Below are 135,000 nucleotides of genomic sequence, written 5' to 3'. Positions count from 1 at the left end.
ATTACACAGTGAGAAAATATTATATTATACCAGAATGTACAACAGAACGTATAACAGTGGAGCAGGATGGAGCAGAACTGTAAAGTGGTGAGTGTAGTAAGACATGAGTGTCCTAGCGGTGTAGTGTAGAGTTCAGTAGATTTATGGTTGAGGGGAAAAAACTGACACTGAACCTGCTGGTTCTGGTGAGGATGGACCTGTTTCTCCTCCTGGATAGAAGGAGGTTGAACAGTTTGTGATTTGGGAGGGAGGAGTCCTTGATGATTTTGATTTTGATGAGGACTGACCTAATGGCAGGTAACACAAAGATATACACATATTCACAAAGATATACACAACAATATACACATATTCAGCTTTCTTTACCTCTTCCATTGCCATAGTCTCTTTCTTCAGCATATCATGTGGCAATCCTGGTTCTCTTATTCCTTCTAGTAAGCAGGTTGTAGGTGAGATCAAGCTTGTAAACCAAAGCACTGAATCCCTCAAACTCAACATTGGAAAAAAGATTGGACATAACAGTAACACTTCATCTAATTTCTTATAACTGCTTAATAAATATTACATTTCATAATTAATCTAAATGCAGACACATAGTTCTGTACACTTGAAAATTCATGTTTTACATGATCCTGGTATCTTTGTCAAACATTCTTATTCAGCTACTACACAGGCCTACTATATTCTACTATGTTCATGCTATGCAATTTTGAACATATCCAGTACTCCCTGTTTTCAGTTTACGGTTCAGCAGGGTTCTGTATTTACCTGTGAAAATGTAAAAGTTTTCATTCTAATCTAATCACAGAGTGCACTTGAGATGCTTGTAGTGAATCGGCTACTGAATTGATAGAATATTGATTTAGAGACAAGAATGGTGATAAAATGTAATATATCTGGGCCTAAGACTGTGTGAGGTTTTGAATGCACTGCTGCTTTAGTAGGAGGCATATTAATATAATTAATCAAGAATTTGCCAGCTTTGTGACAACCACTCCAAGGAGTCGTTTAGGAGCCAAAAGAGCCGGCAGAGTCCATTGCCATACCGACTACTCATAGCAATACTGCCACCTACCGTATGCGCTTATATTCGGATCAGCCATAACATTAAAACCGCCTGCCTAATATTGTGTAGGTCTCCCTGGTACCAGAAAAACAGCCCTGATCCATCGAGGCATTGACTCCACTAGATCCCTGAAGGTGTGCTGTGTAATCCAGGACCAAGATGTTTGCAGCAGATTCTTTGAGTCCTATAAGTTGCAAAATGGATCCACAATGTATCAGAATGTTTTGTTCAGCACAAACCTCACAGATGCTCATCCAGGTCAACAGCTTGAACTCTTTGTCATGGTTCTCAAACTATTCCTGAAATTTTTTTGCAGTGTGGCAAGGTGTATTATCCTGCTGAAAGAGGCCACTGCCATTAGGGAATACTGTTGCCATGAAGGGGTGTACTTGGTCTAAACTAATGTTTACACAGGTGGTATGTGTCAAAGTAACATCCGCATGAATGATAGGACATCACAGAGCATCACACTGCCTCAGATGCTTGCATTTTTCTCATAGTGCATTCTGGTGCATCTCCTCCCCAAGTAAGTCACACACACACACGACCATCCACATAATAAAAGAAAACATTATTCCTAAGACCACCCTTTTCTATTGCTCCATGATCCAGTTCTGATGGTCACATGCCCATTGTAGGGTATGTGTCTGCAAAGCTACGCAGCCCCATATGCAGCAAGTTATAATACTGTATTTTGACATCTTTCTATCATAGTCAGAGTTAACGTTTTCAGCAATGTGTGATAACAGTAGCTCTTCTGTGGGATTGGGTCAGAAGGAAAGCCTCCCCACATGCATCAATGAGCCTTGGGCACCCTGTTGCATGTTCAATAGTCCTTCCTTGGGCTATTTTTGGTGCGTACTAATTACTGTAAACTGGGAACGCACCACAAGACCTGCCATTTTGGATCTGCTCTGAGTCGTCTACTCACCACAATTTGGCCCTTGTCAAAGTCACTCAGATCCTTACACATGCCCGTTTTTCCTTCTTCCAAAACATCAACTTGGTGAAATGTTAATTTGTTGCCTAATATATCCCACCCCAATGACAAACAATGTTATTCACAAATATTCAGTGCATTTCTTTATCTGATTGAATGAATGAATGAATGAATGAATGAATGAATGAATGAATGAATGAATGAACGGATGGATGAATGAATGGATGGATGATTGATGGATGGGTGGATGGATGGATGGATGGATGAATTAATGGATGGAGGGATGGGTGAATGATTGAATGAATGAATGAATGAATGAATTAATTAATTAATTAATTTTGTCGCTAGCACTTTGACATACATGAAACTGAAATTTATAATCCTATAATGTTAGGAAGCGAGAAGGGTGTAAGATAATACCAAAATGGCTGAAAAACTATGATGTGTGAGAAATAAAGTTTCAGGTTATAGTGCTTGCTTTACTCGGAGTTTTTTCAGTCCCACAGGCACAGTAAACATGTCTGGTGATGTGGAGCTAAGGTTACCTACTGAGCTCACTTTCCAAACGGTACTACCTGCCCTACTCTCACTGCCAGTACAACACCTTCCCATCTTCCAGCAGGTCCTGCCTTCTGAATTGGGATTGGTTGAGTCGAGTCACATACCGCATGAAGTTTTACACGAGCCAATCCGAGCACATGAAGCGTCAGCTGACTAGCCAATCCGAGGACAGGAGGCGCGACAGTGCTGGCCAATTGTAGCGCAGAGTAGCTGACTCGTTTTAACATGGGTGAGAGAGCATTGAAATCTCTGCTGCACCAGATAGATAGTATTTTACGAGCAGTTTACTGGCTGTAGTGAAAATTCAGGCTATAAAACTTGCACTGCACCACTAGGGTGTGATCTACATAAGTGTTGAGTAATTTTATTAGTAAACACTAAGATATGTTTCTCCAGCCATATATTTAACATTTAAATAACTCATTGATACTCAATTTCCACAAAGAATAGAAATGCATCTAGGAATTTGTGCATTAAGAAGTTATAGTGTAATGTAAATTGATCTGATGAATGAACTCATGCAACTATAATTGTATTGTAATGGAAGTGACTGGTGTGGGTGTTGGCTGAGTAAACACATTGTTTCCTTATAGCTACATTCAATAAACATACCAGATTCCCACCAACAGGAATCAAAGTAATTCGAATAAAATTGTGATTAAATGTTATACAAAATATAATATAAAAAACTAGGAAAACAGTGATTAGTGTCAACAAGTTAACAAATCTCTTAGTGCTTTGACAGTGGACATGAAAAGTGACTCAGTAAATATTAAGGTCTAAATTGACCAAGTGAAAAATTGGGCTTGGTTTACACTATATTGTAAACCACCCCTCCAAATCATTGAATTCAGGTGTTGTGTTTCAGGGGTTGGGCTTGGCCCCTTAGTTCCAGTGAAAGGAACTCTTAATGCTTCAGCATACCAAGACATTTTGGACAATTTCATGCTCCCAGCATGAAATCCCATCATGTTCCAACATGACTGTGCACCAGTGCACAAAGCAAACTCCTTAAAGACATGGATGAGTGAGTTTGTTGTAGAGGAACTTCACAGAGTCTTGACCTCAACCCAATAGAACACCTTTGGGATGGATTAGAGCAGAGACTGCGATCCAGGCCTTCTCGTCCTACATCAGTGCCTGACCTCACAAATGCGCTTCTAGAGCAATGGTCAAAAATTCCCATAAACACACTCCTAAACCTTGTGGAAAGCCTTCCCAGAAAATTTGAAGCTGTTATAGCTGCCAAGGGCAGGCCAACTCCATATTACATTCATGTGCATGTAAAGGCAGACATCACAGTTTTGGCCTGGCTCGCAGTTTCCACTCTAATTCATCCCAAAGGTGTTTTATCAAATTGAGGTCAGGACTCTGTGCAGGCCAATCAAGTTCCTCCACACCAAACTCTCTCATCCATGTCTTTATGGACCTTGCTTTGTGCACTGGTGTTCAGCATGTTGGAACAGGAAGGGGTCATCCCCAAACTGTTCTAACAAAGCATGAAATTGTCTTGGTATGCTTAAGCATTAAGAGTTCCTTTCACTGGAACAAAGGGGCCAAGCCCAACCCCTGAAAAACAACACCTAAATTCAATGATTTGGAGGGGTGTCCCAAAACTTTTGGCAATATTGTGTATAATTGTCTTGTAATGGAAGTGACTCGTGTGGGTGTTGGCTGAGTAAGCGCATTGTTTCCTTATCGCTACATTCAATACACATACCAAATTCCTAACAAACAGGAATCAAAGTAAACCAAACAAAACTGTGATTAAATGTTATATGAAATATAATCCAACATAAATAACTAGGGAAACAATGATTAGTGTCAACAATCTCTTAGTGCTGTGGCAGTGGACATGAAAAGTGACTCAGTAAATATTAAGGTCTGAATTGACCAAGTGGAAAAATTGGGCTTGGTTTATGTTACACTTTCTAACTGGCCAATCGAGATTTATTTCAGAAACCTTGTGGTCTAAACTGGACAGTTGTTCAGACAGGTACTCGCCGCTGGGTGCGCTGTAAACCCTGGTTATTTGAATAGTAAGGCCGCGGAGTCACGTGGTACAGCGGCCATCTTCCTAAAACACAAACAAGAGCAGCGAGTAGACAAGAGCTATCAACGCACAGCGACCGTCGGAGAGAGCAAATACAAAATAATATAGCTATTACACACAATCTAATGAGGATTATAGTGCGGTTTTAGAGCACGCCAGCAGCCGGACACCACAATCCCATGCGTGAAAAACGAGAGGTCTCGAAATAGAGTATACATATATTACAACTTTGCGTTTGGAGCTGCAGAAAACACGGTGAGCAAACGCAGCGTCTCTCCTTGAATGTTTTTGCTAACGTTAGCCTGCTCCTAGCGTTGATATCTTGTTTCAGATACGTTTAGCTTTGGTGCCGTTTCGCTTCGGCGTCTTCTGACGCCAAGCTTAAAATTGGCTGGATTGTCAATTTTAATATATCGTTGTCTTTTTCTTGGGAGAGAGTTTATTTTAGAGATATGTTTTGTGAGTGAGTTGTGGCGGAGTGTGAAGGCCACGGTTACAGGAGGAGGAGGGTAAAAGGGGGAGAGTCCAAAACAACACACCACCGTGCACACTACATGTGTACTTCTAGTAATATTACTGCCTATTCGATTAAAATATACTGTTTTAGTGCTTTCCTATGCATTAAATGCGATGTATAGGTTTATAAGCCGAAGCTCTATGAACTGCTTCATAACCCATAAGCAATGCATTTTGGGATATCCTGAGCGCCGTGGGTTTTCAACCGGAAGTGGCGAAAACACTATCTGGGCTTTTCAAACTTTTGCAACCTAATGTGTAAACTAACAATCCACAGGATTTTATAACATTTATTTTAGAATCACGATCCAACTATACAACATTGTTGTTGATTTCTTGATTCTGATTGGTCTGATGGTGTTGATTATAACCTATAACTGCAGCTCTCAGGGTAATTCCAGCTGCGAAGTAAAACACGTGGACTCTCAGTAGTCACTTTATTAGGCCAATCATTTGGCTGAAAGTCATCAGTTATGCAGATGAAGGTCAAGAGCTTTATATCAAGCAGCAGAATGGGGAGAATGTGTGATCTCTGCCTTTATTTGTAGCATGGAAAGGTGATGAGACTGATGGGAGCAGATAGATAAGTCAGTAGTAATTCATATAAACACTCTTTACAACCGTGGTGGGCAGAAATGCATCTCGGCATGAACCACACACAAAATCTTGACGAGGATGTGCTACAACAGATGACGACCACATCAGGTTCCACTCTGGTCAGCTAAGAACAAGCTTCTGAGGCTCTCCTGGGAACAGACTCAACCAGAATGGGCAGTTGAAGAGCAGTGGTGTTTTTCTTTCTCTCTCTCTCTTTCTAAATAAATGTAAAACGTCCAGTTTCGCTCAGGACCCTCAGGTTTCTGTTCTTGGCTGACAGGAACCTAGTGTGGTCTTTTGCTGTTGTGGCACAGCCACCTCAATGTTTGTTGTGTTGTGCATGCTGAGATGCTTTGATGCTATTCAGTTGTATGTCTGGTGTTTTCAGTCATCTGAAAGCTATATTTTTGTAATTAAAATTGTCATTAGATTCAAGTTGACAGCCTTTGTATTATGATTTGTTTTCAAGATACAGTTTAGGTTATTTATGTGACCTGTCAAGTAGGGCAAGATCTCTGTTTTAAATATAATAAGGTTGATAATGGCATTGTGAGATTTACACTACTGTAACAAAATAACAAACTTTTATGCATTCCATAAATTTGGTGTTAGATTCGAAGAGTCTGGTGAAAACTGACATACCTAGTAAGCTGAGACGTCAACATGCTTTAGTTAAATACATGTAAAACGAATGCTGCATGAGCACACCTAGTGATCCACTATTTCGGAACTCGTACGCCTATTCCTCAGTGAAAGTTTTTGCAATTCATTCTTTCATTCATGTGAAATGTGTGAGAAAAGTGAAAGGCAGCACTTTGGGTTTGAAGGTCACGGTCACCACCCACAGCTAGGCAAAGAACACGGGTTGTGTGTGTGTCACATACAGCCTCACTCTGTACGATAACCTGGTCGCCTTCTCGCTGCAAGCCGCTGTTGATAATAAGGTGAAATAATTAGCCATGATTATATTTACTTAGGATTTGTTTAAAACGGCACCACGAAGTTAATTTGGATATGTACACACTAATACTTTTATTTACAAACACACATTTTTCTATCCGTTTTGGCCTTCCGTCCATACCGAAAAGGCGTTTTAGTCAGCGTATCTTTTTGAAAACGCTCTCTAAAGTGGTAAATGTGAAAACACTGTTTTTGCGTCGCAGTGTTGACTGTGAAAACGGAGGCTTTCGAAAACAATGATGTATTTTTAGTCATGTGACGCAGTTCAGCTAAGATGGTGCTTTTCCTCGACATATTGCCGCGACGTTTCACTGAGCCGGAAAGTAAATAAATGCCAGACAGAAATGACGCAGGTCGAAGCGTCTTACATTGTACTCATGCGCAGTACAGGGACATAAGTGTTTTCGGATGTTTCAGTGTGGATGACCAACCTTTGGGAAACGACTGAAAACGATAATGGGGCATTAGACGAAAACGCAGTTTTCAAATTTATCCGGATTAGTGTAGACGTAGCCTCAGAGAGTCACGTACTGCAGTGATCTGAGCCGTGCTGGAAACAACCAGACCTTCGTGTGGTGTTGCTCTGCTGATTCTGGTTTAGTTTCTTTACAATTTCTCTGTAATTTAGTTTCTATCAACAGTGATTGATGATATTCTTGCTTCTACTTTTTTTTTTTTTTTGGAAGGGGAGGCAGCCATGCTATGGGAGGTGTCTGTAACATAGCAACTTGCCAAAAGTATCACAGACTTCGTGTTGAATCGTGTCAGGTTTCTTTTATTAATAATCTGAGAACCCCAAATTTCATAACCATCTGATGTGGTTAGAAAATGAATAGTTTGGCACTCAGTTCCAGGAGCACATTAGATTTGAATGGTGTTGCAAAATTAAATATAGAATCTGGACCAGGGGTTTAGTCATCAGGTTTTCACTACTGCAGACGTGGAGCAGGTCCTCAGCATTAAAATGTGTGCATTTTGAGGGATGACATGGTCATCAGTATATAGATTTATAAAGCATTTTTATTATTATTATTTACTTAAACTGTTCCAATCCAGTGATGCCACAGTTTTGGTGTCATTTATGCGTATTTGCTGATTGCGTTCCAGGAAATGTGTAAGGTAGGTGAATACTGTTGCTGTTAGAAATAAAATGGCAGGGCATGGGTTCTCTTTAAACTGATATCATTATACAGTTTGAACCAATGCTGAACATATAAGAGCATGTGCCCAAAGCATTCAATCAGTTTAACTTTTTTTTTTTTTTTTTCCTCTGAGAATTGTGCTTCGATCAGCATATTTACTTGTTTTTGCTGTGTGATGCTACGTGTTGCATGCCTAAGTCTTTGGCCATTGTGTATGACACAGACTGTGTTTTCTTTTATGTTTGTTTTCTATCTGTGTGTGCTGCTTCAGAGCCGCTGGAGCACCATGCTCGTGGAATTAAAAGCTTATTTGAGTAATATAACTGGCGCCACTTTAATAAAGCCGTGTGTTAAACCCAACGCTCAGAAAGTGGCTTCCCACACTAAGATATTTTGCTAATAAACTTTATTTGGTTGACTGCAGTAGCAGCGCATGTTTAGAGCAATCTGACGGCTCAGTTCAAACAATATGCAGGAAATATTTACTTGCTGAGAAAGTGCAGCATTTTAGCACTAAACGCAGGTCTTAAACCTTTTTACTTCACAAAGATTAGACCATAAACAAAGCCGAAACCAACCTTTTAGTGGTTTATTTGTTTTGTAATATTTAGTGAGAATTTATCATCGTGTGTGTGTGTGTGTAGGTATTGCAGTGAAAGCACAGGTAGTTAGGGATGCAGTCTCTACTTCAGATCAACTTTGCTTTTGCTCAGCTTTGTGCCTTCTGCCCAATTTTATACTGGCATGTCTGCGAAAGTTGCTGAACTTCTAGATTGGAAAAATTAGTAATTATTATGCCGCAATCAAGTATCTTTAGTGAAATTTTTCTGTCCCTGCTTCATGTGTCTACAGATGTAATGCATGGAAAGAGTTAACAGTAATATTAAATGCACAGCAAAAGCTTTACTGAATATCAGCTTTACTAAGTGCCCCTTCTTCAGTTATGGTAGATTTGCTTCCTGCAAGTGCAAGGCAGAGATTACAGTTTAATCTTATTCGTTAAAGCCAAAACAGCTACAACCTTGAAACTATAACACCCCTAGCCACAATATGCCTTTCAGAAAGGATGTTAAGGATCCTTAAATGAATCTAAACATGTAGTTATTTCAGAAAGTATTCAGACCCATTCAGGTTTTACATTTATTTTAAAATGAATCCATTTGCCATTAATCTACACACAATTTGTAACGACAAAATGAACACACTGGTTTTAATGTTTTATTATTACTGTTTTGTTTTGTTTTAATACTTTTTAAATAAAACAATCTCTCATTCTGACCAGCGATCAGAAACTGTTATTGTGTACTTTGTGGAGGCATCACTTACAGCTGTCATTGGGTCACTTCCTCGACTTGTTGCAAAACAGTGGCTCATACAGCGGTTTTTAGTGTGTGGACACTTCAACGGCCGTGAATCTGGTGTCTGCCTTCTGCATTGTGTATTTATGACGGTTATGACAAAAGCAGCACACAGTCCCGGCAATGAAGCGCCTGGCCACAACTGCTGTGGTTACATCATTCCTAGCACTGTCCAATACTCAGCAGTGCAGACATTTTAAGCTTAAACGAGGCGAAAACTTCCTCTTTGCTTTAAAGCAATTTCAGTGAGTCTCAGAGAGAGAGCTGGTTAAAATCTGCATTCAAATGTAAATGTAGTAATAAAAATGTAAAATACACCCAATTTTTGTAAAAGATCGAAGTAACTTTAAAGTTTAGAGTCTTTCTTGCCCTTGTCTATTTGTCACGCATCGTAATGTGTATAGAGTGACACATAACAGGGTTAAATATGTTTAATATGCTGTGCTGTGTAGCTCTGTCAGTTCAAAAGCGAGTCTGGCATCTTGTGTTGCGCGTGATCTCACAAACTAAAATTAGTTTGTGTGTAAATGTGTTAACAGTTTGAATCAAAGGTTTTTTTTTATCAGGAAGCTGCACAACATGCTACTGACTGTATTGCAGCTTGCACACCAAGACTGAAACTTTTCTGCTGTCATTGTTTTTTTAAAAAAAAAAATGGAGCCAAGTTTGATTTTGTATGTTAGTCATAACATGATTTCCAGTACTTTATTGTGCCTGATGTATATGACGACGAACATTTTTTTTTTTTTCCCTTTTGGCTCTGTTTCAGAGCTGCCTGAGTGCAGTCACGTTTTTGTAACCCATGCCAGAATGTGCCTTATTGCAGAGAAATATTGCCCATATTCTGTTTGTCGTACAACACGAAATAGAGGCAAGGATATTGTGTAGATAGAGATTATAATGTGCTGTGCAAAAAGATATGACGTTTTGGTTGCATGATGGATGTGGCAGTGCCGTGTTCTGGTGTATATAGGGACTAAAAGGAGCTCCAAATTTGAATGAAGGATAATTACATTTTAATAATAATAATAATCCACCTCTTGTAATGATTTGTTTTTATTGTTTTCTTGTATGCTGTTAATCTGAGTGACCATGTGTTTTGATGCACATGGGTCTTCCTATTAGTTTGGCTTTTGAATTCGACAGTTATTGCACATATGATGATGATGATGGCAGTAAAAATAATTTCCCACGCAGACAGCTCTGAAAGAAAAAATCCAGTTGATTGTAAGTGGAATGCAGCCAACAGGAAGCCAATGATTGTTCTAGATCAGGGTTTAGTCTAATTACTTTTTTTTTTTTTTTTTTATACTTTCACTTACCTTTACATGCCAACTTGGAGAAGCGGAATGTAAAGTGGTGCACAGATGGACTGATATGCACTGCTCTAAATGTCTATATTTCCTTTCCTCCTTAAATTTGTCATTTTGCCAATTCCTACCCACTACTTCAAGAATGGTGGGAAGGGTGAGGGCTAGCACGTGCTTCCTCAGAGTTATGTGACCACACAACATCTCAATATCTTTATAAACTAGTGCTCATGCTATACCACTGGCACCTGAGCATCCTGCATTCTGTATATGAGCTCAAAGGCACCCAGGATTAATGGGATTAGGCTTACTGTGAAAAAGAGCCGAAACAATGCTCTCCTAGACTTGTCCATATATTGCTGTGGTATCGTTGGGGTTTAGATGAATAGTTCCATAGTTCTTCCCAAATTCATCATTGCAGAGCTTCAGGCGAATGCTAATTGGTAGAGGTGCAGAGGTGTGTCCTGACTTCATAGCTGGAAAATGTTGTGACCCCTGACTGAGTACTCTAATTAGGTTCATTATTGTTCATTTATATTCAGCTCATTAGAGACCATGGTCTCCTGAGTACGTCTCGTATAGTTATCAGCGGTACGTTAGTTGCTCAAGTTTTCAAGAAGGAAGTTGGACTGCTGTGGTGTAAATGACGTGATCTAAATATAGGATGTACTTAGAAATATTTTCTTGTACATGCGTTTAGTAGATCTGAGGAAAATCTCGTTTTTACGTGGATGGTTGTGTTTTTCTTTCTGAAACATAATAGAAGTTGCTTATAGAAATCTGTGTTACAGATACTATTCCCCCACACACATGAACATTAAGGACATTGAGTACAGTATTAGTGATGGTCTGAGGGACATGACACAGTAATACTGCACTTAAATGTTATACAGTGATAGGCAGTTTTAAACCAAGTTGTATCATAATATGGTAACCCATTTAAATCATTTGGTTTATGCAAATAATCGCAAGGAAAAAAAGGGAATTGTGTTCGGTGTTTGGTTTTTGTTTTTTGTTTTTTTTTGGGGAGTTGAGATCTAACCTGTTTATCTGCTTGTCCTCTTCACCTGGAGGCAAGGTACGTGTTCATCTGCAGCCAGCTGTTTCTCCAGTCTTAACTCCCTCTGTAGAAGAAAAAGCACACAGCACCTCACAGCGTTGCTGGGAGATCTCTGTTGCCATGATGTCTCAACCCCTGGGATATTTTTTTCCAAGACTTTGTGATTGGCTCACCAGTCTGTTTATGAGGCTAGATATAACTCTGTAGTGATTGAGCTCACCCAAACAGTCAGTATTAAGGGGGAGAGCTGATCTAATCGTTCTGTCTAATTGTGCACTGTGTGGAGGGCATTTTAAAAAAATGTACTGATTAAAACAACTAATTTGTCTTTTGATTAAAAAAAATATATATATATAATTAGTAGTTTTTGTCTTGACTTACTAGAATCAACTGAGAAATTTTACAGTTCCTTTTAAATTGAACACTACCTCTTTTTCTAAAATGCTCAGTGACAATTTGGACAATGTAGTAAAGCCTTTTGGTTTGTACAACAAGAGGGATCTAGCCATACATGATCAGAGAAGGCAGGTCCGGAGGCTATTCAGCAGTGCACAAGACAGTTACACTGTATCGCCTCGCCTCTTGACACGCATGGTTGTGCATGGTGCAAGCAATGCATCTTAATTAGGGGATGAAGGACTGAAGGTGCATGGTCCTCCTTATGGAACTGTATGCTTTTTATTATACTGTTTGACACAGTAATGGAGGACAGTCACTGCTAACTTCACAGCAATTTTGGTGCAGGCTACATGAACCGTTCAGCACCAACAATAGGGTAAATCTGAGCATGTGTTTACAATAATAACAACGCTGAAATGCTGTGTCATAGAAACACAATTACTCTTTCTTCCCACCCACAAATACCGTCCATCACCAGATTTGAAAAAGCATCCCAGCATAAACCTGAAAAAGCAAGTCTTTCTCCAATTTCTGATAAATGGGACAGTTCGTCCATAGTGCACACATGAATTTGATGATAAAGTCACTAAAAAGGAAGAGGGCTAATCTCTGAGCAATGGAGTGACACATTATGGCAAAGGACCTCATCTTAAGGAATTCCAAGACATTTAAATCCAATTTGCGTCAATGTGGCCCAGTGTTTTGCATCTGGGAGATGGGTTTATGCCAGAGTAAGGTGTTGCTAAGCAAGCAATCAGTGCTATTAATTACATATGAATTGTGCAGCTTTAAAGCAAAAACTGTGTCCCACCACAAATAGCTTCATTGTAGATTGATTGATTTTTATTTATATATATATATATATATATATATATATATGATTTAATCCTGAACAAGTATTACTTATTACAGTGTGTATGTATATATCCTGGTGATAGCCATTGTATAAACACAAATTTACTTGTGTTCCAACCAGACCGGAGCTTCGTCCTACATCAAAGTTGGCGGCGTTTAAGGTACGCTCATTTTCCACAACTTTGATGACTCAGGGTCATTGTATGCACTTCCAGGATTTGTTTGATTAAAACACATTTCCCATTATTTGATTTTGTGCTGTGATGAATGAAGCTTTTTAAGTTGTTAAACCAGGACAATTAATTCGCAAGAAATGGAAAAAGAAGCTGAGTAAACACAAATGTGGCAACGGAATTGTTATACTAGAGTGGAGTTGTATTATTTTACTTTAGATTTGTCCAGCTATGCTTGGGATTCTCTTTAGGGTTGAATTTTGGGAAAAGGGAGCTCTACTAGGAAAACTGATCATGCTTTGTTTTTTGTTGATGGATTTGATCTTACAAGCGTCGATATTGGAAAGGCCAAAACCAGTTCACCAAGTCAGCGCACGCTTTAGTACCGTTTTCATGGTTCAGTATCGAAATGAACCGAGTGAGCTCTCTGCGTTCTTTAAGCCGAGCAAGCCGTGCAGTAAAATCATCGACACCTCTCACGTTACCTTGGAGCTTCCTCAAGTGCACTCTACGCCTTTAACCCTGCTGATAGTATGCTTTGTATAGATCTGGTTTATGGTGCTTTATCTCTGGATTCAGGAATGAATAATAAACCACCGTTACACCTTGGAGCTGCGCCATGCCAACAGGAAATATATGAACCATTTGTATCGAATTAGATATGCATTTCCTCATGGGAAATAAACTGCTTCTAAGGAGCTGAAAGCGATGGATGAATTGGAAGGAAGGAAAGAGCAAAAATGTGAGAAAAGCAGACACAAAAGGATGAGGCGGAATAAAGGAAGCGTGAGGAAATGGAAATAGAAAGCATTAAATAAGCTGATAGAAAGAAAAAGAGGGAAAAAAAGTAACAGGTGTGTGAGGAACATTAATACACTTCTCGAGTGTAGTTTTTCTCTTGTGGATAGACTGGTGGAAAAGACACCTGTGACACCATATCATCAGGCCTCTGAGGCACCAGTCCAGTGGGTAATGGTGAATAAAACCTGATAGTTCAGACATATGATCTGATTGTCCTGGACTTATGTTTCAACCCCCAGCTTCGAAAATAGCCTAGCCTTTTCCATATGTAGACTAAATGAGCCCAATGAGGCCCAATTATTCAGTCAGTCCAAACTACAGTGTAATATTTCCTCTGATTAACCGAGGAGAATAATTTGCCCAAAACTTATTATTGTGCTGGTTTTATATTCAAAATGCTGGTAGGTATTAGTGAACTAGTTAGATTGTTTCATGGGTTTGGAATCACTGTGAGTTGGTGTGTGTGTGTACTTTGTATTCAGTAGTAATTGTTAATGTAGTAAAAGATCAGCCTAGTCTTCTGAGAAAAGTGATAAAATATGGTTCTTCATTAACTGTGAAAGAAAAGTACACCCTTCAGCACTAGGAGGTTAAATATCGATATTAAGAATAGATTTCTCAATGGAGGATTGTCTGTAGCACGCTATTTCTCAAGGAACTATATATGGGTTTTAGTATTTAAACCACATTTAGCTGGAAAGTTTCTGAGTAGCATTTTATACTCAAATGTGGCTTTTAAAATAAGAGACAGGCAGGAAAGAATTAGGAAACTGGCATGATCAGTGTCACCCAGGTTACCGTGATAACCCATACTGTCAACAAACATGGAGCAATGTAATAGGCTTTCACAAAAAGTGTTGAAAGGATTTAAGCACATAAGCTTGATTTAGATTAAAGTTAAAGTTTGTTGAGATCTATCTTTGAGTTTCTTGTGCTGTTCTTTTTATCCTGTACACAGAGGTGGGAGCAGAGTCGGCGGCGTGAGAGGGGTTGACTGGCAGGGCCTGGTCATACAGCGTTTCAACCAGAGGGAGAGGAGAAGGAGGAGGAACGAGGGAGAGAAGAGAAGGAAAGGAAGACCTGAGGAAGAGTGTCACGGTCACCTGCTTTAGACAGCTGTGTTGCCAGCTGATCAAATTTTGGTTTTTCTTCATAGCGTTGGATTTCTGCAGCTCTACTTGGATTTTATCGTCAGTATCAGAGTATTGCTGTTATCACACGATTATTGTTAGTGTTTTATTTCTTTTCTCAGCATTTGTTTTTTCAACTTTTTTTTTTTTTTTTTGAAAGTTTTTTTATTTGTTTTTGGGCTGTAAGCAGGAGCTTTCACATCTAATTCAAACAGATTTGTCCTTTTTTTCCCCCTCCTGTACACGCCCAGTATAAGGCAGCTATTTTTCTATTCTTTGGAAATCTTAAACTACACATAACTTACCCATACCCCCAATCCACACGCTGTCTCACACACACGCACAAACACACATACACCACTCAGCCTTCTCACCTAAGCCTGGTCCAGCCTAGTCTTGCCTGCTCCGCTCCCCTGGACAGGGTAAGTGCTCTCAGCAAGCATGTTTGTGCTTTCATAATCATCCTTGGTGTATCGCTGTGCAATCCATCTTATTTATGACCGTATTAAACGTCAGTGCCGTTGCCATGTATTTGTGAAAGTATTATGCCATTTGCACAGAACGGTGCAGTTTTGCCTGTCTCCTTGCTGACTTGTGTCTGCGTTTTGTTTTCTTTCTGGTTTGAAATAGATTCAGCTCCAAGAGGAAGGGAGGAATATGACAGCAGAGACACTCAATTTCGGCCCAGAATGGTAAAAATTGTGAAATAACGTTCACAGCTTACCATCTACCCCCCCCCCCCCCTTCCTAGTTCTCATACTGTGATGTCTACATCTGTTAATTTGTATTTTTTTCTTTTTAATTAGCTTGCTTTCTTTTTCACTTTCGGTGTCTGTTAAATATCTATACACTTAAACATACACTACAGTTATGTTTAAACTACAGTCATTGATCACTCGGCATGATTCAAGCCCACCCAGTTGCCTTCATACTCTCACTCGCTTCTTCTGTTTTGCGCTCTCTGTCTCTCTCTCTCTCTCTCTCTCTCTCTCTCAAAATATACTCCTCCCTCCCTTCCTCCCTCCCGCAGTTTCTTGCTTTCTCGCTCTGTAAATGTTTATACAGAGATTAGACAGTAAGGTGTGGCCTCTTTTCTGGTGGTAGGCCATCTCTTATGGGCCAAGAACTGCTGTGTGAATAGTTGATCACTGGCCAGCACAAGACGATTCCTGTGCTTGACATGTGCATTGCAGAGCTTATGTGCTTTTTTTATAAAGCTTTTCTTTTTCATCTAAAGCTATTTGGAGAAGATGTGTTTGTGTGTAAGTTATATATAGACACACTTGGCTCTAATACGTTTGTGAAAAGATGTAGAGTTTTGATGTAAAGCATGGGGTGTGTTTTCTTTTCAGTTTCTCTCACTCTTTATTTTGTTTCTTTCTTCTTTGTGGTTGTTTCACCTTATCCCTAGGCTTCGTGCACTTTCCAGTGGAGGCAGTGTGACTTCCCCTCCTCCCTCTCCCGCTATGCCAAAGTACAAGCTGGCCGAATATCGCTATGGCCGAGAGGAGATGTTAGCACTTTATGTCAAAGACAACAAGGTGAGTAGCTCGCCAACATTCTGCAATCTGTTTTATCTTTATATTCACAGCAGAGACTTTTCACTGCAGCCGACAAATGAAGAAAGATCGAGCGGAAAACATTTATTTTCAGTAGAGGATCCCAGGGGAGCACCGACTCTGCAGATGTGAATTTTTGAATCCAGTTGAGGCTTCACTTACAAAAAATTTCACCCTGTAATGTTCATTTGTGTATGTGACTGGAAATGTTACTTGCTGGAAAATGTGTATGAGTATTTTCTGCTCTGAATTTCTAAATACCCTACAGATTTGAATACTTTTACAAACACTGTGAAAGCTGTATAAGGTCTAATTAAGTAGTAACTCTATTAACGCTATACCACAACCCTATCGAATTCTCATATCTTATTAGTCATAGTGATTGATTTTCTGACACGGCAGCTCTGTCAGTTGTCCCGGCTGATAGGCAAAGGTTATTAATGCTCTCGTTCTGATATGTTATTGATTTTGTAGTAACCAACTTGGTGATTTGTATGGCAGACGGTAATCTAAGACTAGCAATAAAAGAAGTAAATATATATTGTTTTATCAAGGTGTGTGTATATATATATGTATATATGTGTATATATATATATATATGTATATATATGTATGTATGTGTATATACATATATATATATATATATATATATATATATATATATATATATATATATATATATATATATATATATATATATATATATATATATATATATATATATATATATATATATATGAGTGGTTGAAACGACATAAGTTTGCTTTGGTGAGAAGTATAACACTGTTATAGGAAAATCTTAACTTGAGGGTGGCAGAGCATTGCCCCACCCGTCTTTGCATCATTTTTGTTTAGTTCTGTCTGTGTGATTTAAAGGACTGCAAAATTTAAAAAAATATATCTGCCAGGCTCGTGAATATGGCCTAGGTTTACGTGTTATGGACTGCAAAAGCTGACAAATGGCTGTAAATATCAAATACGAGACCCAAAGGTCATTCCATACCCACCTACGTGACAACCCGACACCTCCATGTGCATGTCTGTTTTAACAACAACTGGAATTTTCCTCCAAGTTCCGATATGTGGGTTTGACCCAGCTGTGCATTTCAACCATTCTAAACATTCCAGAGAGAGCAGCAAACAGCACTGCAGATATGTGCTGTAACGTGCCTAAATAACCTGAGAACAGTTGGAAATGCATCATAGCAGTTCAGTAATATACGATGTTGTACGTAATGAGTTTTCTGCATTAATGAGCCTCTTTTGTCTTGTCTCTGTGTTTGTAGATCCCAGAGGACATGCAGGATAAGGTGTTTGCTGCTATTCTGCAGGATGAACCTCAGCAACCTCTGGCACTGGTGCCTCTCACTGAGGAAGAACAGGTTAGAAACGTTTACACACACACACACCCTTCATAGTGGTGTCTTTCTCTAAAAGATCATACCATAATGTTTTTATTTACCAAACCCACATGCTCATCGCTTTCCCTGTAAATATCCAAATATTCAGACATGAACAAAAAAATATAACAGGATCCATTTCTACTGTACCTAGGTTCATGATTTGTGTTGCAATAAGCCACTGTATTCCTGCTTGTAACAAAAGTTCTCATTTTTTCCTGCAGAGGAATTTTTCCATGTCTGTCAACAGTGTGGCAGTGCTGAGGCTTATGGGCAAAGGGGGTGGGGCCATTCCGGCTAGTATGGCCCGTGGCAGAGGCAGTGTGAGAGGTGGCCGAGGTGAGCGACCAAGGGAAAACCCAGATTATTAATTAGCAGACCAGAGTGTGAGTTTTATGGTACATGGTTGCTGACATTTGGCTCAAAGACACAGAAGGATAAAGATAAGAACACAGATCCTGTTGGGCCTTTTTTTTTTTGATAGAAGTAGAGTAGGTACACTTTGTAAAGTTTCCATAATAAGACATATAACATGAAATAGCCATACTAGATTAAATAGACATACCTTTATCTGTCCTGTGATTTAATATGTGTTTAGAAGTACAAAATTGCTGTGTGTGTGTAGGCAGGGGCCGTGGAGAAAGTGGGTTCTACCAAAGAAGTACTGAGGATGGAGAGGTGGGCTTCAGCAGGAGCGTCAGAGAGATCCACCGTAGCCAGAGCTGGGATGACCGGTATGACCATCCTCATCATTTTTATATAGAGCTAAGATGGAATAATTTGGAATAATAAATGTCAAACAATGTTTGTTTACCTGTTAGGGTCTTAAAAGGGAGTTCAAGGGTTTGCTAAATCAGTACAATCTAGCAATTTCTCTATTTTTAAGTAGTCAAATTAACAAATTAATTAACAAATTAATACTAAACTTCAGAGCTCAGTCATTTTAATAATATATTTGCTTAAACAAACCTCACAGTAATGACTAAATCTGAGCAGGGATACATCCTTGCTTGCAAGCACACATTTCACTGGTACTTTTCCTGTGTTAAAATTAAACTCCTGAATAGCGTTTCATTCTCAGTGTCTGATATATCTTTCTAAATTTAGAACCGGCATACCACATTCAAGGTGTCTAAGCTTTATTTGTTTTGCAATCTCTCATTCTGTGTGTAGGGGTGAGCGACGCTTTGAGAAGCCTCTGCGTAGGGAGGGGTTGCGTGTTGGCTTTGAGGAAGTGGGCTCTGGGGGGAGGAAAGAGTTCATGCGTTCAGACAGTGATAACTGGCGCACGCTGCGAGAGGAGCATGAGCTGGAGGAGGGTGGAGACACTGGAGGCAGCTGGAGACTGGCTGGCTCACGCCGAGATGGTACGTGTACACAAACACAGATGAAAGCATAAACGTTAAGTGCACAATAAATGTTTCACACTTCCCAGCTAATGTCAGCAGTCTGATGCTGTAAGTAGCCAATTATCTTCACTTTTTAAATTGTGTTTTGGAAAGATGGTGGTCCCCGTTCAGCAGGCTGGCGGGAGCATGGTGGTGAGGTTCGGCGAAGAAAGTTTGACTTTGACTTCCGGGATGGCGGGAGTGAGGGAGGAAGGAGGAGAGCAGGAAGTGAAGGAGCAGAGGAAGAGAGAGACGGACTGCCAGAGTGGTGCACTGATGAAGAAGATGGAGAGATGGGAACCTTCGACTCTTCTGGAGCTTTCATGCCAATCAAGGTGTGTGTGAGCTTAAAGTTTTGTACAAATGTTACATGCTAAGACTTGTCTTTTCTTATCTATCTACCTGTTGTCTTCCTGTGTCTTTCACACATGCATTACGTACACACATTCAGAAGGGCTCTAAGGACCCTATTCCAGAAGAGGAGTTTGAGTTTCAGGGTCTAGAAGACGAGGACGAGTGTGGTACAGATGGAGAGAAGAAGGACAGCAGTACTGGAGACAAAGCTGAGAGAGGTAAGAGGGAAATTTATTTACATATATACTCCTTTCTCAAAGTATTGGGCAGTGGTTTTTCTTTTGCTATACACTGAAGCCATTTGAGATCAAAAGATCGCACAGATAGAATTTCAGTGTTAAGTAATATTACATGTTGCTGTAAATATCAGGAAATGAAAGCTGAATATCTGATCCATCTTCTCATATTCATCTTTTGATCTCAAAACCAGATGTCTGTATAAAGCAATAAATAAATAGTTGGCCTTGCTGTTCCAGTACTTTCGAAATGGTACTGTAATAATCTAAAACACATAATGTATAATTGTGATTTTTGTCTAAAAAAATGAAAATGGCTCAATTATTGTTTGACAGTTATTATATGTACCTTTTCACCTGACTCCTTATTTCCATGGTTAGATGAGACCGACCCTGCAGCTGTGTGTGAGGTGGAGGTGAAACCTCTTCCTCCCTCCTCTCCTTCCACCATGCCCCTCATTGCTCCTCAGGCCGAGCCCGTGCCCGCTGCTGCCCCCATTTGTCTGGAGGATTCTCAGCCCGCACCTGCCATGCCCAGCAAAATGCCAAGTGAAGGTAACCAGTGCATAGATCCACAATTATCCTTCTTCAGCCTTAAAATTAACTATTACTTAGGAATGTATCGATAAACTTCCCCCATTTATTTATGAAGGCAGTAACGCTGCTGATTCCTGATATGGAATTTATTCATTTTTAGTAATTGCAAAAAACGTTGCTGTGAGGTTGCTCCTTGTTAGTTCTTTGGCTAATGATAAAATAGGAAATTATATCGTTGTATCATATTACATTGTTATAGTATGCTTTTGCACTATATTTGAAAAAGATGCCAGTAGATGTTATTGTAAACAGTTTGACATTTTCCAGCATTTCTGCTATGTCGGTACTCTGTGTACTAGAGCAGTGTGTCCCAAATGTTATCTGAATCATTTTGCATGGTTTTCTATGCGGTTACTTAAGATATACTTATATAGCTGTTAGATAATATCTTGTGGTTTGAAAGTTGCACAAGAGATCAAATGTTGCTATCTGTCTGTATATCCTATAGTGTTATCAGAGCCTGTGTCTGAGCTGAGCCCTAGTGCCTCCTCCAGCTTGCCTTCATCCCCTCCTTCCTCTTCCTCTGCTGCTACTGACCTCCCACCACCGGGAGGTGACCCTGAGGATGACGAGGGCATGAAGCACCTGCAGCAGGTATTATACCCTATAGAGAAGAGTTCTACACAGGGAATTTGCAACCAACATGACTAGAAGCAGTGTCGACCTTCTGGTTATCACTACTTTCACTCTGTAAACACTGCCAGCACTGCAGGTCATGAATATTCAAATATCTGGATATCCATAGCATATATATGAAAATTTAGCAACATTAAAAAAATTGTGTGTTCACACAGGAGGCAGAGAAAATGGTTGCAGCTCTTCAGGACACATCTCTGGAGGAAGAGTGTTTTACCCAGACACTGCAGGAGAGCAGAAACACTGCAGCTGCCCTGCCTCTCTCCCATGACTCTGCCATGAAGTGGTTCTACAAAGACCCACAGGGAGAGATTCAGGGTAGATACACGTGCATTCACACACACACCAAACGAGCAGAAATGGATTTACAAATGTCCATAATTTTTTTTTTTTTTTCATTTGGCAAGAACGATGACCCAGTTCCCTCTACAAAATTAAGAACAGGAAACACATTTATTCGAAACTCACCTGAAAGTCTAAGGGAAGTTATTGAATGCTAACAATGAACAATTAAAAATACACAGCTAAAAAAAAAGTCATGTCCTAGAATGCAGCAGTTAGTAAGGTTTTACCAGAGCTGTTCACACGGAGATACATCAGTCTTCCTTAGACAGATAAATCTCCATGTGAACAGCTTTAGTAATGCTTTAATAAAAAGTATTATCTGGTAAAACCAATAAAAAGTATTTCCAGTTACGTATGTTTTGTTTAAGGATTTATTATACATTATCACATCAGTCCTGCACTATAACCGTGAATGACGCACGATTTAAAAAAGGCAAAACCTCGACTTTCCTTAGATGTCCTAAGTGAGTTTTGAGTAAACTGGTTTTCGGTAGTTTTATCAGTACAGAGGAATGTGCATCTGTAACATTAAAAATGTGAAAAATGATTGAATTTGTGGGGGAAAACCCTGAAGTTGGTGCCAATTAATACTCCTTTAAATAGTTATTAGTTTGTCACATGACTCCTTTTGAAATACTTCTGCAGGCACTTCATATTTGAAGAGGGAAGCAGCAGCTTTTTAACATATATTGTGTTCTTGTCCTGTGTGGCTTACTGTAGGCCCCTTTAGCACAGTGGAGATGTGTGAGTGGTTCCAGGCAGGCTACTTCAGCATGTCTTTGCTGGTGAAGCGCGGCTGTGACGAGGGCTTCCAGCCTCTGGGAGATGTTATTAAAATGTGGGGGCGGGTGCCCTTTGCACCTGGCCCCTCCCCACCGCCACTGCTGGTAAGCACACACAGTCATGTGCACAAGCACCAAAAAAAACGCTCTCTCTGTTTTACCTAAGGGAACATGCGTCTATTAAGAGAGACTACTGCACTTACATTCTATCCATGACTTGCTTAAGGAATAAAACGGACATCATGGAGAATTTAATTCCTCTAACACCACAGGAATTACAGTTATTAATTTGTTCATCAGACACATCATACTTTTTATCTGCCTTTATTTATTTAATTGCTTGCACGAGAAGTTACTTATGGGCAACCCTTCCCTCAACAGCCTCTCTTTTTTTTTTTCTCTCTCTCTTGAGGTCAATGAGACGACAGCTTCTCATTTTACTAAGAAATCGGAGAGCTGTCCTCTCTATCTTGAAAGCTTTCCCTTTTCCTTCCATAAATGATAAATCTGGCTTCTACTTAATATCTATTTAATCTACAATATCAACAGTTTTTTATATATATATATATATATATAAAATATATATTCCTTGCAAAATAACACATTTAGCACTTGAATTAGTAGGCTTAAATTATATGAAGCGTCTTCTACTGAAGTTCTGGCGAATTGGTTAAAACAGTAACATGTTAGACAAAGCACATTGATTATTACCGTCTTTGCTGGAATTAGAAATTGCAGGTTTATAGAGCTGCTGTACAACACCACCTCACCTAATAATTTGCAGCTTTGTGGTATAAAATTAGTGTTGCGTTTTAAATACAATTTTAATCGACCTTCTCTTGGAATCATTTCTAATAATGTGTGTGTGTATAATCTGTCTGCCCTTGCAGACTACAGATATTAATCCTTGTGTTTGTGTGTGTGTGTGTGTGTGCACCATCAGTGTAATCTGGATCAGGACAGGCTGAAGAAGCAGCAAGAGTTGGCTACGGCTGCTCTCTACCAGCAACTGCAACAGCATCAGCTTTTCCAACTCATTAACAGGTGGGTTTGGGCAGAAATGTCTCTCTGCTATAAAAGTGTTTGTTTTGATCCATATTGTGTTTTAATGTTTTTAGCTCTCTCTGTAGTGCTTATCTTGTGTGTGTAGGCATAAGGATTCCAGTGTCCCTGGCCTGTTGGGCAAAGTGTAACAGCTTTATCTTTGTTTGCATGGAGTAAAGTTCTTGTCAGTCCTGTCGGATTTCCGTCTTGGAGATTTTATGCAAATAATTTCTGTAATAAACATGCACTTAAACATCTCTACACACCAAAAGGAAGCACAAAGAAAAGCTGTCTGTCAGGTTGCTGTAAACAATACAACACAATTGATTTGAAATGTCTGATGCCAAAATTAGAAGATATGTTGGGGTGTGACGGGATGATTTAAACAGTCAGTGGTGGTGTTTTTTTTTTTTCAAGTGTGTGAAAATGTAGGAAACTTTAAAATGTGTAAAATCAGATTTTTGGCTGCCATTAGCCTGTGACTTCTAAAACAATGTCATTATTGTTACTCCTGTACTGATATATATGTACAGTTACAGAGGTTTTTAAAATGAAATGTCCTGGTGTGTGTGTGTGTGTGTGTGTGTGTGTGTGTGTAGGTGCGGAGAGCAGGGTATGATGCCTTCAATGAACAGATCAATGTCAGTGCCAGATACAGGGTCCATGTGGGACATGCATACCTCAGCCTCACAGCCGACAGGTAAACGCACTCATTTTTGTATCACAGATTTTGACACTCATTTGTCCTTTGCACAAATTATCGTTAGAGTGGTATATTTTAAATTCACTCTTGATGATCTCGCATTGTTTTAGGTGGTGAGGCCAGTCTATGGGACTTAACAATGAATTCTTCAACTCAGGGTCCAACTCTTGAACAGCTTCAGAAGGTGAGTACAGTGCCCTCTGCAGACCAAAAAGCATTATTAACATGGATATTAAGTTACAGTTCCACTAACACTGCAGCTGTGCCTTGCTCAGCTCCAGGAGAGAAGAGAGGCTGAACTCAGGGCTAAGCGGGAAGAGGAAGAGAGAAAAAGAAGGGATGAAAAGAGGAGACAGCAGCAGGAAGAACAGAAGAGGAGAGAGGAGGAAGAGCTCTTCAGGCGTAAACAGGTGAGGCATGTTGCCAGTCTTTAATGCAGGAACATGGTCCAAGTCGTATATCAACAAATCAGTAGTCAGGGTGCTTGGGATTCATCTCGATGTTTTTTTTTAAGCACCTCCTTCCTAAATCATGCCACCTCTTGCAATACACACCCAAGGATGTGTTACGGCTAGACTTATTTTTATTAGTCAGACAACTAATAATGCCTGTCTGTTAGGGTTTGGTCACGGGTACATGTGTATTTGCCACAACATTTATGTAATGCACAAATATTACATATTTTATATTTTGGCAGTGATATTTTAAGTGGCTTTCAAAACTTTCATTGTGAATTGTTGAATAAAAATAGACACAGGCAAGACTTAAAATGTCTTTAAAAGCTAAGAAAAACAACTAATGGGTTCAATGTTTGCTGCAGATTCTTGCTTGTTATTGTTGGACACGTACAGTATGCCACTTCAGGAATTCAAGACCTTTCTAATTTTCCGCCATGTTGCTGGGCGTGTGACCTTGAATGACTTTTCAAGCTGTTGCGCTAGTGGTATGAGTATCTTATTTTTCTTTTCTTTTTTTCTGCCTCTTTGTACTGCAGCAGGAGCTTCTGATGAAGTTACTGCAGCAGCAGGCTCCACGTCAGGCAGCTTCCGGTACAGGCTCAGGCTGGAGCACAGGCCCGGTGCCTGGACTAGGGAAGCAGGGCAAGTCCATTAACACGCTGGAGATTCAACAGGACACTGAGAGACTCTATAAACAGCAGCAAAGAGCTCAACAGCAGAGAGTAAGCCAATACATACCCATACTTTATGAATCTAAATTTTCTACCCATGCATTTACATTCGAAATTTTTTTGTTTTGTTTTGTGTTTTTTTTTTGTTTTTGTCAGAGGCATATATCTAAAACTCTCTTGTGTACGTATTACTTGTACCTTTAAACTCTTGTTTTTTGCACATTACTTATTTTGTATTCCTCTAATCTCTGTATTTAGTATTTTTTTGCTATATTTTGTTAAGTTGTGTAATATTTTGTTATTTATATTTTTTGTTATAATTTTGTACCTTTAAATTCGGGTATTTTAGTATTTTTTGTTATATTCCTTCTTATTTTATCTGTTACCTGTGCTTGTGGATACTACTGGAAGCTGTAAATTTCCCTTTGGGATGAATAAAGTATCTATCTATGTAGTGTATATCTTAGCATAATATATATATATATATATATATATAAAAACGAAAACGAAATGGCATGCACATATTTCATTTACATTTTTTTGTGTCTTGCTGTTCTTTACAGTGGGCTACAGAGGGTCTATGGGGTTCTGCTGGCATGGATGGGAAGGCAGCTGGCGGCAGCAGTCCCTCAGGAGGCAGTATGGGGGTTTGGGACGAGGCCCTAAAGAACCAGAGTGCCCTCCGCAGTGGCATGGGCCTGAAAAACAGCCGCAGTAGCCCCTCACTCAGGTACTACATACATTCATACAACCCTACCACCAGTGAGCTGGAATCATGTTTAATAGTATCATCCTGTGGAAACCATTTTTTTAATACAATTTTTTCTCTTTAGTGATCAATACATGATGATGAATCGCCGCAAAAGGACAGAGGATGAGGAGCGCTTACTGAAGCTCTTGCAGGGGATGAAGGCTCAGGACGGCTTTACCACATGGTGCGAGCAGATGTTGCATGCCCTTAACACCTCTGCCAACAACTCAAACTCCTCCATTGATGGTAAATGCACCATTTTTCATTTGTTTCACTTTTCTTATTTTTCCGTTCCATCCCATTTCATTTTGGTGGGCTTAATGTATTTTCCATGGTGGTTTTCTCCCAGTGTCCACTATTGTGGCATATCTGAAGGAGGTGGAGTCGCCGTACGAGGTGCTGGACTTTATCCGCTCCTATCTGGGTGACACTGTGGAAGCCAAAGAGTTTGCCAAGCAGTTTCTGGAACGCCGTGCCAAACAGAAAGCCAACCATCAGAGGCAACAGCAGGTGTGTGAGGGTTTATATCTGAGAAAGCGGTGGTGTTATTCAGTTAATCAGTTATGTTATTTAGCTATATGGTATTTATTGTGACTAAAACGTCTAATACAAAATTATTGGGACCATTCAAACAAATGTGAAAATGAATGAAATGACCTACATACACAAACAGCTGTATGATCTATTTATAAACAATTGACAAAGGATGAATCAAGTTCATAAGGAGTTTGCTTGCCACATAACATCAATGCATAATTTTTACATACTCAAGAACTATATGGCAGAGATGAACACACTTCCTCCAATAGATACTCCCCATATTTACATCAACAATAAATGAATCTCATCAAAACATTTTTCAGAGTGACACTTATTTTGGAATTGTTTATAGACTATATAATTTATATATATTGATTTGGCTTTGTAAACTGTGTGTGATTTCATCTGTTTGCTAATGTTTTCCCTCTTTGCCAGCTCTCTAAGGAGGTGGGTGGACTGACCATGAACAGCTTTCCTCTGCAGGTAAAACAATTAAAATGTATTCTGAACAAATTTACATTTTAGTATACATACTTGCATGTTTTAAACAAAGGTAAATTGGATTGTGGGTTTAATTTGTACATTTAATTAATAATCTCCGTCATAGTCATCTTACAGAGCAGATTTTTGGCCAGTGTATGTTCACCAAAAAAAAATAAATCAGGCATGTGTAAATGGGGGGACCCCAAGGTGCAAGTGAAAAGCGGTTTTAGGTGAAAAAGACCCTTTTTGTCATGGTTATCAGTATCTTGTAGTGTGATATTGGAACTTGGGTAGAAGATTGCGTTTGGAAGCCTCAGACAAGCTTTTACTATGCTGCTCCTGTCAAAGATTATCTAAGGGGAGGGACACTCCACATCCTGTCACACTTAATGCTTCATGCACCGCCATTAGCTGATGGGTATGAGAGTCCGTAAAAGAGCTGAGTGGCATAAAAAAGGTTCCGATGATGCTGAGGGGGAAAAATGTGCATTGTGACCCTTTTTTGGTTCTGGCACTGGTTCTGAAGGAGAAATTGCCAACAAGAGTAAAATTTTTGTTTGCAAGCTGTATACAAAAAATAGAGCTCATATATCATTTTACTGCTTCTAATTTAAGCGCCCATATGCAGTCTCCTCATCTCAGAGTTTTCTCAAGTGCTGAAGGCACTAAACAGACTAACTGCTGCAAAGTATGCAGAAAACAGACTGGATTTGTATGCAAATATATACACACTGGCAAGCTGACACACACACCAGGGTTCACTGTGGAGGAGACTCAATGCCTTCTGGTCAAATTAGATATATTTTAGTATATTTCAGCCATGTAGCCTACTTATCTTTTCATTTTAAAATGATTTACATTTTAACATTTCATTAACAAATAAAATAAAATCTGCTCTCAAGTACTACTGTGTATTGTGTTCTTGTGCTCATCATGTGATTTATATATATATCTCTGTTCTCCCTGTATTCCTGGCTGTCCAGGATTCCATGAGAGGTATGAACCCTGCTGCTTTGCAGTCCATGTTCCAGGCAGTGCATTCTGGGAAGGGAGGGATGGGCTACGACCAGGCAGGAAAGCTGAAGAAGAAACAGCCCATGATGCTGCACTCTGATCCTAGCATCTTAGGTACACCTGCCTGTTTTTCCTATCTTTTTACTGTCTGTGTTGTACACAGAGTTGCCAGTTTATTAGGTGAATCTAATCTTATAGTTGTGTATTGCAGGAATAAGATTACTGACTGTAGCCCAGCTGTTGCTATCTGTGGCTTGTCTGTAAAAAAATATCAGTCCTATATTGGATTCTGTTTATTGGTGGAAGCAGTACAGGGGGACTGATTAATGGTTCACAGCAGGGCAATTTCAGAACTATGAAATGGATGTATTTTTGATAAAACTGGTGGTGCTTATACAACTGTTGCAGGATATTTACTGTTTCTTCATAATGTTTATTGCCTAAACCCATGGACTGGATGTCAGTTCAGTTTTTGTTAAATAATGCAGTTCGCAGTAGGATTGTTAGGATTTTAAATTTTATATAGTATAATGATCTAAGCCTAAATTTTCATGGTAACAGTATTAATCAAAAACAACCTTAGTGATTTGACTGTCTCTGTGTGTGTGTACGTCTAGGTTACTCATTCCATGGTGCAGGGGATCGGATGAGCCTGAGTGAGATGGAGATGGTGGAGGATTACTGAGTCCACAGCAATAGCTACCTGAGGCCTTTTTTCCGCGGGTCCAACTAATCAGACTCCGCAAGTCCAATGTGCACTGCTGGGGATTGGGGGGGAGGGAGGGTTAAGAGCCAGGATAAACAGAGTGGGTATGTGTGTGTGCGTGCGTGTGTGTTGAGAGGAAACTGCAGCTGAAGTATAAAGTTACAGCTTCAGTTCTCCTCTGTAGTGGTGTGGTGGGGGAAAGGGGTGATATTCGGGGGTGATTAAACTTCTGGCACTTACACAATAAGCACCTTATTCAAACTAATGCACTTTATGAAGGTGGTATATAGATAGGTGGGTTGTTTTTTTTTTTTTTTTTTTTTTTTTTTTTTTCTTTCTTTTTTTTCTTTTCTTTTTTTTTTCCTTTTTTAAAAGAAGGTTTTACATGTTATAGATATGTGGTATGGATTCAAAAATATTCCCACATAATATATATAAATGTGTGTTTTTGTGTGTATGACTAAAACTGGACATGGAGGTGATTGAGATATTGGGGGACCGTCCTGTTTGTTCGAACCGTATCAGAAAAAGAATTTTCTCTTTGAAGACAAACACTGTTTTTTTTTCCTTTGTTCTTTATTAAAAAAGTTTCTATAAAAAGCTATATAAAATAATAAGATTTTTGCTCATAAAACTTGAAGATTTGCACTTGTATAAAAAAATAAGAAAATGACAAAAAATGGGTTAGGATATGTTATGTTATGGAGAATAATATTTTTGTGTGTGTGACTGAGTGAGTGGGTGTGTTTTGTTTAAAGCATACTGGCCTGCACAATTTTTTTTTTCTTTCTTTTTGTTCTTTTTCTTTTCTTTTTTTTTGCATTGCTTACCAAGATGTATAAAATGACAAAAGAGGCCATTTTGTAATATTTTTTTTCCCCCTCCTCCAAGCAAATTAGAATTTTGTACTTGGTGAGTGAAAAATGTATGAGAGAGAACGTATGTTTGCGTGTGTTGTATGTTTGCAGCATGTTTGTGTATTTGACTGAGGGGGACAGAGGGCAATGGCACAACCCATCCTTTTTCTTTTGTCATTTCCTCATCCCCAGATGGATATGAAAGCTGTAGATGCAACCAGAAAAAAAAGCTTTAGCTTCTTTTATACTTAGATATAGCAGAGCTCTGCATGCAAGTGTTTTTTTTTTGTTTTGTTTTTTCCTCTTCTGTCCACCACCCGTATCAGTGCCTCTAGTAGGCTTATGGGCCAAGTCCTGAGGTTATTTGTGTATGTTTGTATGTGAGTGTGTGTGTGTGAGTGCGAGTGAATGAGTTTCTGTCCACACATGTGCCTAAGAACTTAAAAGGGCGAGTGGTTGGAGTTCATTGCTGCCATTGAGACATTATTTTTTGGGAGTGTGTCTCGGTAAAGACCCCACTCCCGTGCTTATAAACCAAGAGCTTTGTGCGTTGTGCACACCATTCTCTGTAGTTCTTCTAGTGTAGCCTGGGGATAGTCCATTGACAGGATTGTCCACTTTTTTGGGGGGGATGTGGCCCACATTGCCTTGTTGTCCACTCTCTTACTCCTGAGCAAGTGACTGACTGGCTTAAATAGATCCCATCAAACTGTGCAAGTGCACAAAAATGTGCACAAAATGTTCATCTAATGTTACTTGTTTGTTGTTGACTCTGTTATGGCATATATGTATCTCTAATATACACATATACACACAAGTTAAAAGTATTTGGACTACAAAACGAGCACTTGGGGCTGCTACTTTTCTTTTTCTTTTTTTTATTATTTTTGAAATGTTTTTCCTGTAGTTTTTAGTTCCATTGCCACCATGTGAAGTGTGTTGTGTCTTTTTACAAAAAAAAAAAATATTGAATGTATTCCAAAAAAGGTGAAAAAACAAAAAACAGTGAAGCCGGATTTATTTTTTCTTTCTTTCTTTTTTAAATAAATTCAACGCAAACGTGGAAGTGTAGTCGGACATCGGAATGGAGCAGAAGGCATCTTTTTCAAAAGCCTCTACAGCAAGCAGATGGAGAATCAAGACGACTACCGCCAGAAGACACTGCCTCTACAATCCTATTCATATAGACATTATGACTATGATGATGAGAGAGAAAAAAAAAAATCTATTCCATACTGGAGTTTTGGTTGTTTACAGAAAAACACTTGGACTTTTCTGGGTGCGTGTTTCCCTTTTTTGGAGGGTGGGTCACTCAATTCAGAAACATTTGGGGAGGAGGTGCTGTAGTAATCACATGACGGCGTACCTCACCTCCTTGTTGTGAAATGGGTGTGGCATACAGAACGTCTCCATACTCGTGACTTTGGGGATTGGGTGCTGAGACAAGCAGTTATTACAAAGCTGACCATATTTTGTTTACTGAATTTGTTGAATATGTTTTTGTTTACTTTTTGCCTTTTTTTTTTTTTCTTCACAGTGGATTTAAATACTTTTTCATCCAGAGGAAAAAAAAAAAAAAAAAGTTTGTGTTCCTGGAAAAAAAGAAAAATTCAAAAACAGCACAGACCATTTCTTTTTGGTACTTTGAAATGCACGAATGCGATTGTTGATGCTTTAAAGAGTTTTCTTCCCCAGAGTATCTAGAACTGGTCTCTAGATTTTGATTTTGCTTTAGAGACATTTAATGAAAAATACAAAGATGGACATGTCTGTGACGTGTTGGGAAGTACAGAAGAACATGAGGGACATTGATGACCTCACCTCTGTCCTCATAGCCTGGGGACTGTAATTAGCCTTTCTGTTTCCATGCGGGCGAAGGGAGTATCTCAGCAGTTGACGTCGTCCTTCTGAAGATAACGAGCGAATGATCACTGCCTCGATGCTCTCACTATGCACTTTTCACACACTCAAAACTGTGAGGAACCTACGGGGACACATGGAGGAAGACAGAGGGTGCTGTTGAAGCATGGCTGGCCGGACAGTTCAAAACCAGCTAAAGCCCCTCCAGTTGAGAACCTCACCAGGCATGTTGTTCCCATGTACATAAGTGATGCTGATTTTGTTTTGTTTTTTTTTTTGTTTGTTTGTTTTGTTGTCCTCTTAACTCAGCAATTCTTAGGACTGAACATAATCCTGATCACACACCAATGAAGTAGGCTAATAAGACATCAGACATTTTGAATGTTATGGAATACGTTCAAGTCCATGTTCAGCCTTTTGGAGATTTCCTGAGGACGCGCTCAAGATGCAGGAAAGAACATTCATATACTGCTTGTATCTGGCTGACGAACAGAGACTATTTCAGCTGATTCTGCAGATTGATTGAGGAGTAGACAAGTATTTGAGGAGATGAACAGAGCTTCTGCACAGCTGTAGCTTCATTTCAGCGTGGAGTCGCCTGTGACTGCAGCAGCAGAACTGTCTGCCCGGTAATGACACTAATGAAAAACGTACATTTCTGTCATGTAAAGAAAACGTTGTCTCTTGTTTCATTGTATTCATGATGCACACTTGTCTCTGTGTCTTGCATTTTTTTTTTTTTTTTACAGACCAGTATACCAGAGCATTTGCCATGGACAGTGGCCGGCCTCTCTCTCTCTCTCTCTCTCTCTCTCTCTCTCTCTCTCTCTCTCTCTCTCTCTCTCTCTCTCTCCCCCTCTCCCTCTCCCTCTCCCTCTCCCTCTCCCTCTCCCTCTCTCTCTCTCTCTCTCTCTCTCTCTCTCATGGAGGAAAACCACCAACGCTACCTGTTTTAAGATATCACCTCCTATCCTGAGTGGTGTGAAGTGACTGAACTGATAGGAGTGTGATGTACCTCTATGACTTGCTGGCTCCCTCAGTAGGTGATGAACATCTTTGTATGCCTAAGCGGAGAGTGGGATACTGGAACTCTGGAACTGTGACAGTTGATACCTGTACAGACTGTTAAAGTCCTTATTGCATACATGGCTTACACACACCAACACACACTTCAAGGTCTGCTAAGCACACACACACACACACGCGCAAGCATGGCCATCATCCAGTATCAAACGCAAACTTCTCTTCCTTCAACTACTGTCTTGATTAAACTGTATTCAAACACAGACTTCATACCCATGGCTACTGGCTGCCGTGTAAACTGTATATGCAATTACTGCTTTTCTCTGTCACGTGTGATTTTCTTTCCCCCTTTAGGACATGCCTTAATTGTACAGACAAGCCTGTACTTTGGGGGAAAAAAAAAACGTAACCTGTTCAGTTAACCTGATTTTTTTCTCCCGTCTTATTCCTGAACTAAACGAGTCGTTAAGTAATTTGATCAAAGCTATGGTTGAGGATTAGATGTGATGTGTTAAATGATGTAAAAATCCCATCAGCCCTAAATTTAACATATAAAAAGGCATTCTGTCAGTTTAGATAGAATCAGGCTAATTCTAACTAAATCGTTTCAGACTTATGTTACAGGACATGGTGAAAGAAAAAATGTTTTAATATGCTATAGTTTGGAGTGATTAGTAGTTGTGTAGTGGAATTAACTGAAATTACTGTCTAACTTTGGTGAGCCATATTTGGCAACTTTTGACAAGTGTTTGAGTTGCATGCAGCTGTAACACAATGTCATTGCTGTTAAACAGAGACATGCCGTAATGATCCATCTGACAGAATGGTTCTGCTTTAAAACGGCTATCAAAATGATCGGAGTTCTTATGTGCATGATGCCCTTTTATTATGGAAGGTGATTAAGATAGATAGTTTAATGAGATTATGATGGGTGAGAACAGGATGATGGATTACCGCGCCTGAGTGGCCCTGTTCATTAAAGATCACGTATTATCTTCAAGGACAAAAGTTGCAGGTACATGTACCCATGCTAGCTATGAGCTTGATCGTAATTTGACACACAAAAAAAACCCTATTCTCCAAACCGAACACTTGAGTAATGACTGCAGGAACATCTGGAATTTCTCAGATATTTCTCAACTCCCATAGTCTTAGTACGAAGGGAAATCATCAGTATTGAGTTGGAATCTCTTTTGTCGTCACATCATTTGCATGTACCTTGTAGTGGCGGTGACGCAATCGATCATTTGCTTCTTCCCATTCTGCTTGTTAAGTTTGTCCTGTAGCTTAACTTTTAAAATCATACAGATAACGGTGAAATCTTACTAAAAAAAACAAAACATGCAGATTAATAAGAGTGTAAATAGTTTGGGTTTTGTTTGCAAATGAGTACTTAATAAATGATTATCATTGAGGGTGATGTTATGTGGTGTTCTTAATTCATTTCTTTCAGTTGTTTAGAAATCTGGTAAAATATCCCCGTTAAAAATCTTTTATAGATAAGCCGATATATGAATTATTTCATATATAATCACTCACTGATGTGCAAAGTTGTAATGTCTTAAAAAAAAAAAAAAAATTATGAAATCTTTAAATCAAAATAACAAAAGCCTGTACACTTGTACAAACATGGCTTTAAAAGATTCGAAGAAATAATTTCATTACATTTTTTTAGTCATTTTTGAGCTGAATTGTGTGTCTGGCAGCTGATACACACGAGCTATAAATAACACGTACCATAAATTGGGTAGATAATTTACAACCCACTGAAAGTTCTAGGACACATTTGGCAGCCCATGTAGAAAAGGTTCATGTGTAAAGGTCTATGGTACGTCAGCAAACCTACCTTGAAAGTGCAAGATATGTATCCAGGAACTGGTTGTTAACAGAAACACTGCTCACAACAGAAATATAGATGAATTAAACAAGCCTCGCTGGCCTGACACTTCACTACACACCACACTTAATAAAGAAGCACATGAAATTTTGTCTTATTTACATGATTTAAAGCCAAACCAGATATGGACCTGTCAAGTCCTTGAATAGCTCACCACTGAAAACAGGATATACAGCAAACCGCAACACAGAAGCCAAATAATTTGTTAATCAGAATGAACCTGGATACCAAAGTGACTAGAAGCTTATTCACACTTTGAGTCTTAGGAATGATAAATTTTTGTTTGACAATCCTGTGACTTTAAGATGATTGATCCATATAATTTTGATTCTTGGTAAGGTCAAAGCAGATGGAGTTTCTTCTGATACAGTCCCCCCTGAGGTTATTAGAATGGCAAGGCCAATTCTTTTGTTTGTTGTTTACTATATACTGAAGACATTTGGGTACAAGATCTGGGCCAATATGGCCTTAGATCTGATGAGTGGTTTGTAGCCTGTGGTATGGCCTATATATTCTTATCAGTTATCTAATCAGCCAATCATATGGCAGCAGTTCAAAGCATAAAATCGTGCAGATACGGGCCAGGAGCTTATGATAATGTTCACGTTAACCATTAGAGTAACAGACAAAATGGGATTTTACATTTACATTTACATTTCTGGCATTTGGCAGACACTCTTATCCAGAGTGACGTACAAAAGTGCTTTAAGTCTCTTATTAATGTATACATTAACACTGGTTCAATAGGTTACAGACTTAGGATACCATCAGCCTAAAATTGGTGTTTTTTTTATTTTTTAAACATTTAACAATACATAAAAACAGGGACAAATAAGAGCTAGTTTAAGTGCTTCAGGAAAAGGTAGGTCTTAAGACGTCGTTTGAAGATAGTCAGAGACTCTGCTGTACGGACATCTAGGGGAAGTTCATTCCACCACCTCTGTGCCAGAACAGAGAAGAGTCTAGATGAATACCTACCTTTTACCCTGAGAGATGGTGGGACCAGTCGGGCAGTGCTAGTGGATTTTGACCATGGCATGATTTTGGGTGTCAGATGGGCTGATTTTGAGTATTTCTATAAATGCTGATCTCCTGGGATTTTCACACACAACACTCAGAATGGTGCAATGATGAAAAAACAGCTGATGAGCTGCAGTGCCTTGTTAATGAGAGAGGTCAATTACGAATGGCCAGAGCTGATAGAAAGGCTACAGTAAGTCAGATAAGCACTCTGTACAATGTTGGTGAGCAGAAAAACATCCCAGAATGCCCAACACGTCGAGCCCTGAGTTGGGTTGGTTACAATAACAGAAGACCAAACATGTCAGGTTCCACTTTTGTTAGCCAAGAACAGAAAGCTGAGGCTGCAATAGACACAGTAGGCTTCAGTGTACTTGTGACCTTCCCAGTCCCTGGATCAGAATCCAGTAACACACCTTTAGATTGTGTTAGAATGGTAGATTTCACTGCATGAAAAGTGCACCTGAAAAATCTGCAGAAATTTTGGGAGAACATGGAGCAGAATCTCAAATGAATGTTTCCAACATTTTGTGGAAGCACTGCCTTGAAGTACAGTTTTGATCAACCTGTTCGATGTCTGCTCATTAGTACACTAGCAATTTCTTTCTTTCTTTTTTACAACATTACATATAGTTGTGTTGGCTATGCCCAGTGTTCATGTCTTTGATCATTTTCACTCTTTTCTCAGCATTTCTCCCATAGACAGCTCTCTAGGCTTCAAGTGTATTATTTTTTAACAACAAATGCAGTGTTTATATGCAAGTAATTATTTAAACAAATAGTCTAACAAGATACGCCTGAGCAACAAGAAATACCTGTCAGGTACATCATCCAAGGTGTTTTTTTTGATCACTTGAATAATGGGTGTGTTCAAACAAAACAAACTATGTTCTAACATCTTGATATAAATATCAGGAACTGAAAGCTGAAATCCTGATCCTATCATCTTATATTCATGATTTGCTATGAAGCCCAAATCTTTTCAGTGTATAGCAAAAATAGCTAAATAAAGCCCTTGCTGTTCCAATACTTTTGAGAGCTATATATAATATATGTGTGCTTTGACTGGTTCTAGAGTTGTGTTATTTGAAATGTGTTATATTGTATAGCTTGTTAATCCTCTAGTGTTGGTCTATGCTGCTTAGTTCCCTCGGGTGATTCAGTCTCCCTTAAGGTTCGAGTTGTGGGCAGGGCTTACTAATTTATATTAAAGGTGTAACCAGCTCAATCTTTAGTGTGCTTTAGGCTCCTCATCTTGAATCTATTCTCATCTGGTAAGGTAGGATTCTGACTTTTATGTCCTATTTGTTTAACTTGTTGGTTCTACAGTTGTGTTATTTGTACGGTGTTATATTGTATATATTGTAAATCTCATCCAGTCTTGCAATCCTACCACCTGCCCACTGGAACCAATCGCTTCCACTATGCACCAGACCATGTCGCTTGACCTCTTGTCCTGCCCAGATACCACAGCTATTGCTCAGATCTCAGCGTGCTGGATCTCAGTTGAAACTCGATCCCAGCAAAACTGAACTGTTGGTCATCCCAGGTGATTCATCCCCAGCCCAGGATCTTGTGATATCTCCGAAAAACTCCATGATCTCCCATTCGGCCACTGCCCGCAACCTTGGGGTAACCATGGACAATCAACTGTCCTTTTCCTCGCATGTTACCAAAACACTGATTAAAAACACTGATGCTTGCCTAGAAAGCCAAGAATGGATCACCTCCCTCTTACCTCAAAGCTTTTATTACTCCTTGCACTGCACCTCACTCCCTCCAATCTACTAGCACTGCTCAACTGGTCCCACCATCTCTCAGGGTACAAGGTAGGTATAGATCTAGACTCTTTTCTGTTTTGGCACCAAGGTGGTGGAAAAAACTTCCCCTAGAAGTCCGTACAGCAGAGTCTCTGACTGTCTTCAGACGACGGATGCAAACCTACCTCTTCCTGAAGCACTTTAAAATAGCTCTTACTGTTTGTTTTATGTGTTGTATGTCGTATGTACATTAAAAAACTCTTGGTTTTTAGGCTGATGGCATCCGGTAGTCTGTGACCTATTGAACCAGGGTTAATGTATTCATTTATAGAGACGTTAAAAGCACTTTTGTACATTGTTTTGGATAAGAGCATCTGCCAAATGCCAGAAATGTAAATGTAAATATACTTTATGGTATATTTCTAGAGATATGTTATACATTTTAAAATATAAAACCCTTTAACTTTTAAGTGGTATTGTGGTATATTTCGATATAAAGCTTCAAATAGTCTATATTTAATCTTTGCAAAGGAAAAAAGGACAATCAAAAAACAACAAACTAAGTTAATGGATGAGGTCGAGTGTGTGCACAGTTGTCTGTATTGTGAATTTGAGTTACTTTTTAAGCATTAGATTTATTCAACTTAAGGAGCCCAAATGTAGCCTTATAAATTGATTTATCCATTTAACTACATTTAAGTGTTTTATTAATAAAACTATAATTATAAACTATTCTTTAACTGGTTTATGCACTTGACCGGTTGTTTCCGGTTTCTTCCATATTTGTGAAGAAAATAGCTTCAAAGGGATCTTTTGAAGCCCTCTTGTGGACGAGTCGAGTAGTGCAGCTGCTCGAAAATCTCGCGAGATTTGGACCATTGTTTCTGATAATGGCGGCGCCCTGTGTGTAAACACGCAGCATGTGTTTTGATTATTATTGACAGATGCGCTGTGTTTGCGCGTATAGAATAATCGGTAGAAAGAAATTTAACGAAAGGACAGCAAGGTGCGGCTTTTTTTTCCCCGGACAGGTGACTCAAAATTTATGTTTCTCTTTCTGTAACTTTACTACATGAACAATTTGGCGGGGAAAACAAACTCATGCATTCTGCATGCAGGTAAGCAACCAGAGAGATCAGCTTTACCGGTCAAGTTTTACTAGTACAATTCAGCCTCCTGTGTGTGTGAAATTCATGTTTGTTTTCGGTTGAGGGATTATACAATTCTGCTATTTGTACAAGGACACTATGAACTTACTGTGAACTCTTCTTGAATGAAACAAAAAAGTTGACTATCCCCCTTTCTCTCTGATTGGGATAAAAGAACCCGTGTCTTTTATAAGGGTCTTGAATCTGCTTGGATCCTCTCAGATGTAATTAACATTCACCACGTTATTCTTCCTGATATCTCACTGAAACCACAGCCAGATGTCAAACACTGCCTGCTTCAGATCAGACCTGGAGGCCAAGAGGGCCAGACTTTTCCTTCTGGTTCTTTTTCAGCTATTTTTCTGCTGATGTATTTAATTCAATTCAATCTTATTCATGTAGCGCTTTTAACAATGTACATTGTCTCAAAGCAGCTTTACAGAACATAAGAAACAATAGTCCTAGATGTTAGACAAAATCATCCCTAGTGAGCAAGCCTGTGGCGACTGTGGCAAGGAAAAACTCCCTTAGATGATATAAGGAAGAAACCTTGAGAGGAACCAGACTCAAAAGGGAACCTTATCCTCATTTGGGTGACACCGGAGAGTGTGATTATAAATTATTCTAAACACCGGAGAGTGTGATATGAACAGTGTCCTTTCTGCAGTCATGTACAGTCATTTGTGTGATGCAGATACAGCACATGTAGAATGTTCTGTGTATTAATTAGGAGGTTGTTGTCATCCTCAGAGTCCACACAGGGTTGGCAGCGTTGCTTTGTATTGGGTCTTGTCTCTGGATCCTATGTTATTATATTATTTTTAATGTCTTTTTTGTAGATTAGTGATGAAACAGAAGTAGGTTTTTGTTTTAACACCCAGAAAACAAACATGGGGGATTCAGACATTTGCATTTAATTGTATATGATTTCATTTTTTTTTTTTTTTAATTATCCTTTCTTGATGCCTGGTAGGTAGTGTTTTACTGGCCGTTCAGATTCTATCATTAATAGTATAACTTTATCTAAAGTAACTTTAGATATTTTCCTATATTGTGCATGTCACTGCTATGACTTCATGTCAAATATGCCAGAATATGAAGTGTCTAGAATTAGTCATTTGGATTTTCAACTGGTTTACATATTTTAAGTCCTTATGTGAAATTTTCTCTGATTAAATCCTTCATTTTCCTACAGGCTTCAGTTTTGCACCGACATTACCTTAATGGCCCAGTCTTCTGTCTGAGAGTGAAGGTTTTTACCCACACACACTTCTAGACTCAGGAACTGAGAGAGGTGCGAGTATGTCCGATCCTGGAACCTGCCGTGATGGAGGAACAGGACAGGAGGCAGAAGCTGATGGAGTTTCACCTTATGCTGAGCCTCTTCCATCCTGCACTGAAGAGGAAGCTCAATCTGCTGCCAAACAGCCACCTCTTGTTGAAGGGATGGGGATAGACTTCAGTCAGCCTGAGACATGCACCGAGACACTGACAAGAGTTAGTGAAGGTCAGGACGTTGGTGGAATCCCAGACATTATTGTGCCTCTGCATCGTTTAGTGCAATTCAGTCTTATTCATTAGTTTGATGAGATGCATAGAAAATGTTACGTTTGTTCTTTGGCTTTCACAATTTGTCTCAACTTCTCTCAGAAGCAGAAAAAACATTTAGTGAAAGGCCACATCAGTATGAATATTTCTATTTACTTTACTTTATACACATTATACATGCAACAATTTAGTAGAACAGCTGCTCCTGCAGCCCCCTTCTATCAAACTGACTTTTTGCATAATGTGATGACATCACTTAAAAAACATGTTTTGCTTCATTGCAGTAAAAAGAATATTTGACAGATTTTCATAGAAGAATTCATGTATAATGCAAATTGTCATACATATTTCCTCTTGCTTGATTTCCTTGTTTTTTCTATCACCTCCTGATAAAGGAGACAGAAACAGAATTTTTCCGCTAATTCGTCATATATTCTCTAAGCCTGATCTCCTAATCTCAGAATTCTCATCTCCTCCTAAAATACACACAGTTTCGCAGTCTATAAAGTTGTTTTTGTTTAGTTTTGGTTGAAAAATCCTCACAGTTATGCTGCAATGCCTTGCATTTGTCCTACAGTGTTCGGTCAGTCAGAAGATGCTCTAGAGAGACCTGGAGAATTGACCCAAAATAATGAAGACAGGCAAGAAAATGAAGAGACATTCACAGCACCTGAGGGAAGAGAGGATGGAGAAGGAGATGAGCAGGAAAACACTGAACCAGAGCCCAATGAGTATCAACACCAATAGTAAGTATATTGTGTCCTTTATTTGGCTCAGCTGGTGAAGGATGGTGTGTGTGTGTGTGTGTGTGTCTAAAATTCATTATGCCATTGCCTTTTTTTTTTTTAATGTTTTTAATGTTGTTTTCATATGAACTCAGCCTGGGCCTGGATTTCAGTCAGAACCTTCAGATGCTCACAGGCTCCTGGGCAGAATTCACCCAGACTCCGGAGAACTACCTCAGGGGCTGCAAATGGTGAGTAAAGTGTTGAGATGTACATCTTATAAGCATAACATTCTACTATTTCTCATATTGCTTTTGTAAGCTTTTGTACCCTCATGGCAAAAATATGTCTAAATATCGCTGTTCATTGAAATTCTGTGTTCATTAGAATTTCACTGCAGTACCAGCATCGCACCCAATGTGGCACTAGATCATAATAATCACACTACATAATCTCTTTCAGATCAGCATAGCCGACTGAAAGAGTATTTATTGTGATGCTCGCTGTAGCAGTTAGCGATGATCTACGTGCTGTGGTGCTTTTGGGATACTCGGCTCCCGGGCGAATTTTGTTTGATTATGCACGAAAATAAACATTCTCAACTAAACAAATGTTTCCAAAACTCTGTTAGTTTTTCAGTTTCTGAACGCACATTCCATCAGTTAACTAAATGACACCGTAGCGTATTCGTGTTCATCGTTGCCGTTAGAGCTTGGAGAATCGGCTGGCTACATTTAAATGCATAGATTTCGGTCAGTCCAGATGAATTCCCTCTGGTGGCAAATTCCAAATGCACTGTTTACATGCACCCTGAACTCGGCACCTTGTCTAAAAGATTTATTCAGTGCGTTATGTGGAATCAGGAGCAAATGTATGCACATGCATATAGCTGAATTTAGTGTTCATAACATAAGCGTGCGAGTGCTGTCATTATAACACATAGCTAGCATTAGTATAACATTTGTTCGATCCACATTCCACCTTTTAAAGTAGCATTGGTGGTGTGTCTTTTCTACATGAGCACTGAAAATAATTCTGTAATTGTCAAAGTAAAGAGTTTTTCTTCTGATTGTTCTTTTGTTTAATGGATTCATTCCCTGTTAAATCCAATTGCCCTTAAATGTTTTTATTCTACTCACGTTTAGGTGTTTGGAATGAAACATTTTCATTCCAGTTCAGCTATTATATCGTTATTAATATTTTTAAAGTAATATTGTTTTGCACATAAGTAAATATGTTTGCAGCATAGGTCAACATTGTACACTTGCACGTATATTTCTATAGTTACATAGTCTATATCTAATTCTGCTAGTTTTATTTTTTTTATTATGTTTATGTGTGTATTTATGTGGCGTTATTATTATTTATTTATTTAATTATTATCTATTTATTTTTATTATGTTTGTGTGTATTTATGTGTTTTATTATTATTATTTATTTAATTTTTTAAGTTTTTTTACACAGTTTTTGTATTTGTCTGGCATTCACTGTGGAAAGCAAAGAAAGAATTTCATTGTACAGGGAAACTTGTTTCCTCAATAAATGCTTTGAATCTTGAATCTTAAGGGGCTACTGTGTTGCATGCAACTTAGAGTTGATTTGAACTTGAAAGATTGAAGGTAACAGTAAGATGGTGGTATGTTGTAATGTAGGTTAATCAGCCACATCAGTGCACCTGATGACCTCAAAATTCATTCAAACTGACACACATGAACAGCAGATTTAACACGCACCTATTCTTTCTCTCTCTCTCTCTCTCTCTCTCTCTCTCTCTCTCTCTCTCTTCCATTCTCTCTGTGTCTTGTCTCTCAGGGCTCCAGATGGTTCCTGTATCCTCTCGAACAGTGCAGATAATGTGCTGCGTGTGTATAATCTCCCACCCGAGCTCTACAGCAACAGCTGGGATCTGCTCTCAGAGATGGTCAGCCTCCGAACCGTAGCAGCATCATTATTTATATACCTGTTTTTATTTCGAAACTGGAGCCGAATAAGTCCATCAGCATTGATGATATGGGAGGCGATGCCTACTTTTCATATCAGTGTGGAATTTAATTTTATCAGCCGGTTATCATTCACAGGGTTGAAGGACGCAAAGCAGTGCACATCTGCACGTGGAGCTTTTATACTTACTTACTGAAAGTGAGGAATTTATTCCTGGTTTGGGTTTAGTACTCAAAATCTGTGGCATCCTATAATTACGTCTTTAATTACAGCCTCTTTACTCGCCACTGGGATTATTAGCACAGCTCACCAGAGTGTTGGCTGTGTGCCCTGTTGTATATTGCTGCAGATTTCAGGCAGCATAATTTCTTGCATTAGGGGGGGACTCTGTAATGTCACTCTTCTTTCCAATTCATGTATAAAAAAAGAAATGCTTATGTGATTTGGTCAGCATGAATATTTCATAATTCAATTACATTTTATGAATATCGTGCTTTTTATAAATAGAGGTTATAGAAATGTAGATTCGGATCCCGTATGAGCATGCCAGAGGCTGGGGGGGGGGGTGTCAGAAACCACATGAAGAAGAAACCAGACTCTAAAGGAAACCCATCCTCTTCTGGTGAAATATGTAAAGCGTGTTCAAAATGGCAGAAACTTTCTAAAGTTAAATACGCCATAGAATTATCTGTAGTAGTATTGTCATTTTAAAGAAAAGAATTTTACTGTGTTCTGTGGCCGAAACTCAACATAATTAGTGACGCATGTCGATTATTTTTACCTGATCCTTGTTTCCAAATAATCCCCACAAGGTTGGTTGAGTATTCAAGCTATTATGCTAATGGCATAGGTTTATGATGTAAACACAAAATGCAGATATATTATATTCTATAGACCGCATAATACTATATCCTCTCATCCTCGCTGTCGGAAAGGCAGCCTCAGCAACCTCTCTCCTTCATGCAGCACATGCTCCAGTCGATGAAGATATCGATTTTCAAACACTCTCAGGTTGTTAAAGGAAACGATCTCGGTGGAAAAGCGTATTGACGCACAAGGCCAGTAGTCTGCAGCACCGGTTGATTGAAGAGCGGATAATGTCTTAGAAGTCTTAAAGCCCATAATAATTGATTTCCTCTGTTTATCTACATCTAGAGTCCGGTGCTGAGGATGCCTGAAGGAGACACCGTCTATGACTACTGCTGGTTTCCAAAGATGAGCTCTTTAGATCCAGACACCTGCTTGTGAGTAAATGTCTTCATCTGTCAGCTCTGCAGTAAGAAAGCTTGAGGCACCGTATGCATAATGTTATCTGAAGCCGAAGATAATGGACAAGGTACACTATCTGGAATTGATCTAGATTGATTTCTGTTCCATAAATATTGTCAAGACCAAGTTTATCTTCTATTGGCTGACGTGGTCTCTCTTCCCCAGAAAATCTATTTTTTTACTGATGAGATCCAATTATATCTGTCTCTGTCTGCCTCTCTTCCTGCCTCTGTCTGCCTCTGTTCCTGCCTCTCTGTCTGCATCTCTGTCTGCCTCTTTCCACCCATCTATTTCTCTCTCTGTCTGCCTCTTTCCACCTTTCTGTCTGCCTCTCTGTCTACCTCTTTCTGCCTCTGTTTGTATCTCTGTCTGCCTCTTTCTCCCTCTTTATCTGCCTGAGATCTGTTTGTCTGTACATTGCCATTTATCACTTACATTAACACTGGACTCTGACTGACGGAAAGTACTGATTTTCCTCGTACAATGTCTGCAATATTTCCCACTACAACACCTCTGGACTGCAAACAATGTTATATTGTTTTAAAGAATATTATTTTTTTTACTTGCTAGAACACATTAATAATTTAGAATACTGCATGTGCTACATCTCCCACTATGGCAGTATAGACTGCACACATTGTTACTTTTAATTCATTTGTTTACTGTAGCTATCTCTCCTGCTCTCTCTCTCTCTCTCTCTCTCTCTCTCTCTCTCTCTATCTATCTATCTATCTATCTATCTATCTATCTATCTAATTATCTAATTAATTTGGCCTACATACTGGAAGAGTCCACTCCAATCAGGATAGAAATGGTTCCTTATAGGATGAGGGTCAAAAGTAAGAAGACCTTTGTACTGATTTACAGTAATGTCCCTTCCCTCTAAGGACAAGTGGAGCAAAACCACGCCAGCTTGTCCTTTAATCTGCAGCCCCCCTGTAACTTTGCATAATTACTTCCCATTATTCCACTCCCTATAATTGGCTTGTCATCTACACTTTATGGCATGGTCTAGAAAATCTGTGAACTTTAATTCTTTTCAGACTCCAGGAGAAACTCTGCAGGTTTCTGAGGTTCAGCATCTTAGATGAGGTTATATATTTTGTGAAAAGAGTGGAGTTGTACATCACTAGAGCATCATTTTGACATTGCAGGACTCCCGAGGTCTCCCAGTGGTGTTTCATATTTCATTCACAAAGCAGCCTGGTGTACCATATAATTCCAGATGTCTTATTGCTTGTCCAGAATTCATGACTCTTATCTACCCGTCTGCCAAATCGCCTGTCCCTCGGCTGCCCTGATTTTTTTTTTTTTAGGCACTCTTTGAAATTCAACGCCTCACTAGAGAGATTGAGGGGAAAAAAAGAGAAACTTTTCATCAGTAATCTAACCTCTGCTTGCATCATTGAACGTGTATGGCAGGTCGCAGTGCTGCTGGAGGTGATTATGAAAAATATAAGTGGTCTCTTATCTTCCCTCTTCAGCCATTTCCATCACCCTTGGTCTCATACAGCATCTCTTTTTTTATTGAGCATCGTTATTGTGCACGAATAAGTGTCCCAACAGCCTCATTATTTTTTTTGAATGCAGACTGGCCGACATCAATGCAGTCCAGCTGTCTCCAAGGAGATTCCTGTTGTCACAGGCGCTGGCTGTAATGCTGCTAAAGGGGGGCTTGTTAACTGCATCTCCCTCCACCCAGCCCCCCCCCAACACACACACACACACACACACATACATTCATTCAATGGTCTGATCAAACACACTGCATGAAAACAGTCACCCTGTGGCAACAGAAAACTAGGGGTGATGAGGTCAAGGATGAGATCCCAGGCAGAAGGAAGATGTAACGATGAAGAGGAAAGCAAGAGGAAGATGCACTCAAAGGAAAAGACCAGTAGAGATCAAACCTGAGCTGAGAGACTCTCAAAACAATGCTCTGCTTCTGAAGTTTGTTCAGGCTGCCAGCGGGAATGAGCGAAAGGAAAACCATGGAAACATTTAGCCGTGATTGTAAGAGCTGATCTCGTGCACACATGCTGAGGAAACTGTTGAAACATTCGGAGAATTGTAATCTAAAGTGGGATTTACCATTAACACAGGCCTCTACCATTGACTGCGCCTTGCAGGGAAACACCACAGATTTCTTTTTGTTTCTTCTTGCATCTTAGCTCCCGAAGTATGATCTCTGTCTCATATTCAGAAGGCAAAGAATGTAAGCCTCCCTTAGAGACGATCAAGCGGATCTGCTTTGTTTTGCTTTCTGGGAAGCGGTCCAGCCTAAACTGTGAAAGTGCACTGCCATAATTGTTTCTTTTTCCCCAAGCAAGAACAAACGGAATGATGAGAGAAGAGAATACAGTTTCTCACATGGACGGCTGTGTAATTATGCCACAGTTAAATGCACTGTATTTAAAGCTTCCTCATTTCTGAATAGTTGGGTCTCTGCTTCTTAAGCAAATGGAACAACATGGGGCGCAATAGAATAAAATGGACGTAATTGCTTGTGCAGCTGTGAAATTTTCCTTAAACTAATAGGCTTATGATAACAGCTTCTGAGTTCGTCCATCTGTCTGTGTTCCTCCAGTATTGCTAGCAGTAGCCGTGACAACCCGGTCCACATATGGGATGCTTTCCATGGTAACCTTCGTGCAACATTTCGTCCCTACAACCACCTGGACGAGCTGACGGCGGCCCATTCGCTGTGTTTCTCTCCGGATGGCTCTCAGCTCTACTGCGGCTTTGATAAGATGGTCAGGGTGTTCTACACAGAGCGGCCTGGACGGGACTGTGAGCAGAGGCCTACTGTCGGTGAGAGATCACGCTACACCCCGAGTCTCTGCTCTTCAGAGAGCCTTTACTCCCTCCTGTGTTTAAAATGCATGCGATTGTGGCCAGCTGTGCTGGAGATGGAATGAAATGATTATCTGTTTATAATTATTTTGCTCTGGAACAAAATTAGGATTCTAGTCTACAAAAGTTAAACTAATAATTTAGCAGGCAGGGTTTGATGTGCTTGTTATGAGCTTTAAGAGAAACATGAGGGGAATAAAAAGCAATCTTGAAATGCTTTTTTCAATTATTTTTTTCTTCTTTTTATTTTTTTTTTCCTCTTTCTTTGCTTCATACCCTGTTACATTCTGTTACTGTCTGCCTGTCTTTCTTTCTTTCTTTCTTTCTTTCTTTCTTTCTTTCTCTCTCTCTCTCTCTCTCTCTCTCTCGCTCTCTCTCTCTCTTTCTTTCTCTTTTTCTCCCTTTCTCTTTTTCTTTCTTTCTTTCTTTCTTTCTTTCTTTCTTTCTTTCTTTCTGTCTGTCTGTCTGTCTGTCTGTCTGTCTGTCTGTCTCTATCTATCTATCTATCTATCTATCTATCTATCTATCTATCTATCTATCTATCTATCTCTCTCTCTCTCTCTCTCTCTCTCTCTCTATCTCTCTCTCTATCTCTCTATCTCAGTGAAGAAACAGGGCCAGAGTGGTATAATCTCTTGCATGGCATTTAGTCCTTCTCAGCCAGTGTATGCTTGCGGTTCGTACTCGCGCACAGTGGGTCTATACTCATGTGAGGACGGATCAATGTTGGCTTTCTTGCCACAGCGCCACCATGGTGGAGTCACACACCTGCTCTTCTCACCGGATGGCAACCAGCTGTACACAGGTGGCCGTAAGGTGGGTTGTGAGAGTCGGGTTTGATGATATTGATGTTTGATGAAGGGTCCTTTGTGTGCATGAAGAGATACATCACTAATTTACACAAATGCACACACACACACACTGTGTTAAACTGGTGGTTAATTCTGATCACCATGTAAATTATTTTAGTAGTTTATTAAGTACACCTATTTAGTGCATGACCTGGCTATGGAGTAACAATATATATTAAGAGGACGTCTTGGTGTACACTGTACTTCAAGTGAGGATCAGTTCTGTTTTTGTTTGGACTGCATTTAGAGGAAACCTGTGTGTATTTGCAGGATCCAGAGATCTTGTGCTGGGATCTCCGAGATCCGGGTCGGGTTCTTTTCTCTCTACACAGAAATGTGAGCACTAACCAACGCATTTACTTTGACCTTGATCCGTAAGTTACAGCACAGAGTAAGAAACCATCATCAACAACCTGCATGTATTCCAGATTTCATATTAGCTCCTGTTGCATCTCAAACTGGTGAATGTCATGTGTTTGGAGCAGATCTGGCCGGTACCTTGTGAGCGGAAACACAGCGGGAATGATTTCAGTATGGGATACACTCACAGCCCCTCCTGATGGTAATGAAGAGGTGCTGAGGCCCGTGCTCCAGTTTCAGGCTCACACAGACTGCACTAATGGCATCAGGTATCACCAGAGTCACACTTGTCCAGCTGAGCTTGTAGAAGAATTCTTAAATCCTTGTTTACTATAAAAACTTATGTCTAATAAGCGTCAGTGAAAGGATGGTTCAAACCTGGCAGTTGTTCACTGAGTATTTTATCACAGATGACATGATTTCAGCTTGACAGGAAATGAGTCTGCTTGTGTCTATTGACAGAAGAATTCAGGATATCTATGGAAATATTGTAGTGATTTAATGCTGGATATGAAAATTCAAAACGACTGCCTAGGGTAAATGCCTGAATTTAAATTCAAGAGAACAGGGACTTTTTCCTTTCTTAATCAATAGACAAGCAGAGACGGCTCCCTATCATGATTAATGGTGCCTTAGTGACACAGATTTTTATTTTTATTTCCTTTTGTTATTATTGTTTATAGAAACTGAGATGCTAGAGAGTCGTTTTCCCACTATTCCTTGATATTTTCTTGACATCCTCCAGCCCATCAACTTCAACAAACGTTACATATAATATTCAAAACAAATTTCAAATCTTGAACCTTGAATAAACCTTCCCTGTGTGCCCTCCTTTTAGTTGATGTTATTGGTATAATAAAAATGTGTTTCCTCTTTTAATTTTTTCGCATCTTTCCTCCTAGTCTTCATCCTTTTATGCCGTTAGTGGCATCCTGCAGCGGTCAGCGTCAGTTCTCGTGGCCTGGAGACAGCGATGACTCAGACTCAGACGAGGACAGGATGATGACATCCAGCGACATCAGAGAGGACAATGGGCTCGTGCTGTGGTGGGTGGGACCACTGGGTTCAACCAACGAACAGGGGCAGGAAGAAGGGAGCACAGCTTGAGAACTGTTCCATTTCTTCGTGAACCGGACCAAGATTTACAAAGTGCCAGGTTGCAGAAACGACAGAGAAACGAATGTACATGTGTATCGTGTAATGTCTCTCAAAGACAATCTTACAAAAATGGAGCTTAAGACTTTATTGATTTTTGAGGAGCTTGTAAAGTGTTTTATAGTGAATGTCTTTCGCAGGTATTGATGCTAGGGGAAGGGAATTTAAAAGCTCAGTTAATTACGAAAAAAAAGCCAAGCAGTGAACTTTTTCAATTCGTTAGTGAATTAGTTCAATTTAATGTGAATAAGGAGTTTTAAGTTTTTGTTAAGGGGATTGGATTCTCTTTAGTGCTTGTATTGCACTGATCACTTCTCAATAGCGGTTTTACTTTTGGTTTCTTGAACTTGCGGTATTCGCTGATTTGTTTATAGCAACTATTGGGGGGAAAAAGGCATTCTCGGTCTTTGGAGAAATTGAAAGACGTTTTCTTGAACACAGATCTTCTTAAATGGTCATGTTGGAGGAAAGAATAGAAGCAAACACTGAATCATCTCTTGGCATTCCGTGTAATTTCTCCTCCACTGCTCATCCAATCTAATTCTTCTGCTCCATTGAGATTCTGCTCCATTTATTTCTTCTTCTATGTGTAGTTCTGCCATGTACATCTGTGAATCATTTTTAACCAATGATAACATGGATGTAAGAACCAGCTTTGCTGTAACCCCAATGAGTCTGGGTATCCGCACTGATTTGTACATTTTTTTGGGTGACAGTTGTGAACATGGATACAACTCTATTATAAGATCCACACTGTTCTTCTCCAACATCCCTCATATGCTATATACAGTGGGCTATTTGTAGATTGTAATTAACTTTATAAAATTCTATCTCTTGATCCTTATTATTAAAGGTGCAGTTTGACATTTTTAAACCTGCAAAAATAAAAGTTTCTTTTTTTTAATTTTTTTTAAAAACCCTGATGCATTATTTTGTCAGGTAATTATTCTCCACAAGGTATGAGGATCATGTCAGTCTATACTGTAAACAATTGAAGTGAAATGCAGCTGCATAGGAATATGCATCAAAACCCATACTCCACTAATACTTCTTATGAGTTGATATTAATCTAAAATTAAAAACAGTTAAACACAATTAAATGAGAAGTGAAGTACAGTCATGCGGGTATTTACAGCTTTTTCTTGTTTTTGTAACCACTGATTTGAAACATTATTTGTTTTTTCATTTTTAATCCAGATGTTTGTTCCTAATCACAGATCCTGAACATCCTTCTCTAAAGGTTAAAGGATTTGATTTGCCTATATACAAAACTTCTGGTGTTTTTTTCCCCCTTCTGCACCAGTTGGTAGCATTTTTAGTATCAGTTTGGTACTTTTTCCTTAGCATCTTTTTCCTCAGCTTTATGCTGTGGAAATTAAATTTATACAAGGGTTATTTCTCTTCAGATTTTTTTAAGTAAGAATACATGGTGATAATGGGCAAGACATTTAATTTCTGGTCATGTAAATGCTGTAGCTAGGTATGTAGCTTGTGTAACAATATAGCAATAGCCAGGTAAACCATCGCCACAGCTAATTAATCTAGACTTACAGCCTGCTTTAAACAGGTCTTTGTGAGTGCAGTTCTTGATTCTGTCCACAAGAGGCGCTGTTTACGTTACAAGCAGAGGGGAAAAAACATTAACTAAATTTCACACATGCTATCTGTCTTTGCAGAGCTGCTGTTTTTGTCATGCTATTGGGTCATTTATTGTGTTTCCTTTCCACATTTTGTGCCAAATGATTTTTCTCTTTCATATGCATTTTTTTAAATGTGGGAATACAGAACTTTAATAAGCAAAAACATTGAAGCAAAGCATATTAAATAACCTGCACTGTGGGAGGTATGTCACGCAACTTTCTTACATACACGCTTCACTAACCACAAACACAAAGGCATTTGTTCTTGTATCCGGTGGATCTATTTATTCTTCAATGCTAAGCTGTAGCAGGCTTCTCTTTTGCAGTCTGAGTTGCTTAGTGACCAATTTCAGAAAGACGGAGTGAGTAGAAAGTCAAGTGTGTTTAAAAAGTCTAATGCTGGAGCTTCAGAAGAGTAAGGGCATTGGAGTGTAGACTTTTAAACACAAGGCCCAAGGAGAGGATGCACAGCAGGACCAGGACTCGCAGAAAATACCCATTTTAGGAAAGTGCTGAGGGGCAGAAGTTGTTGCAGAGAGCCTTTAATAGTGAAATTAAAAACTTAATAAATAAGCCAAAGCCCTAACCAAATTGTTGCACTTTTGATTTTAGTCTTAAGTGAATTAATTCAGTTTAATTTAATCAGCTTTAAAAAAAATCGTATTCCCGTAAGAGTATTGCAGCTTGTGGAAAGAACTTTCAAGACTTCCACTGTGTTATTGTAGTGTTTAATGCCATGGTGCTCTAAGAAGAGTCTAGGGACATACCAGCAGTTCTTCACTGACTGCTTTTATTTATTTATATATATATATATATATATATATATATATATATATATATATGTATCACATGGCAGCAGTGGAGCTGTCTACTAGAATCAAATCTTTTTAATAATTCTTTTTATTTAGCTTTTGCAGTTGTAAGGCTAATCAACAGTTCATGTGTTCATTTACAACTGAATAACTCAAAAACAAGTATGAATAATTTTTCAAAATTTTACATTTTTAAATTTAATACAGCCAGAGAAAGTGCTGTTAATATAAAACTGGATATATATATATATATATATATATATATATATATATATATATATATATATATATATATATATATATAAAATCTGGATGAGTGAAAAATGAAAGATTAAAAAACTTTAATGGCTTGAAAACATTTGTACCATGGTACATAATTGCTCTACCATTTTTATATTTAAGCATGATGATGTGATGATCATTGGAAATTCTTTTACATTGGAAATGGTCCAGGGCTTCAAGAACATCCAAGAACTTTTGGTGTACCAGACTCTGTATGCCTCAGTAGCATTTTTGTCTTGCAACACTGAGTTTTGACATGTGGTTTGTTTATGGTTAGGCCTGAACTGCGTCTTTCTTGAAAGCACAATTTTTCCACTTTGAGTCGATTCATGATTTGGCCACAGAGCCCACATATCACATATTATACACTTTCATCTCAGACACATTATTGTGTTTGTCACCTGTTTTTTCCCCTCTTTTATCCCTCAGTCTCTCTCTCACTCTGCCCCTACTTCTTGTTTCTCCCACACACTTAAGAAACTTTTGCTGTGTCTCAGCATTTCCACAATAGCATGTTTCCGACCGGAAGGCAGAATAGAACATTCTCTTCTTTGTAACGACCTGAACACAGCCATACGATGACAGTCCCCTAATTGCTAGGCTCCCTCTCCAAAGCTAGACAAATGACTGTGGCATTTTCAAGTGCTGCATACGCCCCCTTATCTCTCTGACGGCCTGGAGTTCGGCTGACTTTCTCCAAGCACCCACTCTTTTCGACCTGCCCTTTCTTCAGCCCGGGCATAATTGTTGCTCTTGTAATGTAAAAAGGTAAAAATTGATTCCTTCAGCACTATCTACTATCTCCTCAACCATCATGGATGGTCTTGTGTACTTGAGTCCCAAACTCATCCAGCGTTCTGCTGTGTTTGAAGCCTTAGTTACTCCTTAGTGACAGCAGTCCAGTGTTGAGCCAATGAGTAGAAGGTGAAGGCCCTAAAAACCCAAGGTGTTGTTCAACTTAATTCCTTACAATTGCAGAAAATATAGTAGCAGTTCCCATTCCAGTTCTTAAGGATCACAACCCTCTCCACGTTTTTGTTCCAGCCTTAAATATACCAGAGGCATTTAATCAATCACTGCTGCAAAAGAACAACAAATGTGTGCTACCTTGAGGACCTCTGTTTCTAGAATACAGAATACTCCTAAAGATAACCTTTATGAGAGTTTTATATTTCCAAGAACTCATAAGAACACACAACAGTTGCATTTATATTTGCAGCTATATGTACACTGTACATACACACACTCATCAACTACTTTAATACAAACACCTCTACACCTGCTTATTTATGCAGCTTATTCAATCAGCCAATCACTGTGGCCGCAGCACATTGCATAACTTCATACATCAGAATGGGGAAAGGTGTGATGTCTGTGACTATAGCACAGTTGTTGGTACCAGATGGGCTGGTTTGAGTGTTTCAAAAACTGCACATCTCCTGGGAATTTACACACAACAGTCTCTAGAGTTTACATAGAAAGGTGTGAAAAAAGAAGAAGAAGAAAAAAAATATATATATATATATGTAGACACACACACACGCCGGCTTGTCTCAGGGAGTTTTCACTTGCTGCTGTCACCTCTGATTTGCTCATTAGGGATCTAAATCCACTTGAGGATTCAGATAAAGCTGCATTGTGACAATGTTTGTTCTTAAAAGTGCTATATACATAAAATCTCTTTGAAATGAATCTAATTGAGTGGCACAATTAGCACAGCTTCATCCTCAGTTTTGGTTGCTTTTATCTCCCAGAAAACTTGCCAGTAGTTCAGGGGTGTCCCGTCTTATATGCAAATGGAAGGTGTGGGTGCAGGTTCTCATTCCGGTCAAGCAGGAACGACACCTGATTCCACCTATTGACCTTGAGTTTCATTTGACCCAGGTGTGGCTTTTGCTTGGTCTGAATGTAAACCTGCACCCACACCAGCCCTGTGTGGATACGTCTGGATACCCCTGCAGCATTTTTATACAGATTTGCCATGTTAAATTGTTCTACATGGGAACATTTCCATTTGATGCCTTTATCTAAAGCAAAATACAGTTGAGCAGATGAAGGTTAAAGGTCTTGCTAAAGGGCCAATAATGGCAGCTTGCTGGTGTCAGGATTTGAACTTACAACCTTACAGTCAGTAGTCCAGCACACTAAACTCCGCAGAGGTACAGGCCTGTATGTGATCCAGGTTCCATATCCACGTCAACTGCAACCCTGACCAGGCTAAAATGTTTACAGTGGATGGAACTGAATTTTAATTGAATCAAACTGAAGCGAATGAAGCGAATCGAATCGACCTAGCATGCTTTGGGGGCTTGGTTTTGAATATAACACCAAAGAGCAGGAGTGTGTTTGTTTTAACTTTAAGTTTCAAAACAACCCCCATCAGCTAACTTTCAGCTAAATCACAGATGGCACAGTATAACTGCCTTTTGTATTTTAATGATTAACATAAAATGACTAATCAGCTGGTCCCAGACTTTAGTTTAGTTAATGAGTCTGAGTGCTTTCTGGAGCAGTGAACTTTGCCCTTATTGTACAAATATGTCCAGGATATTCAAGAGAATTCTGACCCAGTTTGCTCTGCCTTCACTAATTACGAAGAGCGTAACATTGTCCCAAGCTCGATTCTCTGTTGCCGTCTAGCAGGAGATGGACTGAAGGCGGTGGCGGCAGTTAGGGAGCTGCCATTGTAGGTTTGGAGCTGTGAGGAGACCTTGCGTAATGGTCTGTAATTGCTTGTGTAATTGCTCTCTGGGGATAGTGTACAGCAGCCAAGGCCTGAGACTGATCTCATCTTCAAAAACCGAATACATTCAACCCTGCCAGCCCTGATCATCCATCGTTCTCTTTCCTTCCCTCTCTATCCCTCCCTCACTCCATCTCTCTGTGTTTCCTCCATCTCTCTGTCTCTCCTTGTCTATGTTTCTTTCTCCCTTCTGTCTCCCTCAATCTTTCCCACTAATTCATCATTTAGGTCCACCCCCTTTTCAGGCTCAATCCTCTCCTCTTGCCATTTGTCTGCCTCTTGTTCTCATTTGGCTTCTCTCTCTCTCTGTGCAGAGGCTTAGTGCTTGGTTGCAGGCGGCCCTGTAGGTAGAGCTGTAGGCCCAGCTCAGGCCTTGATGTCTGTGATGGAGGGAATGGATAAAGGATGAAAAAAGGCAGGTAGTCCTGCAGGAGAATGAAGGAGGAGATGGCCTGTGTGCAGCTTGTCTTTGGAGCATATGAGTGCAAACAAAAACATGTACGTTTACCTGATGAGAAATGAAACACATTTCACATTTCTGTAGTTAGTTATTGTCCATTAACTAAGAATAATTGTACCCTTAGGCAAAAACCTTCGAAAACCTTCAACTTACAAATTAGTACAATAAATCATGTCTCTGCGCATTCAAACTTTAATTATTAGCTGTATTTGAAATGTACCAGACTGATACAGTGAAATAACAGGTTGTGTTGTGTTGTTGCCTCACAGCTCTAAGGGCCCCAGTATAATTCTGATCTCAGGTTACTGCCTGTTTGGAGCTTTCCGTGTTCTCCATGTGTCTCCTTGGGTTACCTGCAGATTCTCCAGTTCCCTCCCAGAATCATGCTAGTAGGTGGACTGGCTAATCTACGTTCAACCCTAAGTGTGACCGAGTGTGTCAGCATCCTGCAATGGACTGGTGACCCATTCAGGGGGTATTCCTGCCTCACTGCCAGTGATCCTAGGATCAGCTTGAGCTGGTTGAAAAACATCCAATTTCACTTATTTGCAAAAGATTTGCAAAAAATATGTGTATATTACAGTTAAAAATTTCAGATCTTATGCAATAGTTGAATGCTGCACGCAAAACAACAAATGTGTATATTTAAATAAAACGGGTATAATAATGTCAAATGGAACAAATGAAAAAAAAAGAAAAAGACGTTTTCATTCAAGCCAACTTTATCTGAAATATTTTTGTAGGCTATCATTCACATGATATCACGAGATCGTGTTGAAAATATGTTTCCAGTGAAACACATCACTCATTCAAACATTACTTGTTGAAGGCATTGGCCTTTGCATTCAGTGATTGTACTGCAATACAGGGGACTGTCTGCTTTGTTGGTCACAGACTACATATAGGGTATGTGAGGAACAATTATCTAGGTCAATTTTGCTTTGTCTTGTCAGTCATCTGATCCCTCTGTGTGTGATTCCCTGGCGCGCTGTCTCATTCACACAGGAACGTGTAAGGGAGTGTGTATTGATAGCATTCCAGGGTGTAAGGGAGGAGTGCACGAGTAAGGCTCAGAGGGAGAGACAAACTCTACAACACAAACATACGGAGGAGATATCTCAACTTCAGGACAGGCAGGAGTGTGAACACGCACACACACATCCTTCTCTGCCCCATATAATACCTTACTGAAGCACTATTTCTTCATTAGTGTGTTTCACTTGGCTCTCTCTGTCTCTGTTGCTCTCATTCTCTCTGTTCCTCCTTCTCTCTCTTGTGTGCGCTCTCTCATTTTCACTCTCTCATCACTTTTCCCTCATCATTTTTCAAACTTTGTTCTCTCTTATTACTTTTTCCATGACTATTTCTGTTACTTGTGTCCTCATCCAACTTTCTGGAGTGTGATAACTCAGCTGGTTTAAATGTGTACGTGTGTCTGCTTGTGTGTGTATGCATATGTGTGTGTTGTGGGTTGCAGCAGCTGCACAACAGTCTGGATGGAGTCTGTAGGGAGTGGATGCGGTATGAGGCAGTGCTTAAGGTCAGAACTCATAACGAGGTCATCATGAATAAATGAACAGCTCCGAAATGGGCCTGGGTCCAATGCAGCATCTGCACCTCACTAAGCTGACCAGCACAACCATAGACACCCAACCCCCCCATACCCCCCCCCCTCTCACTTTGTGCCAACACATCTCCTGACTTTTATTTCCTGTTAAACTTGCTGATGTCATTGCCTTGGCTTCAGACCTTCAACCCACTTCTCTGGTTTCTCGCTCTCTCATCCAAGGTGCTGCAGCCTCCTCATCATCACTGATATTTCCAGCTTGTGGTTGTTGTCGTTTTCCGCCTGTCCGACTCTGTCTGCATCTGGTATAACGCTCACACTAGGCTGCTGCACATTCATTATTTCTCTCTCTTTGACATATTTTTCACATCTCTCTCCTCCTTCTCATTCTCTCACTCTCTCCCTTTCTCTCTCAGAATGTGCTGGCGAGCTACAGGCCGTTTGTTCATCTGACTGACTCTTCTGTCCACGCTGGCTGGAGCTCCAATATGTGTAAAGAGCATCCAGTATGCCTCAATGCAATGTAGCAGGTTAATGTCCAAATGATGTATACTACAGGAGACCACACCTAATAACGATGTCCTGACATTACATCCGATCCAATCTAGGATTGTGTCCCTGTGATTAACATGTGATTATTAAGCCTACACTGTGTAATTCCAACCTTGAATCTTCTGACAGGTTTATGTTAACCCACAGGTTACACATATTTCTTTTTCCCCTGCTCCCTGCTAATCAGCTAATTGACGGTCCTTCCTGAATAGAAGTGTGTATATTAGAGCAGGGAAAACACCAAAATGTGTAGGGCTGGGGGTTCTCTATATCACGGTTGGGGACCTGCCCCCCTTATTAAATACTAAGAAGGGTGTTGTACCTCATGAAGTCCACAGTGTGGCACTGCAGGCAAAGCTTTCCAGCTTCAATGCTTCACTCTCCATTATCCAGAGCCTGGTTCAGATATAATGTAGTTAGTGTGTTACCTGTTACGCCTATTTGCAGTAAACTAACACGTAGGCGTAACACTCTGGGAAAGGACGTGTAACAGAATAAACAATCACTGGACTTTATTTGCATAATGACATATGGGGTAGTAAGTAAGTGTAGTGTAGCCTATACGCCGCAGGTTATGTGACGGTTCGTATCAAACTCATTAGTGTAAATGATGTTAATAAGGCGTGCGCTATTTCCTGTGGGTCCACCCGGGGGCGCACTAACTCTGTTACGTGCTTCTATAGAGCAGGTTGTACTATTCTTACGCGTTATTTAGTATGGTTAATATGTGGTTTCGGACGTGTACGTGTGGATTCTCTGGATGAAGCAGAATAATAAAGGCTTGGTAGATTGGAGCAGGCTGGATAACGCCGCCTCATGTTACGTTTAATAAAACCCAAAAGAAAAACTCATTCTGTTAGTGCGGCCGCCAGGCGGAAGATAGGGCTTTCCCCCTTTCCCCTCCCTCTCCTTTTCTCCAACAAGTCAGTCTGTCAGCGAGCTAGGACAAATCTCACCACAAGGCTTTTCAGCAGCAAGTGAAGGAGACAGGAGCACGAAGCGCTCTACTAAAGCCATAACCCACCGGGATTTAGCCATCCAACGCCACCGCCACTTCACCGCACTCTCATGTTCTTCGTGTTGTCTCTCTATTAAGGACGTTCATCGATGTGCTAGAGTTTAAAATTTATTTCTACTTTCTTTATTTGGTTGCCTTTTTTTTTTTTTTTTTTTTTACTTTTTATTCTCATGCCCACATTTGAGACCTGCATGCCAGATCTGATCGGTTTCGTCGAAATCCAGCGCGCAAGAAGGAGCCGGAGTGAGTGAAGGGCTCAGTGCGCTGAGGAATTACGAGGAGAGAGCGCAGGAGAGCAAGTGGAGGAGAGAAGAAAAATAAGGAGGAAAAGAAAGGCATCGGCGCGGTTTTCCTACTGAGAATGTAACTTTGCGAGGCCAGAACGCATTTCGTTTTTAATCACGCATCCATCTGTTGTCGTGCTTTTATTGTTTGATTTTTTGCATCCTTTATCTCTTGGAAGAGAAGAAGAAGAAGAAAAAAAACGCAACAGAAGACGGAAGGGACGAAAAAAGGGTAATGGGAAAGAAGAGAGATCTTGCAGCCGAAGACAGCGCGAGAATTTCAATACAATTAGACTCTTGCCAATTGTAAAGCTGACAAACCCGGATTAAAAAAGCGACTTTGTGTTAGGATTGCTGCTGTTAGTGGAGTTTTCTTTCCACGACTGACCGAGCCACAGACTTTGAGGAAAGAACAAAAAGCCAGCAATTAAAAAAAATATTCTAGGCTTTCTGTAAAAGTGTGCCTTTACAGAATATTTAGTGGGATTTCATCTGCTGCATCTCAAAGCGGATAATCCAAACTCGACATTAATAAACCGTGCGGGGTTTTTTTGTGCCTTTGGTTTTGCGTTGATATCCATGCGGACACATTGCACCTTAACGCACTGACGGATTCCCCCTGTAGCCTTACTGAGCTTTAGGCTTTGTTCCTAAAGGCTTCCTTCTACTGTGTTTTCGGGGGGAAAAAATCTCCTTTATCCATGATGGGGGAACGCAGAGCGGGTTCTGGGCTTGAAATGGCGAGTCCGAGCTGTGCAAACGCGCTGGGATTTCTCCTCATATTATTGGTGGATTTACTCGGAATCACGGCGACGAACATGGAGCCAATCTACTGGAACTCCTTGAACAAAAGGTAAGAGCCCAAAGTAAAGCCACAACATACAGTGTAGACTATAGACTGTTTATTTCCGACTGCTCTGTGAGATTAAAAGTGCGTTTTGACGCGCTAGATCTCGCCAAACGCCTGGACCCCGAAACGCGTCTCTGGCACTGGGATATAAAGAAGTGTCAGGCTGGGTTAGAGAGACAGGTCCTCTTAGTGGTTAAGCAGAAAGACTGCACGAGTACTGAGCATCAGTGCAGACTCATAAACGCCACATTTCATCCACTGTGGACGGCTGGGACGTTTTACGACACGTTTATGGATGCGTTGGCTTTTATAGCAGCTCTCATTTAGATCCTGTCGCTTTGCATTAAAGTGTATGGAGAATTCTCATTGCAAACATTTCTACAACTGCACCGGGGTAGCCCTCACTTCTAGTCATTCTAATCAGCTATTAAAAACAACAACAAAGAAAGAACTGAATATGTTATAGTGCAGAAAAATGAACATGTCTTGCACACCTTATTTGGGTCTATATATTTTATCTTATTATTATTTTTCTATTATTACTTGGTTGTGTAATTATCAATCTGTACGGCCTAGGCCTGGACTGTCAATCCTCACAAGGATGCTTTATAGATCATTTATAGGTCTAAACATTTGCAGTTATAAAATTACAAACTATTTTTTGTGTGCAAGAAAAAAAAAGAGAGCTCCATCCTCATGTCATTTCTCTCTGCTTATCAGTTTTCCTCAAAAGTAGGAAGGCAAAGGTCTAACAAATTCAATGATTTCATTATGTGCGCTTCTTTAGGCTCTCTGAGACTTTGAGCAGGATTTATGGATCGTTTTAAATCAACACACGCAAACATACGCACGTCAAAACCCGCACGCCGGATAGGTTAAAGATAGTAGTGGAATAGTTTCTAGCCTAACTGGAGTTTTATGGACGGGTAGACCATAATGTGTAGCCACACACACACACACCCTTTTGTCTTTATGCGCTTGTTTAAGTGGACACCCGGCGTCGTGGGACTACTTCTAAATCGGCGTGTGGGTTATGAGGGGCTATTAGCCCTGCCATGGCATTCCTGAAAGACGGGTTCGCTGTTTTAATGTGGGGGAGAGTGAGTATGTGTGTGTGTGTGTGTGTGGGGGGGGGGGCTTCTGCGTGACCCGTTTATTGCGTGACTCAGAGTGTGTGGTGATTAACGCAGTTTAGCAGCGGCGCTAGTTTTCACACTCTAGCGTGTTTCACTTGTTTGATTTCACACGACTCAAGCCATTTCTCTTCTCCCTCTTTCTCAATCTGCAGCCACGCGCTACCCTCCAACAAAAAGCAACACACACACTTGTTGGGTGTGAGTCACTGAACACTGCACAGGCCAGAGCGCGCCACTTAGATTAAAAGTAACCATATGCAGGTCATTCTGGCCTGTAATTAATATGACCTTAATGTGACTAAAAGCAACCATATGGAGGTCATTGTTGGCTCTGCAGCATGCTTAATTATAAACTTGACACCCCTTTACCTTACCTTCAACTAAAGCATCTGATTATTTTTCCTCCTTATCATAATTTGTCCCTCTTCTTTCCTTGACCTCTCCTCATTTTTGTTGTTGTTGTTGTGATGGTCTTGCCATTCCATGTGTTCAATTAAAGCCACTTGTAGCAAGTAGCGGTTAATGATCACACTCAGCCAGTAGGGAGAGAAGGATGAGAGGACCAGAGTGGAGGGGAGCAGCAGGGGGCATCCTTCCATGTGCAGAAATCGATATCGTTTAAGGCACGGATGTCAGTATGAGTTAGGCTTAAGAAAACGCAAGTGCAGCACAGTGATCACCTTGAGGACGACTGCCGAGGGCGCAAAGAAATCCATGTGGGCCAAAAGTGTCAATTGTAGACACAGAAATTGAATAAACCGTCACAATTGATATTGGACAATGTAGCTTTGGGCTGTGTTGTGGAGGTGGTTGACGATCTAAGGAGAGTAATCGTGTGTAGGTCTTGTGTTCACTCTAATGGGAGATCAGTGACTCCAGTATGAAGGTGCCTGGACATTAGCTTTGCCTTATGACCTGCTGACCTCCATTGTCCACATAATTCACCATCAGCAGTGACCAACTGGAGTCATGGAAGGGTTTCGGGATGCTGAGTCTTTTCTTTTTTTTTTTCTTCATTGTGTATCTAAGGAAGGACTGTAACAGTTCTCATCTTTCCATTGTATCCATATTTATTTTGTAGGCAGAGAGTGAGATTGACTTATGAATAATAAATTATGGGGATTATCTTGAATAAAGGTACACTCTTAGAGAAAAAAAAGGTCCCTTAAGGATTTGTTGAATAATTAAGGATTTTAGTTTCCTTAAAGGATTCTACTTGGGATTTTCTGAGATGGAAAGGCCAACAGCTGAAAGGTTCTACATATGATAAGCTTAGATTTTTTAAGGTTCAGCCCAGAAAGGCAACTAAAGAATGCTCTATGGTGTATAAGGGTGAACCTGACCGGTTTTTATCCGTACAAAAATCAGGTCAGTTGTGATTTGTAATCTCATTTCAGAGCACAAACCAAGTGCAAGGTCTTAGAGGTCATGTGGTCTCTATAATATATTTCAGTACCGAAGCACATTAGTACAGCTTATATGTACAGTTCCTGACTTCAGGGACAATTACACTCTTGTTGGATTTTTTTTAATGTAGTATTAAATAATTAAATAAAGTGTGTGTCTTAAGGCTCAGATAAGCTGTTGTGTATTTTGTTAAATGCTTTCAGGGGTTGCATGCGTGTCACCATCCTGTTACTGCTGGTGGTGACTTGTATTACAACTATTTTCCCTCAAACACATTAACATTTAATCCCCTCCAGATTCTCAACAATTATTTCATAGGCAGCTAATTAGCTCTGGATAAAAAGCTGGGGATTGGGGCTAAATGTATCAACAAGAGGTTAAACAGAGAGGATAAGACAGAGAGAGAGAGAGAGAGAGACAGAAGATTTGGAGAATGACTTGCATGGATAAACGAAGCCCACAATGTCAGTGGGTCAGATTTAAAATCCAGAGAGCAGTAGTGTTTGTTTCTGCCAGAATGAGCTCATCATCTGTACAACATAAAAGCACAAACTAGCATGTTTTATAATCATGCAAAAAGTAGTCTGTAAGAGGCTCAATTATATTTTTTAAAACTGTGTTTTGGAAAGAGAAAGGCAATAAAAATGATGTTACAGCAGATTAATGAATTATTGGAAGGACATTTTATGGGGCTTGTATATAGCTTTGGGTTTGTGCAGCATCATTAATTTGTGTAACTGAATTGTATTGGAGTTGATCTATTGTGGCTTGAGGACTGAGGCCAATTTCTATTAAAGTGCCATGGTCAAGGCAAATTAGGTTTTTATTCTGTGAAAGCAAAGAGTGCAACAGTGTGTAGCATCATCTAAATCTGCAGGGAGAAAAGCTGTGTATGTGTGTGTATGTTATGTGGATAAATTAGTCTTTGGGTGGGTGTACTTGTGTGTGGAAAATAGTGATGTTTCAGCTTTTCTATTGTTTAGTGTCTGTCTGAGGCCTTTACAATGCGTAGTCATGGGTATGTGTGTTTGGGGGGTCTGCTGGAGGCTTTACAAGACTTCAGCAACAGGAGCTGTGAAAATGGCTCTCAGCTGATGTGGCAGAATATCTGCATTGTGCCAACCATCTGGTCAAACACACACACACACACACATACACACAAGACTGTGTAGAAGCCAGTGAAGAAAACTAGGAGTGTGTTTACGAGGGCTTGTACACACTTGTATCACAACACACCAAGATGTACACAGATACAGATCATGAGATTTCTAAAGCGGCTGAGGGAGATGAGACACGTTATCTGTTATAAGCGCTCCCACACACACTGATGCAAAGCGGTAAACATTCTGCCACTTGTGTTGCACTGGGCTGAGTCGTAGATGTGAGAACACCCTGGAGGCATGGCCTTGTGTACCTTCGCTGCATGCTGCTCGAGAGCATGTGTGTGGTCCCTGCGATTGTCTCTCATCGCCTTGCTGTTTGTCTCTGCGTGAGTGCGTGCCTAGCAGCCGCTAGCCATCAACCCCCAGACAGCAGGCCTCTTCACCCCAAACCATAACAATCAAACTCGGATGAGCAGAAGTCGTGTAAAAAGAGAGGAGTTGAATTCCATCTTTTTTTGTACTCACCTCACAGTGCACCAATAACGTTCACTCGTAAAGGGGACCAGAGCCTCTGAACCACCTGCTATAGATGTTATTGCAGTGTTCTTTTTTCCTCTTTCTTTCTCTCATAGCTAATCCTGTCGTGGTCTTTGAGGTCACATAACTGTTCAACAGGACACTCTTGCCCTGCTCTGTACGAAAGTGTGAGTGTGTGTGTGTGAGATTCCTCTTTCTTTCATTAGGTTAGTTCACACAGACCGCTCCACTAATCAGGATCATCCTTTTTGCCGCCATCCGGGCCAGCCCGGGTCAGACGAAAACACACACACACACACACACACACACACATACACTCACACTCTGAGTGCACTTGTAGAAGCAAAAGAGAAGAGACAGCAAGTGGTTACTTCTTCTACTCCTCTGTTGCTTTTCCTGTCCTGCATTATGTCTCTTTTTTTTTCCTTCTCATCATTTTCTTGCTTCTCTCTCTCTGTCTCTCTCTCTCTCTCCCTCTCTCAGTCTATCATGAGCTCCAAGCTGAGTGGACAGTTTCAGTCGATTAGCCAGAGGCTAACTTCTCCCCACTCCAGTACACACCGGCCATATTACTATAGATTAGCGTGGCCCATCTCAACCTTCCTTTATTGACTCGTCACTCCCACCGTTGCACTCTTCCCCTCCATCTGTCTCTCACCTCTCTGAGCCACTGTACTGGAGTAAGTTTTTGAGAGATTGATCAGAAAGGGTTTTTTTCAGACTTGGGGAAGTAGCACCTGCCTGTAGAGCGGGGGATAAATAGTTTTGATAGTCTCTCATGCTAAAGAGATGGGTGTGGTAGAGCAGGCCTGAGGCTGTAAAAGTGTTCAGATTCAAAGCCCTTATTGACTGATCTCTTCACTGTTTGGCTGACTGAATCTTAAGAGCCATTATCAGGCTTCTGCTATGCATGACTGACTTCTGAGGCCTGTAGATTAGAGTGAATCAGTTTATTGGGCCATTGGATTGCTACGTTGAACCTTGGCATATCCCAGCTCAACACTTCAAAGACACAGGCAGTTATATGAATGGAATTTAGGGTCACAACTTTGGCGTTTTAAAGCCTTTTCCATGCACAAAGGTACTAGAACGTTCAGTGCCAGGACTCGCCTTTTCAACAGGCTGCTGGTTTAGTACAGTCTTTAATATCTTCTCAAGAATGATACATGATCATGGGTGGGGTTAGAAGCATTGTTCAGTGCTGATGGGTTATTTTTCTGGGTGAATAAAAACATACATGTTTTTTCTGCTAGATTTCTTATCCTGCATAAATGTTTAAGATTTATTTCCCATAAAACGAAGCAGATCATTAAACCAAAATGCTTATTTTCTGAGGTTTTGTGTGACATAAGAGTATGTGTATGACATAGAGTCATATTTTAATTTTATGTGTCCAGAATTAGCAGTTAGCTATTAAGGGCCTCAAAGGGAGGACAAAATAGTGACATTGGTACTCCTCCACCTGGAGGCTCACTCCACTCAGGAGCGACTTGTGCTAATTGCCTGTGCTCTGTAGCACTATATCTCTTCTGTATCACGTTCAATTTGAAGGGCCTGCTGATAAGAGTCATTAGTGGGGCAGACAGTAGTGTGCACGAGAGAGAGAGAGAGAGAGAGAGAGAGCTATCTTTCCTCTACTGGGATCTGAGTGAATATCCTGATCATAAAGATCCATATCAAGACGAGCTTATCTCCCTCTCACTGTTGTAATGACCCAGGTGTGGGAATCCCGATTTGTAAGGCTGTGCAGTACGGGCACTCCAGCCCCCCAGCTGCTGCCTCCTTGGGGTGGGTTGGTGTGTATGTTTGTGTTGAGCTCAGCTTGTGTGTGTGTCCGTGTAAAGCAAGGAGCCGAACCAGATTTATTTGCATCTCCCTGCTCCTCTACAACAAGAAAGCCATAACCCTTCTCATTATAGAAAAAAGGAAAAATGATTAGCGACGGAATGAGGGATATCAGCGTGTCTATTCAAAACACACAGACATTTACGTAGAGCTCTTCCTGTACAGAGCTCAGAGGCGTCTGGCGGCGTTGTTACAGTGATAAAGTGTCTCCTGAGTTTGACTAGAACATGATAGTAGGTATTGTTAATGTCGGAGCTAAAAATACTTTGACACAGTGTTTGTGCTTGGTGTGGATGTCTGTGTGCGTTGCCAGAACATGCCGCCAAAACTGGTCTTAGTAACATCTGAGTAAATCAAGTGGGACCAATGAACTGTGTGTCTGCGCGTGAGAGAGACAGCTCCTAATTGTCAGTTAGGGGGGGCCGGGATTTGACATGACCCACTTGCAGAGCATGAGAGATGGTCAGTGGATCATGACCCTGTAGACTTCCTGCTTGGCTTCTTACAGAGAGCAGACTGAAAAGCTCACAATACTGCTGACAAGGCGAGAGCCCAGTTCCTGTCCAAAGCGAGAACACTAACACTTACTCACTCTTTAGCGTATCCATCATGCATGGCAGCTCAAATCCGATCTCTGATCTCCGGGCCCTGACGTTTCCTGACTTTGTCATCGATTGCTTTTTCCTGCATAAAGTTTAATTGAAGTCACATTAAGTGCTATTAAAAGGGTATTACTGGGGAAGTAGCTTATGGTAGTGGTAAGAAGCACAGCTGTGCTTCGATATGTAGATTCTACGTATGGTCAGCGATTCTTCAGCATCGCAGCACTTTTCTAATTTTGGTAGGAAAGTTCCTCTCATAATCTAAAAGGTTTTAATAAAATATCTCGCCCAGTAACAAGCAGCGGTGGACCATCACCATTCAACCAGTCAGGAAAAGAAGGCGTTTCTACTCGCGTGCCAATTCTGAAAACTCCACCTTTTCCACTAGCACTCAGATCTTCCAGCTTTAGTGTTTTAGGGGCGAGGCCCTGTTTTTGACCCCTGACAAAAGGGGCTGTATTTATTTAAATTTTAACTTTCAAAACGGCTAGCTTCAGCTACTTCTGCCAAAATTCACCGACTACTTTTAAGTGTCTACGGAAAGGGAAGTAGTAAACAGACAGCCTCTGGATCGGGATGAGGCCTAGTTTCGAGTTTCTTTCTGAACGCCCCCGTCGCTCACAGAGGCAGCTGCGAATCATTATTCTAATGCTTTTTTTGTCTGAGTTGGACTGCTTTTGGTAGAAATGAGAACTCTGTTGGACGGAGTGCTGCAGGCGAGAGCGGAGGAGCTCTGGCAGACGGGCTGCATTCGTGGTAAGGACTTGCAGCTCGAGTTTGGCCCATAGCCGTCGTCCTGCTTTAATATCACTTCAGGGTTTCTTTTCCTGATTCGTTAAATGCATCCCAGAAGCCCAGTGCTACGCATCAGAATGCACTCTGCTTCGAGTTTCACTTGTTTTTTTTTTTCCTTTTTTTTTTTTTTCCTTTTTTTGCTGTTGTTCTTTTTCTTTCCTTTCTGTGAATAGCGTTACACGCACATGCACGCTGGTGAAAAAAACATGTTATAGCTCTGAGTGTTGGATAGAGTCCAATGTCAGGGGTTAAATTTCCTCAGAGGCTCACCCCCCATCTCTCAGTCTCTCTCTCTCTCTCTCTCTCTCTCTCTCTCTTTCTCTGTCTCTCTCTCTCTCTCTCTCTCTCTCTCTCTCTCTCTATTCTTCAGTAGCACAACACTAGTTTTTCTACCTTTGCCCCCTTTTCTCTCTTTCTTTCGCACAAAAGGCCCTAGTTTGCAGCTCACAGAAACTTGTCTCTTGCACACACACATAGTGTGGCGATTACAGTCTGCCTGAGTCAATCACAAAACACGATTCCTTATCCTTATGTGAAACCCCCTGCGAGTGTGTTTACTTCCGTCTCCTCCACCCCGTCTATTATGTTACAGAGTTGGCAATGCTGTGCATTTGTGTGTCTTAAATTGCTGTCTGTGTTTCTTCACTTTCCTTTTTGTCTGCTCATTCTGTGTGGTTTGACTGGTTAGTGCCAGTCCCACCATCTCTCTCTCTCTCTCTCTCTCTCTCTCTCTCTCTCACTCTCTCACTCTCACTCACTCACTCACTCACTCACACACACACACACTCCCCTTTTCCCTCTGAATAATTCTGATTTCAAAAGCCACACTGAATAGGCCTGATTGCCTATCAACGTGGTGTCAAAGTAATTTAGCGGCGCTTGTGAAGGTCCGTGAGATTTCAACCTGCTTATGAGCCGTTCTCTTTCCTTCCCATCTGAACGACCAGAAAATCAATCATTCCTTCCTTACCTTTTTTCCTTTTCACCTCCTGTGCTTTTCTTGCTTTTCTTTTCACCACCCTACATCTCTCTCTCTCTCTCTCTCTCTCTCTCCCTCCATCATTCTCTCTCTCTGTTGGAGGGCATCTGTAGAGCTCCAGCACCACAGGAGAGAAAACAGATGGAGTGGTTTTCTTTCTTTTCTCTGTCTCTTTCTTTCTCTCACTTGTGCATTTTCTTTTTCTTCTTTTTCCTCTCTTCTGAAAGAAAATGGGGCCTGAAGAATGCCAGTTGGAGGGGGATTTGGGGGTGCAGGGTGGTGGTATGGGGCGGGGGTTGGACACAAAGACACAGCAATGCCACAATCCTGGTCGCTGGTCCCTGGCTTTCTAATGCTCGTGTCTGTTTGATGGATGTGTGTGGTTCTGATTATGTGCGTTTGTGTGAGTGTGTATTGATGGTTTTTCGGCTGCAGTAGCCTTGTTTGTTTCAGAGTTAGATAGATGGCGAGGCTTTTTTCTCCATGCTTGTTCACATCGTGGAGTGACCCCACATGTTTCTAGTTTCCCATGCGCTGTACACTCTGTACACTCTCAACACTCTCACTGTGTGTTTGCTTTTAATATTCGAGTGTCTGCGGCATGTGTATGTGATTTTGACTAGCTATAGCATGCTTTCTAGTTTACCTTCCTGCTCTGAGTGTGTGTGAGTGTGTGCGAGTGAGATAAAGAATCCTGCATGAATCCCATATTGCTGAGGTTGTAATATATTTGACTCCTGTAATCCCACATGAGATGCTCACGTAAACATCCAGCACACACACACGCGCACACACACACACACACACACACACACACACACACACACACACACACGCTAATGATGATGTTGACGCTTTCACTGAACCACTTACTCTGAACACACACACACATACATGTGCATACATACCCCAAAAATGAGAGCAACTCAATACAGTTTCATGTGTCAAACGCATCAATCACAATCACTGCACATCTGAGGTTCCGTCTGTGCAAATGAACATGTTCTTCTGTTTCTGCTAGTCCTCTCTCTCTCTCTCTCTCTCTCTCTCTCTCTCTCTCTCTCCCCACATGGCCATCTGTAAACAGATCTAATATACTCAGATAGTCCACTTCATACCGCTCTGTTGTTGAGAGGTCTTGCCAGCTCTCTGTCTATGTTAAGATATTGAGTTTCATTTATGTTTGGAATATAAACAACCTACAGAAGGGAACGCTCTTTCCCTTTCTTTCACTCTCACGCACACACACACACACACACACTCACTCTCTCTGGGCCTTGTGTTCTTTTACGACAGGAGTGCTGTTGACTTGCGTTTGCAAGGAAATATCAGATTATAAAGAAAAACACTGCTACCTTTTCCTCTGCCTTGCTGCTCTTGTTTTTACTCAGCACCTTCCAAACAGACCCACTGAGATCGGAATCGAAAGATTGACCAGCTCTCGTCATCTCAGTGCGTGTGAGGTTGTTTTTGTGTGTGTGTGTCTGCTTTAGCCAGACTTATCCTCTTTATACTAGCATATTAAGAAGGACATTTGCAAACCAAAAACCATAAACAAAACAAAGAAACCTGTTTCTGAATGGGAGTGTGCGAAAGGCTAGAGGGAAAACAACAGAAAATGGCCTGTACCACTTGACCCTGTCTTATGGGGGTGTGAGCGATGGGTGGATTATCCCCTGGCACTGCTCACGTGTACCCCCTTCAACGCCGGCCCAGTGTGTCGCACTCTGCTGTCAATCACTCCACAAAGCTGCCTGTTCAGGGATTAGGAGCCTCTGTTCCTCTGTGTAGAAAACTGCACCCCATCCCCACATCCCTCTCTCTGTTTTTTTTTCAGCTGTGCCTCCTCTATAAAGCTCAGAAGTTCTGCAGCTTTTCCTATTCCACAGGTTTTTCTGCCTTTCATCCCATCTCTATCACTGAAACCTTGCTGTTTCACCTCGTCCTTCTGTTCTCTCAGGCCCTGCTGGTTCCGCAGGATTTTCTGTCCTCATTTTTATTCATTCGCAGTGTTCCCCTCTCTCTCTCTCTCTCTCTCTCTCTCTCTTTTAGACTGTCACTCTTTCTTTTTCTGCTGTTTAATCTGTTTTCCTTCTTCTTCTAGGCTGTAATCTCTTTTGCTTTTTTTTCAGACAAGCGCAAAATCCGGTCTTCTTCCGCACTTTTTCAGGACCATGTAGCGTCAGCAAGACCACTGTCCTTGTCTTTGTCCTTGAGATGTCAAGAATGAATCTAAACATGTGCAAACACACACTGTAGAATATTTCTACACATACACACACATGTACACACCAGGGTCTTTAAACCGATACATAATGAAATCCATTTTTGAAATAGATCACCCTTTCACCTTTATCTCATCACTCTCCATCTTATTCCTCTTCTCTTCCTCATCATTCCTGCTGCATCCATTGCTCTCTCTTCTTACTCTGGGCTATTTTAAATTAGAGCCTTTTGTTAATCATTATCGCAGTACTGACCTTTGCATTAGTGATACTGCAGCTGCCTCCAATATGCAAATGAGCGTGCTTGTGATGTTTCATTTTGTTCATACACCTGCACTAATCATGTCATTTCAACAATTTCTTAATTCTTGTTGTTCGAATGAAATGCTGTTGTTTTAGTTTCAGCCTCGAATACAGCAGCTTTTTTCTTTTCTTTTTTTTTTTCTAAACATGGCTCGGGGTCAATCGGGGGGGGGTCTTAGTGTTTTATTAGCAAATGTAATTCGCCTTACAGAAAGCAGAGGGATTTGAAAATTTCATACTGATTATTCCAGAAACCAAAACATTTTAGTTTAGATCTTCAGTGTCTTCTGATGGATCGTAGCATATTTCTGAGATCAGGGAGTCTTTAATGATCCTTATGTCCTCACCGGTTTGGCGTAATATACGGTTTATTACACAGCATATCTCCGTTACAGTACTTAGCACTATAATCACAATGTGCTATTTTTGTCCATGTCCTGTGTGGGAGAGAAAAGGAGGGAGGTGTGTGTGTGTGTGTGTGGAGAGGGGGACCAGGGGGAAGTGGGGGGTTGGATGACAAATGGGTTATCTCTGATACCCCCCCCCCCCTTTTCAGAATCTATTATCATGTACACTTCACATTGGATTTGTTTCTTCGCTTCTCCCCCACACATGAGATTGATGTCCTGATTAAATACACATTCTGAACGGAGAGAGAGAGAAAATGAGAGTGTGGGTTCATTATAATGACAAGTTATGAGACAACACCTTTCTCATGCTGTTTTCTCTCCCTGCCTGCTGTCTGCTCATTTATATTTTATATATAAATATGTGTATATATATATATATATATATATATATATATATATATATATATATATATATATATATATATATATATATATATATATATATATATATATATATATATGTTCAACACATACATACTTTTACAGTACTTTTAGAATAAAATAATGCCATATTCAAAATTGTAAGATTACATGATTTTACATTTGTCATTTTGTCAAACACCATTGCCAAATGGCTGTGTGAAGTGATGTACAAAAAAAGAATAAATTCATATTTGCATTTTTGTATTACATAAAATTTTATACAGATCCCTAAATATAGCCATAGGACTGTGGGTAAATTAGAAATTAGAATTAAAATTAGAATTAAATCAGAAAAAATGTAAAACATTTTGCGGCTCATGATTTACAATTTTACCTCTTCATGATTGTTTATTTATTTATTTTGCCTAACAAAGTAAAACAGTTTTCACATAATGACAAATCTGTTGATTGTGATACGTGTGCATAATCGATTGCTAATGCTCAGAATAGCATTATGACCTAAATCCACTTGAAATCTGAATACATGGTATTAATACACTCTTAATGGGCGAATCTAAAAGCATTCACATGTAGATACGTCGCGCCTTCATCTGCCGTCTCTCCCACACACACATGCGCACACACACACACACACACACACACACACACAAAGACATGCAAACCCATAGTCAGATGCGAGAAATTTGATTAGCCCGAGCTGTTGTACTTTTCTCAGTCACAGACGGCTCCGTTGGGAATTTTTTAACCCTTCAGATTGGAACAGAGACGGGGGAGAGATGGATGAAGATTCCTGTGTTATTAATTACATTTCATGCAGAGAGCGAAAGAGCCGAGCTCCGTAAGGCCTGGCAAACTGCTGTTCTATAGTTCTGGTCTGCATAAAAGAGAGAAAAAAGTAAAAGGGGAAAAAAAGAAAGAATGTAATAAAGAAAATGGCAAAGAAAGAAGGGAAAGTAGGATGGAGAGATAATCCTGATTGCCAATAGTGTGTCATGCTGTCGTTTTATAGTGTCACATCACGGCAAGTCATCGCTGTTTCTTTGTGTTAAACCATTTTTCACTCTCTCTCTCTCTCTCTCTCTCTCTCTCTGTTTCACTTTTTCTCTCTCTCTCTTTTTCTCTCTCTCTTTTACTCTCTCTCTCTCTCTCTCTCTCCACCATAAGAATATCACACATTATTTCGGTGTTTGGGATTTTTTTATTATGCAGTTGAGCCGCTAAGATGTGTTTATGACATTTAAGGCACTGGAATAATCATTTAGGCACTTTATCCTCACGCTTAAATTCACCGTGTGTGTGTGTAGTTGGACTGAGCTCCTATCATTGGCAATGTGTTGCTATGTCTGGCGCTGTGAAGAGAGGAGAGTCCCACAGTGATGGGATTATGTAGAATTACACACACATGCACAGGCACACACACACACACACACATGCACAAGCAGGCTGCCACACGCAGTCTCTGTAATATGGTTTGAATAATTCAATTAAATAGCCGATTGTCCTACTTGTGATTTTATTTTTTTTTACTTCTTACGCCTCAGTTTCAAATTTTAAAAGGGCTCGCTTGATTTACTTTGACATTTCAGCACTTGACTGCTTATCAACTCGTCCACACTTTGATAGGGATTTGTGTTAAATTTAGTTGATATGTAATTTCATTTGCTCATGTGTGGGTACATTTGCATTTATGTGAAATTAGGCTTTCACTCTTGTGATTGAAAGGTGTATGTGACCTACTGGTCATTGAAACACTCCCAGACCTCCCAGGCCTGTCTTTCTTAGACACACACACGCACACACACAAGCACAGGCTCACAGATGGAAACCTTTTCACAAAGCTACCAATTACAGCCGCTTCATTCGCCACCTTCATATCTTTCTCGTGTTCTCTCTCTCCCTCTCTCCCACTCTATTTAACAAGCAATCTTGTTAATGTCAGAGCCTCTCGAGCTCCCTTTCTCACACTTTCGTACCCCATTCTCTTTCCTCCCATATCTACTTGTCTTTCTCTCCCCCTGTGAGAAGATTGGGCTCTGTAGAGTGGTGGGAGGGGGTGAAATGTGGAAGCACTTGCTCTGAGAAACAACAAAAGGGTGAGAGAGAGCGAGAAACAGAGAGAGAGAGAAAGAGAGACACTGAGAGAAAGACAGAAGGGGGAACGCATTAATGGAAGAACGGGTGACGGAGATTACAGCTCTTGTTGCGAGGGGGACATAATTGTGCAGTGCATCTGTCAGAGCGAGCATGCCGTGGGGGCGGTATTTCACAGCGCACTCGTTCCTCTGTGGCAGCGGCACTTAAAGATACAGCCATACAGAGGCTATAAATATGTCTGTTCTCATGCCAGGCGTGTCAAGTGAATAATTTCCCTTCTCCGATTCAGACGTTTGCGTAAAATATTCCGCCGCTTGAAGTGCACTTCGCCCCATCTCCCTGATCTATGATCAGTTTCCTTTGCCTAATCCCAATTGTGACATTTATTAGAGAACCTGCAAAATGAGTCCGAAGTTCAAGAATAATTTCCACCAAGATGGTGTGTAACGTCAAAGAATCATTGCTGCTGTCAAGGAACGGAGATATTGTACAAATCATCGTTCCCCAGATGTATATTGTGTATCTGTGCAATGTTTGCATTGCTTAATGGCTGCCCATATTTTTAACCACTGCAAATAAGGCAAGCGTTTTCACCTCCAGCAGCAGTGTGTGGGGAGGAAAGACAGTGAACACAAACTTTTGTGGGACTTTTGTGTTTGTGCAGTGAGGCGTCGTGATTGTGTGGCCTGGGTACAGAGTGGGGGAAGAGGGCGGACATACTGTGTTCTGTCTCAACTGATGTGTTAATTAACAGCCCCAAAGCGGAGATAATGCCTAAGAAGTCTTGATTAATTGCAAGGGAGATGCGCCACTTTAAACACAGATGACGATGTGAAAGCAAAAGGTCACTCACTTCCAAGCCTGTTTGCTCTACGGGCCTTTGTGTTTTGCGTGTATGTGGTTGTATGAGGGTATGCGAGTGTGCTGTTGTGTGTGTGTGTGTGTGTGTGTGTGTGTGTTTGGACAGAGCTTCTAAGAAAGTGTAATTGCTGGCCATGTTCCAAGTTTCTATTTAGTTCTTAGTATTCATGTGTATTTGTGTGGCTGCAGACTGTGTGTGTGTCTGTGTCTGTGTGTGTGTGTGTGTCTGATTTTGCTCCAGAAGGACATGTGATGTTTTTGTTGAACGAGGGCCCTCACGCAGCCCTCCAGACTGGTATTCAAGGGATACTGCCAGGTTTGCCACCTCTCCCTCTCTGGCAGCTATGCCTGTATGGCTGTTGCCTGACACATACACACACACACAGAGTCACGCACACAAATACACGCGGGGCTGCAGGATCCAATGAGCCAAGTGTAATGTGAAACCCACAGGCACCTGTGGCTCAATGCTGCAGATTTCCTAGAGCTGATAGCAGAGCTACTGGAGCCGAGCTGAAGAAAGGCGGCCATGTTTAGAGCACAGTGAGCATATTTAGCCCCTTTACTATAACTCATTTCCCAAGAGAATCATATTCGGTGCCTTGGAAGTGGCTCCAGCGATATAAAAAGGCTGACTTGATCGCAAAGTGTATTCAAGGATGAAGTTTCATTTTTTTACCAGGACAATGGTGAAATAGAACACGATTAATCAGACTCGTTCCAGTCAGTATAAACAGATTATTTTATTGTCTGATATAAAATTAGTCAGGACAGTTCTAGCTTACAGTGTGAGTTTTGGAAAAAAACAAAAAATGTTAACGCCTTCAAATTTCAGATATTTATGTACAAGCACTTGGGGCATGTCAGAGAGCAGAAATGGGTTTGATTTGATATCGTCATTTACTTTGAAGATATTTTTCTCTTTATTTTCGATTTTTCTATGAAAATATTACCCTTAGTAAACTAGGTAAAAACGGAGATACTTGTGAACAGCTATAAATTCTTAAATCCCTGAGTGTCTGCTTTCATATGAGTCATTAATCTCAACTGTGGAGTGTGACATGAGAAGAAATTCAATGCTGAACCTGAGCACAACAAAACTGGCACAAAATTCCAATTTTTTGGCCTTTCAGGAAAAAGAGTTAACTCCTTTTGGATGGTGCCTCTGATTATAAATTGGTGTTTGTGTTCAACAGTTTGAGTTGCACTATCCATTTTCCAGCTTTTCCCATTATAGGTGGGTAAACAATATCACATCACTATAGACATATTCACAAACAACGTCATTTAATGTCTCTTATTATTTTTGATTCATTGATTAATAAGTAAATGGTAGAATGAGAATATCGGTGGTATCAGTTATATTGTGATATCACCTAGCTCTGTTTCTTAGTACTTCGTTTTTTTTGATGATGATATATTAATGATATTAATGATATAAAATGATGATATAAAATTAGCTCAGTGCCTTTATTCTGTCATACCTGATATTCAGATTATTCAAGGATAACATAATTCAAGGAATCCTTTTACCTCAGAAGCTGCTCCCTATGCTAACTAGCTCACTTAGCTAACATTATTGGCATTATTAAAAGCATTGTTTAGTTTAGTTCATGATAAATGCGACCACGCAAACAGTGAGTGAAACACTGTAAACTCTGACACATCTACCTGGAGCTATTTACTGTCGGTTAATTAGCCTGTTAGCTTTAGGGAACACAGGAAGCTTTAGTGTGTAGAGATACACTATAGAGTATTTTTTGTGGTATAAAAATGTATGATTCTATCTAGATTTATGGATTAAAGTGACTTTTCCTTCACGTGTATTTCATCTCATGATATTCAGATGACATTAAAACGTAACAATGTAACTCTCTCTTTCTCTCGCTCGCTCTCTCTCTCTCGCTCGCTCTCTCTCCCTCTCTCTCTTGCTCTCTCTCCCTGTTCAGATCAGTAGGGTATTGTAGGGTATTGAGCTGCGCTGATGGCGGATAAATGCCTATTGTCACCCGAAAGAGATGAGGTTCTGAAGAAAATGCGTTTATTTCGAACCTCCCCCTTTCTTTTCGTCTTTTTTCTTTTTCTTTTTAAAAGGATGACAAAAGACATTTTCCATGCTCTCTCTCCCTCTCTCCCCTCTGCCCCCTTACCTCTCATCACCTTTTTTTGCTTATCATTCTTCATCACGTTTCTCGTCACCACTCTCACGTCCGACCTCTCACTCCATCTCGTGTCCTTTCATACTTACTCCCTCTCTGTGTATTCACCTGCCAGTCTCCTCTGTTGGGGGTCACACTAATTATTCTTCTCTCTCCCCCTTCTTTGCCTCACATTCTTTTCTTCTCTCCCTCATTCCCTCTCTGCTACAGACACCTGGCTTAACTCTGCGGGGCATCTCTCTGTTCATCCCTCTCTCCAACTTTCTGTCTCTTCTTTTTCATCCCGTTTACCCCTCCTGCTTGCTCTTTTATAGTCTCCTTTTTAAGCTGGAGAGCATTTAATCTTTCTTTCTTTTCTTTCCTGACCAGCATTGGTTTAAATGTCTTCCTTCCTTCTCACCTCATGCTAGCTGCTTCCCATCCAGCCCAAGTCCAGTTTAAGTCCATGCTTTAAGTTTTAGTCTCATTTTCCACATCTGTCACTTATTTCTTTCCTCTTTATTCATTCATCTGTCCACTCTGTTTCCCTCTTTTAGCTCTTGTTGCTAAGACAGTTAGTAAGTTAGTGTGAATGTTAGCCTGTCAGTATGAACTGAATATTAATCAGCTAACAGTCAGAAAAAAAATGTTTAATCTCTTCCATGCACAGTCCCCTGACTGATACAAAAGAGAAAAATAAGATATTTTTAGTTTTTCATATCTGATTATCATTTGAGGAATCACATTAGCATAAAGAGCTCGATATATGTTACACATCTTTTGAACAGAGTAAAGTACGAGTGTGAGTACAGTAGGTGGCTATTCTGTCATCCCCTCCTGAAACACCTTCTTAAAAATCCGCCATGTCTCGTTTCTCCCCCTGCTGTGCTCCTTGTCTTTTCTTTCCTAATTTATTCCCTCATTTTATTTACCCCCAATCCCTCACTAATGCTAATGAGAGGAATGAGTAGCTCTGATCGCGCCTGTGGTCCGTCACTCCACTTCACTTCACTCCACTCCAAACCCCTCGAGTCATCCCTCGCCAGAGACCTGTCCGTCAAACTCACAGCTGCCAATCACTCGGCAGACAGGAAGTGCTCCTGAGAGGGCCAATTCAAAGGCACTGATTCCACTGGCTTCAGACCTTGGAGTAAATTCGGAATCCGCAGAGAGCTTAGTGGCTTTAAACTCTTATGAATTTCTACCTGGTGTGAACTGTAAAATTTAAGTGCAAATACAGAGAGTGTATTTCATGGGAGTTAAATAAGGCATGCACACTATATTCATACACACAGACTCTGGCAGCCGGGAAAGCAGGAATTGGCATGACGCCGTTCAATATCCTGATGGGGGTGAGAAGCAGAGGTGTTGCTGTTTCAGACCGCAGTCTCTCTCTTTTTTTTCCATTCTCTCTATGTGAGTGTCTGTCTTTCTCTCTTCTTGTCTGGTCTGCTTTCACAAACACCCCTCTCTCTCTCTCTCTCTCTCTCTCTCTGTCTGTGGCTAGCTGTTGATTTTACCACAGGGCAACGTGACCCCACAGGCCTACTGGGACTGCAACCTGACCACAATAACCCCACCATAGAGAGAGAGAGAGCGAGAGAGAGAGACAGAAACTGGGGGAGGAAGGGGGTGCTGGAGGATGGAACGGACCGAACAAGAGGTTTTAGAGAACAAAGAGAGAAATAGAGAGAGTTAAAGGTCTGAAATCACTTTCAGATGCGTGTACAGGCTCGGCTTGGCTGATTTGTGAAGGCGTTTGGTGGAGCTGTGGACGCAGGGCCTCGGGGTGTGGAATAACTGCCTGTCGTCACTCCGGGAGACTTTCAGCTCCGAAACGTACACATACACATGCTACAGTGCTCAATGGGTCTCCTCTGAGCCTGCACTGCTTCCTGATCTCTGCACAGTGATAGTACCCGAACCAGAGCCTGACCTCTTCTCATTTAGCGGTTAAGCTGTAACGCTTTATTAATACCATGAAAGCACTATTTGCATGGCTTCACTCCAAACATGATTATATTTTTAGTCTTAGTGTTCATTAACCTGTTAGGTCAGAGATTCTTAAGCTGTCTCTTTAGTTGCCACAGAACGCTGTCATTGTGAAAAATACCAGGCATCCGCTAATGACATCAGCGCATACTTATTTTATTACAATAATCTGTTCAAGATATATGCGTATAATGCACCTCAGACATATTTGTGGCATCATGTTTATTTATCGGCATCACGGTTTTTGATAATGAACTTCAGAATTCAAACACTGTGTTAAAATGGATATGAGCTGTAGTCAAATGGATATTCATTTTCTTAGTTAAAAGTATTTGCACCCTGTATTTTAGCCTTGCTGTTTAAATGGATTCCTTTCAAATACCCTAAAATATAAAGTCTAAACAAAAACTAAATAGAATTGATTGTTAGAAATTGCTTTTATTTTTTACTGGAACAAATGTGAATATAATCTAATCACAAAAAAATGACAAATTAATGGCAGTAATAGTGATTAAATGGTAGTAAAAGATAAAGAGCTCAGTGTGATCTAAAGCTGACTGGCAGTGTATATAAAATGATTTTATATATATTTATTTAAATCAGTAAGCTGAAGATTAAATCTATTCAGTTCAACTGATTGGTGACTAGAGCTTATAATTTTAATAAATAAATTATAACTCTAAATAATGATAAAATTCTAACAAGCCTGTTAGTGGCTGATTGTGAGTGACATTTAGACTGATAATATAATCACATACCCCTCTTTAAGAAGCAACGCCACCCCTGGGAACAGTATTTAGGTAACTGAATGGCCTCTGGGTTTTATAGGAAAGCAATAAAACTGCATCCGGCTTTTAGGTGTACGATTCTGTTCGGTGTTTATGTAAGTCATTAGAAATCGTCTAATAGTTAGAAAGTCAAGGAAGGACTCTGTGTTCAGAAGCGTAACTGATAACATGTCCTTCGTGTGAATGATAAAATGCCTTTGAGATTATATCACTCACTTTAAGCTACTATTTCTGTTCAGTGCATCCCAAACCGACGGCTAGAGGTTTGAGGCGTTTTTTTTTTTTTTTTACCTCGTCTGGGCCCCAAAGCCATCTGGAGCACCTCTATGTGGGTGTTTATGGGTCTGGTGGATGTTCTCAGCTCCCTCAGAGCAGGAGGGTCTCAGTAAGATTTTGAGGTGAAGCTTATGGATGTCAGGGTGATGTTTGAGCTTTGGAGCTGATCCCTGCGGGATGACGCAGTATGTGGCCTCGAGCCCACCCCGGCCCTCAGTAACCTCTTCTAATCAGACTGTTAAGTTTGAGAGAGTGAGTTTAACCTGGTGCCAGCTCCCCTGAGGTACTCACAGGCTTACACACACCAAATACTCACACGCACACACACACTCTGAGACACACAGCATAATGCACACACACTGACTGACACAGGGGCTAACGGTCAAACACCAGCTGAGCTGTAAGAGGCACTTTAGCCTCTAAATGTACCACACTCCCCTTGAATCCACATGGAGCGAGACGGTGTGTGTGTGTGTACATGTGTGTGTGTGCACCAGGCTTCTCTCATTTTCGTCTGATCCTCCAACAGGCCTTACCTTTCCAAAGTGGCTTTATGGCTCTAATTAACTGCGGTGCAAATCATTCACACACACAGGCTGTAATTTTTAGGCCGACAGTGAGAATATATAGCCGTGTTACTGACAGATCCCTCAGCTTGAAGAGAATAATATATAGGAAAAGAAAGAGATTGGCTGCCAGACAAAAAGAAAATGATAGAGAGAGAGAAAAAAGGTTGATACTGATTTCATTTAATTTTAGCCTGACTGCATTGGCCAAAAAGTAAGTTAATTAGGATAGATTTCAGATTGGATTGGTGTTAAACTCTTCGGTGTGGTTTGGGTCATGGACAAACCCTGAAGAAAAGGCCAGCTTGTCTGGTGTTGGTGTGTGCTGGGGTGTGTGTGTTCTGTGTCGCATGGTTACAACGCGAGTGATATGGAGGAGATGTGACACCATCGCTGCAGCAATCTGGAGTGGGGGGCAGTGCGGCAGCATGGGCAAGGACACACTTACCTTCAGAGTCCCACCGCGCCTATCTCTCTTTCTCTCTCTCTTCTATCTCTCTCACTCTCTCTCTCTCTTTCTCTCTCTCTCTCACACATGCACACACCCAGCGAGCTTTTTTCTCCGTCCACCTTCCTTTTGCATATGCATACTTGCACCACTCTTTAAAAATCTCATTTATTCAATTTTTGTTTGCTTTCCTTAGCCTGTCTTCAGTCAACCCCTTTCCTTTTTTCACTCACTGTTCCTTTCTGTCTCACACACTGATTTCTTATTCTCCCTCACTCTCCATCTCACTCTCTCTCCATATGGAAACTATTACTCCTGCCGTTCTTCTCACCGCAAACATTCCAGCATCACTTCCAGCTTTCTTTGACTTTATTTCAACCTTGTATGCCTAGTTAGAGGCCTCACTCTCTCTCTTTCTCTTTCTCTCTCTCTCTCTCTCTCTCTCTCTCACACACACACACACACACACTTTTTAGTCAGTCTGACTCATATTCTTCATCATAATGATCAGAATTTATAAGTTTGTCCACAGAAATCTCGATAATCGTCCACATATGAAACGGACCATCGTGCATACAGAATCCAATTTACATCACTTCCACATGTGAATGTACGAGCAAGTCACTCCCCCATGGCTATGTTTACAAATTAAAATGAGGTCCAGACTCGGTTATTTATAATGCTACATGACATGATTGTACATAATCATTATGTTTATTTCATTGTGCACCGTGATGCTATTGACCCAGTTGTGTGCATGTGATAGAGAGGAAGAAGTTTTTTTTTTCCATTTCTCAGATCTCTCTATTTATTGGCTCGTATGGTGATGAAGCTCAGGTCAGTGTCGTTCAGCTCTCTGGGCCTTTTAACACTGTGCTTTATTAGAACTTGGCTTTTTTCATTGGCCTCTGGTCCAGTAGCAGTGTTTTTCAGTGATTTATTTTAATCGCCTGCTTAAGAATGAATAGCTAACAGCTCTGTTAGTGATACTGACTGGCTGTGTGTATATGGTATGTGGTATGAATAAAACACTGAAACATGGGATTTAAAAAAAGCACAAAGCCTAGTCTGGTTCATACCCTGTGATCCTGGGATAGGATCCAGATTACTGAATGCATGAATGACTCTGGTTCTTAAAACCACGTACCAGCATTATGATTTTGCGGCATGAACACAGCAGGACTTTTACAGAGGATTTTAATACGCTGATAATGTCCTTACTGTGTGATTAGTGTTGAGTCTTATTTTTGTCAGCTTCTGTTTCCTCACTGCGGATTTTAATTCTTGTGTAAATTTCAGTAATCAGTCATTTTGTTGCTATCATTATGAGCTGGTGAACGAAACCCAAAGGAGCGGCGTTAATCTGAGCACTTCTTCCACGTTAGACTTAACAGGGATGCCATTAACCATGAGGACGTCACTTTTACACTGTCATAACTGTGACGTTCACGTCGTCTCATGAATATAACTAGACTATAGGTTTTGCTGGAGATATGAATTATGGTCTTAATTTGCCTTAACAGATGAGCGAAGAGGGAGGAATAAAAAAAAATGTGAGGTAGAGGCAGTAAAACCTACAGGTGTTTGATGTCTAAACTTATTTCTCTGGTGAATTAGAGCGAGGCATGAAGCTGCTTGGGGTTGTGAAGCTGTGTAGTGGTTGTGGTCTACTCTTCCAAACCTCAGCTTCCAAAAGATTTAAATATGGCTTTTTCTGCTTCACTGACACTCTTTCTGTATCTTCTGTTTGAACGGCTGTATCCGCGTTCTTTTTTAGCAGGAAGCTATCACTGCTCTAGAGAAACTCTGTATTACTGCCTAATGGGAATATGGACACTGGAGCTTTTAAACCCAGTAATACTAGGTCCTGATATTTCTGTAATTAGTTTGAACCTGCTCATGGCTTTTTATCCCACACACACACACACACACACTTCCAGAGATCCATCTTGATGCACCTGTGCGCCAGACTCGCTTTTGGAACCGGCTCGAGTTGCCCGTGTGGAATCCTTGTAATGCAAGAGTGAAGAATGGGAGAAAGGGGAGATGGGGGGGAGAAGAGAGAGAGAGATGAAGGTGGAGGAGGCATTTGATGAGAGAGAGAAAGCCAGAGAGGAGGACGAGGGTCAGCAGAGGTGGGGGGCCACGCTGAAACTAACACTTGCTCCTTTTCTCGGGCCGTCAGGGTCATGAAAGGGCGTCAGGAGAGTTTGACAAAATGATGTTTCTGCCCTCATAAAAGAGCCGGGCACACACACACACTCTCTCACACACACACACACTTCTCTGTCACCTCTGGCCCCTCCATCCCCCCAATCCATGTTTCAAAGCGTGGCCGAATGAATACAGCCATTGTTGCAGTGAGAGGAGGAGAGATAGAGAGAGAAGGTGCAGGGTGTGTGTGTGTTTGTGTTTGGGGGGTGTCCTGGGTGAAGAGAGAAGCTGAATGTTTATGATGATAGGACGGGTTTGAAGACATTGAAGACATTTTTCTGTGCATAATTATTATAAACACAATGAAGGCTAAGCAATAATTTTACTTTAATCTTTTCTTTGAGGCCTGAGTAAAGGCTTTATATGGCCTATTAGATTTACTGCATTTTTCTGAAAACACACACACACATACATTCCCTCTCTCTCACACACACACGTTTTTTATTATTATATTCCGCTTCCAAAAGCCCTTGCGGCATGTTCTTTGGATACATATCTTCAAGGTTTTGCTCTGGACGTCCAGCCGACGTTGTGCATGTGTCCCTCTGTTTCAAGTTGTGCGATTGGACACGCGCGTGCACATTAGATATGTTTTAGACTTTTGCTCTGAACATTCACTAATTATTTGCAGAGTGCTTGCTTAACCTTGAGTGGGCTCATTAGAAATCATTGCTTGACAGTTGTTCAATCATGAGAGGCTAAAGTGTTCCTGAGCTAAAATTGCTGTAATTATGCTGGCACTGGAAAGCTTTCTGCAACTTTTCAAACTCTTTGTTTATAAGGCCAGAGAGAGAGAGAGGAGAAAGGAATGCACTGGTTAATATACTGAAACATGTGCTGTTGTTGTAGGCCGTGTATGAATGAGAGAGAGAAACGGAAATTTGTGTTAGTGCTCCTATTGTGTATGGTTGCGAATTTGTATAAATGACAGAAAACAGAGGGTCTGTTTTAGAGAGAGAGAGAGAGAGAGAGAGAGAAATATGAATAGAAGTTTTCTCTAGATAGTGTCTAGCATGACCATGTAAACATCACTGATCAACTTCCTCTTTGTCCTGTCTCTGTCCTCCCTTCTCCTCTTTCAATCCTGATTCTCTTTTGAGTTCCTCAACACGCTTACCTCCACGAAGTCTACAAACTCTTCACATTAAATTGGTTACAGAATCTTTACATACCCTGTAAATTCCTTACATAGTCATTATCTTCAAAATGTAACTTTCAGTCATGCTGCAACTTGTGTACATGTTTGCTTTTGCTTGGCCTCTTGGATAATCCTCATCACACTTCCTGTCAGCTTCATATCAGCTCATTTCTTATCATCTGCTGTGTCTCTTATCAATGTCTCCACAGTCTCTGCAGTCTCACGACAACATCTAAATATCATGCTGCACATGAAACTAGTGTCAAATCTTCAACTTATCCCATAAATATATTGTTGTAGTTTCCCAACATAAAATCAGTAGTAATATTATTAAAATTAAACCAAGAAATGTTTTTGTCTTTCTTACTCCAGCTCTTACTGTATATCCTGTCACGGTACTGCTTTACTTGCCGTTTAGTGCTGGTTTGATTTAGAAGAGGTGATAATGTGATAAAAATCCTATATGCAGAATTGCAGCACTTTCTCTGTCATTTTCCTCTTTCTCTCCAGGAACAATTCACGTGCTTTAATCAAATGCAGACGGACGAGTGCTGTTTTAAAACCAGGGTTTGAAATCATTTTAAAATAGTATATTGCTGTTTTGCATTTAAAAAAAACAGCTTTCTTCTTCCGCTTCATTCCTTAATTCACCCCATTTCCAGCCTTTCCACTGTGCCCAAGTAAAAACGGATCCAGTTACATAAAATTCCTTGTTTACAAAGAACTGTATAAACAACTGACATGACTGAATGGTGATAAGGCTTTTAATGCGTAAGCACTAATGTTTAGTTCATGGCTGCGTGTAAGATATATCAGTCTGAAGAGGTTAGGTTTTGTCTTGTGCTTTGAATAAACGCATATTTCTCCATCCGTTCATTTCGAAACATTCCGATTTCATTCAGTATCATATAAAGAGGTCGTATCAAGTGGGCGTGGGGAGGATCTGTAATTTTTTTTTTCTCCACTCTCTGACCCTAATGTCTCTGGCCTTGAAGCTAGCCTCTGGACAGATGAAATGCCTTCAGCTAAATCATGTATACAAATGCACATGATCAGACACATCAGAGGACTTGCTGCAGAAGCCAGATGCTGGTTTAGGTATAGAAAAATGAACATCGTTTTTCTTTCACACTTTCGTTGGTCATTTCTGACAAAAAAAAAAAAAATTGGCCATGGCCTGTTTCACACCTCCGTTGGCCTTCACCGTTCTTTATCTCTTCGTCAATCCCATGGCCTGAGGCTGTTTTTCACCTCCACCCTCCTCCTTCCCTCTATACCCAGCTAGTTTGCTTACTATCTCTCCACCACCATTACTCTGTTGCCTTCCTTCCAAATTATAACTAAAGGGCAAAATCAACCCAACAGGAAATGCCACTGAGTGTGTAAGGTTAAGGTGTGTACTGTAAGTAGTGTTTGTGTGCAGGTGTGTCTGTGGGTGAATCCCTGCTGCACCTGCACAATGGTTGGGTTTGGGGGCTGGGCAGGAGCATGGAGGTGAAGACCTGTCAGTGCATGTCTTGTGTTGAGCTGATTTCCATAACTGTATGTGTGTATGTGTGAGGTGTGTGTGCTTTGGGGGCAGGGAGAAACAAGAACACGAAAATAGCAACCTGGCTCCCTTTAACAATTTAGCTGTAGTGTATGTTAAGAGGGTGTTGAGTGTGTGTGCTTCTTACTGCAAGAGGATACTGATACCCTTTAACCTGCCTGAGAGGAACTGGAAACTGTTGTCTTACCAGACACACACACACAGTGCTGGTTACATTAAAATTCTCGATCAGCATGCCTACTGTTAACGCTAAGCCTTATGCTAATCCTAGCCTCACTAACGGAGCTGCACGTTAACAACTAAACTCATCACCGTGATTGTTTCCTACAATCGTTCAGCCGACGTAGAAATTAAATCATTTTTATTACACCTAAATATTTGATTGTTTTTCCTTCGTGGTGCCCATTATATGCTTTTTTTTTTTTTTAATAAAACATGACTGCTTCTTAGTTCCATTAATTGATTTTATCATTAACATTTTAAAGGTAAATTCAGTTACCCTGCAAATAAATAGAGCTTGTGATTTAATACACCGCAATCAACAAACACATGCTTTCTAACATCAACCAATTAGCCAGCTTTCTCTAAGCTCATGGATATTGGAGTGGATTATTTTTTAATCAATTGTGTAGCTATATTTAATTATTTAAGCAGCTCAATTTTTACAGGATCGTCCCCATATCAAATGTATCACTAAGGACATGATGTTCCTTTCCTAGCCTAGCCTCAGGGTTGCTGTTGTTTCTCTGAAGCTTCATTATCGTTTTAACCGCCATTTACATGCTAATGCACAAACGGCTTCAGAACAGGAGCTTCTGCTTCGATTTGTTTGAATGTAAATACAGTCATGAGGGTTTAACAGAGCGAGCAGGAATTAGTCTTTCTCTCTTATCTATGATCAGGGGCTTTCTCTGTGACCCCCACCCCCACCCACCCCCCCACACACATCCTGAGCTTTAGAACAGGCTGAAACTTTAAAACCGGTCACAGATCAGGGTAAACAGGCCTGCAGCAACCAGAGCCTGAGAAGTGTTGAAATAGTAATTAGAGCTTAGCGCTCTGAGTGGGTTAGTCGCAGATCTGCAGCGAGAAAATGAAAAAGAATCCCACATGTTTACATATTTGGGCACATTTATATTACAGTTATTTAGGTAAGCAGAGTGTTGGCCTTTTCAAATAACTACACGTGATATTTACAGTGTAAAATAAGATAAGAAACGCACACAAATAAATCGAAAGGAGGAAGACAGGAAATTAATAGAGCACATTGAAGGTCTGTGCATGCGAGATCACTCAGTGTTAACGTCAGGCACAAAATGTCACCGAGCTCCTGAGGCCCCCCTCTGCTGCTCACAGTCAGGGCTATTTGGAGGTGTGGGTGAGTGTCAGGAGAGCGAGGAGTCATATTCTGAAGGTTCCTAAAGCGTAGTGATCTATATGTATCCCATCATGCATCACGGGTTTCCTCAGTAGTGTTGGCAAGATAGCAGCATTTTGTCTTTGAGTCTGATTTTAAGCAACACAAAACCGAGTGTAAAAAAAAAAACATCTGAATTTCATCAGATTGTCTTTTCAAACAAATGCCCAATGAATCATGCCACTGTATATTTGTGCTTTTATATTTGTACATTGTCAAATACAGTACATTACTGACAGCTGAAGAAAATCAGGAGTGAAAATAGGGAATGAGTTCTACACAATTTAAAACTAAGCTACAAAACCAGTGGACTCTAGCCAGTTCACGTCTCACAGCAGATCCTCATAGTGTTAAGAAAGAAAGACTTAAAAATATCTCATTATTTTGCACATTGTATTACTGAAAAGGTATTGAACATGGTGATACTGTGTAACCCAACTCCTCTGCACTCTCTTTCCGGGTTGGTGTTAGGTTTATGAGCTCTCTCTTTTTTTTTTTCCTGACTTCGGAAAGTTAATTGAATTAAAGTTATTCATTAGTTTTATATCCAAAGCCGCTCAGTAATCTTTGAAATGTAGTCCTAGGTCGATTCTGTGATGTTCCATTCAAAGAGACCCGGGCTTAAAAAGAAATGGATTTAAACAATTATCTATTACAAGACTTTATAAAAATTTAAAATTTACATTTAAATTTAAATAATCATGTAATTATTTCATTTAGAGAAAAATGTATTATTGTATGAAGCTGATAAATGACAAGCGTGGTGAACGTGGTGATAGTGAATCTCATGGGATAATGAAGAATAATTAATCTCTCTCTCTCTCTCTCTCTCTCTCTCTCTCTCTCTCTCCCCCAGGTTTAGTGATGATAGAGGTTATATCCTGTACCCTCAGATAGGGGACCGCCTGGACCTCATCTGTCCTGCGTCAGACCCCCCAGGACCCCGCGCTCCAGCCGAGTACGAGTACTACAAGCTCTACCTGGTGTCCTCCCGTGAGCAGGCAGACAGATGTGAGGTGACAGGAGCTCCGAACCTGCTGCTCACCTGTGACAAGCCCAACAGCGATATGCGCTTCACTATCAAGTTCCAGGAGTACTCGCCCAACCTCTGGGGACACGAGTTCAAAACCATGCACGATTACTACATCATCGGTGAGTGATTGTGTGTGTGTGCTCCTGTGTGTGTGGGCGTTTTGAGTCGCTTTGTCTGTTAATGTTCCTGTCATTTCCAAGTGTTAGACAATAACATAGCAGTTGATTTTAGGTTTGTTTTCATTTTTCCTCTGATTCTCAACCTAGATTTAGCACATAGTGAAGGCTATCAGATGGAACCATCTTGTTAAAGGTCATGTTTCTGGTGGGGGGGGGGGGGGGTGTCAGAAACAGCACATGGTGGCAGGTAAAGAAAACAAGCCAGCACAAACACTCCGGTGTCTCACCTCCGGCCTGGAAAAAAATGTTACTTTGTGAAATACATTACTTTCATTTGCACTCACATCTCTGTCATGTATTTTAAAGCAAAAATAGATTGGATTAAAAAAAAAAGTAGCACGGATGTTATTTTAGTATCTATTCACACATACGGAAAAGAGAGCGAGACAGGCAGAAAGGGGAGACAGAAGGTGTACTGGTGAGAGAGGGGAAGTGAGAGAAGTTGGGAGGGGGAACAGGTTGGACAGAAAGAAAAGATATGGAAAGAGGGATTACATGGGATGGGGGATGAATGGGAGCGCTGCCTCCTGCTTTCCTCGCCTATTTGTTCTGACTTGTTCCTACTGTAACGCTTTAGTGCAGTCGTTTCATTGGAGGCTCTCAATACTCTCAGGGTTGGCCAGAATTTCTTTTCTAATACATGTATTACAAATACAAAACACTTTTGTGAAAATATTTTGAATGGCAACATCGTGTAAACCGATGCTCATGTGATTGTGGCGGATTTTAGTGTGGGAGCTCACAGCAGAGCTGCTACATGGCTACACATGCTATTCTAACACTGTTAAAGGAAATGGAGAGCTAGCGATTTGTGGCTCTATCCAACATGTTTTAAAAACCGTACCTATTACTGGAATTCACAAGCTTGACAATGTATTTTGTGAGGCTTATCTTGTTTACTTGTTAGCTAGTGGGCTGCAAATATTAACTAGCAAGTAATGCTAAGAACGCTTGCTAGTACACCGGAGGAACAAGTAAAAGTCAAGAAGTTTGTATTGTCATTTCAACTATATATAGCTGACGTAGTATGCAGTGAAATGAGACAACGTTTCTCCAGGACTACATATAACAACATAGAGCTAGAAAACTACACAGAGCTAGGGACAGAAAGTAAGTTGTCCTAGCTACATAAAGTGCAACGTGTGCAACCTGGTGCAAACAGTGCAGTACAAAAGACAGTGCAAACAGACAATACAAAAGAAATCAGTACAGGACAGATACACAAAATACACAATAAAGACAATCGCGCAGACTAGTATACATTCTGCAATGTGCGAAATAGGAAAACTTGTAAATACCTGCAAAAACTTACAGGTAAATGTTAATATTTTTGAATATTAATACTTCAGTGTTAGAATTAGCTAGCATCCAAATGGCTGCTAATAGTTAGCTACATCAGGTGGCTTATTTTTAAAGCTTATTTCCCTGTTAGAAACTGTATTTTGGTCTTGTTAGCATACAAAATAAGGCATTTTAATTTAAGGCTTTCTTTTCCTTGCAGTATTTTGCAGCTCATTTTGCAGTATTTTGTATTTTCTACCAAAACGAGTGATTACAAATTCTAGAAATCCTACAAATACACAGGGGTGATTTTTTTTATGTAATATTATGGGTGGGGTGAGTATGTTGAAGGTTAGATTTATTTCTCAGTGAGTGTATATGAGAGATGCTATGGCTCCATGATAACGATCAGGCAAAAGGTGTTTTAACGTGCCATGACTGCTGCTGTGTTGTGTGGATGTGTGTGTTTGTGTGGCTGTGTGTGTTTGTGTACATGCAACATTTATTCCAAATATACAGGCCGAGAGGTGTCACTGATACTAACACACACACACACACACACACACACACACACACACACACACACTCCCTGCCAGGGCCTTTATCATTGCTCCAACAGACCCAGCAAATCAATTGACAGGCAGAGTGGATCGATGAGGTCTCAACTGCAAGGTCAGACACACACAAACACACACACACACTTGAAGATAGAAAGATGGACAGGCAGAGAGGTGGGTCAACACCAAATAAGAGCAGCTGAAGGAAAGAGAACGAATAAGACAAGGCATAATGCTGGTAGAGATAGAAACGGGAAAAGAAGGAAAGAGAAAGAGCTGGATTTGCTGATAGAGGAAGAGATTGAGACTGTGAGTTAAAAATGGAAGAACAGGGAAAGATACACAGATAAATCAGAAAGAGAGAGAGAGAGAGAGAGAGAGAGAGAGAGAGAGAGAGAAAGTGAAGGTTAGTGTTTATCCCCAATCTGCAGCTGTATAAATAGTCTCAAATTGAAGGAACAGTTCAACCAAAAAATGAAACATATACAACGTCTCAGTAACCCCGAATGTAATAAATCAGCCAGGACGTGTTTGGTGTCCGAAATTTGATTGTTTAGCTTGACGCTGGAGCCGTGATACTAATGTTGCTAACAATTAAGAGAAGCCCCCAGCTGCAAATTTATCATCTGGCGAGCTGCTCAACGAATCATCTACACACTTACAACACCTTAATATATTATCATTAGAATTACTTCTGTAGCACAATTCTGCGTCTGCGTTCTGCATTTCAACATCCACATCCTCCCCGATGTCCGCTCTGAGTTATGTGTGGGACTGTTTTCCTAATTTCGCCTACTCCCGAACAAATTCTGACCAATCTCTCTCATTTCTGTAGTCGTTATTTTTGTTTTTGCCTGCCCACGATGTTTTCTAATAAACTAAATTGGTTCTCTTTCCCAAAATGTAATTAAAACCACAATAGCCTTGACCAGGATAAAATATTTACTCATAAATGAATGCATTAAAAACACAGCAAGCGAGTAACCTGCCGCATCTAATATCCTCCAATCTTAATGCAAACTTCGCATCTGATCGCCTACTAAACAGTTTTATTGTATTCCACAGGATCCCAGGGCTGCTTCATACTTAACATGCTGAGAAAGAAAGTATTGCAGAATTCTTTTGTGTTTTTACTGGCTATATTGTTCTTTGTCAGAAACCACATAAGCAAAACGGAGATACTGAACAACTTGGCAGTTATATGTTTCCGTTATTTGTTAGCTATGTTAGCCATCAGAGGAAAAGTACATCAAACAATGTCTTGGCTCACTGACTACATGTTGCTTAAATTGTGTCAATTTTATTTTTGGCTGAACTATTTGTCTGTAAATACATCTACAGGCTGGTGACAAACAGAAATCTGGATTTGGAAGATTTTACAGTTCTTCCATGATGACCGAGGTTGTGTGTTTAAATTCTAGCTAAGTCTCAGAGCTGCTGCTTGTCCCTGCACTTTTGGATAAAAGCAGCTGGTAAATGATTTCATTTGGATTATATGTACACTACCGCTCAAAAGTTTGGGATCACTTGCATATTTCAGCTTGATTTCAGCTACGGAGGAAGACTCCATCAGTCAGTCCATCTTGTGGGAGATGCTCCAGGAAGCATAGGGTGAAGGCACAGTTTGACGAAAACATTCATCATTTCCACCAAAATCATTATTTCTAACTCTGACATGTCAGCATGTCCTGTTCTTTTGCTATATTTTCTATTCAGACTAATTTCGTGTGTGTTTCCTTGGAAAACAATAAAATTTTTTGAGTGATCCCTAACTTTTGAGCGGTAGTGTACGTCACATGTATATATACCAATGATTACATTCGATCAACAACAACCCAAATCACAAAGCACCCAAACGACTTTCTGTGGAGCACAGATCAGCTGGCCAGGTTGCTGTGTGTCCTCTGCATTGCATTCTGATGTCTCGTCATTGTGATTAGCACCGAGACAAATTGAGGTAAATGGAAAGACAAACAGACAGATAGAGATTAGCTTGATGGAGATGAGGTGTGATTTGGATCATATAGTAGGACATTGTAAGGGTCACTGAACATTTAATTCAGTTCTGTGTGTGTGTATGTGTTTGTGTGTGTACGTGTGTGTGTGTGTCTGAGAGAGAGAGAGAGACCATAGCGAGTTATATTATAGTTTAGAGTACATGCTTAATTGCTTGTGTGTTATTCTGTTGCATTTTAACTGTGTGTGTGTGTGTGTGTGTGTGTGTGTGCTCAAATGTAATCTGTAAGCATGTGCATGTAACAGGCCACTGCCTTTAAGGGAAATTGTTCATATTAGATCCTCTTATGCACGGGTTAATTCAGTCAGTGGGCTTCAAATGAGCTGGAACACACGCTACATAATTGTGTGTGTGTGTGTGTGTGTGTGTGTGAGAGAAAGAAATAGAGTTGTTTTCTTCTCCTTAGAAAAAAGGAATGTCTTTATTGTGCCACATATAAGGACATTTTCGCTCTCACAAGAGAGTACCAAGTGTCTATACCCACATATTCATTTTTTAAATATACACAACTACATAGTTAAAACTTAATTATGTTTAATGTTCAGTTTGCTGCTTCCACACTAAAGAACTGGCAAGAGAAAGATATAGGAGAGAAAGGCGCTGTTTCAAATGGTGCCTGAAACCTTGTGGTCCACCTCCAGGTCTTTACATTGCTGATGTTGAGGATTGAAGCTGTGGTGCAGCAGTACTTAAGGATGTAAGGGTGTGGCATATGGGTTTAGGATAACAGAGTCCCTTTTTTCCAGTTTCCAATTCTCTGTGTTCCTGGGGTAGGCTGTGGATTCAGTGGGACCCTGACCGAGATAAAGAACTTTCTGAAGAGAGGTGAATGAATGAATGGAATGAATGAAGAAAGAATGGATGGATGGATGGATGGATTTATTTCACAAGCTCTCACATGCATATATGAAGTGTGTACTGCAGTAAAATCAGCTCTCTGTAGCCTCCATACTGCTTCCCTAACTAATTCTATGGTTTAGCTTAAATTAGGCAGTCAATTTTACTAGATTAGCTAGTTTAGAGGATTTGTTTCACGAAATTGTAACTCTAATTCCCCCACACAAGTTGTGCGTGACCTAAGATACTGTGATTAGTACTTGCTAACTATCGCGTGCGGTTTTGAGCTGATGACTGCTGAGTTCACTCTGATGCAAGGCTTCATCAGAGAGTGCTTTATGAGCCTGTGCTCAGAGGATAACCGACAGTCTTGCAGACCTCATGGAAAGATTATAAATGCACCAGTTGGGACTCAGTGAGAGAGCAAAAGGTTAAGAGAGATAAAGAATGGCCAGAGAGGGAGAGAGCGGGAGGGAGGGAAGGAGGGTCGAGACAACAAGTGATCGATGTTTCATAAACGTTAGTGTAACTGTGACACAACTCTGAACTTGTCTCCCTGTATCAACACTCAAACACACACACACAGACACACACACACACAGACACACACACGCATTAGGTTGTCAGTCAGAGTGCACGGCTCTGACAGGAATGGATCTGCAGCGGGTTTGCTGTTGCCGCGTGTTGCCGTGACAGCAGGCAGAGACAGATGGCAACCTGTCACTCAGGAGCAGAGAGACAGAGGCGGGGATGAAAAATGAACGAGAGCTGAAGGAGGAGAAGAAAGTGATGGATGACTGAATAGGCGCAGAAAGGAGAAAGAGGCAATGTGAGGGTAAGAGAGAGAGCGGCGAGCGGTACATCTGGAGTCAGGGAGCAGAGAATAGCTCACACACACTCATATACACACTGACAGAGCTGAATACAGGCCTCGGAAGATTAACACAGCTCCCAAACACACACCAGTGGGCACATCTGCACTGCGTTTGTCTATGGCATCTGCTGCCATGATGCTTTGTTAAAGCTCAGTGTGATGGCCGTGCCTCTCTCTGTCTGCTTACCTGTGTGTACGTGTGTGTGTGTGTATGTACGTGTATTCTCTGTATGTCTACACAGCTCTCTGTTTGTTGTAGGTGTGATGAGGGCGTTAATTGCTTATTTACCCTGTATGTTTTTGCCTTTCGTGTGAGTTATGAGTGTGAGAGAGGAAATTGAGTAGTGAAGGAGGGAGGGAAAGAGCAAAGGGAGCGAGGGATTGAAGGAGATCTATATCTGATAAATATTTGAGCATTTTAAAACCCTCTGATTTGACTTCCCCATTTCTGCCTGATACTAAATCCACACACACGCACACACACACACACCTAAAGGGATGGTGAGAGCAGGAGAGAGAAAGGAGACATTAACAGAGCGGTGGAATGAGTGAAAGGAAGCAATGCTGGTGGAAGTGTGCATTAACACGTTTAATGACCCTCTTTAATACGGTTAACATGCTGCTATTCTGTTCAGCTGGGTCGCACATCTGGCTCGCTCTGCTCTCAGTGGACAAGAGATGTTCGGTGTGCCTGCATCTGCCAATCAACACGGCCGGGTACCGACGTGTTCTCAGAGACAGAGAACAGAAAAACTGTGACAGCAAACAGGAAGAGCCGACGAGGGTTACATAAACGCACACAAACACTTTTAACACAAGGACATTCATACTGATGGGGACGCAGATAAATGTAGGTCGGGACAGAGAGGGGAAGTGGGAGAGACTCTGGGCTTTTTGGGTTGAGAAATGTCTCTTTAATGATGGGGAGAGAGAGAGAGAGAGAGAGAGAGAGAGAGAGAGAGAGACGGAGACAGAGGGAGGGAAACAGGGGACTAGCAACAGTACATTGAAAGAAAAAAAGTGTGCTGAGTGTGAATAAGAGAATGTGACAAGTCGCCGCTCCAATTTAGGTCAGCATTCAGAACTATCGTCTCTCTGTAGGAGCAAATGGGGCCTTGTGTGTATTAGTGCCATATGTGCTTTATGACACACTGTTTGATGCTTGTGCGAGTGTGTGTTTCTTTCCCTAATGATCAAGTTCATTCTTACACGAACACTGTGATTAATTTAACAGCTACCATTAGAACATAAACACTGACACAAACTCATCAGCCCCCCTCGACAGCCTCTCTCTCTCTCTCTCTTTTTGTGGAGGAAGTGGACAAAGCGGACATTGTTCCACGTTCTTCCAAGGAACTACTTGTAGAGGGATGTGTTTCCCGGGAACAGGGGGCCGGTTTATCCAGCCTGCACCATGCTATTGACCCTTGACACCATCTCGGCAGCCCGAATGCACAGACATGCAAACATGACCGTGATTTAGCGTGCGGGATCACACAAACATGACCCATTAATGGCCATAATGAACACAGCATGCATTTACAACACGCGCACACACAGCTGCCGCTACACAACGTCGCACAATGAAACAAGCGCGCAGGCGAATTACACATGCTGTAATTTACACTCTGAGACAGACGCACGATTGAAATACAGGCCTTTACGCAGCAGTCGGACTTGTCCATGCTATAAATCTCTCTTAGCTCATATATCTATTATATACACAACCACACACACACACATACACAGAGAGACATTTTGGATAAGCAGGACTTTAAACAGCGAGGATGTTTGCCGTGCGTGCGCAGAGATTAGGGTGTTCGGGGAGGATTGTGCTGACGAGCTGTTCTGTGTGTGCACGCCAGAGAGACGAGGACAAAAGTGCACGGTTTAGCTCACACACACAACACACACACACACTTTTGAATTTCATTAAACTGCCTCTTCAATTTGATTTGGTCTTCCCCGGGCCAACTGAGTATGGGTTCTGTGCTCTAGCACATCTGTGCCTTCTTTATTTTATAAATCAAATTTTTTGGGACATCCAATACAATACAAGGAGATATTTGTCTGAGCTCCAGTCTCTATCCCGCATCCCGCCCCCAATCCTCCCACCCTCACCGAATCCTTCTCCGTCCCATGCTTTCTTTCGTTCTTTTTCGTTCTTTCTTTTTCTAGCTATTTTTTTTGTTTGATAGCATGCACAATGCCAAAAGAATAATTCATTGCATGCTGTCATACGATTCTGAGATTTTAATCGTCGTTAAGAATGCAAAAACCATGTTGGAGTTTTGGGAAGTGGTGTTTGTGGGTAACTGATCGCCTTGATGATATGATCAGCCTTGTAATGTAAGTGGACCGGCTTTCGCCGCTGTGATAGGTCGATTTGGGTTCCGCTTCAGGGCTTAGGGTTCTAGAATAACACGTAACAGGACTACAGCCTGCGAGGATTTAGATCAACTTGCAAAGATTAGGAAGCTGGGATCTCGTAGCGTACATTACCCACTATTCCTGCTTAAAATGCCATTTAAGCAGGTTTTTAATTACACATCACCCAGAACAATGTGCTGATTTATAACATGTTTATTAACTCTGAAGAGTCTGTCACATCACTCTGTCTTCCTGGCCTGGGCTGGGCTTCCCCCAGTCTCTGTCACCTTCTCTTTCCACTGTTTTAATACATGCAATTATGCAGTTTAATTAAGGTAATTAATTCTGTAGGGGAGTGAGACACACACACACTCTCAGACACACACACAACCTGCCTCTATTCAGAGTTATGGATCCGACTTAATCCTCGTGCCCCACACTCCAAACTCAAAACAACCTGAGATAATGGACCGAGTGTTTTTGTGTGAGTGTGTGTGTGTGTGTGTGTATGTGTGTGTGTGTTCACTAACAAGCTAATAGCCTGCTCTCAAACTTGAAGTGTCTGAAACAGGCAGAGGTGCGATAAGGAATACATTTACAGGAAACTGAATTTTCAACCCAGACCTCACACTCCGCACAAGTCACTGGTGCAGTGGTGGTGAAGATTGTGCTGGTAGTTTTGAGATAGCATGTGTAGGTCTGTAAGTTTGGATATTTGACAGAAAGAGAGAGAGAGAGAGAACCAAAAATAATCCCTGGCCCCAATATCCTGTTAAAACTTTTGCATGTTCTGCCTGCCTGTCGTGTACACCTTACCTGTGTAAGCTATTTTAGCACAGGGTTTGGATATATTGAACCTGATCTGCTGAAAAATGATTCCACATTTAATCAGATAAGAGCATGTGTTCATAATGTGATTTGTTCTTGTATTTTATTAAGAAAACCAGCAAGAAAACATTCCTCAGACTTAATCTTAACCTTCGCAACTCTTCATTTGAATCATGTAAATAGTGAGAGGAAAAAAGGACGAGGAACAAAAATGTATGAAAAAAATATATATTGCTTTACCTACACATGAAATGTCAAATATTGGCATGGCAACATTCTAAAGAGTTTATTCCAAACTCATGAGGAGACACAAGAAATATAATACAAAAATACAATAAAGACTGATTTCCACACAGGCCACGCCTCCTTCACTGAGACTGACTTCCACACAGGCCACGCCTCCTTCACTGAGACTGACATCCACACAGGCCACGCCTCCTTCACTGAGACTGACATCCACACAGGCCACGCCTCCTTCACTGAGACTGACAGCCAAAGAGGCCACGCCTCCTTCAATGGGACTGACAGACACGGAGGATGAGGGGAGAAAAAAAAAGAGAAAGTAAAATTTAGAGTGCAAAAGGGATTTAATTTAATAGTTTCTAAGTAATAATAATAATAAGAAGAAGAAGAAGAAGATGCACCTTAATTATGGGAATAAAAGTGTTAATATAAACCTTTACACCCATAACAATGTCTTCATAACTAGTAACATACACACATTGTGAGTGTTAATAATGGTGCACTGATTTAAATCTGACCATATTTACAGCAGTCAGACCTCTAGATAGTGTTGTTTGTTTAGAAACAAATTAGAGATGTAAAACTTTGCGAAGATTTCAACATTGCATGTTGCGCTGATACTCCAAGTACAGAAATCCTAAACAATCCATCTAATCAGCTCCCTCCCTCCTTCACACTTGCACACACAGAAGCTCATTCCCTCTCTTATCCGCTGCCTCACACACAACGCCAAAAGAGCATCCTTCCAAATGTGCAGGCTTCCAAACCCAGCTTCAATCTGCAAATCCACTGAGGAAAGACAGACAACAGAAAGTATGTCACATTCAGCAAATCACACCACACACACACATACTCGCACACACAGAACAGTCAGCCCATAATCCCATGAAGCAACATGTACACACACAGACACACACGAAGACACAACCACACACACACTCAAAGACACAACCACACACACACGTCCACCTGCAGCACACAGACTCACACGCACAGTGTCATTTCACTGTCATCACTTGTTCTCCTTGCACAATCCATCAGCTCTTTGTCCTCACGTTTTTTCCATTCCTCTACCTCATTCTTTTTCTTTCTGGTTCCCTCTCTTTCCATCTCTCCCTGGAGCACTGGGCAGGGACAGATGTCAGGATGTATTATTTCGACTGGCTGCTTCTCCAAGTTGCGCTCTCTCTCTTTCTCCATTTCATTTCAATGTGATGAGCATTATTGGCACATCCATATTTAGTTGCAGCTTTGCCAAAGTGTCGTCAAAAATAACAAGAAGTGATGTATTAAGAAATTCATGAAGCGTTGACTTTGATTGCATTCGGATTTTGGTTTGGATTGAAGAGGAAGAGTTCAAAACAAAGGAAGGGAAATGGGAAGACAAAAGGGGGGAAAAAATGCAAATAAGTGTAACAGTAGAAGTCTTGGTGAAGCTGTGGAAGGGGTGGGAGGCCATGTCAGCACTCGCTTTTACGGGCTTGCATAATTTCAGCTGGATGTTTGGCCCATTGGGTAACATTATGGTTTATGTAGCAATTTCCACTCGCTCTAGTGGAAATGAATCTTATACCTCAATAATTTCAGTCATATTCTATGAAAATGAGTCCGTTGTTTAATTGCAACACAACTGTGTTGCTAAAAATCAGTGAGCACAAAGAGGTTGGAGATACATAAAGTTTAAGTATTTAGATAAACTAGGTTTAGGCCAGAGCTTTTAACAAGACATTGAAAAGATTGAACAAAGACTGTTTAACACGGACAGTAAGTGCATTACTGACATTAATTTATGCCTTTCCCAAATTTCATTTAAAAATGTTAACTGCAGTATAGGCTGATATCATGGTCTATTGATTTTTGTAGTATTTAAGCTCACAAAGCTTATTATAACCACAATTTAAGCACCTACTAACCAGAGACAGAGCATGAGCATGAAGGACAAAATTTCTGGGAATACTATATATATATATATATAAGTGTGCATATGGTAAACAAAATTATTCAATGAACCTCAGCTCTGTGGGTGGAAATGCTTTGTTGAAGAGAGAAGTCAGAAAAGAATCGGAGGCTACAGTAGGCACTGGTTGCTTTTCACAATACCCTGGGGTAAACTATTAAGGTTATTGTGTGTGAAAATTTCAGGAGATGAACCGTTTCTGAAATACTCAAACCAACCAATGTGAACCTACAACCATATCATGGTCAAAGTCATCGAGATAAATAACATTTCCTCCTATTTTGAGGTTTGATGTGAAAAATAAACTAAAGCTCTTGACCTGTATGTAGCTGTATGCATTGTGCTGCTTCCATGTGATTGGCTGATTGGATAACTGCATGAAAGAGCAGATATACAGCTTCCAGTTAAAGTCGCCAGTATGATGCTTATAAATCCATTCCAAAAAAGCTTAACCAATGAGAGAGGCTGCCCTAAGTACCTTCCATCTGTTCTATTGTATGTGCCGATGTTTGACTATATCGTTTGTGTTAAATAAATAAACAATATCATGTAACCCTAATGTCGGTAAATGGCTGGATTACAGTCAGCTCAGTCTGGCCCAGTAATGGATGTCGGTGGATGTCTCTGTTCAGCCGGTGCTCAGCGTTGCCCCGAGGTCTGGATCTCTTTTGGAAAATGACTGTTTTAGTCTTTTTCATGTTTCCTGTCAGGCTCCAGGTCTGTCAGTCGTGCTCCAGTAGATCCAGACTGTGCTTTAGGCCGTGTTCAGTGGGGGGCAGCAGAATCAGGTCGTTCTCTTAGAGGAGCAATTTGATCTCAGAGTTGTGCCGAGCAAGACCAGGTGCTGCAGGACGCTCTAAAATGGCGGCCTGTTCAGTCATGTAAAGGTTAAACACTGCTCGCTTTCGAGTGTACTCTTTATACCTTATTCAGTTTGTGATTTATCCTCTATACATTCTGTAAGCTTTGTAAACTAGGCCTTTTGTTCCGAATACAGTCGAATGTTAACATGCTTTCTTATGTCTTCACAAAACAAATATTTACTTTTGTTTTGTTTCGGGTTGGTCAGAAGTTGAGCGAGGCGTCATGATGACCCAGGATTCTGTGATCTGGCACCAATCCAACTGGCTTGATGAGAGTGTTTAAGTCTTGAATGAATAATAGTACAAAAAGCTTTCCCTAGATTGCTGTTCACACAGATGGCCCGGTAATTATTCGGATCAAATCCATCTCCATTTCTGAACGCAGGAGTTATGAGACCATGAGTCCAGATGTCAGGAACTACATTGAGAATTATGTTTTTCTCAGGTTTTTGCTCATTAATACGAGACGAAGCAGGAGATATGCTGAATAGAATAATATATGTTGTGATGCTTAAAGATGTTATCGTGGTGTAATATAATATTTATCCTGATCGTTTTATTGAAGATTTGCAGGCAAAGTGCCAGCAACATTGTGAAACCTTGTTAAGTAGTTTATAATTAAATGAATTAATAAAAAATAAGGAAAATGAATAAGACAAAGGATCTGTACATAAAAATATCTTGACATTCAATTCCTCGTTGCAGTGGAGTTATAAAAGTCCTGACACCTGAGAATCCCCTCGACGCTCAGAAAAGTGTATCATGATGGTAATACAGTGTGAGATCAATACGCTGGAACTTAATATCATGAGAGCAGGGAGTGCTTGAGTTCGTTTGTTGTAAAAATGTAATGAAATTCCTTAGTTATTTTGCTTTGTAAAGATTCTGTATTGAAAGAAAAAATGAAGTTTTGCTTTGTTTAACTGATTTATTATAAATGTTTCCCAGAAGCTATATTATTTATTTATTTATTTTTTATGGGCTCTTCATTTCTACCCAATTGTGCTTGTGTATATTTTTTTATTCTGAATTCTGAAAGTCTCATTTATTTCTTAATTCTGTCCTATTTCCAAACACTCGTGTCAAACCACTTATCATCCCTGGGTTTTTTTTAGTTTCTTAATTGTTTCAGTCGACATATTTGGGCAGTCTTAATGAAGGTATAATTCATATTCCTACCTGGAAGATGAATGTCTTCATTACTGTGGGGAGTGTGTCGTTTGCAGGAAGGTGTTTAATATAGTTGAATTTTGGAGGCTCTGATTGCTTTCTGGATCTCTTCTGTGCTGTTTCGGGTCGGTGCAGCGACCTCCACATATTGAACAGTTTACTGGGCTCTGTGTGTGTGTGTGTGTGTGTGTGTGAGAGAGAGAGAAGTGTTAGCGTCTGTTCTCTTAATGAACACAGTAATTTGGCTGTGATCGCTCTCTCTCTCTCTCTCTCTCTCTCTCTCTCTCTCTCTCTCTCTCCCTCTCTCCCTCTGTCTCTTTCTCTTAACAGAACCACAATATGTGGCGTTGGTGAAGTCTGGCTTTCAGATCAGTGTGGCTTAAGACTGTCTGTACTGATTTAAAGAACTCCAGATGTTGCTGTGTGTGTGTGTGTGTGTGTGTGAGAGCGAGAGAGATTTAGGCTGCTGTTTTAAACCATAGGTTTAAGAAATTTGTGTACCTATTCTTATCCAAGCCTTGTCTGTGCTTGTGCATGCATTTATTTGTGCTTATGTTTGTATTTATTTTGAAGAAGTTAGACCTTAAAGGGACAGACCTTGGCCCATGGCATCCAAAAATACATAAATGCACGCATGCGTGGAAACACACACACACATGCTGACCCATACACATCCATGCTGACCCACACACACACACACACACACTGACCCACACACATTTGCATGCTCACTCATGCTTGGTGAAAACACAAACCATCAAATAAAAACAGATGGAAACAGAATAACTTTGTAGACACACATTCTAGCACTAATGACATGCACGACCGTTGGCGTGCAAAAATATACGCCATCTGTGCCCAAACACACACACACAAAACACATACACAACACATACACACCAACACATTCACACACACATGTTCACTCATACATACAGATACACACACACGCCCATGCCCTGTCAGTGTCAGTGTACTTGCTGGTTTTCTTGTCTGGCAGAGCTGTGCTTGCCTTCATTATAACCTTTAATTAAAAGTGACAGTAAAATGTAATTACAGTCTTTAGAACGGACTGCACACTGGTGAGCATTCTGCAACCATTTTGGCTGTCTGAGCAAGTGTGTGTGTGTGTGTGCCTGTGTGTGTGTTCAAATTTTCTTCTTGTTTGACATTTGGCTCCAAAATGACCTAGAAATGAATAACTTGTAAGAGCGCCTTTGAGATCGCCCTAACTTTTCTCTGTCTCGTTTCCCTCTTTCTTAATATAGAATCTTTCCTCCTCCCCTCTTTCTCTCTCTCTCTCTGTTTCGCACCGGCCTCTTTCCTCCCATCAGACCATTGACCCACTTCCCTGTTTTTTCGCCTCTCATCCCTCTATCCCTCACATCTCTATTTGTTTTCTCACAATTCTTGTTGTTCACCTCTACAGTTTCTCCTTCCTACTCCAAATCTTTGGATGCGTCTGGAAATGCAAGTTGCCCCAAGACCCCGCAAATGTTTGGTTACGCATCATAGCGACATTGTGCTTGCGTCAGTAGCTAACGTTGGGAGCGTGTGTTTCTGTGTGTTTGGAGTGTGTGGTTTCGGGCGAAGACTTGAGTACGGTTATAGCTTCAGAGCCACACTGAAGAAACCTGTGGAGCCGTGAAGAAGGAAAGATAGAAAGATAGATGATCTCAGTGGGCGGGGCATGAATAGTTGCTATGGTGATGGGGTGGTCACTCACAAATGAGAACAGAGAGAGATAGACACACACACACACACAGAAAGGGAAAACATCTGAGATGACCTTAAAAGAATAGTTTGACCAAAATTGAAGTGACCCAATTCGTCCCAGTAGCTTCAGCTTCTTAAATATTGTGTCTCAGACATGTTTAGAAATCTGTTATTTCTTTCAGTAAACATGATTTTCAGCTTCAGGAAGTTGCTGTGTCTACTGTGATGCCATTTTCTATGTAAGTGTGTAATAAAGCACCAGAAAGCGCATAAACACGTCTGTTTGAGGTTATTTAGCAGCTCGACGTTGGTTGAGTTGAGTGTCAGTGCCATTTACAGTCATTAAAACGAAAAATCCATCAAGTCCATCTGCCCGAGCTATCAGTCCACAGATTTAAACAGTGCAAGACCAAATACAACATTTAGTAACTGAACCACCTACATTATAAAGAAGAGAGAGAGAGAGAGAGAGAGAGAGAGAGAAATTAAATGTCTAGAGGGGATTAGGGTCAGAATTAGTATTCTGACCCATCAAATCTAAACCCCTGGAGCTGTGGCTAGAAGCCTCCTGTTGAATAACCAGCAATAGACACAGACACACACACACGTTTGTTTCAATAGGCTCAGAAAATACCCTGGGGAAGACTGAGTGGCCACACAGCAACGAGCCTTATACCTACCTAAATGAATTCCTTCCTCCTTTCACCCCCCTCACTCTCAAATACACACAGACAAACACTCCACTCTACACTACAAGGCACACAGCAACAGGTATGTGTGTGTGTGTGTGTGTGTGTGAGAGAGAGAGCGTGAGTGAGAGAGTGATATCTACATAACAGACATAAAGCTTTTTATACTTTTCTGGAAACAAATTTCTTCTTGAATATATATATTCTATTCATCCCAAAGGGAAATTCACAGTTTCCAGCAGTCTCTACAAACACAGGTAACAGATAAAATAGGAAGGAATATAACAAAAATACTAAAATACTCAAATTAGGGTACAAAAATATAACAAAAAATATATTAAATAACAAAAATATAAAATATTACCAAATATAGCAGAATATAACAATATAACAAAATATAGCAGAAAAATACTAAAATACCCAAATTAGGGTACAAAAATATAACAAAAAATATATCAAATAACAAAATATAAAATATTACAAAATATAGCAGAATAAAACAATATAAGAAAATATAGCAGAAACATACTAAATACAGAGATTTAGGAATAAATATGGAGAATGAGATGAAAAACAAGATAAGTAATGTGCAAAACAAGTGTTTAAGGTTACAGACCTATTCGATGTGCAAAAACTGTTATGTGCAAAAACTGCATGTTTGAGTCCTGTGCAAATCTCAGTTTATTCTGAGAACTCAGAGAGTTCTGTATAAACCGGAGTGTATTGTGTGTAGTGTGTGTTTTATAGTACAATGCATTGTAATGTATTGCAATGTAATGTAATGCAATGCAATGTATTGTGAAATGCATCACTTGAGGTTTGCGTCTAAATAATGTCTAAATAATATAGCATAGAGGTAAAGAACAGCCATAATAGACTTTGCAGGTCATAAAGAATAGAGTGGAGGTCAACCTTTTTCCATATAGGCTCCAGTATAGAAGCTAAAAACAAACAAAGGCTTCAGTTAGTTGTACACTGCTGTGTAGTATGTTTATGAATAGTGTAGATTGCCTGTAATGCCTGGAAGAAAAAAAAAATTTTTTTTTTTAACAAACACTACCTCTAAGATGTTACCAGATGTTAAATATGAATCTGTATGGTTTCAGAGTACAATATTTTCAGAGCTACAGATTGTGTATAAGCCTCTCTAATGGACCTGAACGGACTCTTTTTAACTTTATACATTCATCTGATAGAGAGGAAAAATAGCAAGGTTATAAAAAAAAAGAAGACATTCACGGCTGTATGAGCAAAGGGCGCACACACACACACACACACTCAGAGAGAGAGAGAGAGAGAGAGAGAGAGAGAGAGAGAGAGACTGGCTATCGTTGACCCATTTCTGCAGGCTCCCATTCCACTGACTGATATAAGCAAGGCAGACCACACACGCAAACACACACACACAAGTTTACACACTTACAAATTCAGTGCTTCCTACACACATAAACCCTCACACATTTAATCAGTGAACTCACACAGACAGCATTCACCTGTGTGGCCATTCACTTCCATCAAAACTCCTCATGATGCTCATATGCTCATACCCAGAACAGGAAACACCTCCCTACTGACTCACACAGATGTTTGCAGTTATACCTATGTGGGGGATGTCCATTACAGCCGAGAGGTTTGCCAGTGTTAAAGTGACGACTGGTATGTCACGGTGCCAGGATGTGGATTTTCCCATACCATGGATGCAGTGATAACTTGAGCAGCTTAAATAAATTGTAGAAACTTCAATTCAGTTCATAATGATGCCAAAAATTCTAATTTGTAGTACCTTTTTGGCATATTATGATTATTGACTTGTTTGTGTTGTGGGAATATTGTGATGAATTTCGAACTCCTCTGAACTCCTCTATGACTAAATAATGCCATGCATACACATAACCACTAATCCCAGCCTTAACCCTGGTTAACAAAAACAAAAAAAAGTCTTCAAGGGCACCAGTCAGATGTCTCTGCAAGGTCAAAACTGTCACAACATCCTGTCAATATGAGGACATTTAGTCCCCTTAAAGGGATAAAAACAAAACTGTACACACACCCACAGCCTGCCTTCCATTTCTACACACACACACACACACACACACACACACATAAAACGATTTTTTCCCATTCTTCCTGTACAGACAAATAAAGACAGAAATAAATGAAAGTGTCCTCCTTGACCGCTAAACAAGATTGAGGTCTTGACTGTATTTTCCCTCGTCGAACCTTGCTAGATTTATACATTTCCCTATCATGCTAGATTTGATCTTTGGAAAGGTGACTCATCCATATTGAATTGAATTCGCCTCACTCAAGGTAAGCTTCCCGTTCATTAAACTCACACACACATAGTCATGCACACACACAGGCATGAGAGACGATGCACAGATACACACGCTCAGACACGTGCCTGCGCCCACAGCTGACCCAGTTTGGCTGGATGTTGTTTCCTGCGAGATCCACATCTCAGTGCCAGTGTCGTGAAAGAGTCCTGATGACGTTCTTCCTCCTCCAGAGAAACCACATCCCCGTGTTCCTCTTCTCCAGCAGGCTATGCTCCAGTGAGAACAGGATCGTGGGTGTGCACTACTCAGGAACTCTATAGCTTTTAGTTCTTATTATTTACTTTTGGCCACTTTTTTTTTCCTTCCTCTGTACTCGTTTGCACTTGTCTGTTTCTGCAGGGATTGTGTGCTTGGCTCGGCGTTTTAGTGTCAGGATGCTGTTACTTCATTCCTCGCTTTCTTCTTCCATACAGTGACAGTGAAGTTAGACAAATCAGAGTATGGGTTTTGTCTTACTATTGAACTCATTTGAACCTCACGTCACTTCTTTTTTGTCAGCATTTCGTGTATGTTTTCAGTCATAATATTTACACCCAGAGATTCGGTTACATCGGATAGTTTCATAAAAACTGATTTCCATGCAGCAGATTTTCAAAATCTAAAAATGGAATTTAACACAGTCGATTTGATACAGTAGATTTTCTTTTATTACACAGAATAAGCATTATGTGCATTTTGTACCCCATTAGATTTTTAATTAGCTTTAGTAAATGAATGTTCAATGATCAATAGCGGCATCATTTTGTGTTATTTGTTTTTTTACAGCCTCACAATCTGTTCATTTCTGAAAGCTGTTACGGCGTAAAGTGGCTTAGTAAAAAGTCTGACATCTGTAGGCGATACAAAAGCACTTTGTTTTATTGATCACGTTATTTTTAGAGTTAACCACCCAAAGCAAATTCACGTAATTACTTCTGATCATAACTAAGAAATGACTTTTTTTTTTTAAAAAAAATAAACTTTTCTTTTTCCCCTTCAGCTCTTCAAAATAATTCTCCATCTGTTTATCTCTTTCACTATCGACCCCTCTTTCTCTTTTCCGCTCTGTGCTGCGTAAGCCTGTGGACACCTGCTCTGGCCGAGTGTGTTGTTTGTTTGTGTTGTTTGTTGTCCTCGTGATTGGCAGATGGAGTGACTGCAGAGTGTGTGTTAGGGTGGAGACGATTACAGGGTCAGGCAGGTTAACGGTTTTCCTCATGGCTTAGCACCCAACCTGGCAGTCCTCCAGCGTCTTACTCCTTCTCACACACACACACACACATTGTTTTTCCTGGACACTATACTACTATGGAAGAGGCTTATTGTTCATCGGATGTAGTCAATACTGATAATACAACTATAAATGCAGATATACATTTCTACTAAGCTTTACCGCATCAGGTCTGGGAAATATAATGTTATGACTCCAATATCAGAAGACAGCACTACATATTGCTTTTTTATAACATTGGCCTCTGCTGAGTATTCATAATATCAAGAAGCTGATTGGATGATAAAAAAATCTATTGTTTTGCACTGGGGATGCAACCAGATACAAATATATTATTTGGAATGAACAGATAAATTTTTCTTTTTTAGAAAGCTTGCCAGAACCTAAAGGAGGTGTGTGGTGGGAATGGGATTCCACTGAATGTAACAGAAAAGTTGCATGAGCTTGAGGGTTTTACTTTATGGTTTTCCTGTGTTGTCAAGCTCGCAGGACAAAGAAAGACCAGAATTAAACATCCGTCTATCTATCTGTGCCATTTATCCTACACAGGGTCACAGGGGTTTCTGGGATTTCACAGAGTGCCAGGCCATCATAGGGCACAATCACACACACACATACATCACTACAGACAATTTAGACATTTATGGCTTTGGACTGGTGGAGGAAACTGGAGTTCCTGGATGAAACCCCCAACCTTGAAGGTGTGAGGCAAACCCCTGCTAAACCATCATAACCCTTAAGACTGCACTGACTAAGAAGAAATTACAGTGTTACACTCATCCTTAGTTACTGTCTGTCCTTTCTGCTTTAAATCAGGCTAATTATTTACATTTTGAGAACTAAAACCAGCTAGAAATCATTGTGAGCAGATAACAGAGCCAGAATTTACATACACTGAATTTCTACCTTTTCTTTCCTCCAGACATGCCGCTACTGTATATTCTTACTGTTTTAAAATATATATATATATATATATATATATATATATATATATATATATATATATATATATATATATATATATATATATCTATTAAAACAGTAAGAATATACAGTAGCGGCATTGCATCACCCGCAGTGCTTTGCAGCAACTTTTTTACTTTCTTCCATTACTCCCTTCTGTTTGTTTCATGTATTACTGCTGTCTATTTTGTTGCTAAATATCTGATTTGAATATCATATATATTGTGTCAAATAGAGCTGTCATAATTCTGTCTTTTGATCTCAGCAGCAAAAAATCTCACCCTTGCTGCCTTGAGGTGTAACACAAGGGCTGAGGCAATATTTTAAAGTGTGCATATTGTGAATGCTGAACATCATGTTATATCATATATAACGCTCTACGCTTATCTGTCGAGACTGCAGCATATTAAATTCGACACGTTTCCAATTTGAGCCAAGTCATTTTTCCGCTTCTGTCATCTTTTTTATGCTTTATTAAAATAGTTGGCAAACTGATGCTACTGCATCCAAGTCAAAGGCTTTACATGTTCAAATTCCCTTATATGGCGTGTGAGTGTTATTTGTTGAAATTCATATTTTTAGCGTATGTAGGCCCCTCTTTCAAGGACCGGAAATATTTGTGAGGTGTGTGTGTGTATGTTTTGCATTTCTTGCGTATCTGCAGCCAGGTGTCTAAAGAAAGAGCTGGCAGTACTGTGATGTCCTGGGGCCTGTGTCTTCATACCAGTGGTTAAAAACAAAGAAAAAGAGAGATGTAAGATGTGAGGGCTTGGTGCGAATCGAGCTGGAAAGCGAAGAAGTTGCTGAGAACGGAAACGTCGTGGAAAGTAAAGAGCGGAGAACAACACACACACACAGCACGTGAGCCGAGTCACCAGGCCCAGCTTGCCGTCTGCGTGTACGTGAGCACTATATACATGTCTGCTTTTGATTTGGGGGGGGTGTTTGCATAAGTGTAAGTATGCGTATCCTCATTTGTAATTATTATGAGGCACATTTATGCTCCAGCGCCAGAGCTGTCACTCTGATATACTCATATCTATCTCAGGAGGCTACTTTAGCTGTCCTGCACACACATTCACACACAATCTCACACTCCCAAAACTCCACTCACTCATAGTCTCGCTGGAGATTTAACCCAGCGCTCTCACACACTCCCACACACCAGGGATTTGACCGAGCCTCAGATTATCTCTCTGTCTCCCCTTATGAAAATTAAACATGGGTTGTTGGCGCAGAAGTAAAACGCAGCTTGTCAGTTTATTATTAACGCAACAGTTACGAGAGTATCATATTAAAAACAGTGGAGCACTGTAGGCAGGAGTATAACAAGCAGAATTACTGTATGTTAGAAGATACTGTAGTAAAACTGTAGCTCTATCTAAAAAAACATAGTTGCAGTGTAGTGAAACCGTGATTCAGTGTGCAATAACGTGCTAAACGTACACTGTATGCCTTTTTTACAGTACGCTGACTTCGGAAATCGACTTGTCGGACATTTTCTATCGGTATAAAGAAATGAATTCATTTATAGCTGCAAGTCTGATATAAAATGAGTCAGGACTCTGTCGGCTTTCAATGTGAGACGTGTGTTTTTCCTTCTGTTGGGATAAACTTACACAGAATTTTAGTGGTTGCAAATAATAACTTGAAATTTTAGATGCTTATGAACAAGCACGTGTCAGAGAGCAGAAATGAGTTTGATATCAACATTTATTTTGAAGCTAGATGTGTGGGGAAAAAAAGTACCATTTTGGGAAATTTTTTAATGAAAATATTACCCTTAGTAGATTAGGTAAGAACACAAATACTACAAATTCTTAAATCCGAGTTAAATCCATTTTCATTAATCTCCAGTGTGGAGTGTGACAGGACAAAGACATTCAATACTGAACCACAACAGAACAGGCACAAAATTCCAGTTAAACAGTAAACCAATAATAAAACTGCTCTAAATTTCCTCATACACCCATCATGATGCCACTGCATGTCATTTATTTATTTATTTTCTTTGCCCCATTTGGTCACCTGCCAGTTCTCACCCACCAGCCAGCTCCTGTCTATCACACACCAGCTACCACCTGGGGAGGATGAAGGCCTGTGATCACATCCTTCCTCAGAGAGAGCTGAGGCTTCTGTGTGATTGACAGTCGGCGGATGGTATGCTCCCCCTCCCGTTCTTGGCTGTAGGATTCGGAACTGGAGATTTTGAATCTTTATTTTTTTTCTGCACCACCCAGGAGCTCCGTTATTATCTTCATCCTCAGCTTGGATGCACATCTGTCAGATTTCTGTGCTGAACTGAGACGTATTACATTACGCTAACTAGCATCACAACCTTGCTGTCTTTCCACAAATCACACACATTTATGCAGCCGATTTCCACTACGGCTCAACTCCATCATTAAACCCCTTTTTTTAGGGTCACATAGCAGCCATATTTTTTGGAGTTTATTGCAGGACATTAAAATTTGTGTTGATGCCAAGCGTTGTTAATAACTGCTCTTCTGCTCTTGTTTTTGTCCCTGATGTACTTTAATATCTCTCTCTCTCCCTCTCTCTCTCTCACTCTCTCTCTCTATATATATCTAGCTGCATATCAAATGAAATGTAAACTTTTGCTGGGAAACTTGGTCAGATATTTGAAAACTACTCAATAATGAAGTATAGAATGTTAGACACACTGTAGATAGTGGAGGGGGCGGAGCTACAGCAGGCAGCTGAGTTTAAGTCTGAAAATATAGGATTTTAAACTCAGTAGTTGCTCTTGCTGTGGCTGTTCAGTGATGTGAGGAGCCGTGCAGTAATTTATCATTTCCGTTTACTGCAAAACAGCACCGGGGCGATTTGATATATTGCTACCTTAAAACCCTACATCATGTATTACATCCTCGCACGCAGTGTTTAGAGTAAAGGATGTAACACATACGTAGACGTTTGTGTTGAATTTTTTGCCTTCCTCACACACACACTCTCCTCCAGCTGTCCTCAATCTCTTAATTGCTTACGAAGCCTTCGTCAATAGCTTATATCATTTTTATGAATGTGTTACGTTTGATTTATAAAGTCTTATTTAGTTACAGGAAATATGAAGCAGGAGCCAGAGATATAAATAGTGGGCTGAAGCGAATGGGAGCTCGGCTCTCCCAGTTCAGTCTGCAAGTGAAAACACACCATAACTCTCTCTCTCTCTCTAACACACACACAGAAACGCTCACGCTGCTGTCTTTACAGCGGTTTTCTATTGAACTCTGCTCTAGCACCACTATGCCTCTTTCTAAACCGAATCCGAACTTTAACCGCAGGATTCAAGCAGAAACCGTGCGGCTTACAATTTTGCAAATTAAATCAGTGTTTTGTGTGACAAAGCATTTTTGCTCGTGGGAACCAACAAAGCGTCCCCACGGCGTCAGACCTTTCATGTTTTCCTTTCATTGTGGGGTCACTTGTAAAACAAAAAAAAAAACACTTTCACACACACTGAAACGGGCACAAATTGACACACACACACACACTTGCAGGCTCTTTTTCTACAGCTCTATCTGCAGATAAAACAAGATATAAAAAAGCAAAGCGCACACACACTCCACCGTGGAGTCCACTTTCTCTACATTTTATACACACACACACACACACACTGAATGGCTCTATCTGCAAATGCAGTGTGAGACATGTTTTGAATTACGTTTGCGTTTGAAGTTGTGATACGAGCAGCACATGTGCATTCAATTGAGCAGCTTTCTGAGTTATGTTAGGTCACACACACTCACTGTGAGGTTAGACAGAGACGCACATATATGCAACACACATAAACACAAATGTCTTCGACACAGTATGAGCTTCTGACTAACGCTCTCATCTGCGGTGCTTCATCACCGTGTCTGCTGCAGGTGTAGTCAGAGATCTGGGCGAGAGTTAGCTGGTCTCTCTCATTCCTCTGTCTTCTAAACACAAGAGCTGAACGCTGAAGCTTTCTGAATTTAAAGTAAAGTCAATGTGCCACCTTGGCCTGACTGGCTGGATGTGCTCCATTTGTTTTCGTTCCTGTTTGCCGAGTCTGAAGTACCATAGAGACCCGAGTTTCTCCTCTTGGCAGATTTGCAACTGTCAGAAATGGCAAATATTACTAAATGTGTTTTGACTTCCAATTTAAACATAAAAGCACCTTTAATTTCATCTAACATGGCTGAAATCTTATTTTCCTTTTATTTCTTTCCTCTGCTCTTGCTTTTATTAACAAATCTGATCAGCACTTCCAAACCTTTCTGTCTAGCTGTATGCTGAATGTTCCACATTAATCAGATTTTACACCACTGTGGCAGTGATATATGAGGTTTTCTGCGAGGAGATGTTTATTCAACATTTAAAGTTAAAAGGAAGGAGTCTCCAGTGTCAGCACTTTGTAACAGTCAGGTAAAACTTTTGAACATCTTCAGACATGAGCGTGACGAGCTTATTTATTTATTTTGGGTGGGGGGCGGGTTCATTGGAGCTCAGCTGCTCCACGATATTCCACAATATTAAGAATTGCTTTAAAGTGAGATTTATTAAAATACCATGTTTTTTTTCCAACATAAAAATGGTTGATTATCTTCCGATGTCATCATCATGCCATGTTTTATTCCTGATGTCTCATTGCAATCATGTTCATATCACTGTGTGTTTGGCTTGACGGATCTGGGAGTAAAAAGTCGGCCTGCACACTCTGTAGCATGTCACAGTGACCTGGAGAAACCTGATACACTTGTAAGATACATATCTACACATGCACACACAAATATGTGCACAAACAGGCGCACAAATTCAAATATATGGTGAATAAGACTGATGATCTCCTCATCATGGCACCTGTTAGTGGGTGGGATATATCAGGCAGCAAGTGAACATTTTGTCCTCAAAGTTGATGTGTTATAAGCAGGAAAAATGGACAAGCGTAAGGATTTGAGCGAGATTGACAAGGGCCAAATTGTGATGGCTAGACCACTGGATCAGAGCATCTCCAAAACTGCAGCTCTTGTGGGGTGTTCCCGGTCTGCAGTGGTCAGTATCTATCAAAAGTGGTCTAAGGAAGGAACAGTGGTGAACTGGCAACAGGGTCATGGGCGGCCAAGGCTCATTGATTCACGTGGGGAGTGAAGGCTGGTCAGTGTGATCCGATCTAACAGACAAGCTGCTGTTGCTCAAATTGCTGAAGAAGTTAATGCTGGTTCTGATAGAAAGGTGTCAGAATACACAGTGCAGGATGGGTCAGGGCTGGGTTTGCATCAAAAGGGGGACCAACACAATATTAGACAGGTGGTCATAAGGTCATAATGTTATGCCTGGTCAGTGTGTGTGTGTATGTGTATATATATATATGTGTATATGTGTATATACATACATGCACACTTATATAGACACACATATGTGCACATGCACACACCCACACAGCTACCCACTAAGTGACCTTAATTGTAATTGTCAGACTTGGTTAGTGTGTTTGCAGTGAGCTAAGTACAGCTGACGGTGCTGTTATTTCATTAGCGCAGCTTTTCTCTCTCCTCTTCACTCGTCTCGTCTTCACCTCGCTCGCTTTTCTTGTTTTTATGAGCAGCGACGTTCTGCAGGAGCCTCTGTCCTCCCATTTTCTCTACATCCTCCTATCACTGCTTATCATCATCTCAGTTACTCAGTCCTCCTCCCTCCCTTCCTCTATTCTCTCTCTCTCTCTCTCTCTCTCTCTCTCTCTCTCGTCTCATCTCAGCCCAAGTTCTTGTCCTCCCACTTGTCACTTTCCTTATTCGCTCTCTCCGTTTCTGCTTTCTTTATTTTTCCTGTAAAAACACTACAAACAAGCCGTCACATCTTGCTACGTCTCTCTCTCTCTCTCTCTCTCTCTCTCTCTCTTTCTCTTTAACCGTTCTCTTTCTCCTCCTTCTGTGTCTTTCAGTTTGCATTTTACGCTCCAAGAGCAGTTGTTGTTCCGCAAATAACCAGCGCCGGGAGTCAGCTAGTTGCCCTCTTTTTCTCTCTTTTGCTTTCTTTCTTGATCTCTCTCTCTCTCTCTCTCTCTCTCCCCATCTCTGTGTGCCATCTCTGTGTTTTTTCTCGGCCCCTCACGTGTTTGTTCTTCCTCATCACTCATGTCAGAAACAGCTTGCCAAAGACAATCAGTGTTTCCCCCCTGTCTATCTCTCTCTCGATCTCTCAATTTTTCTCTCCCTCTTTCTATTTTTCCCCCATAATTTTCCCTGCTTCTATTTCGTTTACTCTTTCAACAAGTCTGTTTTAAATTCCTGTACCCTTGCATGTGATGAGTCTATCAGTCAGCCTAATAACGTGAGTGCTCACGTCAGAGCGAGCTCAAAACCCCCTGCGACGTATAAATGCTGATTTTTCATAAAGTCTTACAGTAAGCATTTTTACCCCTGATGATGTGAGTCAGAAACCTAGCACGTTATAACCTATGAGGATGAACTTGGCTTCTCTGGACTCTGGACCAAAGCGGTGAGTCTTTTGACAGTATTGTAGTGGGTGGGATATATTAGGCAGCAAGTGAACATTTTGTCCTCAAAGTTGATGTGTTAGAAGCAGGAAAAATGGATAAGCTTAAGGATTTGAGCAAGTTTGATGAAGGGCCAGATTGTGATGGCTAGACCACTGGATCTCCAAAACTGCAGCTCTTGTGGGGTGTTCCTAATCTGCAGTGGTCAGTATCTATCAAAAGTGGACAAGGAAGGAACAGAGGTGAACCGGCGACAGGGTCACGGATGGCCAAGGCTCATTGATGCACGTGGGGAGTGAAGGCTGGCCCGTGTGATCCGATCCAACAGACGAGCTACTGTTGCTCAAACTGCTGAAGAAGTTAATGCTGGTTCTGATAGAAAGGTGTCAGAATACACAATGCATGACGGGTCAGGGGGACCAACACAATATTAAACAGATGGTCATAATGTTATAGTCGGTGTATTTACACATGTCTCTTGCTTTGTTTGTTTTCTGTGGTTACAGAAATGTGGAAAAGGTCCAGAGATCCTGCATTCAGAACAAAAAACACTCTTGCCATGTTTTGCCCATCAGGCCATGCAGCCTTTCATCCCTTTTTTTTTTTTACAGTTACAGCACAAATGTTTTGAATTTACTTCCGTTTGCAGTGAATTGAAGTGGTTGTTGTTGTTGTTTTGGACGAAGCGTGAGTGGAAGCCTAGCGTCATAGCTAGCCTGCTTGTGGTTTTAAGGCCTTGGCATCTGTACAGCTTCCTGATTTACAACGGTGCAAACAACTGTGGCTGAATTTCCTTTGCTAATGTTTAAAGAATGCAATGGCACCAAGAAAATATCAACTACTATTCCAAGATGGGTTTGGTCTAAAGATTTTCTTTTTTGCTCGCTGCAGTTTTTAATACATGGACGATTATCTGAAATCAACTGCAGACTCTGATATCTGCACAGGATGTTCTTAAAGTTTTCTTTTTTTTATTTTATTATTAAGTTTTCTCTTTTTTGTTTGTTTAGTCAGGCTCCTTTATTCTCAGTAATACTGTATTTTGTGCTTGTGACCTTTTGAACCTCCTGGTTTGTTTATTCCTCCTTGCCTTTCCATGTGGGTGTGTCTGTGTGTGTGTGTGTGTGTGTTTGGGTGTCTGGGTGTGTGTGCAAGTGTGAGTGATGGTGAGTGATGTGTTTGGTTATGAGTGAGGGTATGTGTTTGTGTGAGTGGGTGAGAGTGATGGTGTTTGTGTGTGTGTGTGTGTGTGTGTGTGTGAGAGAGAGAGAGAGAAACTTTCTTTAATCTGCTAGATCCTTGGCGAGTGTGTGAACTCTTCAGGTTGTATTTGAGCTCGGAGCTGCAGCGGTTTCTTTCTGAATGGAAAAGAGAAGCACTATCCAATTGAGAGTGTGATAAAGAGAGAGGGAGAGGGGTGGTGAACGAGTGCCTCACCTTTCTCCTATCTCATTTCATTCTCTATCTCTGCAGCTCTCAGTAAATAAGAACTATATTAACGTGTATACAAAGACTTTTCTCTGTCTCTGTCTCTCTCTCTCTCACACACACACACACACATACACACAGTTTCCTTTTTCTCCTGCTTATTAAAGTTGCACCAAGGACACCGTGTCCTTTAACAGTCAGCACTCAAGGTCTGGCTGAGGCTTGCTTTAAGCATTATTCAGTCCTGCGCTAAGCCAGGTGCAGTCAGGTTCATGTCTGCTTCACGCTGGCCCACTTCAGCATCTCAGTGACCAGGTCAAGGTGTGCATGTGTGTGTGAGAGTGTGTGTGTGTGTGTGTGTGGTGTAGGTTACACTCTAGGAAATGAATGTCCTCCAGGGAAACTCTAAACGAGGACATTTTGGAGTTCTGCAACCCTGCACTGATTATTCCTGCGCTGGCTTTGTATGAATTTTAAATGTGAGAGCTGTGACTCAGTGCTGCTGCATGACTCTGTGCGAATGAGGTGTGTGTCATTACAGCAGGGGGAAATATACCGTCAGCACACATGTGGGCTCAGGCTCATTAATCCATGTCAGGAATTTACTCATCTCTGCCTTTTTTTTTTTCTTAAGTGCCATATACAATAGAATTCTGTGCTTTCATTTAACTGAATTTGTCTTCACATGTTTATTCTTCTGTCTGATTCTCTTCCTCAGCCACGTCAGATGGCACGCGTCAGGGGCTGGAGAGCATGAGAGGAGGAGTGTGTGCCACACAGGGCATGAAGGTGGTGCTGAAAGTTGGACAAAGTGAGTACACACACAGAGTACACAAGCACACTGATGGTCACTTATAAGAGTGTGTATAACACACAGACGTGGCACACACACACACACACACACACACACACACACCAACACACACCAACAGACACATACACACATTCACACCAACAGACACACACATAGACAATCACACACAGACATATACACACATAGGTATAGACATACAAACACAGCTACTCTTGAATATTGCATATAACACACACACACACACACACATAGACAGTCACACAGACATACACAAACATAGGTATAGACACATAAACATGCACAAACAGCCACTCTTGAATTTTGAATATAACACACCATACACACAAACACATACACACACACACACACATATAGAGTGCTGGTGTAGATTGTAAAGTACTTCGCCTGACATTTTAATCTCTCTACAGCTGCTGTACACCATTCCATTCCACATTTTAACAGAGCTGGTGTGTGTGTGTGTGTGTGCGCGTTGTCTTACAGCATGTTTAACTAGCTACACTACCTGTCCCCTCACAGTGCTCCCATACAGCCAGTTGTAGACATTGTAGCAGTAATTAGTTTGCCTTATCCTTCAACACCGAAACAAACCTGGATATAAAATGGGTCAAGACGCTATAGGGTTTGTTCAGACAGGGAGAAAAACATCTTTTCAGATCATTTGCACATTTAGCATGACACTGGGCTAAAAATCCTACAGCACTATGTGTTAGCAGATGCAGCATGATACGTTAATGAGGGTGTTGTATGTCTTTTTTTTTGTTGTTGTTGTTTAGTCTTCAACTTTTGATAAAACTGTATGCGTCGAAATAGAGAGAGCTTAATAGCTTTCAGTCTTGTAGATAATTCACAATGCACGTCTCGATGCTAAGCAAAGAGCAAAACCTCATACCCTGCAACCACTAAACTTTCCCCCAGCTATGCTAATCATGCTACAAATGCTCAACCATGCTAAACTCTTTTGATTACTATTACAGAGTTACTGAATATTTTTAAATACAGCCTCATCCTTAATCAGTATGTGTCCTTGCACATTTCAGTGAAGAGCTTTGGCGTTGTGTTTGCTGAAGCGTTCCCCCCAGAGGTGATTGTCCTTGCAAAAGGACCTTTGATGATCCCATATATGATGCTATGTGTTAAACTAGCTAGCAACTCTTAGAACAACAACAAACAAACAAAAAAAAAAACTTAAAGCAGTAGTTTTATTTCCTGTTAGAAAAGCTATAAAGTCAAACCCTTATGAAAAAAATGTAGATAATAATGTTTAGCTACTGCGCTGAGAGACATTTATACATCTAATTATTTTAATCAACACTTAAATGATTGTGTATTAGTAGGGAAATCGCTAATGATTTCATAGCAAGCTAATTCATGTGAGCTAGCTTTGATTTGCAGTCCCCATTTTTCACTATGTCTGTCATACAAGTAAAAACCTCCACACGATATCACACACCCTTCATGTAGGTGACACAAGGTTACCATGGAAACCACATGCACGATATGATGCTTGCTAGGTTTGTTGGTGCTAGCTAGGTGAGGTAACTTAAGTTAGCCCTTGTAGCTCTTGTGTTTAATTATTATAAATTTTTAATACAGCATAGTTTTCGAACAGCTTAATAACGTGTCAGTTAGCTGAACAACAGCCATAGAAACATCATGAAGCAATGTCCAGTGTCAAGCTGTCAGAAATTATTTATAGATAAAGGAAACAAAAGGCTGATAGCTTCTGAATGTCAGCTAAATGTCTACACACGCGACCGTATACACATGGCTCCGTTAGAAGGTGATAGACATCATTATGGAGCTCAGTTTAACTCGGCGCTAGTTTTGAATCCTGCCCATGGTGTCATTACACATTAGCCGTAACTGTGTGTGTGTGTGTGTTTGAAGTGAGACTCAGCTATTATCAACCGTAGCAATTGCACAATTGTCTGGTCCTGATACACACACAGTCATGTAGAGTGAGAAACACCCTCTTCACAGCTATCAACAGTATTGGCTAGAATATTCCCTCCCTCTCTCTCTCTCTCTCTCTCTCTCTCTCTCTCTCTCTGTACTCTAGCTTCCTCCCCATGTCATACGCCTGCAACTCTACTTCAGCTTCAGCTTCGGAATACTGTATCAATTTTTTGACATTATTAACACTGTGCATTCGAAATATCCTTCAATCCATCTCACACGCTCGCTTTGTTTTTTATTTTTTTATTTTTTTATCTGCTCCCTGGCTGAAAGGTCACGTCTGTTTTGTTTGTCATCTAAATAGAAGCCTGGTGCAGATTTCTGATGAGATACACCGCACGTACGCACTCAGATACACACACTGACACAAACACATCCCCACTATTCTGAAAACAACAAAAAAACATGACAGTGGCCCATAAGCTCAAGAGGACTGTGGTAGAACACATCTGATTAGCATCTGAAGCACGTGCCTGTGTCATCATATTCATAAGCACTGCTGTCGACTGATTGAATGCAGAGAGCTTGTGATTATTTTCAGCATTATAGAGCACATTGAGTTTGTTTGAGCTTCAGTGGGCAAAGCCATTTAGTAGATTTATGCAGTGGCATGCTTTTAGTCATTGGGTGGGTATAGAGGGGCAAGAGCACATTGAAAGATGGGAAGTAGAATTTATAGGAAAGCTGATTTGTTCCTTGGTGCCAAATGAGTGGTTAAATAATGACGTTCACTTTACAAACGTTTTGGCACAGTTTGGCTCTGTCTGTCTGTCTGTCTTGATGTGATCCAAATGGGAACATGTAAGCACGCACACCTAGAATGCCAAGACAGATGTTTCTAACACTACTCAACTCCTTCCAGTTTAACTTGAAACCGTTCCCTAAATATCGAGGAAATCAACAATTTCCACTGAATGTAGTCTGTGCTGTCACTGTGGTGCATTGTTTTTTCATATGAAGATGATAATGATGATGACAATGCTCTGTTTTTGGGGGAAAAAAACCCCATGAATACTGTTTTCAGCTAAAGCCACATATGAAAATGTCTCAAGTTATAAAAACGTTGGATCTTTATGTCCAGCAGCCTTGAAAAATAATAAAATCAAATCTGTGTCACATTAAGGCAGAAAATCAAATTTGTGTCGTTTCAGCCTGTAAATATAGCCGTAATGTGTTTCCTTTATTCCTTTCTCTGTAAAAGCTAATGCTTTAAAATAAGAGAACACATATTCAGTGTGATTCATATTCAAACATAAGCATAAATCTGCCAAAATAATACTAAGTAATATATAATAAGTATAGCATGAAAGATCAGCACACATGTACAGGTGTCTATTGAGCTATTATAGCTATGGATTCGCACAATACATGTACATGCACATGTAATCCACACCCATGTGTGCTTCTTCTCCACATGATTACATAGAAAAAGGATTTGTTCAACAAACCTTCAATGTTTCTATCATTATATAAATTGAAGATTGCAGGGTTTTTCTCAAGGCTACTCACTGCATTTTGTTTCGTGTTTAAAATTGTTTACGTTATTTTCCATAGGTCCCTATGGATTGCCCCCCAAATCAGCCAAACCAGACCAGGCAGGTCATACCAACACCAGAAACCAAGGTAAGCTCATAAAACATTAACTGCAGATTATTATTAAAACCACCCAAAGCAACAGCCTGGATGCATGCAGCACAACCCACCCATGACCCAAAACACTCACTCACGGTCACGGAGAGAACATCGGAGAAAGAGGAGACATATGGCTCGAGCGAAAGGGAGAAAGGGCCGAATGCTGGCACTGCAGTTCCGTTTGATATATTTCATCCCTCTGTTCTCTGTGCCTCTCTCTCTCTCTCTCTCTCTCTCTGTGTGTCTGCTGTGAGGCCTGCAAGGCCCGTGCCGGAGGCAGTGTATGGTTTGATAATGGCTGTCCTGGGAGAGGAGAGGGTTGTTGGGAGGAGTGGGAAGCCATTTCAAAGAGTTATTATTGCCATTAGTTTGGCGCCCTGTTTTTTGTTGGTCCAGAGAGATGGCAAGAAAGATAAAGAGAGGAAGACAGACAGAGAAGATGAGGAGGAAGGAGGGAGGGCACAAGTGAGAAAGGGAGGATAAGGACAGAGGTGATTATTAGTCATTCTTTGTATTTGTTGAAGGTTTGTTCTGTAGAGCTTCCAGTACTGTTCTTTATCTCTTAGTCTGCATTCAGGCTGTTTTACACTTCACGGACACACAGACACACACACTGACTCACACATATATATATATATACGCATACACACACACACGCTGACTCACACATACACACACACTGAATCACATGCACACATTTACTGAGCCAACTTGGGGTGAAATTTTTATAGGGCTAAAAAAGTAAGCCACAGCGTGGAGAGGGAGGGAGGGAGGGAGGGAGGGAGAGAGGGAAGGCGAGAGAGATAAAGGCCGAGCAGGGGATGGTGATTTAAGACGGAGAGAGGAATGACAGGTAAAGAATTTTAAAGCGCAAGAGGGAGGTAAGGAGCAGGAGACATGCGCTATATACCATCCTGTATTACTAAAACAGGAAAGGAGTGACAGAAGCAAGGACAGGGACAGACAATGATGAAGAAGTGACACTAGATCTCTCTTATTCTCTTAGCCTGTGTTCAGCCTGGCAAGTGACAACGCAACAGGAGCCATGATTCGGCTGACGGTGACAAGTGACTCGGATTGAGTGGCAATAAATCTAAACAATTGGCTCAAATAAATACCCCATTCCAGTCCTGAAACTTTTCATATTTTTTTATTGCCAATTTTACGTACTGTTTGTTGCACAGAAAAATGTTTATAACCGTAGTTTTATTATTGGCTGGTTTTTATTACAGTATTTAAAAAAACATCTTAAACCAAAGTAAACCAGTGAGGTGTAGTAATTATACAGCAGCATTCGGCTATTGACCAGAATTTAAAAAACATGGAGGCAGCATGGCTGGGAAGTATGACAATACGCTACTGATAATGTAGTAAATTACAGCACACGTTTCTGTGAGCATCACTACTTTCATTAGCACTTTTATAACTCTGGCCAACATCAGCATTTGCTGTAACTCACTGACTGGATGTCTGTTTTGCAGCTGTTTCATCGTTTGTAAAATTAAAAAAAAAAAAAATCAAACATCTGGCGCTACTGTTTTGCTTGTGTTTGTTTGTGTTAGAAATGTGATACAGTATTCTGTATAGGGGAAATGTATTTAAGAGCCATGTCAGTTGCCATGTTTTGCACTGTCGCCCACCCCTACTGGACAGGCCACACCCACAGGCGATAAGAAGAGACGAATCTAGAGGAGAGTCAGACTCGTGGCTTGCTAGAGGTGATGCAGATTTTGTACTGGAAGATCACTTAAGGTGCTGTGAAGTGAGAGATGTTCAATAAGAGGAACAGACTCAGAGGCACATAGCGAGGGGATATTGAGGAAGAGAGAGAGATGAATTGTGAGCAGAATTACGATGTAGCAATTGAGCAGGCCTGCAGACAGAGCCCCAATATTACTGACCAATCCCCTGCTCAGCTGGAGCTCCTCTTGTCTCCCTGGCTACCACACACACATACACACACAAGAACACATCAAATCCACATTATGACCATCATTTAGCAACAGTTGGTCTTTTGCCTTGTGGATGCATTGTAATCGTATAATCCGACCCTAAACTGTTCTACCCGCCATATTGTCCATGTTTAACAACCGTGGTCATTTCACCCATCTGTTTAATGAAGTAGAATGGGGTTTGGGAGATGAAAAGCTATTGCTCATTGTCAATGAGACATGCTCTATTTTCTCCAGATAATCTGTGGTGGACTGTTCAGACAACTGTTCAGTTGTCACATGCCACTGAGCTCTACAGTGTGTGTGTGTGTGTGTGTGTGTGTGTGTGTGTCTGAGTTTGTCGAATAAATCTGTTGCCTCAAAATAGTCAAGTAAAGAATGAAGGGACATGCTTTTTAGTATCTTCTTGTCTGATTTTTCAGGTGGCAACACGACTCTCCCTAGAGTGCCTGGTGGGGGCGGAACCACAGCAGGCGGTGCGAACGGTCCTCTCCCCGCCTCCAACATTGCCGTCATCGCAGGAGCAGCCGGAGGCTCCGCCTTCCTCCTTCTGGTCACTGCAGTGATTTGTGTGGTGTGCTACCGCCGGCGGCACTCAAAGCATTCGGAGTCGCACCACCCGCCACTTTCTCTCTCTTCTTTGACCTCACCCAAGCGCGGGGGTGGAGGAGGAGGTGGGAACAACAACGGCTCCGAGCCCAGTGACATCATCATCCCGCTGCGTACTTCAGACTCGGCCTACTGCCCGCACTATGAGAAGGTTAGCGGGGACTACGGGCATCCAGTCTACATTGTGCAGGAGATGCCACCTCAGAGCCCCGCCAACATCTACTACAAAGTATGAGGACGGGCACACAGCGAATTAATGCCAGCCTGCAGTGCCCAGACCACGTCCCCTCACCTACTACCTAAACCATAGCAGTATGAACCGACTTCTCCTGTATCTCTGCAGTCTCAGCTCTGACTGTGAAAGCCCCAAACCCTGTGACTGAAACCCACACACACATACACACACACCACACTCACAAATATATATATATATATATATATATATATATATATACACATGTATACACACACCTCCTAAACCTCTGACTCTTCTAATGAGGAGGAGCGTGTTTTAAGTATTGAGAGAAAATCCCTGTGTGAGGGCTATTTTTTCTTCACCTAGGAGCATGAAAAGCTCTCATAACATTAAACCAGACCCCTTTTGGAGCAAGAGAGAAGCAATGTCTTGACGTCTCTTGAAGGCGTCCCCGAGTAACACACCGTAAAATGAACCATTGTGAAATACCGACAAAAATGAAATAATACTAAAAAAAAAAAGAAAAAAAGAAGAGACTGAAAGTAAACTGATCCTAGAGCAGTGTGATGTTACCTGAACTTGAAGACTACAATAACTCACAAATAGCAGTTTAGTTTGTCCCATTTGTGTTTCGTTATTCCTCGGATAAGAGGAGGCGCACCTGGCTCAGCCAATTACAATGCAGCGCTGCCATCACATGACCCAAGGCCCTGCATTTGATTAGAGGAGCCATAGTCGCATTGAAGATCTTGTATATTTTAATAACATGTGCGTATTTTGTGAGTGCGTAGGGTAATAATTATGACACTGCTGTAGCACAGAGTGCGACAGTGAGTGCGCATATCGTGTGCTTCAGTTACAGTGTGTTGGTGTGAGCGAGTGTGTGTGTGTGTGAGAGAGTGAGTGTGTTTATCTGTAAGAGAGGATTGTACCTGAGTGAATGTGAGTTAGACTGTTTCGAAACCAAAACACAAAAAACGAGCGAATATCAAAAAGTGTTTTTTTTTTTTTTATCGCTTTCATTCAATATAGAAAATAATTATATATGAATATTCAGTAAAATAATTTCTAGATGTCCTTTTCTCCTTTTTTTTTTTTCTTCCAAAATGTAAAACACCATATCTGTTGTTTAGACCATTTTTCTTCTGCTTTTCTTTTCTGTGCTTTACAAAGAGCTGACCCTGTTTCTCCTTTGTATTGTAAGTTAATTTAATACGTTGTATTTCATTTCACAAAGGTTTTCGGTTTCATTTTATTTTTTTTATTTTTTTTTTCCCCCCTAGTCATTCCTCATTTTCCAGGAGTCTCCACTCTCCATGTATATTTTTATAGCTCCTTGTACAATGATGTAGTTTTGAAGCTAGACCTCGTTTTGTGAAAGTGTTGAGGTAGAGGCACAATCTGAGAAGTTTTTTTTGTTTGGTTTTTTAAATGTGCAAAGACACTTTCTTTTTTTTACAAAAAAAAAAGAAAAAAGAAAAAGGGAGGGGGGTAAAGAAAAGAATGCCAGAGCTGCCTATGAAGGAAGGAGAAAAGACGGAACAGATAGAAGTGCAGGGTAAAGACAAAAAAAAAAAAAGTGATGGGTGGGGTGGGGGGGGAGATCCTCGAAGGATGTCGTCGGGATGGGGGAGGATAAAGGGATGGAGGAACACAGAAGGAAAGATGGAGCAACAGAGGTGGGCTTTTAACAGACTCTTGAAAGAGGATGTGTGAAACGGGGGGCTCGGGAAATGCAAGATTCTCAACTACACAGATGGAAAAGAAAGGGGATTCACTCGCTCTGTCTCAGTCGCTGAGATGGAAATAGGCTTTCATACACCTGCTCGTACTTTTCTGAGGTGGAAATATTTGAGGCTCAGTTCAAATTCCTTCACTCTCTCTCACTACACACCTCAGAATATAATACAGCATACACACACATTCCACCGCCACAGAAATTGAGATTGCACTTGAAAAGGCACACAAGTCTTTCAAGACACACTCACACACACACACACTGAGTACACAATCAAAATCCATTCTGGATGTCCACATAGACGCTGATTACCTGAAATGAATTCTGATTGGAGTCTCGCACACAAACACACACATTCAGATTACACCCTGCATTCCAGGACTAAAGAACACACACACACACACCATGTGTGTGTGCCCGATTGTGCCAACGAGAGTCTCGTATTTTCAGAATGTGCTCTTTTACATTGCTGTGTGTGCTGACGCTAAAAGATGGTTGTTAAGGTAATGTACGCTACTGCTCGTGTTACAGTTAATCAGTATATCAGGTTTCCTTACGTTATGTTCAAAGCTGCATTGAGACAGAGGACCTCACACACACACACATACACACACACATCCAAACCCATGAACCTTTCAGGCCTTGCACCACATTGCCGGCGTTTCTAGTGCTCAAAGGCGAGACTTGTTTAGAACCCGGATATGAAAAGGACAGAGTTTTTTGTACGAGTGTGTCTGAGTTGATCTGGTGTAACACTGCAGCAAGTGAACAACAATGTTTTTTGTGTCATGTCAATATTCTCTGTTAAATCTTCACAATCAAGTTGTCAGTGTTGCTTTGTTGTTAAGTGACAAATAAGTATGGTGCATTTATTTGTTGGTCAGCTTTCAACATTTCTGTTCATTAAATCCTGCTTTTTATAAGCCATGTTTCTGTCCTGTGGGTGTGGACTCATAAGTGCGTGTGTGGTGTAAACACACACACAAATACATACATATACACATACACACACACATGCACACAAACCCCAGCATCTGAGGACAATTCAGTGGCAAAAAGCTGGTGTCTCTTATCTAATTACGAAGAGTCTTATCGAACAATGCGGCCTCCTCGGCGCTGAAGACACCTCTCTGGAAACACGAACATGTCTGGACTTTGTTTTTTTTCCATGTTGTTACATCTTTGTGTTTTTCCTTTCAGCCTTTCTTCATGCGCTTGTTTTCAGCCATGGTTGCTGAGACCTGTGTTGTGCAGGCAGATGAAAAAAAAAAAAGAAAAGAGAAAAGGAATCAAGAGGAGTGTGTGATTTATTATTTTTTTTTGGGTAGAGAACGCTTCAGTGTGTGCGCGTATACATGTTTCTCTGTGCCAATAGCCAGCAAGTGACGGCCATTTTAAGGACCTCCGCTCCTCTCCAGTTGCCGTGTTGAGACGTTTGTGGGACACTACATTTGTGTGTGAGATGTTTTCTTTTTCCGTGTTCATCCTTCCATCCTTCTCTCCCACCCTCACCACCTCCCTCTCTTTCTTTCCTTGCTTTTCCCTCCACCCCATACACACCTCTTAGAAAGAGAGGTTAAAAAAAAATTAGTACATTCCTTTGAAGAAATGTTGATTAAAAAATTGCAAAATTTGTTTAAGCACCAATCTTTGACCTTGTATTATTTTTGTTCATGTGTGTGATTATTTGTGCGTGTGTGTGTGTGTGTGTGGTGGTGATGGTGGTGGGGGGTTGTTTCTATATCTGGGTGGGGTCCAAATGTGTGTAACAGAATCTGAAATTTATCTACTGAGGTTAAGATTTAGGAATAGAATTTACTGGATAATTATGTAAGTTGGGGGGGGGGGTGTTTAGATAGGACAGTAAGATAAGTGTGTGTGTGTGTGTGTGTGTGTTAGTCAGACCCATACCACACAAACAACACTTTTTTATATTGTATTATTTAATTGATTCACTTCACTGATTATAATCTCTGCTACCTTTCAGCAGATAAATGAATTATCATCATGCACACAAACTTTAAAAAGTGACTTCAGGTTAATTTTACGAATAGAAAACTTGTGGAAAATTGATAGTGTATGAGTTACTGACATTTACATTGTCGTCGTAGCGAAAAATCAGTGCTGAACGGTGAATCCTTCATTCCTCTAAATACAGCTTACTTTAAATGGCCCACCATTACTTTATAGCTCCGAGACACTGCTTTTTATCTTCACTGCTGATTACATTCTGTACATGTTTACAACAGGGGGAAATGTTAGGAAGTCAGCAAAATAATAAATCGACATTGTACTCGGACACGAAGAATGCAAGTGGGGGAAATAAGGCCATCTGAGGGACACAAGAAGGAAACGTGTGCCCTGTCCTGGGCAAAATCAGCAAGTTAAGACAGGAAGATATAACTCTTGTTTTATAGGGCAGTCTCGAAACTTTGCACCCAGGGATCCATGGCAGTGAAAATAAATCCACCAGCACGGTTATTTAGGCTATTTTATTTACTTTTATCCAACTGTTCAAATATTAGGCAACTTTTATTATGCAAAACATGTATACTGTATTATGCAAATATGTATACTCTGCATGAATTAATGGAGCTGTGAGAGCTTTTTATTCATGAACTTTTCAGCCACAGAACTCAAAACAGTTACATAAAAACATTTTGTATTACATCAGCAGAACTTTTCCGAGATTTATTACAGGGGAGGATAAAACAGGAGCCTGGGAATGCAGGATGAGCAGATTTCATGTCCAGGCTGTTAGGGTTTTTTTTTTTTCATACTTTTTCATCCTACTGACTTTTGAACACGATGCACGATGACGCTTTAACGCTTCAGCATCACGCTGCTTGTTGCACTACACACACACACACACAACAGCTGAACTATTTTTACTAGGAGGATTAATTAGCATGCTCGTATGACAGGCGATATTTTTTCCTGAACCAGGAACTGACAGTTATGTAAAAACAATGACGAAAGCGAGTAAAATCAAGAGCAGCGTCAAGCAGCCGTATCTCTCCTGCTTGCACAACACACCGTCACCTCGAGGTTAAACATCGACGGAAAATAAAGACGCTAGCCAGACTGGAATAATGTTTTTATCTTGCGACGTGAGGACAGAACAACAGCGATGACGGCTGAAAAGCAGGCCAGGGATTTCATCTATGTTTTGCCGAAGCTGCAAACACGATGTGCTACATTAAAAAAAAAAAAAATCAGGAGAGGATAAGGACTACAGCTACATAGTCTTCCTTTTAGAGGGATTTGTGTCCTTGTCTGTTTTCCTGAACTTGCTAACTAGCTTGTCAAACATTTTAGCATTATGTTTTAGTCGCTGTTTAGTAGTTTAGTGGTTGGTATGCAGGCAGTTAACATGAGACTGGGCCAAAAAAAATGAATCATTTATCCAGCCTTGAATTAAAATTATAGCTGGATTCTAGGTTTTTTTTTATTATTATTAATACTGAATTGAGCTTTCAGAATAATAAAAAAAAACTGATTGGTCAGTTAGGTTTCTAACTATAATAACTTCGTCATAAGTCTGACAGTTTTGATAGTTGATGACCTTCAGCACTGTAACACCATTTAAAATAAAACATACTGACCACACTACACAGATGCCTGGGGCTCCCAAGGGAAGCCTGAAATCCCTGTGAAGAAACTGAAATAGCATCTTATACACACACACACACACACACACACACCCCTGCTGAAAAATCAAGGCTAGACTGTCCAGTTGCCAAAACACAAGCCAAGCTAGTCAGACTGGTGGACCATGTTTGCCAGCTGTTAAGCTCTTTTCCAGCTTCCTTATTGCTTGAGCAAAACGATCAGTAAACATGTGAGATTTTTATTTATTTATTTATTTATTTATTTTTTTTTTTTACCTTATTTACTGCTTGAAACCTATGATGTAGAATTATTAGCAGTAATTCAAAAACTGCTTTTTAAAAAAAAAAGCTGGTAAAGATGGTCTAGCAAATTTTCTCCTCTTACCTGGGACCAAATTCATCTAAATATTATATTTATTAATATTTATTGTTTCAAGTATTTATTGTTTAATATTTAATTGACATGATAAAAAAATATAAAGTGACAGAAAGGTGTCAGGAATTAAATAGATTCAGCTTATAATAAATAAACAAACAAACAAACAAACAAACAAACAAACAAATAAATAAATAAATCAAAGCACAACATAAGGCATCTTTCTGGCCTGAAATCAAACACTAATACCAACATCTGGTTGGTATGAAGTTGCCGTACAGCTACAGGTGATGCTCAGGTAAAAGACTTCCTATTGAGCAGCATTGTTGGAAATTCCCACTATCAGATCCAGGCTTTTACTGAAGTAACTAATATAATTTAACTGGGAAAAAGAAAAATTATTGAGTTACTGCAATCTGATGACATGGGCTTTCAGTTTACCTGAGAAAACGGATAGATTTAAATACACAAAAACAAGCCTCCGGTCCACTGCTCTCGGTGAATCTCAGATACATGACTAAACTTTTTTTTTTTTTTATCTGGTGGTTAATGTTTTTGTGTGAGGGCATGCAGAGGTGCGGAAGGTTGTGGTCTGTTGATGGAGCTCTTTGTGGCCTGTGTGAGGTTTTGTGTTTGTTTAGCAGTGAGTGGGATGTTCGGTGAGCTGAGTAATATTGTGCAAAGGACACCATATGCTACCGAGTTGCAAGAATATGGAAGTAATAATGTTTTCGGTGATCTAATATGACTAGACCCTACAGGGGATTGGTTGGGAACAGAAGAGAGAAAAAATATTACACACACACACACACACACACAAGCATAAACTTAGGGCCCTGTGGTCATCATTACTTTGTAATCATTTTTCTCCAGACGTACTCATGCTATGATGAGTATTGATGATGATTGAGCTGATGGCTACCATATGTAGGACACAAAGATTTGTATGAACCCTCTCTCTCTCTCGCTCTCTCTCTCTCTCTCTCTCTCTCTCTCTCGCACACACACACACACACACACATATGCCTTCATCTTAAAACACACACACACTGTTTTTAAACCCTGTGATTTACCTTTCCTCAAAAATGCTCACACACACACACCACACACTCCTCAACTTTTCATCCACAGCGACAGTTATTTTTCTATTGACTACTTAACCAACTGAATTTTCTCTTTGTTAATTTAAAAGTTGACCGGGGAAAACTAATCTAAAACTTTGGCCCGGAGTGAAATCAATTAGGAGATAATCCTGTCTAATCAGATTTGTTCCAGCGGCGAGTCTCCACAGCTAAAACCCAAGACTGGCCCACTTGACTTAATGTCACAGCGGGAGCCGTGTTGCCATGGGGATCCTTTCTGAAGGTCAGAGAGAGAGGGGTTTTTTTTATCGAGCTGGTTGTAATTTGACCATTTCAAAAGGTGTCCGGCCGTCTGCATATCAAATAGTGAAGATGAGGAAAAAGCCAAGACATTGTAATGGTGCTGATTGAGGGGGTTGGGGGTGGGGGTGAGAGTCGAACATGAAAAGCCTCCCACAGATCTCTCTCCAATATGACAGGAGAAAGTCGAGGTGAAGAAAGGTGGAGGTTGAAAGTCAACTCTCTCTCTTTCTCTCTCTCTCTCTCTCTCTCTCTCGCTCTCTCTCTCTCTGATTGCACCTGTAGGCGGTGTTGACAGCAAGCGGCTGATGAAAAGACAAGTGCTTAAGTAGTCACCAGGAGTTCTCCATCCTAATCTCTCTTTCTTTAACACTGGCCACTGATTTCGCTCTATTTTTCCATCATCTCTTTCTCTCTCAATCGTGTTTTCTACACCTCTCTCGAAGCAACACTTTTTTCTCCCTTTCTCTCTTCGCTCTGTTGCGTGAAAAACAAACCAGCCTGTTACAGTTAATAGTGATTCTGATGACAAGTGCAGCTGGTTTTTGAACAAAAAAAGAAAAAAGAAAAAGGAACCCGATAAAGCGAGTGACGGAATGACGGAGGGAGATAGTGATGGAGTGCAGAAAAAGTAGGAGGGAGAGACCGGATTAGCGTTTTCATAGCTTGCTGGCGGCAAAGTTGGTGCTTATTTCACATGATTAACCTGCATCTCTACTGTGTGTCGTTATCACAGACATATCTGATTACAGAGATGTACAATTTACAGTCACACACTCAGTCTTGTGTTCCCTCCACACACAAAAAAAAACCCACATGCCCACAGGTCCTCACAGAAGTGTCTGGGAATCTCTCAGTGATTCATAGATAGTTTTATTGCCCTCGGTCGCAGTGGTATTGAGGTGGTCTGAGCTGTGTGTTCTCTGTAACTGGAGAGCATATGGATTATCCCATCTATTCATTTCAGCTCTGTCTATCTCACGACACACGAAAGACAGGAAAAAGCCTTATATGGAAGCTGACAAGCTGATAAGTTGAAGCTGCCACAACTGTGCCAGGAGCGCTGATGTATAAATAAAGTGCCCACCAGCTATGCTTTCTGGGAAATGACTCAAGTAATATGTAACTGCTGCGAGTGTTAAGTTAGTTAATTTTATACACACTGATAAAGTATATGTCGCAAACAATATGTTATTAGAATTTGCAGGATGGATCTTGGTAGTTTGCTTTAATGCAGGCCTATACGGGTCAACGATTTTAGCAGTAGCATTAACATTTTTTTAATCCTGTGCTACGGCTATTCCTGAAAAACTGCTTCTGTTTTTTTCACCAGTAAAATTCGCCTGGTGCAAAAGCCAGATCAGTGATAATGAAAAGCACACGAGACTTCAGAATCACAGACTGTAAGAAGAAACTTCGGCTTCAACTTCATCTAGAATTTTGACCTTTAGTGCTGTGAGAAAATAAAAGAAACAAGAAGGTGAGACTGTGAGCTCATATGTGCTGCTTATTAGTAATTATTATTCACTCTGTGCGTATGCCTTCCTGTTTCCTTAATGTTGCTTGGCAGACATTTGAACTAAAACAGCGTGGCTTTAATCCATGAACAGAACTAATACAGTGTAGAAAAGTGAACAAATCGACTGAACAGATCATGCTAGAAAAAAAAATCAACCTGGATCTTAGTGAGAAAAGATGAATGAGTTAATCGTATGCAAAAACATGTAAAGATTGTCATTAATATTTTAAGGCATGTAGAATATACAGAACATACAGAATTCCATTTATTATTAATGAATGTTTTTCTGATCCAATTTTCACAGTCTTGTGGCTTCTTTTCGTGTCAGTAGGACTGTTTGCGGTTGTAGACACGGCATTATCAACAGCTGATAAGCGCTGACTGTAGACTCATTGTGTACGGGTCTTCATTTTAAATAAACAGTTGTATAAAGTAAGCGGATACACTCAGCTAGTCGTGAATATAAATCCAAATATGTTTGCATATTGTGGTTCAATATCAGTATCAGTATCCGCATTACCCCATCCATTATTTCATTATTTATACAGTTACATCAGCTGATCAACTGACCACCTTGTTTTTGTTGTAGCATTCATCTTCTTCCCTTCGCTAAACATTTCTGCTAGCAATGTTAGCAGCTCTAACTAACTCAAACTCAAGTCCAGATCAAATAACTATAACGTTGCCAGATATTCATTAATTTTCAGTAAAAAAAAAACAACTCTTGGACCTCAGAGTGGCACTGGATCCAGAGTTTGTATCAGGAACATTTGACATGAGGTAGGAATACACCTTGGATGGGAAGCAGGCCCATGACAGTCCACCATGCACACACACATAGACACATTTACAACTTTAGGTAACATTCCTTGGGTGGGTGGACAAGCATAGAACCCAGAGAAAACCCACACAGACACATGTGAAACTCTAGAGAAAATAACCCGAGCTCATGAGCAAACCAGGGACCCTGGAGCTCTGAGGCGGAAACGTTACCCTCTGCATCACCGTTCCAGCATTTGTCAGATATAAAGAGCTGAAATGATCTGCGGCTCAGTGCCTAGCTCATGCTTAGCTCAGCTGAATGATTCACTTAGTAAATCAATGTGCATGCTGATTTGTTGATTTCTGCTGGTTTAATATTGCAGCAAGTAACAAAGAGACCTGGGGAAATTTGATCAGAGTAAAATCGTAACCAATTTGCTTATGAAGGAAAATAGACCGGAGTTAACTGAAACCTTTCGAGTGGCTGCAAGAGGAAATACCGCTTAAAACGCACGCAAAAACAAGGAATTGTTCCTTTTTTGGGGGGGAAAATTTGTATTTTTATATACAGTCATCATATAATCATATACACCTTCCCTTTGAACAGTGAGTTAGCAAACCACAACTCTATTTGTACAAAAGGTTAGAAGGGTTACGATTAAGGTTAGCGTAGATTTTTTTTTTAATGATTTAATTCTTTGTAGCTTATAAAGGGCAAATTTTAATGAACTTATTTGTAAATGTATACATGCATCTTTTCGCATTTTCTGTCATACATGTGATTGAAAGAAATTCTTTTCACATTCTTCACTATGAATTCTTAGGCACTTTTGGCAGAAATTAATCTTGATTTACCAATTTCATTCCACTCATCCTTTCAAATGCTTCATATCTACCAAATTGTGAGGAGATCTCCTGTACACGGCTCTCTTCAAATCATTCCACAGGCTTTTCAATAGGATTTAGATTTAGATCATTCTTTTGTTGACTTGGATTTGTGCTTGGGGTTGTTATCGTGTTGGAAGGTAAAATATCTCTTCATCGTCAGCTGTCTAAACGAGGCCTGCAGGTTTGGAGCCAAAATAGATTGCTATTTGTAGCTACCCATGTTTCCCTCTATCTTGACTAGAGCCCTGATCTCAGCTGAACAGAAGCAGACTGTTAACATGATGCTACCACCACCATGCTTCACTGTGGGTTTGGTGAAATGTTAGGTAATAAACTGTCTAGAAAATTTTCTAACTTGCTTTAATCAGACTATAACAGATTCTGCCTCACGGTTTACACTTCACCCAGATGAGGAGGTGTTTCTTTCAAGGTTTCTTCCTAATATTGTCTCAGGAAAGTTTTCCTTGCTACTGTCACCTCTGGCTTGGTAAAATGTATAATTTATGTCCTGAATTTATTTTATTTTTGTAAAAATGCTTCTCAACAATGTCCATCGTTAAAATCGCAATACAAATAAAATAAAAATGAATGGAATTAAATTGATTATATGTATGTCATGTATAGAGAGTGACCAGTACTTTACAGAAATTCCTGCAGATCCTTTAATTTATGCTGTAGGTCCCCTAGCAGCCTTGCTGATAAAATTTCAATTGTCCTTCGGTCAATTTTTGAGGGACGTCCTGTTCTTGGTAATGTCACTATGTTGCTGATATTTCCACTTGCTGATGATGACCTTCACGCTGATGTTTTGATAATCTGATTTTCTGGTTTGTGCCACTTTCCTGATCAATACTTTTTGACGATGAAGATGGAGTGCATGCTTTGTTAGCTGTTTGTGAATTCAAGATCATGGCAAGAAAGTCCTACAGAAAGAGCTGATCTTAATTTGGAGTTATTCAGAATCACTTCTCACTGACAAACAGCTGTATGATAAATCCTTTTGGACGTGCTGTAGGAATGAGATAGGTTCATTCTGACCGCAGTCATTTTAGAGCGATTTTCTGTAGAGGTGAATTATACACATAAATATTTCATCACTACACACAGGCTGAAAGTCAGATCACGTCTGTCCCATTAAGAAAACACACACAATTCACATCCAAACCCAAAAAATAATTTGCAGTGAAAATGCACCAAAGTCCCAGTTGGGAAAGGGTCAGATTGGATTACTTTAGCAACTGTTTCAGCAAATGAGGTATGTTTATAATCCTCTCAGTCAGTGGGCCTCAGTGGGCTGCGATGTCGCTTCGGCGGCTCCGGGGCCGAGGCTTTAAATATAACTTTTTTTTTATATGAGGAATGTTAAGTGAGTGGCAGGAAACATAAGGTTTCTTTCTTTTTCATATCTTTACCACAGTATCAGGGATACAATCTAGCAAACCACAGCCCACCCGAGAAAGGCAAGCATGTTGAAGCAGCATTGTGTTTTCTTTTGGTTACAATGTGGATTGTGTAGAGTTTTGCTCAGCATGCAGCTCCCCGGCCCTGATGCTTCAGACCCAGCGCTTCACTGTCTGAGACTTTCATTCTGATCCGCACTGATCCCAGATCAGCACAAGCACCCTCAGCGTGAACACCAAATAAAAGTTTACTGGCCCGAAGTCAGGTTTAGCACTGCTTTAGAACTTAGAGATGTTATTCTACACACACCACACACTCCCCAAAGAAAGCAATGCATCACTATTCCTGGGTTTTTTACCCTTCATTCCCTGCAGGAATCTTCTTCGGTATAGGATTTGTGAAATGTAACAAGGAAAGAAAAACAACACTGTGCAACAGGGCCCATGTGCACACACACACACACAGATGCATATACCCAACAACACACCCACTGCCACTCATCAGAAACAATAAGGAAACTCACAAAGCCTAGAAATTCATCTGAAAAGTCCCCCCTAAAAATTCCCAACGGTACAAGAGCTCTTCAGGACCAAAATGGTTCCCTTTCTGTCCCCTCTTCTCTCAGTCTCACTCTCGCTTTCAGCTCAGAAAGAAAAAGAGAAAAAGTAAATGAATCACCCGTCCGCCCCCCTCACACACACACACACACACACACTCCCACCGATTCTTTATTGAGGCAGCTGCACCCTTTGACCTCTGCGCCTGTGGAATGTGTGTATGTGTGCATGTGTGTGTGTGTGTGTGTGTGTGTGAGGCAAGAGGGGGTCTCTCTTTC

General features: G+C 40.6%; 3 protein-coding genes across 11 annotated transcripts; all 3 read left to right on the top strand.

Annotated features, from left to right (window-relative positions):
• Positions 1 to 4,658: 4,658 nt before the first annotated feature.
• gigyf1a (GRB10 interacting GYF protein 1a) lies at positions 4,659 to 33,748 on the top strand. Of its 5 annotated transcripts, XM_058395273.1 has the most exons (27): positions 4,659 to 4,875; positions 12,939 to 12,978; positions 14,750 to 15,343; positions 15,552 to 15,613; positions 16,333 to 16,462; positions 17,767 to 17,862; positions 18,105 to 18,219; positions 18,506 to 18,614; positions 19,054 to 19,247; positions 19,383 to 19,603; positions 19,720 to 19,840; positions 20,240 to 20,413; positions 20,904 to 21,049; positions 21,250 to 21,409; positions 22,157 to 22,323; positions 23,162 to 23,262; positions 23,862 to 23,962; positions 24,076 to 24,149; positions 24,241 to 24,375; positions 24,960 to 25,145; positions 25,658 to 25,824; positions 25,928 to 26,091; positions 26,195 to 26,355; positions 26,821 to 26,868; positions 27,852 to 27,996; positions 28,500 to 31,934; positions 32,055 to 33,748. In XM_058395273.1, the coding sequence occupies exons 4-26, from the start codon at positions 15,579 to 15,581 to the stop codon at positions 28,565 to 28,567; spliced, it is 3,018 nt and encodes a 1,005-aa protein (XP_058251256.1). In that variant the 5' UTR covers positions 4,659 to 4,875; positions 12,939 to 12,978; positions 14,750 to 15,343; positions 15,552 to 15,578; the 3' UTR covers positions 28,568 to 31,934; positions 32,055 to 33,748. The 5 variants fall into 5 exon arrangements, with proteins under 5 accessions (XP_058251256.1, XP_058251258.1, XP_058251257.1 ...); XM_058395275.1 differs by lacking the exon at positions 12,939 to 12,978 and having other exon boundaries at positions 19,723 to 19,840; XM_058395274.1 differs by lacking the exon at positions 12,939 to 12,978 and having other exon boundaries at positions 24,963 to 25,145.
• Positions 33,749 to 36,376: 2,628 nt separating this feature from the next.
• wrap53 (WD repeat containing, antisense to TP53) lies at positions 36,377 to 50,649 on the top strand. Of its 5 annotated transcripts, none has more exons than XM_058395751.1 (11): positions 36,377 to 36,524; positions 39,349 to 39,660; positions 40,279 to 40,447; positions 40,582 to 40,677; positions 42,239 to 42,347; positions 43,523 to 43,611; positions 46,224 to 46,447; positions 47,094 to 47,305; positions 47,611 to 47,714; positions 47,826 to 47,969; positions 48,603 to 50,648. In XM_058395751.1, the coding sequence occupies exons 2-11, from the start codon at positions 39,456 to 39,458 to the stop codon at positions 48,805 to 48,807; spliced, it is 1,557 nt and encodes a 518-aa protein (XP_058251734.1). In that variant the 5' UTR covers positions 36,377 to 36,524; positions 39,349 to 39,455; the 3' UTR covers positions 48,808 to 50,648. The 5 variants fall into 5 exon arrangements, with proteins under 5 accessions (XP_058251734.1, XP_058251737.1, XP_058251738.1 ...); XM_058395754.1 differs by having other exon boundaries at positions 36,398 to 36,519; positions 48,603 to 50,649; XM_058395755.1 differs by lacking the exon at positions 36,377 to 36,524 and adding an exon at positions 36,918 to 37,074 and having other exon boundaries at positions 48,603 to 50,649.
• Positions 50,650 to 57,784: 7,135 nt separating this feature from the next.
• On the top strand, positions 57,785 to 125,504 carry efnb3b (ephrin-B3b). Its single transcript, XM_058395452.1, has 5 exons — positions 57,785 to 59,066; positions 87,127 to 87,422; positions 116,027 to 116,119; positions 119,654 to 119,722; positions 122,106 to 125,504. Exons 1-5 carry the CDS (start codon positions 58,915 to 58,917, stop codon positions 122,525 to 122,527), a joined length of 1,032 nt encoding a protein of 343 aa, XP_058251435.1. The 5' UTR covers positions 57,785 to 58,914; the 3' UTR covers positions 122,528 to 125,504.
• Positions 125,505 to 135,000: the final 9,496 nt, after the last annotated feature.

This window comes from Hemibagrus wyckioides, linkage group LG07, assembly GCF_019097595.1.
Source record: "Hemibagrus wyckioides isolate EC202008001 linkage group LG07, SWU_Hwy_1.0, whole genome shotgun sequence".
NCBI classification, from domain to species: Eukaryota; Metazoa; Chordata; class Actinopteri; order Siluriformes; family Bagridae; genus Hemibagrus; species Hemibagrus wyckioides.
The sequence above is the reverse complement of the archived record's forward strand: the minus strand, read 5'-3'. Positions and strand labels throughout refer to the sequence as shown.

Excerpts from the sequence above, each read along its gene's own strand:
- efnb3b (XM_058395452.1), top strand. The coding sequence starts at position 58,915 with ATGATGGGGGAACGCAGAGCGGGTTCTGGGCTTGAAATGGCGAGTCCG. Across the intron at positions 59,067-87,126 it reads TGGAACTCCTTGAACAAAAG|GTTTAGTGATGATAGAGGTT; the intron begins GTAAGAGCCCAA and ends TCTCTCCCCCAG. Across the intron at positions 116,120-119,653 it reads GGTGCTGAAAGTTGGACAAA|GTCCCTATGGATTGCCCCCC; the intron begins GTGAGTACACAC and ends TATTTTCCATAG.
- wrap53 (XM_058395754.1), top strand. The coding sequence starts at position 39,456 with ATGTCCGATCCTGGAACCTGCCGTGATGGAGGAACAGGACAGGAGGCA. Across the intron at positions 43,612-46,223 it reads TTAGATCCAGACACCTGCTT|TATTGCTAGCAGTAGCCGTG; the intron begins GTGAGTAAATGT and ends GTGTTCCTCCAG. Across the intron at positions 47,306-47,610 it reads TGTACACAGGTGGCCGTAAG|GATCCAGAGATCTTGTGCTG; the intron begins GTGGGTTGTGAG and ends GTGTATTTGCAG.
- gigyf1a (XM_058395272.1), top strand. The coding sequence starts at position 15,579 with ATGACAGCAGAGACACTCAATTTCGGCCCAGAATG. Across the intron at positions 17,863-18,104 it reads CTCTCACTGAGGAAGAACAG|AGGAATTTTTCCATGTCTGT; the intron begins GTTAGAAACGTT and ends TTTTTCCTGCAG. Across the intron at positions 25,825-25,927 it reads CGCAGTAGCCCCTCACTCAG|TGATCAATACATGATGATGA; the intron begins GTACTACATACA and ends TTTTCTCTTTAG.